Here is a 124,770-nt window from a genome sequence, read left to right as displayed (position 1 = left end):
AATTCCTCCAGTTCTTGACTCTCCTCTTTCAGCTGCATCAGGTCTAAAGAAAAACAAATACAAGTTAACCCTTGTTTAATGTCACAAAACAACAAACATAAAAGCATTAAAACATCAACACTCACCAACATAGTATAATAGATCCTATATGCACTAGGCTACTGAAAGAGGTTATACAGTTTTTAATCAAATTAATTACACAATGTGCAGATTAATTATTCAAATTAACCTTGTATTAACCCTCTGGAGTCTGAGGCTGATTTGGGGCTTGGAGAAGTTTTGACATGCCCTGACATTTGTGCTTTTTTCAGTTGTTCATAAACATATAAATGACAAAAGTGTCATTACACTGTATTCAGCACAAACTAGGCTACAATAATATGTGAGGAACATGTATGTACATGTTTGTATTTTTGAAGGAATAATGTTTATGCGTGGTTATTGAAAAAACAAAAAACTTAAGGTCACTGAAATAAGGCCAAAAAAAGTATATTAAATCTGTGTTCACAAGACTTTTGAGTATTGGAGGTTGTAGACTAGAGTTTTTGCTTCAGAATTATGTAAAAATTATGCTGCCTACTCCTTCATATAAAACAATATATTGATTTAGTTTTTGTAAAACACTTTTTGTCAAGAAACACAGTATGCGTGGAGGCGTGAATCTGCATGAATAATGGGCCATTTACACCTGAGAAGACAAAAGAATCACATAATAATGACCTGAAATGACTTGCATATTAATGAGGCCTTTCAGTCAGGTAGGCCAGTGGTTCCCAAACCTGTCCTGGAGGATCCCCAGCCCTGCACATTTCCTCCCTATTTCTGACATACCCATTTCAGGTCTTGCAGTTTCTACTAATGAGCTCATGAGTTGAATCAGGTGTGATAGATGAGGGAGACATACAAAATGTGCAGGGCTGGGGGTCCTCCAGGACAGGTTTGGGAACCACTGAGGTAGGCTGTGAAAAAAACCCTCTGTAATAATGTCTCAGCTCATCATAAACAGCAATACTGTGAAATATTATTACAATTTAAAATAATGGTATTCTATTATATTCTTTAAAATAAAATGTATTTCTGTGATGCAAAGTGTCTGAACAATTATGTTACCTCTATTGCATTTCATAAAGGCTTTTAGCTTAAAAGCATGCACATTTGGAGAAATATTGATGGATTCTTATATATTTATGTCAATTTTCTATACTGATAAGTAATATTTATTGTCATCACTATGAGTGCTGGATACTGTTTTTTCAATTCATATTTGCAGCCGGAGGGCGCTCTCTGTACACCTTTAGTCCACAAATTATTCTAAAGAAGAAGAGGACATTTCAGGAATGGTATTTTCAATTCATACTTGCAGCCGGAAGGCGCTCTCTGTACACCTTTAGGCCACAAATTCATATAAAGAAGAAAAGGAACTAGGAACTAACGGCATGTCTTCTAGAGATCGCTAACCATTGCTTTAACATCCAAATAAACACTTTTCAAGACAATAAATACACGATTGAGACGATGAATGCATGTATTGCCTCTGAATTTGCGTCTGAATAGCGCTGGCTCCGTGGGCGTGGCCGCATTAGCGGATAATGAGCTGAATTACAGACTTCTGACATGGCTCTCTTTTCATACAGATTACATAAACACAGAATGTTTGTTTTCGATTTGACTTGCACGATTTAAAATCGGACATTTCTTTAGACGTAAGTGTAATTTTTTTTGTCATTAGTATTCAAAAGTTACAGTTCATTTTCTGAGAACTATCAGATTGGACTTCGTTCAGAGGGAGAGGAGAGATCACGCATCATGTTAGTTTTCTTTATTTTACAAAAAGCACAACATTGTGTTTTTACTCTGAGTGTACACAAATAAAAGAAGACATTCTATAGTTTCAATTGATATATTACTTATGTCTCTATGACAAGAAATGACGGAGTATTTTAAGTCTGTTTTGCTGCAATGTGAAAAAAATCCTGCAAAATGCGCCGGCACGTTTTCAGACCTCAGGGAGTTAATCTCACATCAATTCTGGCAGAAAAATTATCCCCTAAAAGTTTATTAGCAAACACTGGTCTTCATGCACTGGGAGTTTATTTACATTTAGGCATTTATGCCAAGTTTTATCCAAAGCGACTCACGAGAGGAACAAAAGCAATCCGTCAAGAACCAAAAATATTTGTAATATACAATTCCAGGTTTATCTGACAAATAGATTAAGAAGAGGAGAAATGTAGAGGACAGAAATTTTGTGTGTAAGTGCATTGGTTTAAGGGTGTGAGGGGGTCAGAAGTTAGTTACCCCAGTTTTCAAGGCAGGTGATCACACTATTTTATCAAATTATAGCCCGATTTTGTCAAGGAAAGAAAGGCAGATGCAAGTGCAAGCTTAAACTTCTCATTTATTGAGCTTTACACACATGAGAACAGTCAGCTGACATGTAGCAGACAGCAGGAGAGTGGTGAACGCAGGGACTTCGATGGACCGCCAGGAATCCAGTGAAGGAAGATCGTGAATGGAGTCCGTGAGCGTGAAACCACCATGAAGAATCCAAGGAAGAACAGAAAACAGGAACACGACGTCAAGAAGAACTCCAATCCAGGAACGAACACACGAGAAGCACAGGGGACAACACAGGGGAACTCCAAACAACGATCTGACAAACATGAGACGAAAGACAGGGCATTAAATAGGCTGGTAGATGGGAAACAGCTGCCGCCCACATATAACAATAAACGTGACGAAACACACACATACACAGACACCAGAATGAGACAGCGGATCACCAACCGTGACAGTACCCTCCCTCCTAAGAATGCCTCACGGCGTTCCCAGAAGCACCTACCTGTCGATTGTAATCATCGATAAGGGAGTGATCCAGAACGTCCCTAGCAGGTACCCAACTTCTCTCCTCCGGACCGTAACCTTCCCAGTCCACCAAGTACTGAAATCCGCGTCCCCTCCGTCTCGAGTCCAGAATACGATTAGTGTGAGCGGAGGGGCCCGCGACTTCGGATTCCAGACTGGGAAAGATAGGTGGCTGGTAACCTAAACTACATTCAAATGGCGAGAGGCCCGTGGCAGACACTGGAAACGAATTATGTGCGTACTCAATCATAGAGAGTTGTTGGCTCCAGGAGGAAGGATTCTTGGAAACCAAACATCGCAACATTCTTTCCAAATCTTGGTTGGCTCTCTCGGTTTGGCCATTGCTCTGAGGATGGAACCCCGACGAAAGACTGACGCCCCCCAGTAATTTTCATAACTCTTGCCAAAATTTGGACACAAATTGGGGACCCCTGTCGGAAACCACATCCATCGGGAGGCCATGTAACCGAAAGACATGGTCTACGACAGTTTCCGCTGTCTCCTTAGCAGAGAGTAATTTGGGTAAAGGGATGAAATGAGTCGCTTTTGAGAACCGGTCCACTACGGTCAAAACGACGTATTCCCCTGGGAGGGTGGGAGGGCGGTGACAAAATCTAGCACAATGTGGGACCAGGGTCTCGAAGGGACAGACAGCGGTCGGAGTAACCCATCTGGGGATCGATTGGAAGTCTTACCAGTGGCACAAATCGAGCAAGCCAAAACAAAACTGCGAATGTCACGAGCCATAGCAGGCCACCAGAATCGTTGCTTGACCAAAGAACTGGTGCGATTAACCCCTGGATGACAAGCCACGTTGGAACAATGCCCCCACTTGATAACATTGGATCTTAACCTCTACGGCACAAATAATTGATTCGGTGGGCACCCGGGCGGGGGCGTTACCCCTTGTAAGGCCATCTTGACCTTCGATTCGACCTCCCATGTCAGAGTGGAGACCACTAATGTCTTGGGAAGAATACACTCAGGAGTAGACGGGCGTTCGGAAGGATCAAAAATGCGAAACAAAGAATCAGGTTTGATGTTTTTAGAACCCGGGCGGTATGAGAGAGAAAAAACAAATTGTCCGAAAAAAAGTGCCCACCAAGCCTGCCTGGAATTTAGTCTTTTGGCAGATCTGATATATTCTAAGTTCTTGTGATCAGTCCAAACAATAAAAGGTACCCCCGAACCTTCCAACCAGTGACGCCATTCTTCCAATGCTAACTTGACTGCTAGCAACTTTCTGTTACCAATGTCATAATTACGCTCGGCTGGAGATAAACGATGGGAATAAAATGCGCAGGGATGCATCTTATCGTCTGTGGGAGAACGCTGGGATAGCACTACACTTACCCCCACCTCTGACGCATTGACCTCCACCACAAACTGACGTGAGGGATCAGGAGCTATGAGAATGGGAGCCGAAACGAAGCGACTTCTCAGTTTGGCGAATGCAGCCTCAGCTGCATCGGACCACCTGAACGTCGTTCTGGGGGAAGTCAAGGCGGTCAGAGGCGCGGCTAGTTGGCTGAAATTGCGAATGAACCGCCGGTAAAAATTGGCAAACCCCAGAAACCTCTGTAGAGCCTTACAGGAATCTGGACTTGGCCAATCCACCACAGCCTTAACCTTCTCAGGATCCATGCGAACTCCCTCAGACGAGACGATGTACCCTAGGAAAGAAACAGACTGTGCATGAAAATCGCATTTCTCCGCCTTGACAAAAAGCCCATTCTCTAGCAGTGGTTGAAGCACTCGTCTGACGTGTTGCACATGTTCCTGGAGAGATGAGGGAAAAAAATCAATATGTCATCCAGGTAGACATAAATGAACTGGTCAACCATCTCTCTCAACACGTCATTAACGAGTGCCTGGAAGACCGCCGGGGAGTTGGACAGCCCGAAGGGCATGACCAAGTATTCAAAGTGCCCCCTAGGGGTGTTAAAGGCAGTCTTCCACTCATCTCCCTCCCTGATGCGAACCAAATGATAAGCGTTCCGTAAATCCAATTTTGTGAAAATGGATGCTCCTTGCAACCTCTCGATGGCTGAAGACATCAACGGCAGAGGATATGTATTCTTTACCGTGATGTTATTCAACCCTTGGTAATCAATGCAAGGTTGCAAGGAACCATCCTTCTTCCCTACAAAAAAGAACCCCGCCCCCGCTGGAGAAGAGGAAGGGCGGATGAACTTCACTGCTAGAGAATCAGAAATATATTTCTCCATGGCCTCCCTCTCAGGAACCGAAAGAGTACAACTTGCCTTTAGGCGGAGACTTACCTGGCACTAAATCTATAGCACAGTCATAGGGACGATGCGGAGGAAGAGAAGCAGCACAGGACTTACTGAACACTTCCTTCAGATCCAGATACTCCACGGGCACGTTTGATAGATCCACTGCCTTCTCCTGTAACACAGAGACAGAGACAGACGGACACGCAGACATAAGACAGGACTTGTGACGTTGAGTTCTCCATTTGGAGATGGAGTGCTGCCGCCAGTCCACCTTGGGGTTGTGTTGAGTGAGCCAGGGGTGTCCGAGTACAATGGGTGCTAAGGGGGAGTCCATGAGCAGAAATTGGATGGATTCTGTGTGGTTGCCGGATGTAATCAAGGTTATGGAGCTGGTGCTGAGTGAGATGTTGGGAAGACTCTGGCCATTGAGGGCGTTGACAGCAATCTGACTGGTGAGTGGAGTGATAGGCAGGTGATGCTTCTGTGCAAAGTGAATGTCCATGAAATTACCCTCAGCTCCCGAGTCCAGTAGTGCTTGACAGGTGAGAGTGTGGTTGGCCCATCTCAGTCTTACCGGAAGGAGAGTGGAAGGTGAGGACTTCTCGGTGGAGATCCCACCCGATAGTAGCCTCTTCATTACTATTGGGCTCGATCCTTTACTCGGGCATGAATGCAGAAAATGCCCCGCTCCTCCACAGTAAATGCACAGTCCTTGGGATCTCCGCCTCTCTCTCTCCTCCCGGGAAAGCCGAGCTCTCCCTACCTGCATGGGTTCAGAATGGTAGGTGGGACCGACCGTGTCTGCAGCGCTGGTCGAACGGCCCTCCGCGGCTCTAGCTCCGTGGTCAGGAAGGGAGAAGCGTTCCACACGACTGAGGCGAGCGTCCACTCGCAATGCGAGGTCGATTAGCCCGTTAAGACTCTGGGGAAGATCCAAGATGTAGCTTTCCTTCTGGACACGGTCGGCCAACCCATGCAGGAAGACGTCCCACTGCGCCTCCTCGTTCCATCTGCACTCCGCCGCCAAGGTACAGAACTTGATGGAGTACTCAGCCACAGTGCGATTCCCTTGCTTGAGCTCCGTAAGCAGTCGAGCCGCGTCCTTGCCGGCTACCGCACGGTCGGTATCTCGGCGGCGAGTGCCTGGAACGAGGTGCAGCATGAATCCTGGTTCTCCCACACCGCCGTTCCCCACAAAGCTGCCTGCCCCGTGAGGAGCGTGAGCACGAATGCCACCCTAGACTCCTCCTTTTCAAAGGTTCGGGGCTGCAGAGTGAAATACATGGAACATCTTGTAAGAAAAGTTCTGCAGAAATTAGGCTCACCAGCGTAAGACTGTGGAACAGGTAGGCGTGGCTCCGGCTGGTCTCCTCGATCCAGTGGTGTGGGGGGAACAGGCGGCGTGGGCGGCGCAGTGGGATTGCGAAGCTGTTGCAGTTGCTGGGAGAGCTCGGACACCTGCGTCACCAGTGCTTGCACAGCGTGTCCGGTAGATGAAATACTCTCCTGCTGCTGATCCATCCAAGCGATGCGGTGATTGATGAACTTCGTCAGCGATGCTGAACTTGCTGCATCCATTATGGTCAGATCGTTGTGTCACGGAAAGAAAGGCAGATGCAAGTGCAAGTTTAAACTTCTCATTTATTGAGCTTCACACACATGAGAACAGTCAGCTGACATGTAGCAGACAGCAGGAGAGTGGTGAACGCAGGGACTTCGATGGACTGCCAGGAATCCAGTGAGGGAAGATCGTGAAGGGAGTCCGTGAGCGTGAAACCACCATGAAGAATCCAACGAAGAATAGAAAACAGGAACACGACATCAAGAAGAACTCCAATCCAGGAACGAACACACGAGAAGCACAGGGAACAACACAGGGGAACTCCAAACAATGATCTGACAAACATGAGATGAAAGACAGGGCATTAAATAGGCTGGTATATGGGAAACAGCTGCCGCTGATCAGACAATCAGCGGCGACGCCCACATATAACAATAAATGTGACGAAACACACACATACACAGACACCAGAATGAGACAGCGGATCACCAACCGTTTCACCGAAAACGACACATTTCAATTTTGTCAGTAATGTCTAAAACATTAGAAATGTAGTATCTGAGAAAATTGTAAATTTTTTAGATATACCAAATAATTTGTTGTGCCATTTGCAATTTGGGTTCGGTAAACATCATTCAACGGAAACTGCTGTATGTTATTTTATTGAGCAAGTGTGGTGAAAACTAGACAAGGGTTGTGGGTGCAGTTTTCATTGATTTACAAAAGGCATTCAATACGCTAAATCATAAAAATCTGTTATCTAAATTATTACATTTTAACTTTTCGGTAGAAACAATCAATTGTATTGAGTCTTATCTTACACCTGGATTAAAACACATCTTCTTTGAGAGATCGTTCCACAGGGGTACCTCAGGTGTCTATACCAGGGCCTCTACTTTTTATTTTGTACTTGAATTATTTTCCAGATGTTTGTCGATGTATATATTTAAATGTATGCAGGTGATACTGTGTTTATCATGCTTACTCTGTGTTGTTTAAAGGTGCCCTAGAATCCCTTTTCACAAGATGTAATATAAGTCTAAGGTGTCCCCTGAATGTGTCTGTGAAGTTTCAGCTCAAAATACCCCATAGACTTTTTATTATTCAATTTTTTAACTGCCTATTTTGAGGCGTAATTATAAATGCGCAGATTCTGTGCGTGTCCCCTTTAAATGCTAGCGCTCTCTGCCCCCCGAGCGCGCAACTCTATAATTGCATAAACAAAGTTCACACAGCTAATATAACCCTCAAAATGGACCTTTACAAAGTGTTCGTCATGCAGCCTATCCAATCATGTGAGTATAGTATTTATTTGGATGTTTAGACTTGATTTTGAATGAGTTTGATAGTAGCCTATGCTCGGGCTAACAGGCTAATGCTACGCTTTTGGAGAGATTTATAAAGAATGAAGTTGTGTTTATGAATTATACAGACTGCAAGTGTTAAATAATGAAAATCATGACATGGCTCTTGTCTCTGTGAATACAGTAAAGGCCCTGGTAAACCTCAAACGAAATCAAAGAACCAACTGATGTGATGTCATTTCGAACAAAATCAGGCCAAAACGAAGTACGTTTTGTGTACTTTTTGGAAGTTCGAAATGGCTTGCCAAAGCGAACCTTCAGGAAAAGTTCGCTTCAGCTGCAAAACACCTTCGTACTACCATTGGTCCGTGATGATAACTTAATAGGAGGCTCCGCCTTCACTCGCGTCTTTGACTCTTTTCGTGTGTTTGAGTTCGTCGAGGTACGATCGGGGTGAATTTTGAACACCCAGTAGAAAATATATACATCAATAATTAATCACACTTTCATGTTTCATGTCAATTTTAATCACTGGTTCTTCATATCCTCATCCTTTGGAAGTGTTTACAAAGATAATTTGCTATTGCAGAGCAGAAAACAGCATCTTCTCGACATGTACACAATACGCACCAGATACAGCGTTTGAGGAGGGATCAAGTTTTCGAGGGACGTCCACACAGAACGTAGGGAATGGGATTCGAACTAAAAACTCTTTCTTTTGAGAGACAACTTTTTTTTATGATGCACTTTCAGCTTTACAACTTTGAACACTGTTTACATTCAAATATAGGTACATTACGCACTGCATGAAAGGTCATTTTCAAAAATCCATAATAGGGGCACTTTAACAATGCAGTGAAGCAGCGCAGAGTCTTCTTACTAGATCACAAACTAAATTAATTAATTACCGCCAACTATTATTATATCATGTATCTCACGGCTTTACAGTCCGTACAACGAGATCATCTGATGATTATGAAAAGGACGTACATGAGTGGATATTTCACACGAGTCGACTGTAAGTTATGCAAACCAAAGATTAAAACGCTGTTTACTTCAAAGACTAAAGCACAAACTGGAGGTGAATAACAGCCTTTTAAAATGATTAATTATCTGCTTTATTGCACTCTATATCAAATGTCTATTTCTGATTTAATTACAAAGATGATCTGCCATGGTTTAATCTGTCCTGAACCAGTTCTGCAATGAACCTAAAAGATCACTAATCGAACAGAAAATAAAAAAGAACAAAATAATGTAGGTCAACAAATGTAGAGATAATTACTCACATTTAATTGTTTCATTTTACAGTTTTACATGAATGGTTTTCTTTGTTTTCAATTCAGAATTACATATGTTACACAAAACTGTTTTGGGCACTCATATGATGCCACAAAAATATAATTTATTTCCGTAGAGGCCACATTTTGATAAGAATGAAATGAGTTCAGCTTTGAGAATGAAACTAACCTGTTTGTTCTTCAGTTTCTTCATGTTTCACACTGAACACTTCTTCAATCTTTATGTCTTCACTCTCCTCTTTAATAAACGCCATCTTTATAATAGTGTGTCACGTGATCTCAGCTGAACCAGAAGTTTTTTCTGTGTGTTTGAACAATTTGACATGTTTATTAGGAGAATAAATAACAGAAATAAATCCACAGTAAATCAGTATGGCTGATTGATGTTGTCAACTGGAATGTGTTTTCATATTACATTATTAACATTAACATTATTACATTATTTTACCATTTACTGCACTTTGTTAAAAGGTCAGACATCAGACGGCGCTGTGGCTAATGAAACAGAAAATGTTGAGAAATTAAGGTCTTTCTTACATCAAAACTGAATCAGAATATGAGTTTATATTTTGAAACAAATTAAATATATCAAGAGGCAACAGTTATGTTCAGGGTTAGGAAAAAATGTAATTAAACAATTAAAACAGTAAAGAGCTACTGAATACATAATTGAACACAAGTGCTATAAAACTGCTTGTACAAACTAAAAACTAGAAGCGCTCCTGAAAGCCTCTGGTGTTGTAGGATGAAACTCTTTTCAAGAGATTCGAAACACTGATTGAATCATTTTTGACATGCATTTGATTCAGTTGACTCGGAAAGCTCGTTTCTTCATCACAATTTACTAGAGACTGAATTCATGTTTATGATAAACTGATGCACGATAAAGGGCGCAAAATAAGACGGAACTTTTCTGTTACTAAGAAAAAAACCTTTTCAGTTACTCATGTGGATGTTTTACTCACAGAAATAACGCCCTTAAAAGTTAGCTATTACATTATATGAAGGGACTAAGCCTATTTAAAAACTTTAAATGCTTACAAAACACAAACCTTTCTTCAGCCGATTCTCAACAGACGCCCAGCGCGCCGCGGTCTTATGGCGTCACAACGCCACTCCAAAATAAAAGTCCTGGTCACAGGCTAAAATCACAAAAGTGCATAGGCTATATACAAGCAAAATAATATGTCGGATGGATTATATATGAATACATGTTTAAATACATGCTGTCCAATATGTGCTGAAAAGAGCTGCCAATAAATGAGTGTGAAGCACATCTAATATGCATTGTCTGTAAAGCTGCTTTGAAATGATATGTATTGTGAAAAGCGCTATACAAATAAATGTGAATTGAATTGAATGAGAGATTCTGTCTAAAAGACAAAATTATCATTTTTGAGTGCAGAAACTAATTATACCAGGGTTTGATTTTTGAAGTTGTATCACAAACAAATGTTATTATTATACAGTAAACAAGGTTTGTCAATTAAATTTTACCTTTATTAAGGCAAAAGACTACTCAAAATCACAAAAAACTAAACATATCCAACAATCAAAAATTAACATGTCGCACATACCTGAACATTACTCTCAGTTGTGCAGAATTAATTGTGATTTTGCATGTGTGTCAACTAAGTTGTTATTTTCAAATAATCCAATTGTTTTCCAAATTTGCTTGACATTTTTGTACCACTGAACTGGGGAACCTGATTTGAATGTCCCGTGAGAAGTTATGTTTGCACATGCATGTGTGTGAATCCACCAAGCATCTGTTAGATGTTTTCCCTCTCCACATTTCTTTCTTAAGAAGCTTCTCCCGAATGATCAATCAGTCCAGACTCTCTCAGTAACTGATACTGTGGACACATCCTCTGCTGCTTCCTTATATATACAACACTTGAAAAATGCACAGCCAAGAAACTTACAATGTGTCTTTCCATAGCAAAATGCTGACTGTTGCTTTCTGGATTTCTGAAGTTTTACTATATTGTATTTAAATGACAGGACACATGCATTTTTTCAGAGAACATATCTGTCCATCCATGGTTTAGACGCCCTTTAGACGTTTTATCTTTGCCCACTCTTCTCTTGTCAGTGTAATTGAAAACCGTTCGATGTCTTCATTGTCATTTCCTTGTTGATTCTTCAAGGTTGTCTCTTTCTGTTTGTTCTGAAACTCTTCTCTGAATGTGTAAAGGATAGCTTGGTCTTCTTCAGTTTTCTTTTTTTGTGGTTGTCTTGTTCAGTTTGGACAGAAACAGGGTGAAATATCAGCAATACCCTGAATATCCTTAAATCCAACACATGCACCATTCCTGCACTGGGGCTCTGGTCTTTCAGGAATGTTTGGGCGTCTGCAGACACAATGTTCATCTCCCTCATCACCACAGCCAGTGGACGGCAGACCATGTAAATATGTTAATATAAACAAAGCATGTCAAAAACAACAATCTTTTTTTCTTTTTTAAATTTGATATTTGTTTACACTGCATACTCACAGGTTCCTCACTTAGCTTTTCTAGTGGTGTGTCAAAACCATCTGTTTCACCTTGAACATCACTAGGATTATCCTTGAAAAATGTTAATTTCAATCCAATGCTGTATTATTACCAAATAAATAAATACAAAGTAATCTCAGTTCTCACAAGACTATGTTGGCTTCAGAAAACAGAGGTCATTTGTATCAAACAATATAACAACGCTTTATGAAAGGTTTAAACATTACATTCGTATTAACGTTTGAACAAACCATTTTAACCTACACTGTTAAATGTCGCTGTAGATTTTGCAGCACAGTACTGTAAAAACCTACAGTACAGTACCATATTTCTATATTACAGTAAAATACTGTAATTTATATTGCATTCTGGGTAATTTTGATTGAGCGGGAATATTTTACAGTACATTTTAGTGTTGCTGTACCCTGCTGTAACCTGGCTGTAATATACCAGGCAATAATACAGGATTGCTGTAAATAACGCGCCACGTGACGTCACATCACACAGACAGAAGAACACGGCCGCTGGTGACCGGAGAAGCAGAACGGTGTATTTCTGGAAGTTTGGTAAGTTAATTTTACTATTAGGTTTTTACAAAGTGTATCATTTTTATTCTGGAATGAAACTGCACATTTAGCCAGCGAATGTTGCTAGCTGTAGTCGAAAACACCGTTATTAGATGTGTACGCGCTGTTTTGCCCCGCTGCTCTCCTGACATTTTAAAATCTAACTCAGTGTATTAGCTTCGGGTTTATTTCTACCAAACTCGATGTCGATGATTGTTGGAACCGTGGAAAGACGAACCGAAACGGGTTTGGTGAGTTTTAATTTGTTTCTGTCGAGTTTGAACGAAGTTTGTTTTACTAATGCGCGCGAGGTTGGAATCTGCTGGGAGATCGATAGACGGCCGTTTGTGTTTAAACAAAAAGGATCTTGCGATTAAAAAAAAGTATATTCCTGTGGGGATCCTTTCCATAATGTTGTCCGATTCGAGCCTGTCAGTGAGAAAAACAAGCACTTTTATAGTCGTACACTGACGGTGCACACAAGCTCAAACGTATTATATTTGCCATCCACTGACGGCTGCAGCGGCCGCGGTCTTCAGTTAACGTTAGTGCTTAGGCACAAAAACATGGAAAAAGATGGCCCAGATCGAAAATACTTAAGTTTCACTTGAAACGTACTGTAAATGGGTGGTTTGGGGTCAGAGAGATTGGCTATTGTTAACTTGGCCAGATTATTACTGCATCTGTTTGGGCAAGAAGACCCTGTTCTGTAGCATAGTGACTGTAATGACAATAAACGATTATGATTATAAAAAAAATATGAATTGGGATATAAATTACCTTTATCACCATTTATAATTATCTATTAGACAACAAAGCAAGTATAATGCATGCCATGGCAATATATTCAGCAAGGTCTAGGATAATATTTTACTAACCTAGATGTATTATTGAAGTAGGCCTATATGAAATGCATGTGGCAACAGTGTATGTGTTAGCCTATCCCCAACAAGCAACATCAATGAATAAACATTTATTTTGATTTCTTCCAGCAGTGTGGTCCACTTGTCTTTGCATCCTGGGAAGTGCATTGCTTTCACAAGGAAGCGTATTTGTAAGTATTAGCCATAATAATACAACCTTTTACACTTTAAAAATAAGTTGCATTTTGTTTTGCTACAGAATTTTCATTTGACATTTCTATCTTACACTGTCTGTTCATCTTTATTGGTGCTGTGGATAACAGTTTTTGTAATACGTGTATTTGTGTTTGTGCCTTGACTTTGTTATAGTTTTGGCATTGAAGGAAAGAAATGTACTGCCCGACAGGGAGTGAGCAGAAGACCAGGACGTGGTGCAGAGTGATGGCCATCAACCCACATGTCAACAGCTTCGTTCGGTCCTTTGTGTTTAAATGGAAGACTTCACACTGAGGGACTGTGGCCTGTTTGCAGCCATCCACGTGCCCTTCAGTTAGGGGTGAATCTTGTGGGACACTTGTTGTTTTTGCTCACTTTTTAAGATAAATCAAATTTCTGATGCACTGTACCAAGACCGTTGCTGATGGGGCGTAAGATGGAGACAATTCTGAAATGTTTTGAAATGTTTAAATATATTGATTGAATAAAAATACATTTTTAAAATTTACTCTGGTTTGCCTTTTGATTTGTAATGTTATTCTGTAGTATAGTACTATTGTAATATTACTAACTATAGTATGTATATACTATTCTAACCTATGTATTATATAATTATATATTTTATCATTATTAGCAATGATTATAAGTAATATTTATCAGTGAAATAACTATATAATACAATATAGTAAAATACAGTAAAAATTGATCAAATTACAAAATACTGTAAAAATACAGTAAAATACTGTTATGTAGTTATACAGTACTGTTCTTTGTACTGTAAAATTGCATTACAGTACATTGCTGTAAAGCGAAATACACTACATTGCTGGCAACCCTGCTGCCAGTACTGTACTGTAAAAATACAGGGAAATTGTTAACAGTGTACACAAATGTATCCAATCCTAAAAAAAGTTACATACAGCTCATATTTACCATATTAACTTAAAGTTCACTCACTTGTAACGTTGTTCTGTCATCTTGAACAGGAAAGTAAGTAAAGTGCATCCTCTGTGATGTCACTGATTACATTTTAAGGCAAGGTTTAAAAAAATGACAGATATAATGCAAGTGCTTTTTGCTACTTTCAGCCCAATGCAGTTATCATTTTCACGTCCTGCACCACGTTGTTTAAATAGAAAATGCATTTGCACCCATTTGTGCACCTATAGGCGTGCTGATCTGAAAACGAGGTGTGTTCAGACACATTGTTGGCGTGTTGCTATTTTGAGGCAACTGAAATAGACCGCGCCATTGACCAACTGAAACCTGCTCTAAAGTCAATGCCGCAATATTTGTTTTGTTATTTAAAGAGCGTGTTAGTAATATGAGCCTATATGCGCGTGCACAACGCGTGTACACTCTGATTATTACACAAAGTGAACTAAACCTTTAAGTTCAACTAAATTAATTACATTTTCTTTTCAAAACTGGCGTCTGTCTATTGACAATAATGCAAGCAGAAATTCCTTTACGCCACTAATTGGAGCTGGATGAGACGACATGCTGATTGTGATAAAGGTCCATAGAATGCTGCAGTAGTGACCATGTCATGTCCGGCTAGAAAAAGGGACATCTTCACTCTATATCTAAATATTAAAAAAAAAAAAAAAAAAAAAAAAAAATGTTAAAGATTTTAAGCATATTGTGTATTTGTGCTTAGAGACAGTTGTTTTATTTGTGATAACACAATGAAACATGCCAAATTATGCAGACATCATTTATGGCCAGGCTGTCAAACAAATTAATTATGCAAAAACAAGAGAGAACCAACAAAATATTAAATGTAATAACATTTCCTGTCAGCTTTTTGTTTTTCTAGTAAAATAAAATCTGTATATGTTATTTGCCTGTATATGTAATTTTGTCAGAAAAATACCTTAGTACACTCAGTTTGATTTTGTTCTTCTTCGATATTTAAAATATTTTAAAATATATATAAAATATTTCCTAATTTTTTGATGGTTTAATCAAACTTTTTAATCAAAAACACATATCCCTCTGGGATATGTCATACACATTTTGTATATTAAATGTAAACATTTACGAACTATGTAAATTTATATGTATTTTGGGGATTTTAGACAGCAGCGTGTGAACGGGACTTTTATTTTGGTCTGGTGATGTGACGTCATGACTCTGCGCCGCATTCATGCATCTGTTGTGATTCGCCTGTAAAAAGGTTTGTTTTAAAGCATTTATATCAACACAAAAACCGTTCAACCAATTGTATAGTTAATGATGAATTATTTATTAATGAATGAAGCATTGTAATTAGGCTATTTATTCAAACATGAGGACCCAAAATGTCTCAAGAACGTTTTTTTTGTGATAAGGTGCATTAGCACACGAGTAACAGAAAAGATGCGTCTTATTTCGCTACCCATATAGTCCATAATTGTATAGTAAACACGAATTTGACAGCTGGCTAGTAGTGATGGAGAAACGGATGTTTTTCTTTTCTTTTTTTACACCGAGTCAATTGAACCAATTGCTCCGCAGAATGATTCACTGATTCGATTCGCTCGAATCACCTCGTTGGTGATGCCTGCTTGAACAGTGTAAATGAAATGAGAATACAAACACAAACATGTAATAATGACAAGGTTTAAAAACCTATTTTAAATGTCATCATGAAAGAGTAATGTATTTAATGTAGTCTGCAAATCATCATATACTCCATAATGCCTAAATAAGAATTTAAGAATTTAATTTGCTCTTTTAATAATTTGTACTGCTTGTTTTTAGTGTTTTTGGGGGGAATCGGGTCATTTAAGGCCATTACTCTGACTGACTCTTACCAGTGTGCTGACTACTGAACTATGGATTCATTTAGATTTATTTTTGTTTCTGATAATTATTCTCATCCTAAACATGAAAAATTGTTCAAACACACAGAAAAACTCCTGGAGAAGCAGCTGAGATCCTCACGACAAACTATTATAAAGATGGCGTTTATTAAAGAGGAAAGTGAAGATATAGAGATTGAAGAAGCATTCAGCGTAAAACATGAAGATACTGAGCAACAAACAGGTTAGTTTCATTTGATCCTCACTGAAATGTCGGCCTCTACTGAAATGAATGATATGTTTGTTTGTATAATGTCATATGTGTGTTCTAATTAAATTAGTTTTGTTTGTCATAAGTGGTTGCCTTATGTGGATATACATGTTGCGATCACGTGACCAGACAAATACTAATGCTGCTTCAAAAGAGGTGGTCTGAGTACGGTTCGCTAAATATGTCCACTGTGAACACAAATCAGTCCCGGCTCACTTGATTTTTCCATTTGTGAATTCCAGTGTTTGGTCATCAGATGCTTCCATACGAATTGGCTGTTCATCACGGCTGCTTCTTCTCTCAAACCTCGACTGATTACTCATTCACAATGTACAATGGACTACTTGCACAACTACTTCTGTGTTCTACTCATTACAGCTCGAGGGTTTCTGGTCAGCGTTCAGCGCACTTATATACAGAGAGCTTCTTGTGAAAATGCAGATTATTCATATGGTTTAGGGCTGGCAAATGTTTTGTAAACAATTAATTATATTTTCTGCATTAACATTAATTATCTTCAACCTGCTGAAATGTTTATTAATGTATTTCGCTTCCAAATGCGCATTCTGAATAATAAATAAATATATTTCCCCACTAACCTGCCGCCGTCAAGTGCTCGTCTTGTCATTAGCAGTGTTTCCTTTCGAAAGGGAACTCAACTCTGCGTTGGAATACGCAATGGGAGGGAACGTCACGTGACCCAGGTGTCTGAAAGCCAACTATCCAATAATTCCAATCCCTATTGGCCGGCGACAGCCTATGACGTAATATGGCGCGACCCGGAGTATAAAGGAGCGCCTGAGGAAACAGTCAGCATCTCATCGTCTTTCGGTCCTGTTCTGTCTGATTTCGACTATATCGACTCCAGTAAGGTTTTTATATATGCCTTACAAACGTTCAAGAGAGTGTGTTTATCCATGTCCCAGGGTTTGACACTTGATATACACATTTTTCTGGACGTTTTCTGTCTGGAGAGGAGCACGCATAGACAGTGCTTGAGGGCGCTGTCTGTTGTTTACTGTGAGCCTCTTCCTATCGGGACGCTCCGTTCTCGTTTGGCACTCTTCCTGAGGGAAGAGGTGTCTGCATCTGTGCCTGGTGATTCTGGCCCCATTTGTGCTGAGGCATAGCGGTGGCTGCCATCATAGGGATCGCAGATGAGCTCGTTGGGAGGTTTGAGAGAATTGTATTCTCTCTCTCTAACTTTCCCGGGGCTGACGAGAACGAGTGGATGATGATGACGTTCGTGTTTGACGTCATAGCATTCGGCGAGCGCTCCTCTGGCTTGTGTATGTGAGCTACTGTGTGTTTGGGACGCCAGGCCGCAGGAGGGTCTATATTTTATGTGTTTAAAATAAGACCTTATTTTCCTGTATAGTTTTCTGAGCATGTAGTCGGAAAAATTAGGTTTTTTTTGGGCAAACTGAAGTTGATAGACTGGCTAGAGTATATGTTGTTCAGGCCACAAAATGGCCGCCTCTTAGCCACCTGTTTAGAGTAGCTTCTCATCTGCTGTTTTCTAGAGTAGTTTGAGTTAGCACTCGTCACTTCAGTTAATATGTATGTTTAGGTCGGCCTTAATCAGCCGCCTGACATTGTTTGCTTGTGAGCTTCGCTTTCTTTCTTTTATCCATGTGATTTGGAGGTGAAACCCAGGCTTCACTAGGCTTGTGGCCCTGTAAGAAGGCCCGTAGCTTAGCGGCCAGGCTAGAGCTAGGTTAGTTGTGTTATTTACATATAACCCTATGTATACTATCCCTTGTCAGGTTGTATAGTTCCTAGTTCTGGCCACCTCCCGAGGGAGTTGTTAGGCCGTATGCCCATTATCCCCTTGCTATGTAGGTGCAATTGTTGAGTTTAACAGCTAGGTTGTAGACTGTTTTTTAGACTCCCTGATGCTGTTATCTCAGGTGGTAGGCCCTTATCTTTGCGTAGATAAGTTCATGCTGTGTGTGCAAGGCCCCACTCTCTAGAACTTTTATGCTATGGAAAATGTGTTTTTTCCTCTGAGCTACTTGCTCTTTTATCAAGTTTGAGTTGGCGTTGCTTGTGTTTAGCATCTGTCCTCTATGGCTCAGTACAGATTTGATAATCTGTAGGGAGAAAATAATTTTCCTCTTTGAAAATAGCATATACATCAAAGTGTTGTGTTTGCTTTGAAGTTCTAGACTTTTGACCTACATTATATGTGAGCTTACTTATGCTGCCACAGGTTAGCACCTGTTCTCATAATAGCAGGCTTTTTCATGTAGCCGCTATTGGAGACCTTGGTGACCTAATATTCCCCATTTGTAGGTTTATTGGTGTTACTGAGTGCATGACCTGTTGGATTGCATACTCAGGGTAGTATAGAACCACTTTTTGAGAAAAGCTGGTTTCTATTAGCTCCCTTTTTGTGATCTTGTTAACAGCTATATTGCATATAACTTTGATTGTAGGCTCTTATGGTTAATTAGCCTCCTTCTAGTTTGCCTCCTTTTTAGCTGACTTGTTGGCAGGATCCCTGGGAATCCGAGAACCCATACCACCATCAGCCACGTCCCACCTCTGTTGAGTAGGCCTTAAGCAGGCCTCTCGTGGAGTATGGCAGCGTAATATGCATTCCTTCTCTAAGAAGTTCGTGACAGGTTTTCCACTGAATGCATGGCCTGACGGTTGATATGGTCTTGGACTGGCTGATGCCACATGTTTACTATGGTAGGCCCTAATAAGGCCTCCTTTTTAGTTTACATGTTGGCACAGTGTGTGTTATATGGACAAACAGGCTGAATGCCACTTGTTGCTGAGATTGTAGGCCCTATAGGCCTCCTTTTTAGCTGACATATTGGCAGGATGCTTGTGAATCCAATACCACCATCGGCCACGCCCCACCTCTGTTGAGTAGGCCTTAAGCAGGCCTCTCTTGGAGTATGTGGCGTAATATACACTCCTTTTAGAAACTAAATCTTTGAATGCATGGCCTAATGGTTGGTATTGTTATGGTCGCCACCTGCTGATGCCACGTGTTTACTAAGGTTTTCCTGCTTTTGTTTACCTGCGTAGCATGTTGGAGTTCAGTTATGTACTCCTCTCGCTTTGAGAGTAAAAAGGTGCTTTTTCCGAGTACTGTTCTGAGTGGCTGACTTCTCAGGGTGAGTTCTGGTGGTAAAACCTAACTGAGGTTTGGTTATAACTACATCAGCCTCCTTGAGTCTGGGTGGATTGTCATGTGGGCACTTTACAGTTTAACTACTGTCATTGAGTCATATGTCCTGCTCCTAGCAAGACAGGTGTTCAAGGTGGCCCTCACAAGCCACCATTGAATGTCCTTCTATGATTATGTGCCCACAGTATGGTCTACCTGCTAGGTTGAGCTTTGAACTTCCCTGTTAGGGTTGTTTGTGTAATAGTGCTTAGCTCCCTAAGCTGATCATGGGTTGTAGGCTTCCATGAGGCCTCCTCCTGAGGTTCAGCCCTAGGCTGGTTTGTGCTCCCCTGTATCAGGGTTTCTAGTGCACAGTCTGTTTTTACTCTACAGTTGCTGAACGGCACTTGTTGCTGAAATTGTAGGCCCCACTAGGCCTACTTTTTAGTTGATTTGTTGGCAGGATGCTTTCGAAAAAACCTGACCACCTTAAAAAAGCCATGCCCCACCTCTGAGGCCCTAATCAGGCCTGTTCACGTTGGGTGGCAGCGTTCTATGTATTTCTTCTGAGGAAGTTTCAATACTAAATACATGGCTTTTGGGTGGACTGGTTATGGCAGCCCCTTGCTGATGCCATATGTTTACTAAGGTAGGCCTCTTCTCGCTGTGAGAATTTATGGTGCTTTTCCGAGTACTTTGAGTGGCTAGCCCCTCAGGGTGTATGCTGTGGTGAAACCTTACTGAGGTTTGGTTTGAACTGCATCCGTCTCCCTGAGCCTGATCTTACGCTAGTTGAGCTAATAGCCACCTACAGTGGCATGAAAAAAGTATGTGAACCACTTGCAGAATCTGTGAAAATGTGAATATTTTTAATAACATAAGTGAGATCATACAAAATACATGTTATTTTTTATTTAGTACTGTCCTGAGTAAGATTTTACATAAAAGATGATTACATTTAGTTCACAAGACAAAACAATAGCTGAATTTATTAAAATAACCCCATTCAAAAGTTTGTGATTGATTCTCAATACAGTGTGTGGTTACCTGTGTGTGACAGGTGTTCAGGGTGGCCCCTCCAGGACACTTTCTGAATATACTTCTGTATCATATTCAGTTACTTTCATGCTGTAGGCCCTCTTGGCCTCCATGAGTATGTGCCCATTGCATGGTCTACCTGTTAGGTGAGTTTTGTACTTCCCTTTCGGGTTATGTATGTAAGGGTGCTTTCACACCTGCCTCATTTAGTTCGGTTGAATCGTACTAGAGTTCGTTTCCCCCTTTGGTGCGGTTCGTTTGGGCAGGTGTGAAAGCAGCAATCGCACTCGGGTGCGCACCAAAAGCGGACCAAATAAGCGTACCGAGACCTGCTTGAAGAGGTGGTCTCGGTACGCTTTCAAACGAACTCTGGAGCGGTTCGTTTGTGGTGAGAACGTGATCCAACCTCGAACAGACCCAACTGCAAAAAGTACTGATCATTTTTGGACTAAACCAGCTGCCGTAGTCAGCTGCGCTATGCATTATGGGATGAGGAAGTGTTTGTTGACAGTTTGCACTTTAGCATGGCAGCTCGCGGACAAACTTGGAGTTGTGAGGAGGTGCGGAGCCTCATAGAAATTTGGACTGATGACCATATTAGGTCCCAACTTTCGAAAACTCATAAGAACAGCGCGATCCTCTCATTGTTTAGCAAACAACTCAGGGAAAGGGGGTTTGATAGATCTGTGGAACAGTGCCGGGTTAAGGTAAAGAAGCTCCGCCAGCAGTACATCCAAGTGCGGGATGCACTTAATAAAACGGGCAGCTCGGGTAAGGAGAAAGACAAGTTCCCCTGGTATGATGACCTCGATAATATACTTGGGACAAAACCCGACGTCGATCCGGTGGATGTCGTTGAGTCCCATGAAAGTTCAACATTGTCCGCTTCCAGTGATGCTATTGATGCTAGCACTGTTGACCAAGCTACCGCATCTAATACCGATGTTGACGGTGAGTTTATTTCGTTTTTGCACTTGCCAATACAAAGCACTTACTTAAGAAATTATGGTGTAACTTTAGGCGTAGATTATTCTTTGCCATGCCTAATATGACGGCAAGTTATGTTACTTCACATTAACCAGAAGCAGTTATATATATATATATATATATAACAGTATATATATAACTGCTTCTGGTTAATGTGGAGTGACATAACTTGCCGTCATATCGTGTGTATATATGTATGTATGTATGTATGTGTGTGATATATATATATATATATATATATATATATATATATATATATATGTGTGTGTATATTTATGGGACATTCTTTGTTTCACACACACTGCATTGCTTACATTGCAATATGCATTTAAATATATTTTTATATTTAAATCTGCATTAAAATGTCATAAGTAACAAAGATACAGTTTTTTTCACTAAACAGTGGGAGATTCAAGCAACATATCCTCTGATGTAGATGTCACAAACACCGTTGCTGATGCAGGAGTGTCTGATGATCCAAGTACAGAGAGCAGTGCCAATGAAGAAGGCATCATAGGAGAAAGACTGCCCATTCCTGGAGCCAAAGCTCGAAAAAGAAAGATAAAGTCTTGCAAAGCTGATGTTGACATCCAGGCATATATGATGGACAACAAAACGATGCTGACAGAACTGCATAGAGCTGAACAGAGCCAGGTGGCTCAAGAAGCTGCCTGTTTTGAGAGAATATTGAAGGCACAACAGGAGGCTGAGGAGAGAAGATTCCAGGTGATGCAGGCACAGCAACAGGCCACTAACCAGATGTTTCTGCAACTAATGGGCACTCTAGCAAGTGCACTGAATCCTGGTCAGCCTCCACCTCATTCCTCAACAATGCCAGCCTGGACCACGACACCCCCACCAACATCAATCCCTAGTGCTTGGTCCTTGCCCCACCTGTTTCAGCCAACTGCCCTGCTGCCAATGAATGATCCACATCACCACCGGCAATCAGAATCTCCATCCACCCAAGAAGAACATCCTAGCACTTCATCCATTATACATGACATTAATAGTACATACTACTACAAGATGTAGTTTTTTTTTGTTTTTTTTTTTTTTTTGCTTTTTGAATTGTTCTGGAAGAAATTAATGTTCTGTTTAGTGTTCTGAAGAATATACTTAAAGCAGAAATGACAACCCTGTGTTGTGTTTACTTTTCCCAGAAATATGCTACCTCATTTGCATTACCTCTGGAGTACACGAGTAGAATATATAATTTAAAGTAAAAAGAGGACTTTTTTTTTCTAATCAATGTTTTTGTAGCCAACATTTATGGCAAAGTTGCATTTGTCTGAAGTTAAACAGGCAAGTTTGGTGTTAAGAATGTTCTATTTTTTAAGAACTGTGATTGTGTTTACATGTATAACATGGCTAGTCCAGTGGCCTAGAAACTGTTAGCAGGCAGTTGAAGGACTAGCTGGAGGCAAAGCTCCCTAAGACCACCACTTACGCACTGAAATAATGGCATAGTGCCTTTAGCTTACTGTTTATGTGTGGTCTTTCGCATGGGAGATCGAGGTTCAAATTACAAGCACTATGTTACCTAATGTTCATTTTTATTGTAATTTCAGACAATGTACCAGACACATAGCACTGTTGAAAAAAGACATTTTAATTTCAAAATGGAAAAAAGGTGTTCAGACGTGTCAACTTTACATTTGTTACAAATAAAACAGAAAATAAAACCTTTTAAAGCAAAAGTGTTTCCATTCCATTAATTTTAAATCAAACAAAATAAGTTTATATATGGTGGTTCCCTATACTAGTATATGAACATAAATGCTATGAATAACTGAAGATGAACTCATCGAGAGATAACAGCATAACATTTTTTTTAAACATACTGAATACTGAACTGAGTATTTGCAGGCTTTGGTCATTCATACTGTAGCAAAGTAGCTACACAGTGCATTTCTAACGTCGTGTTGCTGCTGTACATGCCCCTGCTCATCATGTACAGGTCCCTCTTCCTCTGCAACTCTTTCTTCCTCTGCAACTCTTTCTCCCTCCACAAATTCCTCCTTCTGTACCTCACAGAAATTATGCAGCACACAGCAAGCAGACACAATGCGGCTTACAAAAGTTATGTGGGCCTCATTTTCTTTAAGAAGGCAACGCCAGCGTCCTTTGAGGCACCCAAAGGCACGCTCAACTGTCATACGGGCTTGGCTTAATCTGTGGTTGAAGTTGAGCTGCTGTGGTGTTACTGCTCCTCCTTCTGGGTAAGGTTTCATGAGCCAAGTTAGTAGAGGGTAAGCCGAATCACCCAAAAGAAAAAGAGGCACATCGACCCCCTCAAATGCTTCAGTCCAATGAGGTAAAAGAGTGCCTGCACTGCCACGCTCATACAATGATGATAGGGAGAAAACACGGGCATTGTGTATCTTGCCTGGTCGCCCAACATTAATATCCCAAAATCTCATCCTATGGTCCACCACACCTTGCAGAATGATGGAATAGTCTCCCTTCCGGTTGTAATAACAAGATGAGTTGTCAGGAGGAGCTCTGATCTTAATATGGCTTCCATCAATCGCACCTGCCACCTGAGGGAATCTCCATTTGTCTCGAAATCCCTGTATTATCTGCCTGAACTCTGCTGCTGAGGGATGCTTGATATACAGAGGCTTCATTACCACATTTATGGCAGTCACAACCTCCTGGGTGATAGTGCAACATGTTGATAACCCAACACCAAACAGTTGTGAGATAGACCGGTACTCCAGGTTTGTGGCTAATCTCCAAACACAAATTGCAACTCGAGCATCAACAGGCACTGCCTGTCTATATTTTGTGTTTTGTCGGGTCAGCCAGGGCCGGAGAATGTCACAAAGGAGTATGAAGCTGCCTCGTCGCATTCGGAAGTTTTTCAGCCAGTCTTCGTCTGTCCAGGTGGTGTTGATGTGGGGCCACCAACTATCACTTCGTGGGCATGTCCAAATCCTCCTGTGTTTAACAGAAATATGAAATTAATCATCTAGTCATTATGAAAACTTTCAGGAAATTATCTCTTAATTTACATTGTTATTATCATATGTAAACTAGGGATGGGCAACAATTAATCGCGATTAATCATTAGCAAAATAAAGGTCTGTGTTTATGTAATATATGTGTGTGGTCTGTGTATAATAATTATGTATAAATACACACGTGTATAAATTTAAGAAATATATGCATGTTTAAATATTTACATATATTTTATAGTACATGTAAATATAAATATTTTATATATAAATCTAACATTTTTCTTAAATATATACATGTATGTGTCTGTATTATGTATAGTTATGTATATATACATAACTATTATAAACAGAACACACACATATATTACGTAAACACAGACTTTTATTTTGCAAACGATTAATCGTTGCCCATCCCTAATGTAAACTGATTTCATTGATATTGTTAGATGAATTAGGGCAATGTTATTTTTGCTATTAAAATATCAAAATGCTTTAACATAGGCCTGTAATATGGATCGATATCAAAACCTTCTGCTTGCTTATCAAAAAACACATAGCAACAAGGTTACCACACAACATCAAATTCAAGGACTTCCAGGCCCCAAAACAGCATAGTGAGAATGTTTAATGAGAACTCAGAAAACTATTTCAAAGAGAAAGAGAGGGCATGACATTACCTGATAGATCGTTGGTAATATTTTTGGAGGATGAGTATGTCAGAGCCAAGAAGAATTAATGCACGCCTCTGCTTGAAGTGACGAGCGATGCGCGCTCGCCGTTTGCAGTGCATTAGAACGTTGTTTTCAAGCCGCATCCGCGCTCCATTATAAAATTGTATTGTTTGCATATTGTGGTGTATACAAACAATGTAATAGATTATGGCCAGGGACAAAACCAGCCCGCGCAGTCTTCTCTCCATAGTTGTGTTGTGTTATGTTGTCTCCGTATTGTTTGCTGGCTTTTCCTCTTATGTTGTGATTTTCCCGCACAATCCTGACCAATCGAAAAGCAGTTTAGCAAATACGCCATGGCCAATGAGTGATGTGGATGTTGTCACGTGACTGCATTTTGGTTCGTTTCAACTGGTTCGGACCAAAGCAATCAGTGTGGTGTGAAAAGGGACCAAAAAAGCAGAAAAATGCTACAATCTATAATTGTTTGCTCTTGGTTCGGACCAAATGAACCGAACTAGAGATGTGAAAGCACCCTAATAGTGCTTAGCTCCCTAAGCTGATCATGGTGGTAGGCCTTAATTGGGCCTCCTCCTAAGATTCAGCCGTAGGCTGGTTTGTGCTCCCCTGAAGCATCAGGTGTTTAGCACACAGCCTCCTCAGTGCATTAATTAAGCGCTGAGTAGATCCTAGGATGAGTGGATCATACTCCCCTCAGTATGAGGGTTCATAGCACTCAGCTGAGTTCTGCTCTCCAGGATGCCCGTCTCTACGCGTGGGTTTGAGTTGCTCCTGCCCTTTTGCAGTCACTTTTACCCGCTCCCCTCTGTGAAGGATGCGTTTTTGAGATTCTGTGTTCAGACAGGGATTGGCCCAGACTAATCTTGTCTTACGATAGACCAGGTCGGCCTCCCTGGTGGAATTGGGGGTGACTTCGTTCCCCTCTAGTGACTGGTCGGGGTTCCCTTCGGTTCCCTGGCCTCATTCCCTAGAAGAGACCACTTTGTCTGCGGAAAAGTTGGTCTCAGATGCTCTAGCGGCCTTATTAGGCCTTTTCCTTCGAAACTGCTCGACGTTTGTCAGCCATATTTTTTGGCATGCACTCTCCTCAAGCATGGCGGCATGGGTATATCGTTCTCCATTGCGTATTCCAACGCAGAGTTGAGTTACCTTTCGAAAGGGAACGTCTCAGGTTACATATGTAACCATAGTTCCCTGAGAACCAGGGAACGAGACTCTGCGTTTCCTTGCCATGTTTGGGGTTGCCTGCCTGCAGAACAGTCCCTCAAGACGATAGATGCTGACTGTTTCCTCAGGCGCTCCTTTATACTCCGGGTCGCGCCATGTTACGTCATAGGCTGTCGCCGGCCAATAGGGATTGGAGTTATTGGATAGTTGGCTTTCAGACACCTGGGTCATGTGACGTTCCCCCCATTGCGTATTCCAACGCAGAGTCTCGTTCCCTGGTTCTCAGGGAACTATGGTTACATACATAACCTGAGACGTTTTTCTCTTAGTCATCATATTTCATACCTGTTAAATTTACATTTAAATGAATTTAAAAGAGCAGATGAGCATATAAGACATGCACAAACAAACCAAGCTGATGATTAAACAGCAGTATAATCTTTCATATAAACATCACAAGCAATAAAAAAAGCACACTCTCCATGTAATACAATAGTAAAGATTTTAAAAACAGGGAGTTCTTGAAACATTCCAACAGATACAAACATATTCACTTGGTATTCTGTACTATAGTTTTTAACTCAGTTGGTCGTTGGCAAATCTGAAAATGGTTCTACATTTAAAGTTTGGCTAAAACTCACCCCTCCATCGAAATTGCACACAGCTTTAACAATTACAGGGCCATACTCAAATCTCTTAAAACAATAGCTCTCATAATAAAAAGCCAATTGGCGCTGATGTTGCCTTTATAAGGATTTTGTTCGATTTTTGAAATTTTTCACAGACCTTTTAAAAAAATTGTGCTTTGCCTCGAATCACATGCACCACATATGGATCAAAGGGCAAATTTTTTTCATGCACCTCGGATAATGTATCATTAGGTGGTGCTTGGGTATTAAATTACTATCAGGAATCAGTAACTTGAAGAGATTATGGTGATCCCAGATCAAATGTTTTAGAAAACATAGAATTACATCAGTCACAATGGGTGAGAAGACAATATTAACAATCTGTATGAAGAGGAGAAGTAAGTTCCAGTGATCATTGACCCTCTCAATAACATCTCCAAATATAAGAGGAGTGTGGCACAAGACACACCATGACAGGGCAGCATTCAAGCCTAGGTGTTTGCTGTTGTCATCAATTTTCAAATTGCCTGGCCTGTTTTTACGATCAGTATAACCGTAACTGAAACTGTGTAGTCTGTCTGAGAGTTCATTTACAGTGGTATTATATCCTGTAAGTTGTATTACAGAACCAAACAAAGGATTTTCAAAAAAAGAAGCTGAATGCCTTCAGTTTCCAAAATTTTCAAATCATCAGTAAAAGGCAGTACCTTATCAAAACCATAAGTCTTTAAATCATCACTGTAAAAGAGAGATAAAAGATGTATGTTCATTAACACAGAGTTTCACTTAGGTGGCAGATTTTTTTAAAGTAAAATAAATGCAGCCAAGTCTGTAGACTTCCCTTTTTGAGCCCAAAGGGTTCGCAGTCTCAAAATCTTCGTAATAAGGGAGTTTGCAGTGTATGACTTTAAGAGAACAGTGGGTGGTTTTGGAAATACGAAACTCTTCTTGAAAATGGATTTGAGAGTACCCAGAATAGGAACATGCATATACAGTTGCAAGAAAAAGTATGTGAAACACTTTCAGAATCTTGTGAAAATGTGAATAATTTTAACAAAATAAAGGAGATAATAGAAAATGCATGTTATTTTTTATTTAGTAGTCTCCTGAGTAAGATATTTTACATAAAAGATGTTTACATATAATCCAAAAGACAAAAAAAAAAAAAAATAGCAAAAGTTTGTGAAGTCAATACTGTGTGTGGTTACCTGGATGATCTACGACTGTTTTTGTGTTTTCTGATGGTTGTTCATGAGTCTCTTGTTTGTCCTGAGCAGTTAAACTGAGCTCTGTCCTCCAGGTCCTGCAGATTCTTCAGTTCTCAAGCATTTTTTGCATATTTGAACCCTTTCCAGCAGTAACTGTATGATTTGAGATCCGTCTTTTCACACTGAGGACAACTGAGGGACTTAAACACAACTATTAAAAAAGGTTCAAACATTCACTGATGCTCCAGAAGGAAACACGATGCATTAAGAGCCAGGGGGTGAAAACTTTTGAACAGGATGAAGATGTCCAAATTTTTCTTATTTTAAATATACATTTTTTTTTCATTTAGTACTGCTCTTCGGAATCAACAGAAGATACATTCATGTTTCCCGGAAGACAAATTAAATACAATTTACCTTGATCTTCAAATTCCAAAGTTTTCACCCCCAACTCTTAATGCATCGTGTTAATACAATGGTTACTTAACTTACCGTATCCGCATCATTCTGTAACCTGCATTTGGATTGCTTTTGTGGATTGTTGCCACGAGTGCGTCTAGCTCTGCATCTGCAATGTTGCTGTAGGTTGCCTTCACAGACAATCCCCATTCCACCATGCATCTATGAATGGTGAACTTGGACACCCTTAGCAACCTTGTAATGCAGCTGGGAAACAGAGTCCTTAGAAATCAGAATCCGTGGACGGTCATTTTTTCCTCTCTCTTGGGAAACCATGATTTGTGGATCTGTGTTAGAATTTCTTGTGGCCATCTGGTGTACTTGATGAAGTGCATCATACAGTTCATTCGGAATGAGTATCTGATTTGACATGGCACTAAAGATGACCAGCTCCTGAGAACATGTAAATGAAGAGACTTACACACTGTAAGCTGATGAGTTGATTTATCTGTGTTTTAATATGCCGTCATTCATAGAGATTTTTAGATGGATGTAGAGGCTTTTTAGGTCAAGTAGAATCTGTGATTTTCCGACCCAGTTTGTTTGCTGGTTTCCATGGCTGCAGTACGCAGTGTTTTCCGCCAACTGGCAACCTGTGATGTCAAAATACTATTGGATAAACTGTCAGCACACGGTTTCGCACAGACCAAAACAAAGACAGTCATTCCGACACGGAACACACATTTCAAAGTAGAATATCTGGCTGTAGCATTGCTTTTCTGAGAAACAAGTATAGGTGAACTTAGCATGTTTCCTAAATATCTGCAAACATATTGGGGTGTTTTTATGCTTTATTAAAGTGAAAATCTTACATATATCCCCTTTAAATACAATAATACGATACACCAAAACTATATAAAGTACAATTTTCAAACAGATTAAAGAGCAAATGAATTATAACAAACAACAGGAAACACTTTACAATAAGGTCTCATTATTTAATGCATTAATTAAAGTATAATTTTTTTGTTAATGTTAGTTATGAAATGCAACTGATCATTGTTAGTTTTATCTCAGGTCCAATAAATAAGTTATTTTGATTTTAGTAATGTTATTAAAAAGTAACAAAGAATAATTAATGCTTTATAAGTATTTTTCATTGTCAGTTTGGTAATAATGAATTAACATGTTAACTAATGATGCCGTATGTCTCAAAGTTTTACTGAACAATAACAAATAATAAGAACATTTCTAATCATTAGGGGTTTCCGGGGTAACCACTGCATTTCTGCTGTTCCATCAGCGCCCTCTGCTGTCAGAGAGTGAACGTGCAATTTCATTCAGCGTCTCCTTCACTCGTTCAGCCATGTACTTCTCATGCATGTTGGGCTTGTTTACATCTGAGCGCCTGTCCCTTTGACGCAGAATACAGCGTTATTGTGCATTTTATACGGTTGATGGGGAAAGTATTTTTAAATGCATTATAAAATTTGTAATAATTGGTAATAAATTATTATTTACGGTATTTTGAAGTGCCCATGATAACAATATTGTGCATATTCATTATCGTGATGTATCGCATTACCGAATATCGGCACAAGTCTAGTTGGTTTTTATGTTTATTGTTTTGTGCCATTAAACTGGTGTTAACTTGTATTTGTCTTTTTTCACTTTAGACCTGATGGTGCTGAAAGAGGAGAATCAAGAACTGAAAAACATGGAAGAAAAAGATGAGAAACATGATTTCATGATCAGTGAAAATACATCCACACAGACTGAAATGACTTCCTCACAAAAAAGAGATCAGAACAGTTATTTCACCTGCAGTCAGTGTGGAAAAAGTTTCGATCGAAAACGAAACCTGGAAAACCACATGAGAGTTCACACTGGAGAAAAGCCTTTCACATGCCAACAGTGTGGAAAGAGTTTCACTCAAACACAAAGCCTTAAAGTCCATATGAGCATTCATGCTGGAGAGAGACATTTCAACTGCAAACAATGTGGAAAAAGTTTCAATCGAAAAGGAAACCTTAATATCCACATGAGAATTCACAATGGAGAGAGCCCATTCACCTGCCAACAGTGTGGAAGCAGTTTCAGTCAAAAAGGAAACCTTAATATCCACATGAGAATTCACACTGGAGAAAAGCCTTATACTTGCTCTCATTGTGGACAGAGTTTTACTCATAAAAACACCCTTAATTCCCACATGACAATTCACTCTGGAGGAAAGCTGTTTGTATGTGATCAGTGTGGAAAGCACTTCAAAACAGAAAGAAACCATAGAGTCCATGTAAAGATTCACAATGGAGAGAAACCAGTCACATGTGATCAGTGTGGAAAGAGTTTTACAAATAAAGGAAACCTTAATGTCCACATGAGACTTCACACTGGAGAAAAGCCTTATACTTGTTCTCATTGTGGGCAGAGTTTTACACTTAAAAAATCACTCAATACACACATTAAAATTTCACACAGTAGAGAAGCCTTTTATGTGTCTTCAGTGTGAGAAGAGATTCACGCATCAAAGAGACTTGAAACACCATTTGCAAACTCACTCTGGAAAGAAATCCCAATGTTCTGCATGTAGTAAGAGGTTTACGGAAAAAAAGGTGATTTCAAAAATCACCGGTGCCTTTACTCTGGATGAAGGCAGTTTAATTGTGATCAGTGTGATTAAAAATTAAATTTTGCCATCACACTTACAGATATACCTGAAAAGATGTGAGACCATATTTTGTTCTTTGTGTGGAAAGAGTTATAAGTGGTTTGGCAATGCAAAATTGCATAATCTGTGTGAAATTAAGGCTACATTCACAATGCTGCTGAATGTCGACCAAATCTGACTGTCCACCTTCATGACAACTTCTTTATTGTCACGTGTATGTTCTGTTTTGATTCAGTTTCCATTTCTGTTTGCTGTTAGTTGGTTAATTAGTAAAAATTTTAAGAAGTCCCTGCTCCCTTTTTCAAAGTTCCGAAACTTTCGGGGGTGGGACTTGGGCGCTGAACATGCTGATTGGTTGAGTTCACTGAGCATTTTGATTGGTTGACTCCATGCAGCATTTTATTTCAACCACATTTTTAAAAGAGTTTTGCGGTGCATGTAGTAAGAGTTGTTTGCTATTCAATTCAACAAGAGAGTTTAAAAAAAATATGTTAGAGGGACCGACAATGAGGTTCAGGCTTTATTAAGCTTGTATGCAGAGGATGAAATCCAGCTGGAACTGGAAAGTCGCATGCAGTCCTTCGTCACCAGACTTAATCTTCACTGTACTTTAGACCGCAAATGCAGACAGTTACAGGTTTATGGGAAGTTCCTGGGAAAAAAGGTTCTGTGTAATTTCAGTTGAAAAGTGGCTTATGGCTTCATTCGAAAACTTAAAAGGTAGGAAGGCATTAAGGCTCATCCGAATGCAATGTTACTTCCACTTTCTGTCTCATGAGATGCCTTCATCTGATCGATTTTTGAAGGCAGGATAGATGTATCTTTTGCTGCCTTTGATATCCCACATTCCTATGCCTTTCATCCATGACAAGTGGGCTAGAAAAAGAAAGATGGCATCTGAAAGTTGCAGTTTCTGGTCAGTTTGTGTGCAAATATTTATGTTTTTGACAGACGTTTTCCACTTCTGATGCCATTTCTAGCGAGACATTACTACTGTAGTAATTACATATTTGTTTAGTTCTCACCAAAAGCTTGCTCTGTTTTGCTGTAGATCATTAAAGTCTTATGCTGCCTCAGAAGTCTGTCCGAAATCAGTTCTGTGAGGTGCCTTCATGCACAAACGCTGCCTGCAGAGTCATTGCCTATAAGGCAGCAAGGTAACAAGTCAGCTGCCTAAGTTTTCGGATGCAGCCTATATCACCCTATTCATCTTAGTCAGTGGCCTCCACCACTCCTACATGTAGTGCAGAAACCCCAGTCAGCACAGTCAACGTCTAGTCTCTTCATTGTATTTCCTTGCAAAGACTCTCCAGACTCCTACAAGTTTCTAGTGGATTGTTTACCTGCATGCGTTCATCTCCTTCAAGTTTCCTCATCTCTGTGTCTAAGCCTCTGCCTAGACTCCACCTTTGCCACCTTTCCATATTCCTCGGTCAACTGTAAGTGATATTATTGTAAAGTGGAATGGTTTAGGAAACAGCAGCTACTCAGCCACAAAGCGGAAGACCATGTAAACGGCTGAGGCGCTATGTGCATAAAAGTCTTCAACACTGCTGATTCTATACCTGAAGAATTCCAAACATCCACTGATATTAATATCAGCACAAAACCTGTGTGGCGGGAGCTTCGTGGAATGGGTTTCCATGGCCAAGCAGTTGCATGCAAACCTCACATCACCAAGTGCAATGCCAAGTGTTGGATGGAGTGGTGTAAAGCATAAACTGTGTTTTGTGAGTGACGAATCACACTTCTCTGTTTGGCAGTCTGATAGGCAGTCATAAAGACGTGGTTGGAGGAGTTTGGTGTGAAAGAACATGATTGGCCCACACAGAGCCCTGAACTCAACCAGATTGAACACCTTTGGGATGAACTTTTTTTTTCTTTCTTTCTTTTACGGTGTTTTCCAAATTGTAAAGTACTTTGGTACAACATTTATTGTTTTAAATGTGCTTTATAAATAAACTTGAGTGGGAATGGAGATTGCAAGCCAGGTCTTCTCATCCTACATCAGTGTCTGACCTCACAAATGCTCTACTGGAAGGATGGGCAAAAATTCCCACTGAAACTCACCAAAATCTTGTGGAAAGCCTTCCCAGAAGAGTGGAAGCTGTAATAGCTGCAAAGGGGGCGGCAAACTCCATATTTTATTATCTATGTATTTAGAATGCATAATCTCATTACAGTAATCTCATTACAGTCTCTGCTGATGTCAAGCTCCCCTTCAGAGGCAGCTGCTTCCCCACCTGCAGCAAAAGGTGGGATATGGACAGAGTTTGACTCTCAAGTCCTTGCATCCCAGCAGCATCGTACGACTGGCACTGATGCTTTAATTGAAATGCGCTGTTACTCAGAAGAGAAGCCAATTCCACGTGACCAAGACCCTTTGATACTTTGGTGGAAAATTAATGAGCCAGCATTCCCTTCTCTTAGTAAACTTGCCAAGAAACACCTGGGAGTCATTGCTTCATCTGTACCTGCAGAAGGAATTTTCTCAAAGGCAGGACAGTTAATAAGCCAGAGAAGAAGTGCAATAAAAGGGAAACTTGTAAACATGTTATTGTTTCTGAACAAAAACCTGTAACTCTGTAGTTCTCAACAGGATGGGAGAACATCAAAGGGGGTCTCTGTGAAAACTGTCATAAGGGATTTGGGGGTAAAAAGCCAAAGATCGAGAATTAAAGCTAATAGTAGTTTGTGTTTTTGTTTAGTTATTTGCACTTTATTAGGGCCCGAGCACCGATGGTGTGAGGAGCCTATTGTAATTGTCATTGTATTGTTAATTATTATTCTTCTCCGAAATGAATCGCATTTTTGAGGGCCTAAACATGCTCTAAACATGCTCAAAATCACTTTGCACATGTGTCAGAAGTGGTGAAAATTTAAGTCTGACCCAGGGGAAAAAAAAGTACATTTCAATATTGTACTTAAAGTGCTCTATTTTGGCGCACTAATTTTCTACTTAATATACTAAAAATACTTCTTTAGTACTTCTCAAGATAATCTTAAGAACATTTAAGTGTACTCAACTGTGCTGTATTGAGACATCATGAAATATGAACTTAAATGTGCTTTTAATATACTATCTCTGTATTTAAAAAATATATTGAGTTACCACTTATCGTACATTTGAACCCATAGTGTACTACAAGTACATAAGTAGTATCTAAATACATTTTTTAGCTCGTGCTGAGTAATTTCTCACCTGTTTCTTCTCTACTCTGATTTTCTTTGCTATTTCTCTCTGCTGATTTCTCGTCTCTTTGCCAAATGATTATTATCCATGTAGTGGCGTGTAACTCAGCTCTACTTTGCTATCCAGATATCTTTGAGATGTTAATTGTGTGTTTGTCTCAGTCTCAGTAGCAGCCCAGATACCAGATACCTGCGGTGCGTCCAGGTCCAGGACTGAGCGACAGTTTCTGCGAGCCCTCCGCCAGAACTGTATTTTCTTTGTTCTTTTCTAACTGTTCCAGCTGCGAGCACCCAAGAGTTCGGTTCTCGGCAGTCTGCCCGAGTTTGGTTTTTTGAACTATTAATAAATTCTGTCTGAATTGTACAGAGCCCCTAAAGGGACCTTTGCAAAAATAACGCGTGCGCACGCAAAACTCTTTGTGTATAGCCTATTATAACCTATTTCATTTGTGCGTCACTGCCTATGAAGAAAGCGAGAGTATGGATGCATATGAACTAATAAAGATCATGAAAATTATGAAGAAAATGAGAGTATGGATGCACATGAACTAATAACGCTGTATTCTCTCAAAATCTGCCTTTCTTAGACCAGTTCATCTAGGATGAATCCAGCTAAAAGTGCTTTATGTCTATGGCTCTGCTCGCAATAAGCGCTGTTAGAACTGAATTAAGAAAATAAGCATTTCTCTGCCACCTGTAAGGATGCGTTAAATCCGACAAAGTGGTTTAATTAAGGGCCATGTGATCTTGTGAAATGCGACATTTTAGTACGCCTACATTTTACAGTTCCAGTATTTTTATATGGGACAATATTGTAATAAATCTTTAGCGATATTACAAGTATTTAATCAATTCATGGGTGAAATATATGAATATAATAAATCATAAAGTCTTATGATTAATTATGATACATATATCGACCCAAGAGGGAATTATGCACATATATTGTAAATTAATTACAACGAATTATAATCAATTACATGTATGATTAGTTCTAGCTTAAATAGTTCCTATCCTAACTATCCTAGTTTGTCCAGCAAACCATTAATTTTCTCATAGACTATTATGAAAGAAATTTCATTCTCTGGCCACGAGAATAACTTTCTATTACAGCATCAAAGCGTAAAGTGATGTTGCCGGATCGAAACGTAGAAGTGACATGGTTTTTCTGAATGAGCAGCAGAACAATTGAGCATGAATATAATGTATTTAATATATGAAATTGATAATACAAAGGTTATACGGCTTAATAGAAACAATGGATATACATATATACAAAAGCGAGAGTAAAGGCTTTTTTGTTTTTTTGCTTGTTTCAGCCCGACGCAGTTATCATTTTCACGTCCTGCACCACGTTGTTTAAATAGAAAATGCATTTGCAGCCATTTGTGCGCCTATAGGCATGCTGATCTGAAAACGAGGTGTGTTCAGACACATTGTTGGCGTGTTGCTATTTTGAAGCAACTGAAATAGACCGCGCCATTGACCAACTGAAACCTGCTCTAAAGTCAATGCCGCAATATTTGTTTTGTTATTTAAAGAGCGTGTTAGTAATATGAGCCTATATGGAGGTGCACAACGGTCCGTGTAATGCTTCACAATTCAATTTTCAGACCATACAATGCAAATGCAAATATGAAAAATTGAAACCAGACGTTCATTTTCCTTGTTTTTCGGTTACATCATCATTGGATATTTGCCATTTTCCCCCCCTTTTTTCAATTTTACTTTTGCTAAATTATGACTTTAGAAACAATCATTTGAATAAATGAAATCTAACCGATTTTCTATTTTTCCATTTTTTTTTTTGTCTTGTAATTTGCGCAGTGGGCTGTACCATTAGCACGGGGGTGTGGCCGCGGCCTACTATCATCTCATTGATGTAACTGTTTTTTTACACTGCATGCATGTTGAGGAGTAGTTTAAAAGAATGGAGGATGACCTTTTTCACCCAAAGTGCTATCATTTTTAATTATTAATATAATAACTGTGCTAAATATAAGGCAGTCTCGGACTGGCCATCGCGAGCAGCTGGGAAAAGTGAAATCCCAGTAACCACGAGATCCCAGTTCATTTTCACTGGGATAGGCAGCAGACGGAGGGCAGCTCGAGCAGCGCTTGCCAAGATCCTTCACGTCAATATGAAAGATAAAAAGACTTAGCGAAAATATACATAAAAAATATACAAACAATTGTTAAGTTTTTAGCTCTTGTTTGTAATACAATATTTGTACAGTAAAAATGCAGATGTTTTCTTTAGCGGGCATTGTTCGTTACCACAGAAACCAGCTTGAGCTTCCGCACTTCACACGCTTCTCGTTCGCTTAAAATGCCCTTAAATTGAGCAGTTATTAAAGGTGCTACAGAGGTTATTTTCGTCGACTGAGAAACCAAAGACTGTTACTGAATTTTTGAAATGAGTGCATGCGTAAGAACAACCCCCCTCCTTCACAGCTCATTTCGAGGGAATGCCTCCCAAAACTCGTGCACGAGTATTGGAACATGAGTGTTTACCACCGGCATTCGCTGTGTCGTGTTAGCGGATTCATTATGTCGGACTCACCGCAGGTAACTCATAATCTGCAGTTGTTACTCCTGACTCCTGACAAAAACATTGCATGCAGTGATGATCGCATAAACAATTGGCTGATGTTTTTAAGGCCCTACCTCGTGCACAGATGATGTATATTAATATTATTCCTTTCAGTGCACCTAATAAATAGTCTTTTATCAGTTAGTAAAGACAGTTTCAAGTAATATTACAAAAATGTATAAAACAAAACATCCTCTTTAGCACCTTTAACTAAGTAGAGGCGGTTCTCCGAAGATGAGGCGAATCTAATATCTATGCCGCAAGTCAAGAGCACTATGAATTATTTTCAATGATAAATTTCAATAAATAAATACAAACACTTTGATTTGGCACATTGCCCATCTTGTTTGTAGTTATTTATTGACTTATTCGTTATTATTTATTGCCTGTGGTGTACCCAAATGATTACTGTGGGAATCCATCATTTGATAATGAACCGAAATAAATCATATATGCCTATAGTTCTTGACAGCACTATAGCTAGCCTATATAAAATATTGTAGGCTTAGGCTATAAAACGAGAGCTAAAAACCTTACAATTTTTTTAAAATGATGCTCAATTTTTTTGTGTATTTTCGCTTGGTAGTCTTTTTATCTTTCATATTGACGTGAAGGATCTTGGCAAGCGCTGCTCGAGCTGCCCTCCGTCTGCTGCCTATCCCAGTGAAAATGAACTGGGATCTCGTGGTTACTGTAGCCTACCAAGTAAAATGCACCCCCTGACCAAGGGTATAATGTATATTAATAAAATAAAGTAATAATGAATAAGTAAATACAAACAAAATGGACAATGTGCCAATCAGCCAAGCCACCAGGATTTCACTTTTCCCAGCCGCTCGCGATGGCCAGTCCGAGCCTTATATTTAGCACAGTTATTATATTAATAATTAAAAATGATAGCACTTCGGCTGAAGGTCATCCTCCATTCTTTTAAACTACTCCTCAACATGCATGCAGTGTAAAAAAACTTCAACGAAATGATAGTAGTCCGCAGCCACACCCCTGTGCTAATGCTACAGCCCACGGCGCAAATTAAAAGACAAAAAAATGGAAAAATAGAAAATCAGTTAGATATCAGTTAGATTTCATTTATTCAAATGATTGTTTCTAAAGTCATAATTTAGCAAAAGTAAAATTGAATTGTGAAGCGTTACACGGACCGCACAACGCGTGTACACTCTGATTATTACACAAAGTAAACTAAACCTTTAAGTTCAACTAAATTAATTACATTTTCTTTTCAAAACTGGCGTCCGTCTATTGACAATAATGCAAGCAAAAATTCCTTTACGCCACTAATCGGAGCCGGATGAGATGACATGCTGATTGTGATAAAGGCCCATAGAATGCTGCAGTAGTGACCATGTCATGTCCGGCTAGAAAAAGGGACGTGTTAAAGATTTTAAGCATATTGTGTATTTGTGCTTGGAGACAGTTGTTTTTTATTTGTGATAACACAATGAAACATAAATTATGCAGACATTATTTTTCACCAGGCTGTCAAACAAAGAAATTATGAACACATGCAAAAACAAGAGAGAACCAACGAAATATTAAACAAAATAACATTTCCTCTCAGCTTTTTGTTTTTCTAGTGAAATAAAATCTGTAGATGTTATTTGCCTTTTTCCTCCAAAATAATTTTGTCAGAAAAATAACTTAGTACACGTAGTTTGGTTTTGTTCTTCCTCAATATTTAAAATATTTTAAAAAATATATATAAAATATTTCCTCATTTTTTATGGTTTAATCAAAATTTTTAATCATAAACACATATCCCTCTGGCATATGTCATACACATTTTGTATATTAAATGTAAACATTTACGAACTATGTAAATTTATATGTATTTTGGGGATTTTAGACAGCAGCGTGTGAACGGGACTTTTATTTTGGTCTGGTGATGTGACGTCACGACTCTGCACCGCATTCCTGCATCTGTTGTGATTCGCCTGTAAAAAGGTTTGTTTTAAAGCATTTATATCAACACAAAAACCGTTCAACCAATTGTATAGTTTTTACAAGCTATGCTAAATGAATTATTCATTACTGAATGAAGCATTGTAATTAGGCTATTTATTCAAACATGAGGACCCAAAATGTCTCAAGAACGGTTTTTTGTGATAAGGTGCATTAGCACACGAGTAACAGAAAAGATGCGTCTTATTTCGCTACCCATATAGTCAATAATTGTATGGTAAACACGAATTTGGCAGCTGGCTAGTAGTGATGGAGAAACGGATGTTTTTTTTCTTTTCTACACCGAGTCAATTGAACCAATTGCTCCGCAAAATGATTCACTGATTCGATTCGTTCGAATCACCTTTCGCTGCCGATGCCTGCTTGAACAGTGTAAATGAAATGAGAATACAAACACAAACATGTAATAATGACAACGTTTACAAACCTATTTTAAATGTTATCATGAAAGACTAATCTATTTAATGTAGTCTGCAAATCATCATATACTCCATAATGCCTAAATATATATGTATATAAATGTATATATTCGCACATTCGGACTTCTGGTGAATTCAGACTTTCCAATAAATGTGCAATAAATTAATGTTTGCGAATTTTAAGCAGCGACATGATATTGACAACCAACGATTGTCAACTTACAACATTTTTCACAGTCGATCAAAATAGGCAAGTATTGTTTTAATGGCATATTTATTTACTTGTGAATGTCCACTGAATGTCCAATGTAGTGTGATTAACAAGGCTATTGAATACGGATGGCCGAATGTGTGAATATAAAACCAACTTTACCGAATTCTCTTGCCAGTGTGCTGACTACTGAACTATGGATTCATTTAGATTTATTTTTGTTTCTGATAATTATTCTCATCCTAAACATGAAAAATTGTTCAAACACACAGAAAAACTCCTGGAGAAGCAGCTGAGATCCTCACGACAAACTATTATAAAGATGGCGTTTATTAAAGAGGAGAGTGAAGATATAGAGATTGAAGAAGCATTCAGCGTAAAACATGAAGATACTGAGCAACAAACAGGTTAGTTTCATTTGATCATCACTGAAATGTTGGCCTCTACTGAAATTAATGATATGTTTGTTTGTATAATGTCATATGTGTGTTCTAATTAAATCAGTTTTGTTTGTCATAAGTGGTCGCCTTATGTGGATATACATGTTGAGATCACGTGACCAGACAAATACTAATGTTGCTTCAAAAGAGGTGGTCTGAGTACGGTTCGCTAAATATGTCCACTGTGAACACAAATCAGTCCCGGCTCACTTGATTTTTCCATTTGTGAATTCCAGTGTTTGGTCATCAGATGCTTCCATACGAATTGGCTGTTCATTACGGCTGCTTCTTCTCTCAAACCTCGACTGATTACTCGTTCACAATGTACAATGGACTACTTGCACAACTACTTCCGCGTTCTACTCATTACAGCTCGAGCGTTTCCGGTCAGCGTTCAGTGCACTTATATACAGAGAGCTTCTTGTGAATAGAATAGAATAATTTATTTGTCATTGCAAAGTTATGCAACGAAATTTTGTGCTTCTCCTCGGTGGCACATCAACATGTACAAAATATAAGCAAGAAGTACAAAGTTGAATAAAAATAATCAATAAAAATATATATTAATTAAAACATTATTGCACAAACCCATAACTTAATAAAAACAGCCCTCCGATTTTAACTAGCATTCAGTTCCTTGATGGCACGTGGCTAGAAACTATTCAAAAATCTGGAGATTTTTGAAAACGCAGATTATTAATATGTTTTAGGGCTGCCAAATGTTTTTTAAACAATCAATTATATTATAAGAATTTTCTGCATTACAATTAATTATCTTTAACCTGCTGAAATGTTTATTTATATATTTTGCTTCCAAATGTGCATTCTGAATAATAAATAAATATATTTTCCCACTAATCTGCAGCCGTCAAGTGCTCGTCTTGTCATTAGCAGTGTTTTTCTCTTGGTCATCATATTTCATACCTGTTAAATTTACATTTAAATGAATTTAAAAGAGCAGATGAGCATATAAGACATGCACAAACAAACCAAGCTGATGATTAAACAGCAGTATAATCTTTCATATAAACATCACAAGCAATAAAAAAAGCACACTCTCAATGTAATACAATAGTAAAGATTTTAAAACCATGGAATTCTTGAAACATTCCAATAGATACAAACATATTCACTTGGTATTCTGTACTATAGTTTTTAACTCAGTTGGTCGTTGGCACCTCTGAAAATGGTTCTACATTTAAAGTTTGGCTAAAACTCACCCCACCATCGAAATTGCACACAGCTTTAACAATTACAGGGCCATACTCACATCTCTTAAAACAATAGTTCTCATAATAAAAACCAATTGGCGCTGATGTTGCCTTTTATAAGGATTTTGTTAGATTTTTGAAATTTTTCACAGACCTTTCAAAAAATTTGTGCTTTGCCTCGAATCACATGCACCACATATGGATCAAAGGGCAAATTTTTTTCATGCACCTCGGATAATGTATCATTAGGTGGTGCTTGGGTATTAAATTACTATCAGGAAACAGTAACTTGAAGAGATTATGGTGATCCAAGATCAAATGTTTTAGAAAACAGAGAAATACATCAGTCACAATGTGTGAGAACACAATATTAACTTCATTATCTGTATGAAGAAGAGAAGTAAGTTCCTGTGATCATTGACCCTCTCAACAACATCTCCAAATATAAGAGGAGTGTGGCACAAGACACACCATGACATGGCAGCATTCAAGCCTAGGTGTTTGCTGTTATCAATTTTCAAATTGCCTGGCCTGTTTTTACGATCAGTATAACTGTAACTGAAACTGTGTAGTCTGTCTGAGTTATTTACAGTGACATTGTCTCCTGTAAGTTATTACAGAACCAAACAAAGGATTTTCAAAAAAAAAAAAAAAAAAAAAAAAAAAAAAAAAGGAAGCTGAATGCCCTCAGCTCCAAAATTTTCAAATCATCAATAAAGGGCTTCAGTATCTTATTAAAACCATAAGTCTTTAAATCATCACCGTAAAAGGGAGATAAAAGATGTATGTTCATTAACCCTCTGGAGTCTGAGGCTGATTTGGGGCCTGGAGAAGTTTTGACATGCCCTGACATTTGTGCTTTTTTCAGTTGTTCATAAACATATTAATGGAAAAAGTGTCATTACACTGTATTCAGCACAAACTAGGCTACAATAATATGTGAGGAACATGTATGTACATGTTTGTGTTTTTGAAGGAATAACATTTATGCATGGTTATTGAAAAAACAAAAAACTTAAGTCATTGAAATAAGGCCAAAAAAAGTATAGTAAATCTGTGTTTACAATACGTTAGGGTATTGGAGGTTGTAAACTAGAGTTTTTGCTTCAAAATTATGTAAAAATTATGCTGCCTACTCCTTCATATAAAACAATATATTGATTTAGTTTTTGTAAGACACTTTTTGCCAAGAAACACAGTATGCGTGGAGGCGTGAATCACCACTGAATAATGGGCCATTCTCACCTGAGAAGACAAAAGAATTGGATAGTAATGAGCTGAAATGACTTGCATATTAATGAGGCATTTCAGTCAGGCGCTGGTGTTTTCAATTCATCCTTGAAGTCGGAGAGCGCTCTCTGTGCATTTTTAGTCCACAAATTCATCTAAAAGAAGAAGAGGCTATTCCATGAATGGAGTTTCCAATTCATACTGCAGCCGGAGGGCGCTAAAGAAAAAAAACTCATCTAAAATTCATCTATAGAAGAAAAGAAAACAGGAACTAACTGCATGTCTTCTAGAGCTCGCTAACCATGACTTTTACATCCAGATAAACACTTTTCAAGACAATAAATACACGATTGAGACGATGAATGCATGTATTGCCTCAGAATTTGCCTCTGAATAGCGCTGGCTCCGTGGGCGTGGCCGCATTAGCGGATAATGAGCTGAATCACAGACTTCTGACATGGCTCTCTTTTCATACAGATTACATAAACACAGAAGGTTTGTTTTCGATTTGACTTACATGATTTAAAACCTGACATCTTAACGTTTTTTTAGACATAAGTTTAATTTTTCTGTGATTAGTATTCACTAAGTTACAGTTCATTTTCTGAGAACTATCAGATTGGACTTTGTTCAGAGGGAGAGGAGAAATCACACATCATGTTAGTTTTCTTTATTTTACAAAAATCACAACATTGTGTTTTTACTCTGAGTGTATACAAATAAAAGAAGATATTCTATAGTTTCAATTGATATATTACTTATGTCTCTATGACAAAAAATGACAAAGTCTGTTTTGCTGCAATGTGAAAAAAAACCTGCAAAACGCGCCGGTGCGTTTTCAGACCTCAGAGTGTTAACACAGAGTTGCACTTAGTGGCAGATTTTTAAAAGTAAAATAAATGCAGCCAAGTCTGTAGACTTCCCTTTTTGAGGCCAAAGAGCTTGCAGTCTCAAAATCATCATAATAAAGGAGTCTGCAATGTATGACTTTAAGAGAACAGTGGGTGGTTTTGGATATATGAGCCATCACTCTTAATGCATTGTGTTAATACAATGTTTACTTAACTTACCGTATCAGCTTGTGGTTTGTGCCAATGTGCATCAGGGACTTTGGGTTGGGGACAGAGTATGTCCTCCTAACCACACATCCTAAATGTGACATCCTGGAAACAATGTTTGCAGTGTCAACTCGATGCATTGAAGAACGGTCTCTAACCCATTGTACCCGATGACCTTGTGCTCTCAGCAGCCCCATCATCATTCTGTAACCTGGATTCAGATTGCTTGTGTGGATTGTTTCCACAAGTGTGTCTAGCTCTGCATCTGCAATGTTGCTGCAGGTTGCCTTCACAGACAATCCCCATTCCACCATGCGTCTATGAATGGTGAACTTGGACACCCCTAGCAACCTTGCAATGCATGTCACAGGCAATCCTATTATAAGCAGATGGGATACAGAGTCCTCAGAAATCAGAATCCGTGGACGGTCATTTTTTCCTCTCTCTTGGGAAACTATGATTTGTGGATCTGTGTTAGAATTTCTTGCGGCCATCTGGTGTACTTGATGAAGTGCATCATACAGTTCATTTGGAATGAGTATCTGATTTGACATGGCACTAAAGATGACCAGCTCCTGAGAACATGTAAATGAAGAGACTTACACACTGTAAGCTGATGAGTTGATTTATCTGTGTTTTAATATGCCGTCATTCATAGAGATTTTTAGATGGATGTAGAGGCTTTTTAGGTCAAGTAGAATCTGTGATTTTCCGACCCAGTTTGTTTGCTGGTTTCCATGGCTGCAATACGCGGTGTTTTCCGCCAACTGGCAACCTGTGATGTCGAAATACTATTGGATAAACTGGCAGCACACGGTTTCGCACAGACCAAAACAAAGACAGTCATTCCGACACGGAACGCACATTTCAAAGTAGAATATCTGGCTGTAGCATTGTTTTTCTGAGAAACATGTATAGGTGAACTCAGCATTTTTTCCTCTCTCTTGGGAAATGTCTTGGGTTACGACTGTAACCCTTGTTCCCTGAGAAAGGGACTTAGGACGAGAGCACTTGTGCACCCGGTGTGGAGGGAAGGTGCAGACTATAAAACCTGAAGAAAGTATGCGGGGTGGACCCTGGCCGAGGGTGAAATATCGTGCCCCCTGCCTGAGACGGCAGATCCCTCCTCAGAGGAATCTGCCATGGTTGGCCTGCCAGGAGTGACATGGTGTCTGAGAACCATACTTGGGCCGGCCAGAATGGGGCTATCAGCAATAGACTGACCCTTTCTTTCCAGACCCTCTCCAGAACTCCCGAGAGCAGAGCGATCGGGGGAAAAGCGTACAGGCATGGCCTCAGCCATGTATGTACCATGGCATCCAACCCCAACGGGGCTGGATGCGTGACAGAAAACCACAGTGGACAGTGGGTCGTCTCTCGAGACGCAAACAAATCCACCTCCACTGGGCCGTACCTCTCGCATATTGACTTCACTACATCGGGGTGAAGTCTTCATTTCCCAGGCCTCAACCCCTGCCTCGACAGGACGTCTGCTCCCTGGTTCTGGTCCCTGGGAACATACATCGCTCAGAGAGACGACAGTTTCCCCTGGGACCACAAGAGGATCTGATGCGCCAGTCTGCACAGAGGGCACGACCTCAGACCCCCCTGATGGTTCAAATACGAGACCACCGACATATTGTCGGCTCGTATTAGGACATGGTGACCGCTGAGATCTGTGAGAAAGCTCCTCAGAGTTTCGTAGACCACCAGCAATTCCAGGCAATTTATGTGCCATGTGGAATGCTGGGCCTGCCACATACCTCTTGCAAAGCGGCCGTCCATTACCGCGCCCCAACCTGTAAGGGATGCATCTGTCGAAATGACTTTTCAGTGACATGACGCTCCCAATACTGGGCCTTGGAACAGAAACCAAGGTTTCTTCCAGATGGAGAGGGCACGAAGGCATCGGCGCGTGACCCTGATCATATGGAACGGATTCCCTCTCGAGGAAAACCCCTTGGCTTTTAAAGACCACTGTAGGAGTCTCATGTTCAGAAGACCAAAAGGTATTATGTTGGATGCAGTCTCTGGAACTGCTTTACAGTGATAGTGTGGCCTAGCTTTATCCTGGAGACCATTGCCAGGATGGACTCGACCTGAGTGGGAGACAATTTTGCCCGCATCGTTGTCGAGTCCCATACCACCCCTAGGAACGTGGTCGTCTGGGCGGGCGAGAACACGCTCTTTTTCGTGTTGAGTCTCAACCCCAAGCTCTGAATGTGGCCAATCTCGCTGCTAAACTGCCAACTCTCGAGACTGGGCTAGAATAAGCCAGTCGTCGATATAATTTAGCACACGGATACCCTGCAGCCTCTGTGGCGCTAGAGCTGCATCCATGCACTTGATGAATGTGCGAGGGGAGAGAGCTAGGCAAAACGGAAGAACCCGAAACTGAAATGCTTCGCCCCCGAAAGCAAACCTCAGGAACTTCCTGTGAGAAGGAATGATGGAAATGTCTTTTAGATCTATCTTGACAAACCAGTCCTCGGATCTGATCTGACTTACGATGGTGGGACTAATGAGCATCTTGAACCTGAATCTCCTCAGAGAACGATTCAAGTGCCTCAGATCTGAAATTGGGCGCAACCCCCCATCCTTCTTGGGAACTATGAAGTATCGGCTGTAAAACTCGGACTCCCTGTCTGGTGGAGGAACACGTTCTATGGCCTCTTTTACCAACAGAGAGTGAACTTCCTGTTCCATCACCCGACCCTGCTCTGAGTCCAGTCCTCACTGTCCAGACCACCCCATTGAACTTTGGGGGGCGGCAACCGAACTGCAGTCTGTACCCCTTTACTACTGTACGCAGGACCCATGGAGATACATTCGGAAGACATTGCCATGCCCCGACATAATCTACTAAGGGAATCAGCCTCTCGAGGCTGACCTCGGGTGTTCTTCGAGTATCGTTAACGATCCCCTGAAGCGGAATACCAGCAGGAAAAGATAGAAAACGATTTTCTGTGTGCGGACACTGCAGCGTGCATTCGCTGGAAATCGACCTGGCCTGAAGCGTACTTGACGGCGGGAATCCAACATCGATTTCCTGAGGGTTCCGAGGTGGAAACGACCTCGATCGCTCCACCCCAGGGGGGACAACCCTCAGAGGCCCTGCAACGGCTACGACCTCTTTCCCGAAGCCTTTTTTGCAGGACGGTTCTCAAATCGACCTGAGGCTGGGTGGGTTTCTGGCGAGCGTCGCCTCTGTTACCAAGATCCCTGAGGAGGGGCTAGATCCCCTCTAGAAGTGACACTCTCTTTTTGTACCTGCCGGCACGAGGAGCTTGAGGACGGCTGGGGCTGCACACTCGAAGCAGCCTTAGAACAACTAAATCTTTCAATATATCGGCCTGGTACGCTTGCATAAGCACCATAGTATGCAGGCATGCACCAGTGTGCCCAGCTGCCATATAAGCCCTGCCCACCAATAATGATGTATCACGACAGGGTTTGGTGGGCAGCACCGTGGCTTTAAGGGATGATGCAGCGTCAGGGGAGAGGTAGCTGGCTAAAGCCTCTTCCACCCAAGGCATCATCCCATAACCGCAGTGATGCCCTCCTATATTGTTACTATAGTCTAACGCAGGAGGGTTAGACAAACGTGCTGAATAAGGTTTATTCCATTACTTACAAAGCTCATTGTGTAAGTCAGGAATAAATGGTAAACCCCGGCGTTGTGGCTGAGATCTGTGTTGCAGGAAGCGCTCATCTAATTTACTCCTGACTTTCACTTCCTGGCTTTCTTGAGGCCAGTCAACATTAAGTTTGGCCACAGCATGTGTTAATACATCAACAAGCTCCTCACATGCAGGTGAATGCAGTGGCGAGCTCTCTACCATTTAACCTGCCTCGATGCCAAGCACGTCTAATTCCTCATAATCATACAGCTCAAACATCGGGTTCTTCTCCCATGCGGAAGAAGCCGCCAGGGGGCGGGCTTCCACACGGCGAGCGGGACCATCTGAACTGTCAGATGAGGACTGAGAATGTGCTGCAGCAGTCTCGCGTCCTCCTGCCAGTTCCATCTGCGAGCCCCACGATCTAACCCGAACTGTGGGGCTCGTGAGCCTGGCCAGCCTCATCAAACACAGCCAAGCGGGAGCGCAGCACTCTGATCAGCAGAGCTTCACAGTGCGCACAAGCAGCTCCCTCGAGAGCTACATGGGCGTGCTGCACTCCCAAACAAAGCACACACATCTGATGTGTGTCCCCACTCATTATAAACCTCGGGCAGGGATGCACACACTTCTTAATGTTCACTCGCCATGAATACATGCTTTGTGACAAACAACACCAAATAAGACAAACAATGACAGAGAGCGCTTGCTGAAGAGCGAAAGTTAACTCTGTTGTGTGCCAGCGTCCCTTTGTAGCTTCCATTTATGCTGTCATGTTACGTCATGACGCAACACCAATCAGGATTAGAATAGTTTAATTCATTCTTCAGGCACGCTACACTGGGGGGAGTTCGTTACCGACGCTCGTTACCGACGCAGTGCGAGTTCCCTCGAAAGGGAACCATGATTTGTGGATTTGTGTTAGAATTTCTTGCGGCCATCTGGTGTACTTGATGATGTGCATCATACAGTTCATTCGGAATGAGTATCTGATTTAAGATGGCATTAAAGATGACCAGCTCCTGAGAACATGTAAATGAAGAGACTTACACACTGTAAGCTGATGAGTTGATTTATCTGTGTTTTAATATGCCGTAGTTCATAGAGATTTTTAGATGGATGCAGAGGCTTTTTAGGTCAGGTAGAATCTGCGATTTTCAGACCAAGTTTGTTTGCTGGTTTCCATGGCTGCAATACACAATGTTTTCCACCAACTGGCAACCTGTGATGTCAAAATACTATTGGATAGACTGGCAGCACACGGTTTCGCACAGACCAAAACAAAGACAGACATTCCGACACGGAACGCACATTTCAAAGTAGAATATCTGGCTGTAGCATTGCTTTTCTGAGAAACAAGTAGGTAAACTTAGCATGTTTCCTAAATATTTGCAAACATATTGGGTTTTTATGCTTTATTAAAGTAAAAATCTTACATATATCCCCTTTAAATACAATAATGAAGCCGTAAATAAATAACTAATGAAGCCGTATGTCTCAAAGTTTTACTGAACAATAACAAATAATCAGAACATTTCTAATCATTAGGACATGTTGTAGTCCAGATTAAAATGTAAAAATGTTTAAGTTTGGAACTAAATAGCCTATTAAGTCTTAATACTTAAATATTTGTTACTGTGATGAACAACATTGAGATTACAAATTAACTGAATGGCTGTTTGAAGCATTTTAAAAAATTCACTAGTGCAGTTGCTTTGTTGGCGGGGTTTCCGAGGTAACCGCTGCATTTCTGCTGTTCCATCAGCGCCCTCTGCTGTCAGAGAGTGAACGTGCACTTTCATTCAGCGTCTCCTTCACTCGTTCAGCCATGTGCTTCTCATGCATGTTGGGCTTGTTTACATCTGAGCGCCTGTCCCTATGACGCAGAATACAGCGGTGTTGTGCATTTTATACGGTTGATGGGGAAAGTATTCTTAAATGCATTATAAAAAATTTAACAATTGGTAATAAATTATTATTTACGGTATTTTGAAGTGCCCATGATAACAATATCGTGCATATTCATTATCATGATATATCGCATTACCGAATACCGGCACAAGTCTAGTTGGTTTTTATGTTTGTTGTTTTGTGCCATTAAACTGGTGTTAACTTGTATTTGTCTTTTTTCACTTTAGACCTGATGGTGCTGAAAGAGGAGAGTCAAGAACTGAAAAACATGGAAGAAAAAGATGAGAAACATGATTTCATGATCAGAGAAAAAACATCCACACAGACTGAAATGACTTCCTCACAAAAAAGAGATCAGAACAGTTCTAACAGTTATTTCACCTGCAGTCAGTGTGGAAAGAGTTTCAGTCAAAAACAAAAACTCAGTGTCCACATGAGAGTTCACACTGGAGAAAAGCCTTTCACATGCCAACAGTGTGGAAAGAGTTTCACTCAAACACAAAGCCTTAAAGTCCATATGAGCATTCACGCTGGAGAGAGACATTTCACCTGCAAACAATGTGGAAAAAGTTTCAATCGAAAAGGAAACCTTAATGTCCACATGAGAATTCACAATGGAGAGAGCCCATTCACCTGCCAACAGTGTGGAAGCAGTTTCAGTCAAAAAGGAAACCTTAATGTCCACATGAGAATTCACACTGGAGAAAAACCTTATACTTGCTCTCATTGTGGACAGAGTTTTACTCATAAAAACACCCTTAGTTCCCACATGACAATTCACTCTGGAGGAAAGCTGTTTGTATGTGATCAGTGTGGAAAGCACTTCAAAACAGAAAAAAGCCTTAGAGTTCATATAAAGATTCACAATGGAGAGAAACCAGTCACATGTGATCAGTGTGGAAAGAGTTTTACAAATAAAGGAAACCTTAATGTCCACATGAGACTTCACACTGGAGAAAAGCCTTATACTTGCTCTCATTGTGGGCAGAGTTTTACACACAAAAAATCACTTAATACACACATTAAAATTTCACACTGGAGAAAAGTGTTTGTATGTGATCTGTGTGGAAAGCGTTTCTCAACAGAAATGGGCCTTGGATATCATATGAACATTCACACTGGAGGGATATCATTCACATGTGATCAAGTGTGGAAAGAGTTTCACACATAAATTTCCACATGAGGATTCACTCAGGAGAGAGCAGTGTTCTATATCGTTAGTGTGGAAAGAGATTCACACAAAGGAAACCTTAAAACTCACATGAGACTTCACACTGGAGAGAAGCCTTTTATGTGTCTTCGGTGTGAGAAGAGGTTTACGCATCAAAGAGACTTGAAACACCATTTGCAAACTCACTCTGGAAAGAAATTCCAATGTTCTGCATGTAGTAAGAGGTTTACGGAAAAAAGGTGATTTCAAAAATCACCGGTGCCTTTACTCTGGATGAAGGCAGTTTCATTGTGATCGGTGTGATTAAAAAATGCATTTTGCCATCACACTTACAGATATACCTGAAAAGATGTGAGACCATATTTTGTTCTTTGTGTGGAAAGAGTTATAAGTGGTTTGGCAATGCAAAATTGCAGAATTTATGTGAAATTAAGGCTACATTCACAATGCTGCTGAATGTCGACCAAATCTGACTGTCCACCTTCATGACAACTTCTTTATTGTCACGTGTATGTTCTGTTTTGATTCAGTTTTCATTGTGTTTTGTTTCTGTTTGCTGTTAGTTGGTTAATTAGTTAACCAACTAACTCCCCTGTTCTCCTGTTTGCTTCTGTGGTTACAGATTAGAGTCCTCAATTTAGGTCAGTCTAGTTAGTTTTTCCCCTTGTTTGTTCTGCTAAGCCCTCTGTTTCAGTTTGTTCCTTGTTTTGCATTGTTGACCGTCGATGTTTATATGGTTGTCATTTCTCCTAGTTCATTGTAATGACCTACCCGTGACAGAATGCAAGACCAAAAACAAAGCAGCACTTTAACCTTGCCCAAAGGAGAAGGCTGAGGAAGAAGACATTTTTTCTGTCCTGTCCAGTTTCGACCACAGGGACCAGGGTCTAAATGAAGTTCCGGGTAAAAATTTCCTCCCTCAGAAAGTCCCTGCTCGTGGGGTAGCACTTTTTCAAAGTTCCGAAACTTTCGGGGGTGGGACTTGGGCGCTGAACATGCTGATTGGTTGAGTTCACGGAGCATTTTGATTGGTTGACTCCATGCAGCATTTTATTTCAACCACATTTTTGAAAAGTCTGTTGCGGTGCATATAGTAAGAGTTGTTTGCTATTCGATTCAACAAGAGAGTTTAAAAAAAATTGACAGAGGGACCGACAATGAGGTTCAGACTTTATTAAGTTTGTATGCAGAGGACGAAATCCAACTGGAACTGTAAAGTCGCATGCAGTCCTTCGTCACCGGACTTAATCTTCACGGTACTTTAGACCGCAATGGAAATGCAAACAGCAACAGGTTTGGGGGGAAAAAGTTCCTGGGAAAAGTGGGGAAAAGTGGCTTATGGCTGCATCCAAAAACTTAAAAGGTAGGAAGGCATCAAGGCTGATCCGAATACAATGTTACTTCCACTTTCTGTCTCATGAGATGCCTTCATCTGATCAATTTTTGAAGGCAGGATAGATGTATCTTTTGCAACCTTTGACAGCCTACATTCCTATGCATTTCATCCATGACAAGTGGGCTAGAAAAAGAAAGCTGGCATCTGAAAGTTGCAGTTTCTGGTCAGTTTGTGTGAAAATACTTTGTTTTTGACAGACGTTTTCCACTTCTGATGCCATTTCAAGAAGTTACTACTGTAGTAATTACATATTTGTTTAGTTCTCACCAAAAGCTTGCTCTGTTTTGCTGTAGATCATTAAACTCTTACGCTGCCTCAGAAGTCTGTCCGAAATCAGTTCTGTGAGGTGCCTGCCTATAAGGCAGCAAGGTAACAAGTCAGCTGCCTAAGTTTTCGGATGCAGCCTATATCACCCTATTCATCTTAGTCAGTGGCCTCCACCACTCCTACATGTAGTGCAGAAACCCCAGTCAGCACAGTCAACGTCTAGTCTCTTCATTGTATTTCCTTGCAAAGACTCTCCAGACTCCTACATTATTCTAGTGGATTGTTTACCTGCATGCGTTCATCTCCTTTAAGTTTCCTCATCTCTCTGTCTAAGCCTCTTCCTCAAATTCTTCATCATCTGCCCAGACTCTCTTACTCTGTGCAAGATCACAGCGGAGTTACTTCCAGTTAAGTATCATCTACACTTTCTGTTGTATTCCACCAGTACCTGTTGAGTTTTGTGCACTATTGCCTTTAATAAACACCTGTTAAGTTCATCCCTTTGTCTAGTTATTCTCTCTGTGACATTTCAATGAGATCTCTCTGGGTAGTTTTAACAAATTAATGGACATGACAATGTTATGTATTTGGTTTTTGACAGTCTACATCTGCTACACACTCTGCTGTTATTATTGAATTCAAGTGTGGTACTGTGATAGGATGCCACATTTACAATAAGTCAGTTTGTGAAATTTCATCCCTGCTACATATTCCACGGTCAACTATAAGTGATATTATTGTAAAGTGGAACGTTTTAGGAACAGCAGCTACTCAGCCACAAAGCGGAAGACCATGTAAAGTCACAGCGGGGTCACCAATGGCTGAGGCGCTATGTGCATAAAAGTCTTCAACCCTATGCTGATTCTATACCTGAAGAATTCTAAACTTTCTATCAGCACAAAGCCTGTGTGGCAGGAGCTTCGTGGAATGGGTTTTCATGGCCAAGCAGTTGCATGCAAACCTCACATCACCAAGTGATATGCCATGTGTTGGATGGAGTGGTGTAAAGCATAAACTGTGTTTTGTGAGTGATGAATCACACTTCTCTGTTTGGCAGTCTGATGGGCAGTCATAAAGACGTGGTTGGATGAATTTGGTGTGAAAGAACATGATTGGCCCGCACAGAGCCCTGAACTCGACCAGACTGAACACCTTTGGGATTAACTGTTTTTTTTTTTTTTCTTTTATGGTATATTGTACAGTACTTTGGTACAACATGTATTGTTTTAAATGTGCTTTATAAATAAACTTGTACGGGAATGGAGATTGCAAGCCAGGTTTTCTCGTCCAACATCAGTGTCTGTCCCAGTACTTTTGTCCATATAGTGTATGTGCAGCATTAACAATCCCCTCCCAACTACTACTGGAAATCTCCCTATCCAACACTGCTACCCAGTCTGACTCACACCATCAACACACCCCTCACTACTGGAAACTTTCCCATCACATATAAGCAGGCTAACCCCACTGCTCCAAAAAACAACACTTAATCCTTCAGCTGTTGAAAACTCTTCTTCAATTTCTTTTAAAAACTCTTAGAGTTAAATCATGTCTCTGCTTATCCCACAGAATGAGCTTCTTGACAACAACCAGTCATGCTTCAAAAGTGGACACTCCAGAGAGCCCACCCTGCTGACTGTTGCTGAAACTCATTAGCTGGGGGAAGAGAACTCCAAATCATCTGTTCTTATTCTACTGGACATGTCAGTTGCCTTTGAAACTGTTAACCCACAGGATGCTCCTGTCCACCCTTTCTGACTAGAGCATTGCAGGTACTTTGAACAATCTACTTGTGAGGTACGCCACCAAAGTTTCATGGAGAGGAGGACCATCACATCAGCTAATCACCAGGGTGCCTTAAGGTTCAGTGCTTCAGGGTTTTTCTCAATTTACAACTTCACTGGGAATGATCATAAAGGCACATGACTTCTTCTACCACTGCTATGCAGATGATACATAGTTCTATTTATCATTCCAACATGATGATCCCACTATCTCAGTACTTATCTGCCTAGCTCTCAGAAATTTCTGTTTAGATTAAGGAGCATCATCTCCAACTTCACCTTGCGAAGACTGAGTTTCTTGTAATGCCCTCCAGTTAAACCTTCCAGTTGAGCACAATATCACTAACACCAACCAGAACAGCAAGGAACATGGGGGTTGGTATGCAATATCCAATTGTGCTTTACCACCCACATTAATGGCCCCATCATGTAGGTTCACGATTTACAACATCAGGAAAATCAGACCCTTTCTGTCAGAATTTGTGGCACAGCTCCTAGTCCAAACTCTTATCATTTCAAGACTGGACTGCTGAAATGCTCCACTGGTGCACTTTCCAGCCAGCATGTCTTTTATGACCCTCTATTAATGTTGTTTAAAATATGTAAAAGAGTATGTAACATAATAGTGTTAAAGTTAAATAATTCAGTTACTGATAACTTGTGTGATGAGATGAATCAGGCAGAGACAGATTGGAATTAAAGCTTTTAGTATCTCGTCTTGAGGAAAATACACCCGATGGTTTATACAAGACAGTGAATCCATAAATAAATATTTACAGAATTATGTACAAATAATAAACAAACACAGAACACAGGAGTGAGGGACAAAATGTGGCGCTAAATCAAAGAAATCAACAAAACAAAACATATGCTAACTTACACCATTTAAAATACTAAACTAACAAAGAAATAAAGCACAAAATAAAACAAATTTTTGCACAACAAATCGCCAACTAAACTACACTAACTAACAAACATAAATAAGAGGGGTAGCATCTGCTCCTTACCGGGTGTGTATAAACAAAATCAATCATGTTGCATTCTGTAAGTCACGTGACATACTAACTATCCCTCCTCTCTGAGTCCGGGAAGATCTTTTGAATGAACCGAGTCACATTCAAAAACAACAACACAAGTTTAGAGAAGTAAAATAATAAAAAAAAAAACTAAGAAAAATAAATTAAGGATGCTAGCAACAAACAGCAAGTCAAACGAGAGAAAACACACCTCTCTCCTCTCGTCACTTCTGGGTTTTTATACGAAGCAGGCGAGTTCGGATTGTTCCTTAGGGGGAGGTGTCGACCCATTGAATAATGATGATTGATGTGCTAGCCAACCAATCATGAACCTAAGCATTATGACAGTCAAGAAGGAAAGAAAAGATCTCACTCTACTGCCTCCCAGTGGCAGGCAGAATTTAAGGTCTTGACACTGGCTTTCAGGATCTTTAAGAAGCAACATTATATACACTGATCAGCCACAACATTGAAACCACTGTCAGGTGAAGTGAATAACATTGATTATATTGTTACAATGCTACCTGTCAAGGGGTGGGATATATTAGGCAGCAAGTGAAGTCAGTTCTTGAATTTCATGTGTTGGAACCTGGAAAAATGGAAAAATGAAAAGATTTGAGTGGCTGACAACTCCAAAGCAGCAAGTCTTGTTGGGTGTTTCTGGTATACAGTGATTAGTACCTACCAAAAAAAGGTGCAGGAAAGGACAACTACTAAACCAGCATAAGAGTCATGGGTGCTACTGTAGCTCAAGGGGGTCTTCAACTGCATTTGTTTCCACAGGTGAACTTATATAACTATGATTTTTAAATCAAAAATTGCCATAATTGAGAAATAAAAATCTATTTTTCTACCCTTTCTACCCTTAAAGTTTGAAGAGGTGTGTCTGCTGTAAGACTTCAGTGTAAACACCCACTGCTGTGATTGGCTGACATGTTTGCATATGAAATAAGTCTTACATGTGGAACCAGTGCTGCTGCACTGTTTGATTGACAGCTTTAATGACTGTAAAGGGAGCATTCTTTGATCAATTTCTGTATGTGATTTAATCACATTTTAAATAACAGATTATTTTCATGCTACTAAAAGAAACAATCTGAAGAAGATTGTTTAGTCACTGGCTTGATTTACTGTTACATAAGTGGCTTTAAATTTGGACGGGGTGGTGGAATTTTTTCCCTTCCCGAAACCTAAAACCCAAGGGGAGAAATGCCGGTGTTCAGACAATTTGTGCTACCCTGTCAGATTTCCCATTGAAACAGTAGGTAGAAAAATGCTAACGAAAAATGCTAACGTTACCTATCAGATTGTACTTCCAGCATGATATTAACGTGGTTTATGGCTTTATTAATGTCTACACCTACCCCAACCCTAAACCTACCCTTACAATAATGCAAATACAGTAATTTTGTGTTATTTATCATGACAACAATGATGTAATATTGATGTGCGCATTAGCTAACTCAGCACATCATTGCTTGGAAATAATGATGGTTCTTTGTTCATATGCATATATTTGAACATAAAATAAGATGATTAAAGGCAAGACGGAGTAGCCTGGCGCGCTAAAAATATAAGCGGGAGAATGTTATCATTGCAAAGTGGTCAGGCTAACGTCGTGTGTTTATTCCACAAGACTTATGGATAAGCTGTTTGATTTATAATTATTAGGTTATTTTCACAAATTTCACTTAACCTGCTGTGGATGAACAAAGCTGTTCCTCAATTTGTGTGTTTCCCATTTGAATGGTCAGTGTATGAAGCGGCTGCTGCTCGCGCTGGGAGCTTTAGCTTCAATTTTGATCAAATTATTTTCGAATCGGTTGCATATTATGTCGTGGATATATTCCTTGAATGCATACTGCAGTCCCTTTTGTTTTGCTCTCTCAGATATTTCACCTGTTCACCAAAAATGACTTATTAGCTCCTTGAAAATGTCTGACACCGGTGCATACATACTGTAAATGACTTGCCAGGCGCGAAAGCTTGACAGGCGTAGCAACAGTAACTAAGGAGGGCGGGGCTTGGCGATGGGTCCCTTATTTTGAGACAAAAAACATCTGACTTGAATCATTACACATCAGAAATCACTGATCACAGTTCAGGCATTAGAATGAACACTGTTACTTACATGTCATGGCTGTCATATCTTGCAGTAAAAGCCATGCACTGATTGCGACTGATTTACCAAAGAATCCACAGTGAAATGTAATGAATCCAAAAAAGTAATGCTTGGCTGAGACTTTTACATAGTTGAAAATAACCCATTTCTAGCATTAGGAAAGTGATTTTGTCCTTGTCCCCACAGAGGTCTGTGCATGCCATTGCATAAAAGGACATTTTTATTAAATGAACCAATTTGTTCACGGCTTTCTGGGGGTAAGACACACTGGTCCCTGGTAGAATACATAGATCATGCCCTTCTGTTCAGTGGATCTTCTTTTACTGTGGGGACTGTAGAGCCTTTTCACATCATGCCTGCCAAACCAGAGCCTGTTCTCGTCATACCTGCCATGCCAGTTATAGGCCTTCTAATGCTCCACAGCCCAGGTCTGCCACTGTTCCATGGTCCTGGACCACCATTGTTCCATGACCCTCTGCTCCATGGTCCAGGTCCACCAACGCTCCATGGTCCACTGCTCCATGGCTAAGGCCCGCCCTTTGAACCACGACCCTCTGCTCCACGGCCCAGGTCCGCCACTGCACCACGGTCCAAGTCTGCTACCGCTGCACAGTCCAGACCACGATCCCAGCCCTCTTCCTCTTCATGGGCCTGGCCCACTATCCCGACGCTACTCCTCCACACTTCTGGACTTTTTGTTGTTTTGGGTTGTTTTTGTTGGGAGGTTCGATAAGGCGCCGAGTGCCACTTTTTTTTGAGGGTGGAATATATAACATTGGGTTTGGGTTTTATTTGTTTTAATGTCTTTAATTTGTAGTTTGCCTTAGCTATTTTTCATGTTCCTGTCATGTGACTTCCTTGCCCTCATGTGATCATGTCTTGTGCTCCCCTTAGGTGTGTTCGAGCTCATGCAGCGCCGCACAGACCGATCGGCGGCTGACTTGAAGCAGTGCATGCCGGTAAGAAATTTTGTCCGACTTGAGACAGCGCCGACACCATGTGACTGTGACGTATGGCTTCAATGTACCACGAGAGCGATTCAAGCAGACGAGAGAAAGTGTTGTGAGACTACCCAGTGCTTCAAAGAAAGCAAAATACATCACAAAGTCAATTGCAGTGTTTCCCATACATTGATTATTTGTGCCGCCTCAAATAGATTTAAACTGTTCCAAAAAACGCTTCTGGTGGGATGTGTAGGATAAGCACTTTCTCACTTCATGAATATTGATATAGTAATGAATGCACTGGAAAGCCCTCAAACTACTCATATAGGCTACACTTTGCATCAGATATCAATGCTGAGAGAGATAGAGTGTAAGACATTAGAGCTACATGATTAATCTTTAAAAGATTTAGTCAAACATGAAACGCGACCTTATTCCTAAATGTGTTGGTGCTGCCGCTGATCCGAGAGCAGTTGTCATTATTTCTACCTCATAGTATCGTTATATCTGTGATACAATAGTTCAAATTATCATAGAAGTGCTTTAATAAAAGTTTATAGTTCAAATATGAACACTGCTGTCTACATTAGCGATCAAAATACCTATCACCTTTTGAAAATGGTGCTTCAAATAAAGACTGTATCGTTGACTGTTAAAAAATGTGTTTGTCATTGAATCATTTATTCAAGAGAATGTTGTAGCCTACTACTGTACTGTATGATGCTTCTAAAAATAAAACTCAAATGTGATGAATTGTTTTTGTAAATATGGCTCATACATCATGTACGGTCTGTATAAGTGTATGATTAAACTTTTTCCCATGCTCTAGTGTAAAAAAAAAAAAAAAAACTGAAAAATCGCAATACATATCGTATCGGTACCCGAGTATCACGATAGTATTGAATCTGGAGATAGGTGAATCATCCCAGCCCCAGCGTCATCATTCAGATGCAGTACACCAGACATATGAAAAATATTTTACTTTATATTTACTTTTATTTGATTGTTTTTACCCTTGACTGTCATTTGTTTGAGCCAATACTACAAATCAAATAAAGAAAAATCCTTTTTCAATGCTTTTATTGATTGGAGAAATTAAAGATAAAAAGAGGTTGAAATTCAGATTTACATAATGGACATGCTGTATGTTCCTATTACACTTCAATTTTCATCAGTCAAGTAGGTTCCCTTTTAAAGGTGCCCTTGATTCAAAAATTGAATTTACCCTGGCATAGTTAAATAACAAGAGTTCATTACATGGAAAAGACATACAGTGAGTCTCAAACTCCATTGTTTCCTCCTTCTTATATAAATCTCATTTGTTTAAAAGACCTCCGAAGAACAGGCGAATCTCAACATAACACCGACTGTTACGTAACAGTCGGGGTGTACGCCCCAATATTTGCATAATGCCAGCCCACGTTCCCAACAATTATCAAAGGCATTACACAAGGGCAGCCAGTATTAACGTCTGGAGCTGCACACAGCCGAATCATCAGACTAGGTAAGCAAGCAAGAACAACAGCGAAAAATGGCAGATGGAGCAATAATAACTGACATGATCCATGATATCATGATATTTTTAGTGATATTTGTAAATTGTCTTTCTAAATGTTTCGTTAGCATGTTGCTAATGTACTGTTAAATGAGGTTAAAGTTACCATCGTTTCTTACTGTATTCACGGAGACAAGACTGTCGTTATTTTCATTTTTTAAACACTTGCAGTCTGTATAATGCATAAACACAACTTCATTCTTTATAAATCTCTCCAACAGTGTAGCAATAGCCGTTAGCCACGGAGCCCAGCCTCAGATTCACTCAGAATAAAACTTTTAACATCCAAATAAATAATTTACTCACATAATTCGAAGCATGCATACAGCATGCATGACGAACATCTTGTAAAGATCCATTTAGGGTTATATTAGCTGTGTGAACTTTGTAAATGCGCTGTAATATAGTTGACAGCTCGTGTGGCAGGAAGCACGCGTCTTAAAGGGGCGGCGCCGAGTGTAAATCAGTGCATTGTTAATGATGCCCCAAAATAGGCAGTTAAAAAAATTAATTTAAAAAAATCTATGGGGTATTTTGAGCTGAAACTTCACAGACACATTCAGGAGACACCTTAGACTTATATTACATCTTGTGAAAGAACGTTCTTGGGCACCTTTAAAAATAAGATTTATGTAGAATAGAAATTCAGAAAATGTTTTAATGCATGTTCAATCAATGAACTTGCGAGCAGAATGACTTTTAATAAAGACTTCTAGCACAAATAAAAGCAAGTGGGACTTGTTTGTCATTGTCATTCCAGCAGTGGTTACCTAGGATAAGACAAACAATAAATAAATGATTATTTTTCTGAATCAAAGACACTTTTATTAATGTAATGAACTTTATATTTATTTATAGTTTTAAGAAATGCATTATATTCATACCAAAGTTTATTTCCAGAGTGTGCTCAACATTTATAAAATTGTCAGGTTGTCCACTGCACCAGTTGTTGTAATCAAAGGCAGAGCCATCACTCCACAGCCACTGTCCTTCCTAAAGAGTTAATGAAGTGCTTAGAAAGTCTTCTGTTCTGAAACTCATTTCAGAAGTTCATTCATTCTTTACACAATCACTTATAACTGCAATTGATGAACTTTTTTCCATTTTATAAAATATTTGTGCCTAAATTCACACCTGGGCTTTGTGTTCGTTAGCCCAGGGCCCCGCAAAGGCTTAATGCGGGACTGGTGAGAGCTGCCTGTCTGTTAAGTTGTTGCCACAAAAAATGAATTGCTTAAATAAAACAAATGTTTTATTATCTGCATAACCTCTTACTTTTACAGCATCATGACCACCAATATAAGCTCGTGTCGTACCAGGCACCATGTTCAGCAGAAGATCGTTTTCAGATTTACTGTGCACCGATGCAAGATTTCCACCAAAGGTTTGACAGTACTTCTGAAAAGGCAAATTGTTTTTAATATTATCAATCAAACTTTTTTTTTTTTTTTACAAAAAAGCAGTTATTTTGTAACATTGATAATTGTACATTTCTAGATGTGTTTTTCCAAATGTGATCTGCACTGCAAAAAACAAAACTTATTACCGATCAGTAATTTACAGAGTCCCAAAAAGGATGTTTACAAAAATAAAAATATTTTTCAGAAAATCAAATTTTTAAAGAGGTGAATAAAAATATGTTGCATAACAATAATAGTGCTGTACGTAGCACATTACCTCTGCTGACAACCAGTCGAGTGTTTGTGAGAAGAATTTGGCACATTTCAGTCCAAATGCTGACCATCCAGGGGGGCAGTCATCAGCTGTATAATAATAATAGAATAGAAACAGTGAGTATATTTACATACACAATCACACTGACTATGCTTAGTAACCCAACAACATCATGTGAACTATAAATAAGGTTGTTGTTGGGTAAATGTCATGAACTGTTTAAATTATTCAAATAAGTACATAACTTTTTGCAAGAATATAAAATGTATTCTTTGCTTTCACTGTAATAACAATATTGCAATAGTGACCTGCTGCATCCCCCTGAGGTAATGTCGTGAAAAGAAGCAGAAGTGTCAGCTTTTCCATGGTAAACCTGGGAATGAATACACAGAAAAGGTAATATATGACTGTGCATTATAAGAAAATGTCAAATATACCAAACAAGCACAACGCTATTTGAAATAAATACACTTAATCTGTATATTGATAATAAAAAATAGCTTATATAAAGTTAAAATGAGCTGCATTAAATATTAAGACATAAATGTAAATGATACACATTGTTTCACTGGCAGATTTTTATTCACTTTTAACTTAATCTTTAATTTAAGAGGAGGTTTATGCTAACAAGTGTAAATACAAAACAACATATACACTGTCTGAAAACAGTTTGTACTGAAATGCAGGAATGTGCTAAATACTTACATGTTTATTTCAGAATGCGCCGTCAGAATTTCAGTAGTTCTGCAGTGATGCTCTATGAAGCACTTTTTTCTACTTTCAAGTCAAAAGTGTGGCTACCTGTGATTATTATTCTGACAGACTTCCTATTTATAATTTGAAATTTGGGTGGAGCATCAGGAGATTTGGATAGATAGATATCAAAGATATTGGAAACCTTTAATCTTCTTGGAATCTTCCATTAACATGCTGTAGATGAAAAATCCCTTAAGAAATGTTTGCTCAGTCCAAGGAAACGGTTGGTAAAGACCAGTTTTTCATGTTCTGAGAATGAGGACCCAACAGCAGACAGATGCTCACGTACTGAACCGCTGCCAAACAGGATAGCCAGTTATAATAATTTCCTTGTGTAAATCCTTGTTTCATTTGGCCTGAGAACAAAAAATACATTCATGAGCCCAAAGACTGTCCATTAGATATACCCAAAACAAATTATACCTCATGATTAACCAGTACAGAGACATCAGAGCCATCAGCAAACGTCAGAGGTTCTTGTCGAGGTAAGGCTGTTCTTACCTTTGTCCTTTCCCGCATGGGCCGTTGTACAGAATTGGTGTAAACTGTTGTCCCACAACCAAAAAACACATTTAAAAAGCATTTACTGTCAGCCACTAACTCAGTCACCTTCTCAGCACTACATTTCCCACAATCCTCCTGACTCACTCACCTGCACTCAGTCAGCCATTACTGAGGCCTAGATTGCCAGCAAGACAATTAACACTTTCAAACACTCTGAAAGCTACTAAAAACATATTTAAAACAGTTCATGTGACTACAGTGGTCCAATCTTAATGTTATGAAGCGGCGAGAATACTTTTTGTGCGCCAAAAAAACATAAATAGTGACTTTATTCAACAATATCTCAGACATCCCAACCTGCAAAAAGTCATTTCAGGAACTTCCGGGAGACTTGGGATGTCTGATATCTAGTGGTGTGATTTCAAAACACTGCTTCATGAAGCTTCGAAGCTTTACGAATCTTTTGTTTTGAATCTGTTTTGAATCAAACTGCCAAAGTCACGCCCCCCTGTGGTGAACCATTGAAATTTCAAAGCATTTATGATGTAACAAAGTCTTGTTTACTGAAATCACATCACTTTGGCAGTTTGATACACGCTCCGAATCACTGATTCAAAACAAAAGATTCGTAAAACTTCGAAGCTTCATTAAGCAGTGTTTTGAAATCACACATCACTAGATATTGTCATAAAGATGTTTTTTTTTTTTTTTTTTTTGTGCACAAAAAGTATTCTTGTCGCTTCATAACATTAAGGTTGACCCACTGTAGTCACATGAACAGTTTTAAATGTGTCTTTAGCTTTCTGGGCATCTGAAAGTGTAAATTATCTTTCTGTCAATGGAAGCCTCACTGAGCCATCGGATTTCATCAAAAATGTCTTAATTTGTGTTCTGAAGATGAACGAAGGTCTTACAGGTGTGGAACGACATGAGGGTGAGGAATAAGTTTTGGTAGTGACAAAGGGCAAAAGGGAACACATAATCCTTTATTTTGGGGGAAATAAAAGTTAAATATTTAAATTTTGTCATGTGATGTGGTCACTACCAACATTACTGTCACTACTGAACATGTGCAGTCACGACCGAAACATGGGATGTTTTGTTTAAAAATAAAGTATATTGAATGATCAACTATGATGTTATTATGGTGTTTCACTTTGAAATCAGTTTGATAAACTTTATGACTTTTACAAAGATTGGATTCAAAATACAACCAATCTCATAAATTACATTTGAAATATTGTTAAAATTGTAACTCTTATTGATTTACCTGTGAAAATATTCTTTAAAATAGCAAATAATACATTTACAATTCTTTTTCAATTATTTATTATTGTGTTTCGGTAGTGACAAATTTGGGGAGAGGAAAAACATTCCAAAACTTTCTGAAAATACAATATGAGAATTAACTGCACAATTACTAGAAATGTGTAGCTTGGATATTATACAATTTACATACATACAAAAATTGTGGAAAAATACATTATTATTTTCCAGATGTTTCCAGCTGTGACTCTGAACCAGTTCTGTAGAATGACCCATAAAGGCTGATTTATCTGCCGTTTTAAAAGTAAGATCTTTTCTGTGAATGTGTGAGACGTCTGATTCATTAACTATAGAGAAATAACGAGAAAAATAACAAAGTTCAGTATATAGTAAAACTGTTTCTAATACAAACCAGTGTGTTTATAATCATTTTATAATTTAAAAAAGGGATAAGCAGTTTTATACAGCAAAATAATACAAAATGGAAATATTTAACACCAGATTTTAATTTATATTTAAAATGTATCTGTATTGTTGTTAGTTTATGTAATGATATAGGTCTAAAATTGTAAATAGAATATATATATATATATTATATATATATATATATATAATGAAACCCTTATATCATTTGTTGGATAAATCTTTACCACAATAAAATTATGTATGGGGCTCACATTCATTTCTGTAGAGTTTTTGACAGATATGTAAGCTGTGGGGCCCATTCTCCTCTGGCACACACACACACACACACACACACACAGGTTTGTTTTGTTAGGACATCGGTGAGGACATTGCATAGACTTCCATTGATTTATATCAGGTCACCTAATCCAACCCTTCCTCCTAAACCTACCCATCACAGAAACATGTAACATCACTAGATTTAAATAAAAACATATTTTGGCTGATTCAAAACTAGTGAGGACCAGTCAATGTCTCTCTAGTGGGTTGTTAAAGTATTTCACAAAATGAGGACCTCACAAGTATAGCCAAAACAACACACACACTTCCCATTCCACATATATAATATAATATCAGTGGAGACGTTTACACTGGAAATTATAATCGTTTCAAGTTTGGCTGCTTAAAATATAAATAGAAAACTGCTCTGTCATTAAATCCGACGAAATCTGCCTATGAAATGACAAAATAATCCAGAAACCGGCTGTGATTGGTCCATCCTGAGCAGCGCTGAGGAAAGTCTCAGGCACCACGTGACAGCGGGTTCTGCTTCAGCAGAGCAGATATTATACTTATTTATGATTAAAATATGATATGAATAATGACATCGAAAAGCCTGACATATGAGTGAAATTAATCAGTGAAGAGAAAAATAGGATAATGACGATGTAGCCCCGCCCATTCGCGCGAGTGGTCCAGCAGACACGCCCTGCCTCCGCATCCCTCATGACAACAGCAGCATCCTCCGCCATCACATCACTGCGCCTGACTCCAGCAGCACAAACATCCCGAGCATCAAGGACAACAAACACAGCATATAACAGCACTAAAGCGAAGGGCTTCAGCAGCAGCATTTAAAGCAGACATCTGGAGCTTCGCCTGATTCGACGCGCAGACGCCATTTGCTCGAGTTCAGGCCGTCACGCTACCGTCTTCTGTTTCCATACAGATATAACACATCCCGTTTTAATCTAAACTCGCGTTAATCATGACGGACGCCGCAGCTGAGTGTAACATCAAAGTGCTCTGCCGCTTCCGGCCTCTCAATCAGGCCGAGATCCTGCGCGGGGACAAATTCCTGCCAACCTTTCAAGGGGACGACACCGTCATCATCGGGGTATGATGAACATTCACCTCCTTTACTGCAGATTCAACACAGATATAGAGATCTTTAGATTAAATGATGAGATGAATTATCTAGGTGATGCTCATGATGTGTCAGTATGACGTCAGCACATATAGAGGATGAAGGCCTCATCCGAGAGTAGCTGAAATATGACAAAAATATCGTTCTCTCTGTCTTATTGTTTTATTACCTCATATATATATATATATATATATATATATATATATGAGAGAGTTTGAGAGTTTGAATGAATGCAGGGAGTGGCTGATGATTTGTGTATAATGTTATTGGGAAGGGTGAAATGAACTAAGCTGAAATATAAAGTAAATCTATAGTGAAAGTAGCTGAATGTGAAGGATTATAAAGGATAAGCTGACGTTATACAGTACGTCTCTCCGCCGTCTGGATGTGACGTGATTAGTGTTATAATCAATAACTGAGTCCAAACAATGACGTTTCCTGCTTGACTCTCCTCTTCCTCTGTGTCTGTTTATGGGTCCGCAGGGAAAATCGTACGCGTTCGACCGTGTGTTTCCTACCAACACCACTCAGGAGCAGGTGTACAACACCTGTGCGAAGCAGATCGTCAAAGGTCAGTGTGTGGAGCTCTGGGTGAAGCTATCGGACTGTAGCAGCACTGATGTGAAGTGTTAAAGATAATATGTGTGTGTGTGTGTGTGTAGATGTGCTGGGAGGTTACAACGGCACCATCTTTGCCTATGGACAAACCTCTTCAGGGAAGACCCATACCATGGAGGTACAATCATATTTCAGATAACATAAACATTTGTACATTATTACACGACTTTAGGTGCACCTCCACTGGCAAGTGTTCAGAGAGTTCATTTTTGACTGTTTTTACCTGATTTTACATTATAAAAATCGCAAAATTATTTACAATATTTACAAAAATGACCTTACTATCAAAATGGCAAATATTTAGAGTAACATGCGTTAAACATTACTACTAAAAATGAGTTTTGTTTTGTAAATGTCATTGGTCAGCAGAGGTCATGTGTGCAGTTGTTCAGTGTCGTCGTTTGGATCAGTTTATGGGTGTAACATGACTATCTAAGCAATTTGGCTTCCTTCTACCATGAATCGACAACAATAAAACATGTTTTTCTTAAAGTATCTAATTAATAATACACAATGCCATTGATCTGACTGCACTGACTCTATTGGACGAGAACTGAGCTGGACCATGACAGAGCTGTTTTCTACAGAGCGAATTGGGTTACACTTGATTTTGACTACAAGTATCTTTGCTTCAACTTATTGTACTGACCCGAACCCTGACCTACAGTCTGCTAATACTCTAATGAGAGTTCGTCCACATGCATATGCAGCTTTACTGTCTAAAGGGGAGCATCAAAATAAAATCAAAATGGCACTAATTTATTAATTGGAACATTGAATCAGACTTCAGCTGAACCATGACACTGTTTTCTTTACTAAATTCTGTTTGCATCGATTCATTATTTTTCTGTTGATCACAGTAAAGCTGCTTTGAAACAATCTGTATTGTATAAAACTCTATTTAAATGAAGATGACTAGACATGTTTAGAAGCTCGATCAGACCAGGATGAATTTTAATAACGAACTGTGTTTTTTTCTTCAGGGAAACCTCCACGACCCGCAGCAGATGGGCATCATTCCCCGCATCGCAGAGGACATCTTCAACCACATCTTCTCCATGGATGAAAACCTGGAGTTCCACATCAAGGTACAGAGAGCTCCTGATAAACCTGACCGCTCCTGCTCTACCAGTGTGAGTCCCTCTCAAAATCAGTGTTTGCTTTCCTCAGGTGTCCTACTTCGAGATCTATATGGAGAAGATCCGGGATCTTCTGGACGGTTTGTAGGAAGCAGTAATAGTGCAGTGTTACAAGTTCAGTGCAGTGGTGTTTATACTCCTCGTTGTGTTTCTTTCCTCTTTAGTCACAAAGACCAATCTGGCTGTGCATGAGGACAAGAACCGCGTCCCTTACGTGAAGGTGATTTATCACAACCCCATGTTTAGTGAGAGTGTGATTAAGCTTTCTATCAATCCTAATGACGTGTGTGCTGTCAGGGCTGCACCGAACGCTTCGTGTCCAGCCCGGAAGAGGTCATGGACGTCATCGACGAGGGAAAGTCCAATCGGCACGTCGCCGTCACCAGTGAGTGCTTCTGTCTCGAGCTTAAAATCATCTTTAGAAACACATATTTTCATATTCATATGACGAGTATTTGAGGGTGAAGTTTAATGTGATGTTGTTCTGTTGTCAGATATGAATGAGCACAGCTCTCGCAGTCACAGCATCTTCCTGATCAACATCAAGCAGGAGCATGTGGAGACGGAGCAGAAACTCTGTGGAAAACTCTACCTGGTGGATCTGGCCGGCAGTGAGAAGGTCTTTTGCACGAATACTTCACCCTCATGTTGCTTTACACCTGTATGACTTTCTTTCTTTTGTGGAACACAATATATTTGTTATTAATGTTGGGTTACATTGGACCCTATTAGAGGATTAGTTCACTTTCAATTCAACTTTTCCTGATAATTTACTCACCCCCATGTCATCCAAGATGTTCATGTCTTTCTTTCTTCAGTTGAAAAGAAATGAAGGTTTTTGATGAAAACATTCCAGGATTATTCTCCTTATAGTGGACTTCACTGAACTCCAGACGGTTGAAGGTCAAAATTACAGTTTCAGTGCAGCTTCAAAGGGCTTTAAAGGATACCAGACGAGGAATAAGAGTCTTATCTTGCGAAACGATCTGTCATTTTCGAAAGAAATGTAAATGTATATGCTTTATATAAACAAATGATCGCCTTTTAAGTGGTTCCGCCAAAACCTCACTTTTGTATTCTTCAAAAAGCATACGCTGTACTTCCTATGCCTTCCCTATTCTACGAATGCGAATGCGGCGTCAGTTAAATTTTTCCGGAAGTAGAATATGGAAGGCATAGGAAGTACAGCGTACGCTTTTTGAAGAATACAAAAGTGAGGTTTTGGCGGAACCACTTAAAAGGTGATCATTTGTGTTTATAAAACATATACATTTACATTTCTTTCGAAAAATGACCGATGGTTTCTCTAGATAAGACTCTTATTCCTCGTCTGGTATCGTTTAAAGCTCTTTGAAGCTGCACTGAAACTGTAATTTTAACCTTCAACCATCTGGGCTCCATTGAAGTCCACTATAAGGAGAATAATCCTGGAATGTTTTCATCAAAAACCTTCATTTCTTTTCGACTGAAGAAAGAAAGACATGAACATCTTGGATGATATGGAGGTGAGTAAATTATCAGGAAAAGTTTTTTTGAAAGTGAACTAATCCTTTAACTTTAATTGTATGGACAAAAAACACAGGAGACATGTTTTCTGTTGTGTTCCACTGATGACAGAAGGTTATCCGATGTGGAAGGAAGCTATTTTCTTTGAAAAGAGAAAATAACCTAGAATGTCAATGTGCAGTGAACTGTAAAATTATTTGTGCTACAAACCAGTGTGTTTATGATTGTGACATTAATTAAATGAACAATATCACTCGTAGCCTTACAATATGGCTGTATATCAGTACGACCGTGATTCAGCCACAGGTAATCATAGTGTGCTGATATACAACCATATTTCACGGTTACGAGTGTGATGTTGCATTTATACAACAGTTCAGCAGCACAAGTGTGTAAATAAATAAAAACTACAGAGTGTCTTTAAAAACCCTCTTTTGCAAGGAACTACTTCCTTCCACCACAGATTAAAATCTCAGGTTGACAGATTAACAGTTGAGCCCAAGATCTGTTACTAATTCTAAAAGTTCACCTCAGAACTAGTGATGAAGGAACGTTGAGTCGCTTCATTGAAACTCATGGTGTTATGTAGGGTATTAAGAGAGACAGATTGACTAAACAAGTGTATTACCTGATCTGATATAGCATTCATTCTTCAGGTCGATGTCCATAATATATCTATTATAAAAATCTGTTTAAATGTCTGATGAGGAAAGCGATATATTTGTCTTTGTCCTTTTAAAAGTTAAGGAGATTTCCCACAGCGCTAAAACAACTTCCTTGTTTACAACCAGTCCCTTTCCATTCCCTTTCCACTCACAAAGATAGCAATAATGTAACTTTCACTGAAGTCCATATCACCAACACTGATGAACCCTTTCTCAATACCAAATACAGCATGTTATTTATAAAAAATAATATTTATTGAACAATAATATTTAAATGACAAAAATAGCCATTATAAAAGTCAATAGGAAATAGCAAACAATTCAGTCAATGTACAAAAGCAGCACTCTAGTACAGGATTTAAGTTAAATATAACCTAAATATAAAGTTAAGAAACTTAATTTTCCCCTTAACCCAAAATGATTATATACCCCAAATTAATTATATCTAATGTTTAAAGGTCCCGTTTTTCGTGGTTTTTTGAAGCTTTGATTGTGTTTATAGTGTGCAATATAACATGTGTTCATGTTTCGCGTGTAAAAAAACACAGTATTTTTCACATAATTTACTTATCTGTATACCGCTGTTTCCACTGTCATAAAAACGGGCTGATGACTTCCTTGTTCTATGAAGTCCCTCCTTCAGAAATACGTAACGAGTTCTGATTGTGCCAGCGGTTCCTGTGTTGTGATTCGACAGCTCTGAGCGCATCTTGCCCGGAAAGGTCACGCCTCTTACCATAACGTGGAGATGCACGCGCTCAGTGTTATTGTAAACATGTCTTTAATTTTACCCTATCCATTTGAGCCGGAATCAGACCCGGTGATTGGACTGCGGGATGAAAATAACAGCGTTTCGACGACATGGCGACAAACACACTCTACAAACGCAACTCTTGTGTATTCCTGTGGGCGGAGGTTAGTCAAAAAACTGTTTTAGTGACGTCATTAAAGAAGGAAGTAGAGGGATGTAGTCCAAACTGGCCGTTCGATGTAGGCGACTTCTGTTAAATAAAATATCTCGCTTGGCATTGAACTTTGAGCTTTAAAATTTTACAGATTTTATTTATACTCTAACAACAACATTACAAACTAACTAAAGTTTGAAACATGGGATCACGAAGAACGGGACCTTTAAACACTATCTACAGCCAGTGGAAAATTCCAGAAGAACTGGCCGAGATGAAGCTGTTCTCAGCGGGTACTCGAGCACCGCTGACGGCCTGGAGCTCGCAGTTGCGAAAGCGTCTAAACAAATTGCAAAATACGTTCTGAGGTCTAAATAACTACATTCTCACCTAAAAACTCTTAAAACTACATTCAGTGACACAACAACAGTAGAATTTGTAAAAATGGATTTCCTCGGCCGCCCTGACAGTCACCGCAAGCGGAGTGATGCAAATGGTGAAACGGTTCCAGTGCTGATACTGGGGAAATATCACATGGCTCTCAGCCAATCAGATTTGAGAACCAGAAAGAACTGCTGTATAAAATAATATAACAAATACCAGTTTGCAGTATCAGGCAGTATAACAGACTGGTTTTGAACAGGTAAAATAACTGAAGCCTGACACTTTCAAGCTACAAATGCCTGCGCCTGCTCGCATTTCAAAATGAAGGTGAATACAGGCAGAAAAACAGGAATAAAGCCTTATCTAGCTGCTGAGGAGTATACAGCGTGTGTTCAAAACCAGTGTTGACCTCAACAGTTGTCATAGAGAGTTAAATTCACCCTTCGCTGATGCATGATATCATGCCATGTTGTGGCAATCATGACTCTTTCATAAATAAAGAAATGAAGAAGAATCAAGCAGACGGGTTAAGATTGTTTGTGGTGTATTTTCACATGCAGGTCAGCAAGACGGGTGCGGCTGGAGCTGTTCTGGATGAAGCTAAAAACATCAATAAGTCTCTGTCTTCTCTCGGAAACGTCATCTCTGCTCTCGCTGAAGGAACTGTAAGTGCACTCATGCAAACACACACACACTCCTATATATTTGTGTTTGGTTACACTGACGCCCCTCCTGTGTGTGAGCAGAAGACTCACGTGCCGTACCGCGACAGTAAGATGACCAGGATCCTGCAGGATTCTCTGGGAGGAAACTGCCGTACCACCATGTTCATCTGCTGCTCTCCCTCCAGCTACAACGACGCCGAGACCAAATCCACGCTGATGTTTGGACAGCGGTACGTCCCGCACAGATACACATAAACACATGACATGCGGGAAAAACATATAGTGGCCACAAATTATTTCAGTCGTATCCAGGGGTGAGCTAACGGGACTGAAGCCCCAAAATAATCTGTTACCTCGTCTTTCTCATGGAGGTGAACAATCAATCAGGAAAAATAATTGTGCATACAATTACAGTTGCTGCGCTTACCTAACTGTGAAAAAAGTACATATTAAAGCGTTATTTCCAACGTAACGCTTTAGTGTTAATGGTGAAAAAGTGCATGGTAAGAAGTAGCTAAACGTTTATTATCTGACAACTGTTTCACAGTAGAAATGTTCACAGACCAACAGTGATATCCAGTGATGCAAACTCAACTTTTTCTCTGTTTATCAAATTTCACCATTTTGAATTGAAAAAATGCTATTTTTTTTTACACGTTTCATGTAATTCATAACTGAATGTGACGAGACAAGAAACGTTTTGCATTTTTGAATGTGTGCATATTTTAAATATTATTTGCAAATGGTTTTAAATTGATTACTTTACAACTACAAAGACCTTTCTTTTTCTTTAATGCCTTAAATCACTTTAAATCCTTTAAATAAAGGGTGAGTTCACCCAAAAATGAAATTTCTGTCATTAATTACTCACCCTTATGTTGTCCCAAACCCGCATGACCTTCGTTTTTCCTCAGAACACAAATTAAGATATTTTGATGAAATCTGAGGGTATCTGATCCACACATAAGCAGCAATGACACTGCATCTTTTGAGGTATTAAAGACATCGATAAAACGGTTGACGTGACTACAGTGGTTAAATCTGAATGTTATGAAGCAATGAGAATACTTTTTGTGCACAAAAACAAAACAAAATAACGACTTTATTCAACAATCTCTAGTGATGGATGATTTCAAAACACTGCTTCATGAAACTTCAAAGCTTTACAAATCTTTTGTTTCAGTTGATCGGAGCACCAAAGTCACATGATTTTAGTAAATGAGGCATCGTTACGTCATAAGTCTTTTGAAATTTCAGTGGTTCACGTGACTTTGGCAGTTTGATACACGCTCTGAACAACTGATTCGAAACAAAAGATTTGTAAAGCTTCGAAGCTTCATGAATCAGTGGTTTGAAATCTTCCATCACTAGATGTTGTCGAAAAAGTCGGTATTTTGTTTTGCTTTGGTGCACAAAAAGTATTCTCGTTGCTTCATAACATTAATATTGAACCACTGTAGTCACGTTGACTGTTTTATCGATGTCTTTAATACCTGTCTGGACCTCAAAAGATGCAGTGTCATTGCTGCTTATGTGTTGATCATATAGTCTCGGATTCTCGGAACAAAAAGATCTTAATTTGTGTTCTGAGGACAAACAAAGGTCTTACGGGTTTGGGACAACATAAGAGGGAGTAATTAATGACAGAAATTTAATTTTTGGGTGAACTAACCCTTTAATTAATTCCTTTAAATAAAAAGGCCAATTATCCAGTCTGGGCTAAAGCCCCTAATATCCACTGACCCCAGAGCTGCTGTGTGAAAGCGTTTATTGTTTTTGGTTACATTTTGAGTGTTGAACATTCTGTTGGTGTAAATCAATGGCAGATTTTAAGTTGAATTAATTGCAGAAAATTGTGGTGGGGAAGAAAAGGAGCTGCAATGCAGTGCTGATTTATAAGACTGAGACCGGTGTGTGTGTGTGTATGTGTGTGTGTGTTGTAGTGCTAAGACCATCAAGAACACGGCCTCCATTAACCTGGAGCTGACAGCTGAGCAGTGGAAGAGGAAGTACGAGAAAGAGAAGGAGAAGAGCAAGAGCTTGAGGGACACCATCCAGAGGCTGGAGCTGGAGCTGCGGCGCTGGCGCAGCGGTGAGCCTTTGAACTGCTCGCATGAGTCAAGTCAGTTTGATTTATACAGCTCTTTAAACTAATTTTACAATGTGTGAACTATGTGTGTATTAGTTGATCCCAAATTTCACTGCAAGTTAATATACAGAAATTGATAGAAGTTTGACCGGGGTCTTGTTGGCGTCTGTGCTACAGTCTTTGTGTTGTGGTCAGAGCTGGATACAGACCGGATCAGACTGACCCTGCTAACATTGGGATGATCTTATGTGATGTGTTTTCGATTCTGGTGAACATAACTAATACAGCATAACAATCAGCTAAGGCAGTGGTTTTCAGTCCTGGCCCTGGGGATAGACCTTAATTCACACACCTGATTCAGATCAGCTCATTAGAGCAGAGAATGAACTGAACTGAGTGCGTCAGATAAGAGAGACGTACAAAATGTTGGTTCTTATAACCAGGATTGAAAGGGGATTTACAGTAAGATGGTGTGTCTGCCTCCTGAACAATGCTAGGAAGACTGTTCCAAAGTTTAAGAGCTAAATATGAAATTGATCTACCGCCTGCGGTTGATTTTGATATTCTAGGTATTATCAGCTGGCCTGAATTCTGAGATCGCAATAGACGTGAAGGACTATAATGCATTAAGAGCTCGCTCAGGTACTGGGGAGCTAAACCATTAAGTGCTTTTAGATTTAAAATCTCTACGATGTTTAACAGGAAGTCAATGCAGTGTTGACAGAAGTGGGCTAATATGGTCATACTTCCTGGTTCTAGTAAGAGCTCTAGCTGCTGTGTTTTGGACCAGCTGTAGTTTGTTTATGAAGCCTGCATATAAATCTGAGTATCTGTGAATAAAGTGGCGTAACAATGAAAGCTAGGTCACCCAAGGGAAGCATGTACAAGGTGAAAAGCAAAGGACCGAGTACTGAGCCTTGTGGCACTCCATACCTAACTTCTGATTGATATGGCATTACCTCATTTTCCAAAACAGTGATAACGATCAAGATATATAAAGATATAAACCACGCTAATGCTAGATCACTGATACAGTATAATTTTCAAGCCTATGCAAGAAAATAATAGTCAGTAGTGTCAAAAGCAGCACTAACAGAGCCACGATTGGACGATAGGAGCAAGTCATTTGTAACTCTGATGATTGCCGTTTCAGTGCAGTTATATGCTCTAAATTGTGCCTGAAAGTTTTCTCTGATAGCATTTCATTTCTCTGCAGAAGTGAACATAGAATTTTTTTTTATATAAAAGACAAATTCTGACAAATTATCTTAGTCCTACTTAAAAGATTAAAGGTGCCCTTGATTCAAAAATTGAATTTACCTCGGCATAGTTGAATAACAAGAGTTCAGTACATGGAAAAGACATACAGTGAGTCTCAAACTCCATTGTTTCCTCCTTCTTATATAAATCTCATTTGTTTAAAAGACCTCCGAAGAACAGGCGAATCTCAACATAACACCAACTGTTACGTAACAGTCGGGATCATTAATATGTACGCCCCCAATATTTGCACATGCCAGCTCATGATCAAGGCATTACACAAGGGCAGCCAGTATTAACGTCTGGATCTGTGCACAGCTGAATCATCAGACTAGGTAAGCAAACAAGGACAATAGTGAAAAATGGCAGATGGAGCAATAATAACTGACATGATCCATGATATCATGATATTTTTAGTGATATTTGTGAATTGTCTTTCTAAATGTTTCGTTAGCATGTTGCTAATGTACTGTTAAATGTGGTTAAAGTTACCATCGTTTATTATTGTATTCACGGACACAAGAGCCGTCGCTATTTTCATTATTAAACTCTTGCAGTCTGTATAATTCATAAACACAACTTCATTCTTTATAAATCTCTCCAACAGTGTGTAATGTTAGCTTTAGCCACGGAGCACTATCAAACTCATTCAGAATCAAATGTAAACATCCAAATAAATACCATACTTACGCGACTAGACATGCTGCATGACGAACACTTTGTAAAGATCCATTTTGAGGGTTATATTAGCTGTGTGAACTTTGTTTATGCTGTTTAAGGCAAGCGCGAGCTCCATGGGCGGGGGAGCGCGAGATTTAAAGGGGCCGCGTACCCTGAATCGGCTCATTTATAATGATGCCCCAAAATAGGTAGTTAAAAAAATGAATAAAAAAAAATCTATGGGGTATTTTGAGCTGAAACTTCACAGACACATTCAGGGGACACCTTAAACTTATATTACATCTTGTGAAAAAAAGTTCTAGGGCACCTTTAACTTAAAGGTTTAGTTCACCCAAAAATGAGAGTAATGTCATTTATTACTCACCCTCATGTCGTTCCACACCCGTAAGACCTTCATTCATCTTCGGAACACAAAGTAAGATATTTTTGATGAAATCCAATGGCTCAGTGAGGCCTCCATAGCCAGCAATGACATTTCCTCTCTCAAGATCCATTAATGTACTAAAAACATATTTAAATCAGTTCATGTGAGTACAGTGGTTCAATATTAATATTATAAAGTGACAAAAGTACTTTTTGTGTGCCAAAAAAACAAAATAACGACTTTTCAACAATATCTATGAGCGGATTTCAAAACTGCTTCAGAGCTTTACGAATCGAATCAGTGAATCGGAGCAGCCAAATGTACATGATTTCATCTGTTTAGCCATTCAATAGGAGATCTGAATCACTAACTCGAAACAAAAGATTCATAAAGTTCAGAAGCTTCATGAAGCAGTGTTTTGAAATCAGTACTTTTGTCACTTTATAATATTAATATTGAACCACTGTACTCATATGAACTGATTCAAAATATGTTTTAATACCTTTATGGATCTTGAGAGTTTGAATGGTTTTGCTCTCATTTTGCGGATTTCATCAACAATATCTTAATTTGTGTTCTGAAGATGAACGAAGGTCTTACGGGTGTGGAACGACATGAGGGTGAGTAATTAATGACAGAATTTTCATTTTTGGCTGAACTAACCCTTTAAAAGATAACTTGCTAAATTAACTGCTAACTTAAATGTTTTTGGGACATATCCTAATGATAAAATGACAAATGGGACACCAAAGAGTTTCACATCAAGTGTGCCACTTGGGACAGGGCCTTTCCTGAATTCGTCAATACACTGTCTGTAAGGTGTTACGTAAGGTCTGAGGGGATGCTTTTGTTTATTTGATTTATATATTTGACTTCCTGCTCTCCTTGCTCAAATATCAAGTGAAAGTCCCTGCTAAAAAACAACCCTAAACCAGCCTAAGGTTGTTTGCTGATCGTATCCTGATGTGTTTTTCCATAGGAGAGAAGGTTCCTGAGACGGAGCAGGCAGATGCTGACGTGGTGAAGCTTGACGTCAGTGATGAGGTGTCTCTGGATAATGAGAGATCATCGGAGCGCCAGCGGGAGAGGGAGAGAGACTCTGACTCCTCCTCTATTGTGGTGCGGATTTCAGAGGAAGAGCGGCAGAAATACGAGGAAGAGATCCGCAAACTCTACCGGCAGCTGGACGATAAGGTGAACATCACTCATCACATTATCACTGACAGCAAATAAAGACTCACTGCACTGTATCATCTATCAGATTCAGTGGCGAGGCTACAGAAGGGCCAGGGCGGCACTGGCCCACCCAGATTGATAGCTGGCCCACCCAATCAAAGGTGCCAGAATATTTTGTTTTATTTTCAGACACTACTTTGGTCTGGAAATAGTCATCTGTTGTGAATGCCTATACATAATTTGAAACATTTATTATTAAAAATACAGTTGCGACAGCAGCTGTCGTTTCTTGCTTGAGCCGACTAAAAACACAGTGAGAAACACCATGAGATAGGAGAGACTCGGACATTACAGTACTGAACACTGAACGGTCCATGCATGTGGATTTGGATAAAAGAGTTAATCGATTTGATGCCGTGCCCGAACGCCGTTTATTCATTCACAGTGGCATATAGCGGATGGGCATGCATGGCTATTCAATTATTTTTCTTATTATCATGCTACTTTTATTATTAAATTAATATTGCAATTCATTTGCCCCGCGATATCATAGCGCATCACCACATAACTGACGCGCTGCGAGTACAATAAAATATTAGTTAGATAGCTTACTCCTATATATATATATATATATATTAGACAAAAAAATAGAGGTCCACCCTATTTCGCCAAGGTCCACCCACTTGAAGATTTCTGGCCTCGCCACTGATCAGATTACAGAATATATGTGCAAAACTAGACAAACAGGATTGTATCGCTGTCAGTGTTTTATTTGCCCTCACATACTTCACTGTGTGTGTGTGTTTTCTAGGATGATGAGATCAATCTCCAGTGTCAGCTGGTGGAGAAGCTGAAGGAGCAGATTCTGGATCAGGATGAGGTCAGAGGTCACATTTGGACCGTGCTGTAATGGCTGTCCAGTTCAACTGATACATTTATAAATGATAATATATGAATTACTCAAAAATAGTGAAAGGCATATACATCCCAAAAAGAGTTTAAATACAGGTGCTAAACAAACAAAAACATATAGAAAACATTCAGGATAAGTCAGCACACTGATGTAATGCTCCCAAATAATTTAGTGATCTTGACAAAAACAGAACCATGTGACATTTCACCAGAACAATAAAACGAAAGATTAGTAGATGCACACATTCAATTTGCATAAGCTATAAATTAGGGCTGTCAGCAGGGCTGAAAAACTAAACTCGAAATTTTAATTTAAATATTTTTAAAATTCTAATTATATTCAAGTATTTTTTTGGGAAAAATACTAGTGAACACCAGATTTTTAAAGCAGCAATCAAAAGAGGGTGTGACGAATAAACCCAAACCAAACGGCACTGGATGTTTTGGTCCCCGAATCTAATGATGCTCAATTCTATAACTTGTATTTTCTTAGTACGAGGTGCACATTTCAAGTACGTTAATGTTATTAAAATCCATTTAGTGTACATGCTTGACAATTGAATAGCCCTCCAGTGCATCAAGAAAAAAACAACTTACTGTTCAGCGTCTGCTCACGAGGGTCAATATGACCGACTATGATTGGATTATTTGATCTGGATCTGTTCTTTCCAGACTTTTTTTCTTTTAAAAAAAACATTGTTTAATTTGATATATTGCTTGTCATTTTTTCAAAAGTGTGTTTTCATTCAAATTGGCGCTAATTGGCATGCTACTCGTCTTAAATTTGAATGCACAGTTTTTGCATTCAGGTGTCTTGAATTCAGAAAATTTTCAAAGTTAGGATTTTTATTTGAGAGCCTCACTGCAAATAAGCAAACATTTCACTGAACTCACAAACACTTAGTAGTTAAAAGCTATGCTGAGCCACAAAATACATTCATTTTACCACGATTGAGCATCATGTGGCATGATGGCAGATTCGCTATTTTATAAAGACCCAAAACATGGTTTGTTGCCCAATCCGGTTTTAGTCTGGGATATGAGGAATTTGTGAGAGATATTTGCACTTTTTCTAGCTCATATTAATGGCTGTTATTGTGCATGTTGCAGTTGCTGGCGTCCACGCGCGGCGACAGTGATAAGGTGCAGACGGAGCTGGGCCGTCTGCAGACGGAGAGCGAGAGCGCCAAAGCCGAGGTGCGGGAGGTGCTGCAGGCGCTGGAGGAGCTGGCGGTCAACTACGACCAGAAGAGTCAGGAGGTGGAGGAGAAGAGCCTCCACAACAAACAGCTGGCCGAGCAGCTCAGCCACAAGATGGTGACGCCCGCTGCCTTATTCTCACATAGAGGCAGTGAATGAATGACGCGTGTTCACTGGTTCCTTTGCTTTCTAGGCGAACCTGATGGAGCTGGAGGCGGAGCTTGCTCAAATGCAGGAAGTGAGCTCGCAGCAGAGGAAGCGCATCGCTGACGTGTTGAACGGGCTGATGAAGGACCTCAGCGAGTTCAGCACCATCGTCGGCAATGGAGAAATCAAGCTCGTAAGTCCTCTCGGATTACTTTTAGGGATTATTAGAGGTCATTTTCTAAAATTCCTTTTAGTTAAAATGTTTCTGAATTCCATTTTAATGGTTAAATAAAATTTTTGTAATCAAAAAGCATGCTTAATTAATTAAAATCATGAAATGTAACAATAATTTATCAAAGGTTTTAGTGCCTTATGAAATCCGTTTTATTTTTTCCAAATTCTGTGTTTTCATTTTTCAAAAGAAACCTCTTCAGACCCCACTGCATAATTATCCCACTTATAATGCGGCTACTTGCCACATGAGTAAACAAAATATTAATTTGACGTTTTATTACCTCAAGATGACTCGTGGCAGTATCCGCTTGATTCACTAGATGGCGCTATTGAAGAACCAGAATTGAGTATTACAGGGAGCCATGATACGACAAAAGCAAACAGAACCCAATAAATGTGACACGACAAATCCCTGACAGCAGATTGATGCCTTTTTCTGATGATCTCCATGGCTTGAAAATATTTTTCTGTACTATACAAACGGGGGGCCCGGCAAAAAAAGTTTAGGAACCACTGCATTATAGTAATTCACTTTCCTTTAGTTGCAGTTGTGTGTCTCTGTAATCTCTGTGTCTGTGTGTAGCCGGTGGAGATCAGTGGTGCGATCGAGGAGGAGTTCACCGTGGCAAGGCTGTACATCAGTAAGATCAAGTCTGAGGTGAAGTCGATGGTGAAGCGCTGCAGGCAGCTGGAGAACATGCAGCTGGAGTGCCATCGCAAGATGGAGGAAACCAGCCGAGAGCTGTCCTCCTGCCAGCTGCTCATCTCACAGGTGTAGCTTCATTTTCATCAGGCCAGCAATTTGCACACCAATATATGACATGAGTCTTTTTGATGCTCGTAGATGACGTGTGGTTCGTGTCAGTAACTTTGTGTCTTTGTGCATGTGTGTGAGCAGCATGAGGCGAAGATTCGCTCTCTCACAGAGTACATGCAGAACGTGGAGCAAAAGAAGAGACAGCTGGAGGACAACTATGATGCTCTCAGTGAAGAACTGTACATGTTGCAGAACTCAGGTAAGACACAAACACACAATTAACATCTTATATTAGAGGGACATCTCATAGACACAATGTTTTTTTTTATACAGAAGTGATATAAACCCCAATTGTAACACTGTAAAATAATTATTATTATGAGAGGCGTTTTTCAACTCTAACTCTTCCTAAGCTCCAAACTCTGCACAGACCTTCAGACTCTATGACGGATTTCCAAATCGGCCAATATTTTCATAGATTTCCCAACTTCAAAACATCTGACTGTAAGAACTCCAAGAGTTGTCAAGATACATCGCCCTGTGTAGTGTGAGACAGGATTCAGGATCCATGTGCAGATCTCTTTATTAAATGTAAAGCCTGAGGAAGTCCAGAAGATAGGCAGGAGTGGTTCACGGAGAATCAGAGAAGCAATAAACAACCCAACTACAGGCTAATAAAGAATCCAAATAGGAAGGCAAGAGGTCCAGACACAAGAAGACAAACCAGTGGCAATGCTTGGAGTTATAACACCAGGGCTGACAAGACTACACAAGGAGTCTTTTGTAGTCCAGTGGCCAATATCTATCCATTCATTCTCCAAACGACATGTCCTCTGTAGGGTCGCAGGAATACTGGAGCCAAACAGCTAATATATAGTCCAGTAGCATAGTAAATCATACTACTCTAAATTACATTTTGATTTCACCCGAGAGGGGCTCAATGCAATATAATGCACAATGGACACTTGTCGTTGCTAATAAATTAAAAGTTCTGTATTCATTAGTGTTCCACAAATCTTTTATCCATCCATTATCCTGGTGCTTGTCCGGGACCATGTCCTGGTGGCAGCAGGCTAAGTAGGGCCACCCATACGTACTTTTCATCTGCAACTTACCGCAGCTCCTCCTGGGGGATCCTAAGGCATACGTGCCGGCAGCTATCACCCTGTATCCCAAGACTGGTTGCCCACTGAAGCTAAGCAGGGCTGAGCCTGGTTAGTACCTGGATGGGAGACCTCCTGGGAAAACTAGGATGCTGCTGGGAGAGGTGTTAGTGAGGCCAGCAGGGGGTGCTCACCCTGTGGTCTGTGTTGGTCCTAAGTGATGGGGACACTATACTGTCAAAAAAGCACCATCCACTGGATGGGACATAAACTCTAGGTCCTAAATCTCTGTGGTCATTAAAAATCCCAAGATGTCCTTAGAAAAAGTATAGGGGTCTAACCCTGGGATCTTGGCCAAATTTGCCCATTGGCCTCCTAATCATCCCAATATACAGATTGGCTTCATATGCCTCCTCTCCATCAATAAGCTGGTGTGTGATGGGCATTCTGTTGCAATATGTTAGATCTCAGTTGGAAATGTCCGGAACACCTCCACCGGGAGGCATCCTGACCAGATGCACGAACCACCTTAACTGCCACCTCTCGATAAAGAGGAACAGCGGCTCTAATCCAGGTCTCTGCGGGCACTGCTCCTGCTTCACCACAACAGTCCAGTTCAACGACTGCATTGCTGTGTTCACAGCATTGATCAACCTGTCAATCTCATGATCCGACCGGCACCCACTCATGAACAAACCCAAGATATTTGTTCTCCTCCACTTGGGGCAGCAACTTACTCCCTACCTGAATCACCTAAACATGCTGGAGGGGTTTGAGTGTTCCAGTGACCATTTGCTGGATCTTTAACTACTGGTAAGTTCTCCCTAGGCAAATTGGTCCCAGATGAGAAGCCAGACAAAGTGTGACCCAATACATCCCCTATCCTGCCTGGAAGATAGAAACCATAGGCCCTCTCCTGGATCTAGGCCTGGGAGAGGAGCTCTCAGACGAATGTGGTGACCAGGATATGGTCCAATCTGAAAGAATAATGTGGAACCTTCCCCTTTTGGGCTTACCACCTGCAAGGAAGTGATTAGGGAACCGGTTAAATGTGCAATAGATGGCACCTACTAAAGATGATAATGATTACATGATTCATTTATGGTTGTTTATTCTTATCCAGATTTCAAAGAAAAACTTGGACAAACAAGTAATTAGTAGATGATAAATAATAACACACCTTAACACTGCTGTAGGGACCAGCGCCCTCTGCTGGTCAAAACAACATTTTAATTTTCCACATTAGGTGTTATTTCACTTTGCTGTAAAAAACAGGAACTCCAGCCAGGAATGGGCTACCAAAAAAGCAGACTTTCCCAGGAAACAAGGATGTTTGGTCTTATGGTCGTTCTGTCCATTTTTCTGGCTGACTGTGAAAAAAAATTCAAGCTTTTAAAACTTTCAGACTGCTTTCACACAGAGAAAATACACGGATAATGTGTCCCCGGATTTGTCCTGGCTTTTGTTCACTAACACTTCCAGGACTGATCCTGGCAACATTACTAGGTCCCCATCCCGGGATCGATCACATAGAAGGCACTCTGGCAATTTTCTGGGATCAATGCACTGTGTGAAAGGGGCTCTTGACAAACCTTTTTTATTCTTCTTCTAAGCTTTCGGCAAATTCCACTGTAATCTACATCTACCAAATTCACAACAAAGGATTAGTTTCAGATTCAGCTCACTTCTGTACTGCTGCTGTTCACTGTACTGCTACATTAATGGTTCTATATATGTTTATATCAGAGAGTCATGTGGCAGATCTGGATGGAGGAGAGAAGGCTGACAGAGAGGCTGATGGGAAAGTAAGTCGGACATACATGGGTCTAGTATTTAATACATGAACAGTCCTGTGACTAGTGTAAGGAACACATACATGTTATGATAAGAGAGATGTACATGATGTGGTTATTTTTCAAAATAAGTCACTAACAGCATTCAAGCACATGGACACTAGGAAGGTATGTGAAATATTATTGGACTGTTGTCACATGAGTTGTGTTTATTTGTGTGTGTTTGTGTAGAAGTCCACTGGTCGTCCATCTCTCCATGCAGAGTCTCGTCAGAAGCAGCTCAGCCATCTGCGGGATGAGATTAATGAGAAACAGCGACTCATTGACGACCTTACCGAGTCAGTCTCAGTTCTATAACACTATTCCTGTATAGATGAGCATGAGTGCCTTCTGATAGCATTACACAATGCATTATAATCACTGAATGTTGTACATGAGGTGCTGATGGTGTCACAATGTGTCTTACAGTAAGAATCAGGCTCTAGAGCTGGAGCTGGCTCATGTGCGGTCCAGTTTCAGTAACCTGAAAATGCAGGACGACACCAAGAGCGCCTGTCTGGAGCAGCTGTCGTACGTTTTTCTGCTATTGCACAAATACATTGATTGTAAAGCAACTGTTTGTTTGATCATGTTGTGAGTGTTAAAGAGGACCTATTGTGTAAAGTTTTAAAGTTCCTCCAGCGGGAGTTCTTCTCTATATCAGTGTCAGTGTTTCTGAACTCCCTGAAACACCTCCATCTTGAGTTTTCTTCACAATATTCCACATTTAAATAATTCATACACAGAATAAAGGGGCGGGGCCTGGTTGAGTTATTTAGTAGTGTGTGGACGCTGGTGGTTATGGTAAGGGGCCGGACATTTCCCAAACACCAGTCACAACACACTGCTCCAGCCGACCAATCAGAGCACATTGTGATTTCAGAAGGAGGGGCGTCAAATAGACAGGAACTAAACAGAGCGTTACTGACAGACTGGGAAGAGAGGAGCTGCAACAATGGAGAATATGAGGAGAATAATCAACATTCAAGCAGGAAAACCTGTTCAAGAAGAGCACAAAAACAACATCAAGACTATAAAAAAAGGGCATAATAGGTCCTCTTTAATGGATGCTAGAGTGTGCAATGAATGTTTAATGCGTGTTAAAGTTTGTGAGTTTTCTCAACAGGTTTCAGCAGGAGAGACACGAGCAGTCCAAACAGGATCTCAAGGGCCTTGAGGAGACTGTTGTACGTTTCTCATACAAACTCCTTTTTTGTTTTACATCATTCTCATCTGAATTTGTGCACCATGATGATGTAATTTTAGAGTGTTTGCTGAAAGCTGATCACATTATCACAGGCAGAAATATATTATTTATAGGTTTATACATGAGGCTACACATGCTAACCACTGGAACCATAAATACACATTACTAAAATAACAATTTCTTGGAGAACAGCCAAATCACTTATTGTCATAATGAAGTATTTTTTTAGTTTCATATTTTATCTGTCAATATGTCTGTCTCTTCACTGTGTTCCTGTTGATACCAGACTTCCATATTTGGCACTACATCCGCATATGTCATAAATGACATCATAACTGGTTTTCTGTCCGTGAGCTCCCTCTGCTGCTCTGGCTGAAAGGATAACAGTACAGTGAGCCGCTCAAACCTCCTCAGATCACATAATGTAGTGGAAAATTAATAGAAATTATTTTTTCTTAAGAAATGTGACAGAAACATATGAGAATCCATCAATATTTTTCTAAATGTGCACACTTTTGGACTGACAGCTCTACTGGAGTTGTTTAGTGCAGTTCTGTGATCACAATATGCACTGAATAAGTACATGTCCTCGTTTTATTTAAAATAATGATAAATAACAGATAGTGACAGTTTAATATGACTTTATAAACTTAAGGCATGTTAACATGAGTGTCGATACTCAGAAATCATCTCATTTTCTTCAGAAGTCAATCATCTTTAGGGCCATGTCCTGATAACGAATGTGTTAATAACCAATACGGATATTTCACTTTCATCTAGTTGTTTGTGGTCTCATGTGGCTGCTTCTCTCTCTGTCTCAGGCTCGGGAACTCCAGACCCTCCACAACCTGCGCAAGCTGTTCGTTCAAGACCTCACGACTCGGGTTAAAAAAGTCAGTTCCACATGTGAACATGGTTATTTTGCTTCACAAATGATCCACTGTTGCGTCTTTCTGACATTTTGTTCCTTACACAGAGTACAGAAATTGGACCTGATGATAGTGGGGGGTCTAACACTCAGAAACAGAAGATTTCCTTTCTTGAAAACAACCTGGATCAGCTTACAAAGGTTCATAAACAGGTCAGGACGCACTTTCAGAATATATTTCTGTAAATGAATTCTTAAGGCCTCGATATTCTCCCGGCAAATTCTTTTTTGTTCTTTGCTTAGGGGTAAAAAGAAGTTTTCAATACTGCTGCAGTGATTATACTGTTAGCACACATCTCGACGCCACCCACATTTAGATGAATATGTAAATCTATCTGTTGTGTAGAAAACAGCAGTTCAGAAAGCATCTGATCATAGTGATGTGGATGTTTGCACCAGCTCTGCAATTGACCCTTCACAAAGACCCACGGACATCAGTACACACCATTTTTCAAGTTTAAGTCCACCGAGGTTAATCTTCTAACTCCTGACTGCTTTGTCGGACAAAATGGTGGATTCGGCGTTCTGATTGGTTAGATCGCTTGTCAATCAAACTCCCTGCGAAGGGTCAATTCAGCTCTCCAGTCACGTCATGTTTATTTAAACGATTTCGCTTTAAATATATCAGGGCCTTAACATAAATTGTTGCATTCAGTTAGAAGTGACAGTTTTCATAAGAATCGATTTACCTTTTTTCCTTCTTGTGTTTCATAAATGAGAACTGTTGTATTTATATGAATCACAGTATTAAAACATTAATAACTACACCTTTCCAGATGTGATTCATGTATTGTTTGATAATTCCAGGCTTAAATTCTAAAATAAAAAGATACATATATATTTGTTACTCTAAATATAACAAATAATGTGTACAAGTAGTGCATACCCAACAAGCCATGAAATTAAAAGTGTTAGTTCACCCAAAAATTAAAAATCCTGTCATCAGTTACTCATAAGACTTTCAAAACCCATTAGACTTACATTCATCTTCAGAACACAAATGAAGATTATTGTAATATTTTGAGTGCGTGAAGTTTCAATGGATGGACAAAAATGATATGTTCCAAGTTTCAAAAAGCTCCTAAAGAGGTTGTAAAATTAATCCGTATGAATTGATTGGTTTAATCCAAGTTTTCTGAAGAGAAATGATTGTTCACAACATACACAGATTTACACTGTTTTTCAGCTTTGACCAGGAACAGAGTACAAGCTCCTGCATTTCATAATGTTGTGTCCCTTTATGTATAATTTATGATAATACTAATTACTGATGAAAATGTTTGTGCAGCTGGTACGTGATAATGCAGATCTGCGGTGTGAGCTTCCGAAGCTGGAGAAGCGTCTTCGTTCTACGGCTGAGCGGGTTCGGGCGCTGGAGACAGCACTGAAGGACGCTAAGCAGGGCGCCATGAACGACCGCCGACGCTACCAGCAGGAGGTGGAGCGCATCCGTGATGCCATGCGCCTGCGCTATCCTTTGCGGCGTCCCAACGCTGCTCAGATCGGTACTGCTGCGTCTCAATATGATGTGCACAGTGCATTTACATGTAAAAAAAATTAAGAAAATAAAAAGGTGCTTCTCATGTTTTAGTTCATGATGTGTTTGTTTTAACCTCTGACAGCTAAGCCAGTGAGACCTGGACACCATGTTGCAGCCACGTCCCCCACCAGCTTCTCCACACGCGCCAGCAAACCTGCCACATCCTACAGCAATGCCCTCTTCCTGCAGGAGGAGAAAACTGCGCTTCAGAAAACCAACACGTGAGTGTCAGTCCTCGCTGTCCTGGTCCTGTCTGTCTCTCGTCTTCTCCTCCTCTCATCTGCCCTTTGTTCATTTCAGTGTTGGATACAGCACTGTGAGATCCACAGACATACCGAGCTCCTGTCCGCTCGACGTGGAGAACGGTAAGTGTGAGTGCTTTGACGGCACCGAAAACAACAGTTTTCCACTGGAAATGTTGTTGGTGCTCGTACTTGTAATTCACAAGTATCAATTTGATATTTGGAAATAAACTTATTTTATTTTAGATGAACTGGGAAAATAAAGTTACAGATGGAACAGGTGTCTGTCAACTAAATGCGTGTGTAGGTGTAGACCAGGGATCGGCAACCTTTTGTCATGAAGTGCCGTTTTTAATTTGCTCCAGTTGAAAATCTCCAGCATTGATAGCAATAGCTTCTTTCTCTTGGAGAACGACTAGAGCTGAATTCTGCAGGAAAGCGACTCTCCAGGAACGAGGAACCCTGATCGAAATAAAATACGTCCATCTCTCTATTTCTCATGTGACAGTGCCATAGTTCCCATATCATGGGAGAGATCTACACTCTTGAAAATAAAGGTTCCTTAAAGGGTTACTTCAGGATTTAGCATTAAGCTTTGTATTAGTAGAATACCACCAGTATTTTCGAATTACCGTGCTTTCCCCCTTCATATCAGCCCGAGATGAGAGATTTATGCATTTTTATTCTGTAAAAAAGCCTCCGATGACGCAAAAATCGTCATTTTGCGTCATCGGAGGCTTTTTTGGCCAGAGGCTTAAAACTACAGCCAGTAATAGCAAGTAGTTCGGCATTTTTTCGCCACGCCCATAACATATGCGCGTTTGAGGTTCATCTCGCAAATTCATCGGTCTCTGCAGTCATCTCAACCAATACAGCAACAGGCTTTTGTGGTAAGTTAGCATAAACAGATAAATAGACTAACTCAGTTTTACAGAACAGTGGCTTTACTTTGATAACAGTCAACTTGCAACGTATATGTAATTGTCTATCTAACGTTACTTTGCTAAGTTTGCAGTTTCACTGCTACCTACAACACTACATATAGGCTACTGTGTTATCAGAAATAAGAGTCTAGTATCAGCGAGTCTTACCTCTAGGCGAATACGCTTAGGCCGTGTGTCCACCAGAGCGTTTTTAGATGGTTTTAGGCGCTCTGCTTAAAACGTCCGTCTGTGAGCGCGCTGTGAGCCGTGAGAGCGCTTCTGCAGCGCAGCGTTTTTTTTTTCCGTTGAGACGCTTTGTTGCTATGATACGGAATATCCATGGCACTGTTTACTTGTAAATGATTTTGCAGGAATTTGTTTCAGCCTTAGGCCGTGTGTCAATTTAGCACAATTTCGCTGTAAATGTATGAACTAACTCACGATTGTGACCGATAGGCGTGGTTTGGGTGTGGCCTCGCAAGGGCAGCGAAAGAAGTGCATTCTGGGAGTTGTTGTCTTTCATCCACATTAGTCAAAAATACATTTTCTGCCTTTTCTCAGTCTAGAAAGCTCCAAATTCAAAAATAATTTCACATTTCTACTACATAAATAACCAATTTTAAATACACATTCATCTTTCTAGGGGTGAAGTACTCCTTTAAGGTGGTTTCCTGCCATAGAAGAACTGTTTTAAGAATCTTTCAGTGAACAGTTCCTAAAAGAACCATTGTTTCCTTACAGTGAAGAACATTTGAATAGTCTAAAGAACTTTTTTCCACTATAAAGAATCTTTCATGCAATGGAAATTATGCCCCTTTTACCAGATGTAATAAAAGTCTCTGGTGTCTCCAGAATGTGTCTGTGAAATTTCAGCTCAAAATCCCCCACAGATCATTTATTATAGCTTGTCAAATTTGCCCCTATTTGGGTGTGAGCAAAAACACACTGTTTGTGTGTCCCTTTAAATGCAAATGAGCTACTGCTTCCGGCCCCCTTTCCAGAAGAGGGCGGAGCTTTAACAGCTCAACAACAACAAAGCTGGAGAATCTCACACAGCCAAAATGAGGATTGTCAGTAATGGTGTTCAGCCTTACATTGTTCAAACCGGAGTCGACACTGATGGAGAGACTCAGGAAGAAGTTACAACTTTTAGAATGAAACTGGACGTTTCTGAATGGTTAGTGGATAAATTTATGTAGTTGCTGTGGAGTTGATTCAAATCTTTTGTGCAAAACCCGTATGGACGCCCACTACACACAGTGTACCTGTTTGCCAAACAGAGCCATACACACCAGGCTAACGTTTATGATCGCTATCAAATGCTGTAAATGGTCTCATTTTTTTTCCAAAAATATTGCTCATACTGAAACTCTCCATTTTTAGCAATCGAGCTTGCCAGGGTCAACTTGCAGGCTCTAATGAGACTCTAAATAGTGTTCAGTGCTCGTCTGTGCAGCCAACGACAGAGCAGTTATCATGCTTTGCTCCAACTTTGGCCATGGCGTTAGAACTGGTATACCGTTGTCGTTTGCAAAAAACAAAATGGCCGAACAGTGGGTTAAAATATGCAGATTAAGGGGCGGTAATGTTATAATAAAATCCCCTTCCTATGTCACAAGGGGAGCGAAACATCTGAGTTACTGGGGTGTCGTTTTTCATGTTTTCTGGGTTGGTAGGTGTTCCAGGGACCCGATTATAGCACTTAAACATAGAAAAAGACAGATTTTTATTATATGTCCCCCTAAATAGTTCTTCATGGAACTATCGATGCCAATAAAGAATCTTTATTTTTAAGAGTGGGTTACACTTTATTTTGATAGTCCACTTTAGACATTTTACTGACTATAAGTAACTTTGCAACTACATGTCAACTAGTAGTCATTAGTAGACTGTTAGTAGTTAGTAGACTGTTAGGGTTCAGGTTAGTAGAATAAGTTAACATGTAGTTGCAAAGTTACTTATAGTCTTATGTCTGTTGGGGAGCATCAAAAGCAGGCAAGCAGGGCGGGGCCGAGAGCTGTGGGAGCGGAGCGAGGCTGGTGGAGCGAAGGTTAATGAGTGTCTCCTGCGCCACACCGGCCTCGAGCCCCACGGAAGAGCTCTGGAAGGATAACAGGAGGAGTGACGACAGTGAAGGACGAGAGAGAACCAGGCCTGGGACTTTATGTTGTGGTTTTGTTTTAGTTTATGTGGCAGTCGTCCGTGAGGGGCTGCCGCTTTACTTTTGTTTTGTTCTTTGTTTATTTTATTATTGAAGTTATATTTAACATTTGCCGGTTCCTGCCTCCTCCTTCTCGTATCAACAAACCTTGTTACACAGATATGAAGCAGACAGTCTACTAATACTCTAATGACTGCTAGTTGACATGTAATTACTTATAGTTAGTAGAATGTCTAAAGTGGACCATTGAAATAAAGTGTAACTTCAGAGTGTAGATTTGTTTTGTGTCAATTTACCCAGAGATCCTGTTATTGTAAAATCTTCACCTCAGGCTTCTGATGTTACAGATGAGCAGGTTTAAAAGGCCAGAAGTAGCTTTTCATAGACACTGTATGTTTTAGCTAATAACAGTTGTAACCTTTTATTCTGTTCCTTCATGCTTTTCAGGAAATAGCACAGACATTAATGATAACAGGTAAGTGATGGGATTAGTTCCAATTAGCTTGTGTTTATGTTGTCAGAAAATTTGAGCTTTACACGGACTGCTTCTGTGTTTCAGGAATGATGTTCACTGTGGCAGCATGGTAGACGATGCTTCACGAATCTACATCATGCAACAGGAGACTGCCGCCAGTTAATCATTTAATGTAAGCAAACACAAACACGCACATAAATAGCTAAGAAACGAATTATTTTATCAGTGTATTCTGCAAATTGTCCTTTTGTCCCACTTTCTCCAGATATTCCAGTTGTCTGCATGCAGCCGTTCAGCCTTCGCCATCTCCTCCAGAACTTTAATTCCTAGACTTCTTGGCTCTGCACTGTCTTATATTGTATGGAATATCCCTATCGTTCATGCAGAGTCGCATCATGTATCCTGTCTCACGTATCTCACTGTTGCATGTTTGTCTGTTTAGTAAGAAAACAGCTCATAGGTTGTAAATGAACCCTCACACACAGTAGATATTTGAATACACACATCTGTATTGCTTGCATTATAATACAGGAGAGAACTAGAAATATTTCCCTTTAGTCTTGCTGAGCCTTAAAGACAGACGGTTCAATATTGTGAAGATTCACATATAACAGTGTGTGTGTGTTTCATTGTGTAGATTTTGATAATATTATATTCAAGTACTGACTACCTCCAATTGTGGGAAAAAAACAAAACCTTTTCAGTAATATTTGATTTGCATTGGATTTGATATGATTGGGATGAAAATTGCTGTATGTCAAGGGAACATATCTGAGATTTACAGATGCTGCAGTTCTGAAACACTCCAAATGTGTCAGTTATTCTGCCAGATATTCTGACCAATCACAGCTCTGATTTCTCTCGCAAAATCCTGATCAGCCAATCAGGATGACAGAATGAAGAGCGTCTCTGGCCTGTATCTGTGTGATGTTTCCCTGCAGGATCTCGTAAGGTTTCTCTGTCAGATGAATGCGTGATTCCATTCCTTACACTTTTCTTATAAATCTCTTTCAGGATGTGTTTAGACTGATTCACTCGTATAATTAGCAAGACAATGAATGCCTGAGGCCGCAGAAACTGTATTATGATGAAGGTTTAATCAGATTTAGTTGGCACTGAAATGCTTGCTTCTCTCACTTCTTCCCCAAGTCAAACCTCTGTCGTCACCATTAAGAAGAGTAAATACTTCAGAAACAGATGAAGAGAGTTTGTGCAATAGCTCATCTGATTTACTCGAGATATCCTTATTGAAGGTTGTTTTATGTGATATATATGTACAGTGTGCTAGTTTGCTGGAAGCTGATTCGAGAAATAAATGTGATTCAAAGAAAACTGATTCTTCATTTTTTTCCCCATCTTCAAGAGGTGAGAAAAATCTCTTCGTATAGTGCATGTCAACAACACAAAACAATGAGGCATTTATATAGTGCTTTTATATGTACCACTGTACACCCAAAGTGCTTTACAATCATATCAGGGGTCTCTCCTCATCCACCACCAGTGTGCAGCATTCACTCGGAGAGGAGAGGAGAGAGAGTGAAAGCCAATTCAATGGATGGGGATTATTAGGAGGCCATGATTGGTAAGGGCCTATGAAGGGAATTTGGCCAGGACACCGGGGTTATACCTCTACTCTTTTACGAGAAGTGCAATGGTATTTTTAATGACCACAGAGAGTCAGGACCTCGGTTTATCATCTCTTCCAAAGGACGGTGCTTGTTACAGTACAGTGTCCCCGTCCCCATATTGGGGCGTTAGGACCCACACAGACCACAGGGTGAGCACCCCCTGCTGGCCTCACTAACACCTCTTCCAACAGCAACCTAGTTTTCCCAGGAGGTCTCAAACCCAAGAACTAAACACCACTCTTCCGTTCGGATTAGAACATCAAACAGGTTCTCTGCACTCAGTGACGCACCCACTGAGAATCCTGTTGAAAGTGCCCTAGTTATTGACGATTCTATTGCATAGAACGTGAAAATAGAGACACCAGCCAACATAGTCACATGTTTGCTGGGAGCCAGAGCACCTGACATCAAAGCAAATTTAAAAGTGCTGGCTAATGCTAATCGTAAATACTCTAAAATTATTATTCACGTCGGCACAAATGATGTTCGACTTCGCCAGTCGGAGATCACTAAAATTAACATTACAGAGGTGTGTGAACTCGCAAGTACAATGTCAGAAACAGTAATTTGCTCTGGTCCCCTTCCTGTTCGTTGGAGTGATGAGATAGCAGATTATCATCACTCACTGGCTGGCTGTCTAAGTGGTGTCCACAAAATAATATAGGTTTTATAGACAACTGGAAAAGTTTTAGGGGCAGCCCTGACCTGTTGAAAAGAGATGGTATTCATCTCTCCAGTAATATGGCACATAACTGTGCATTCATGGGTTGGGTTAAAAGGGGCTATGTATCGATAGTAGAGTAACTGATCAGGAACACTGCTATTGGCTGCTGACATGGCCTAAGAACACGCACAGTTTTTCTCTGCAGCAGAGCAAGAGCTTTTGCAGAATTCCAGACCATAATTAAAAAGTCAGGGAACACATCAAAAGCTGCAATAGCCAGGAGGGAGGGCAGGCAAAAAGTAGTAGACAAATTAAATGCGCAAGTACTTAGCATATTACATGTTTTTATCACTTATTAAAGTATATTACATTTTAAAAAATTGAAAAAATTATAAATTGTATAACTACTTTATCATCTCTGATATTAGAGCCACCACAGGACCCACTAGAACATGGGAACAAGTAGAAGTAAAATACAAAAACGTTCTACAAAATGGTGATCTTTACTACTTTACTACTGTTTTTGGTCTCTTTCAAAAAGAGACAATTGAAATAATGTGTTGTCTGGTTATAACAGCCACCAAGAAAATGCAGAAAAAAATCATTAACAACAACAAAAAAACAGGTGGTGGTCCTGCACCCCCATGTTACACTGTGGCAGAAGAGCTGGCCCTTGGGTTGAATGTCAGCTGGCCCATTATTCAGGGCATCCCTGGGGGCAGCTCTTCCTTAGATGCACAGCAACAGCACCTTCATTACTGGTAAATTAGTTTAACTTGTCTTTGTACACTGTACAATAATTGGTTGCTGCCTTATGTTAAGTGAAATCAAAATGTCTGTTTCAACTACGTTAAATGTTGAGTAGAAATGAATTGCATTAATATCAAATGAACTGCTAAACCTATTTCAGTTGGAAGTATTGCCATGATTTTTTTTTTTTTTAACAGTGTACTTCATTATAATGACATTGTTTTTGTCCTATTCTGCTGTTTCACACAATACACCAACACTTTTACTTGTTCCCATGCAAGTGGTGGCTGAAGCATGTGCAGTAAGTGGACTTGTTGATAATATAATATAATATAATATAATATAATATTTATATCTATTCTGACTGCAGTATGAGTTGCAGGAATCCACACCTGTAGAGAGGTGGGATACAGAGGTGGGCAGTATTGTATTTTCCTCTTTATTTTTGTTGTATGAAAAATGTATTGACAGTTCTATGTCTTCTGTGCAAATGGCACAGGGTGACATCCGTTCCCACTATAAAAGAAGCCTACAACATAAGGTTGAATACTACGAGTTAAAAAAAAAAGCAAAAAATTGAGGGGACAAATAGAACTTCAAGCCCTAATGAAGAAAAAGGTTCCACTAGAGTTGCTTCAAAAGGAACTTCAGAGTAAGAACAAATACACTTTAACACATTTTCACACTATTGTTGACCTTGCATAAATATCAATTATATTCCTTTTTTTTGGCAGGCAAAACATAACTGATTTTTATTTGTATTATTTTTTCAAAGTCAACAAAATAAAACTAATGGAAACCATATTTGTTGTGTGTTTTTTTTTTTTTTTATAAATGCTTATGAAAAATGGTGTACTACTATTCTGTCCTGTGCAGCTCTGCCACTAGGCTGGTCCAAGTGCACTGGCTGGAGCTCATCATCAGGCTGCATCTCCACCACAGGTGTCCTCTCCTTTCTAATGGTGGCAATGTTGTGTAATACAGCACATGTGACAATAATGTCACATGCCCTGTCCGGTGCAACCCTCAGACTCCTCAGACACAAATATTTCCTTTAGTTACTCAAAGGTCATTTCAATGCGTGCCCTTTTCCTGGCTAGAGCTGCATTGTAACGTGTTTGAGGTCCAGGGTTTGGGTCAGGGAATGGTGTCATAAAGTAATGCCTGCAGGCATAGCCCGTGTCTCCAACCAGGATCCTGTCGTAATCACCTGTATAATGGAATACTAATTCTGTTAGGCCCAGAATAAGTGTATGTAACTGAGCTGGACATCTATATTTTCCTTACCACATTCAAATAATGTACCTGCAATAGTGGAAAAAAAAAACCTCTGTTTTACAACCTGGGGTCTTAAGTGGCTTGGAAACCTCCCCTCCCAAAATAACAAAACAAAAACTGTTTGAGTAAACTCTGGCATTTATGACAAAAATTATTCGTCAACGAAATTAAACCTGGCTGGGACTGAATCTGCGCTGCGGCCCGGCTCTGGCTTGCTGAAGGCCTGCTGCGGTGGCCTGATGCTGGAGGTTGGCCCGTTCCTTCACGGCAAGAAAAGGTATTGCCCGAGACTCGAGCTTGGTGCTCGACTGCCTCATTGTCCGTTTCTCTATGGCAGAAATTATAGAATGGGCAGGACTAGGTAAATACACGGAAAGGAGATTGCGGATGTTTCGACCGCAGTGACAAGAGTAGGCCTCAGCGTCTTGGCATGCGGGGACCCGTTTGTTTGGGCTGACGGCCCCCGAGATGGATCTGCGGCAGTGATAGGCGGAGTAATTGCTCCTAGTTAGGCCAGAGGATTGTGGCAAAGATTCCTTGAGGATGAAAGATTCTTCATTGGATGCAAAGAGATTAATTTTGTACATGTTGGGAACTTAGGGCGGGTCAGATGCTGTAAAACTGTCGAGGAATATGGGTGAGTCAACTGTGTCTATATAAATGCTTTCACTTATGCTGACTGGGTAGATAATGTTGATTACTGATTGCTAACAGCTGGCTGAAGTGACGTGATGATTAGTCAGATTATTTGAACGTTGCTCCTCCTGAATTTTGTCAATAAAACTGTCATAGAGAGTGAATAATGACGTATGTTGTGTGACAACCTATGAGGAAGAAGTCCGGGGGAGGGACTAGGAGACTAGTGGCCTGTGATAAAGAAGTGGAGTCTGTGTCTGTGGTACTCGTTAAATAAATAAGTTCTTAGCAACAAAGCCGTTGTAAGAGAGACTTATTTGACATGGTCGTGGAGCAGTAGAAATGGCGAAATTCGCTCCACCCACGAACTTCATCTTTGATAGACCTCAAGAGTGGCCCGCATGGCGACAACGCTTCACGAGGTACAGGATAGCCTCGAAGCTAAAGGAGGAGGATGGTGAGGTACAAGTGAGTACCCTCATATATGCCATGGGACCAGAGGCAGAGAACATATTCAGCTCGTTTACGTTTGAGAGAGACGAGCAGAAAAACGAATTCGACGCCGTGCTGAACAAGTTTAATGACTATTTCATCCCGAAAAAGAACATCATCCACGAGAGGGCGTGCTTTTACCAACGCATTCAAAGGCCAGGGGAAAAAGCAGAGATGTTCATACGTGCACTATACGAATTGGCAGAGAGCTGTGACTTCGGTAGGCCTACCCAGTAAACAGAGAACATCAGAGATAAACTCGTGGTGGGCATCAAAGATAAAGAGCTTTCAAGAAAGTTGCAGCTGATGACAGACCTTACCTTAGACACAGCGGTGCTGATGGTGAGGCAGGCGGAGGATATCGCCCAGCAAGTGAGCCAACAGGAGGAGGGTGCACCGAGCACTGTTCAGGAGGTTACATACAGATGACCTGAAAGAAAAGGAAGATGGGATGAAAAGAAGCCAGCAAAAAGGAAAAATGAAAGAGTGACCGGTGGCGGCCGGTGCGGAAAGTGTGGAAAGATGAAACATCACAATAAGGAGAAATGTCCCGCAACAGAAAGTGAGTGTCGAAAATGTAAAAAAAAAGGACACTGTGTTACAGTAATGTGTTACTCAAGGACAGTTAATGAGGTAACGTTTATAAGAGAAACACAAACACAGGCAAGTGATGACGATTCATATTACCTAGGAACGGTAAACAAAATAGGGAATGACGTCACAGAGAACTGGTTTGTGAAATTGAACGTGCAAGGCTCGCAAGTAGAATTTAAAATTGATACCGGAGCTGACGTGACTGTTATGAATGAAGAGACTTTTAACTCACTTGGAAATAAAGTGAAGCTGAGTCAGACACATGCGAGATATGATAGCCCAGGTGGAAGGATAAATTGTTTGGGACAATTTGAAACAATCACGGAGTATAAAGATAAAAAGTTCAAGTTCGCAATTCACGTCATGGAGGGTGACACCGTGAACAATCTGCTTAGCAGACAACAAGCAGTAGAAATGGGCTTAGTTAAAAGAATCGAGCAAGTCAGCGCAGCATTCGGTGAACAGGGAACAATGAAAACCGAACCTGTCAAAATAAATCTAAAAGAGAACATAGAGCCATACGCAGTCCACACAGCGAGAAGAGTGCCGTTACCGTTACTTCCCAAAGTTAAGGCTGAACTCCAACGAATGGAGGAGAACAGAGTTATTGAAAAGATAACACAACCCACTGACTGGTGCGCGCCGATGGTACCAGTGATGAAACCTAACGGGAAAGTGCGCATCTGCATAGACTTGAAAAAGTTGAACGAAAATGTAAAAAGGGAACGATTCATCCTACCCACGACTGATGAAATTCTTGCCAAACTCGCAGGGTCCAAAATATTCTCTTCGTTGGACGCCGCAAGCGGCTTTTGGCAGATACCCCTACATAGTGAGAGCAGTCTGCTCACTACATTCATAACGCTGTTCGCCAGATATTGTTTCAAGCGCTTACCCTTTGGTATTAGCATAGTGCCAGAAATATTTCAGCGCAAAATGAACGAACTCTTAGGAGGTTTAGAGGGAGTTGCGGTCTACATGGACGATTTAATCGTTCACGGTGAAACCCAGGAACAGCACGACGAGCATCTGAGACGCGTTCTGGAGAGGATTGAGCACGCAGGGCTCAAGCTCAACAAAGAGAAGTGTACCTTCAGACAGAAGGAGCTTTATTTCCTGGGACATGTTATAGACGAGAGAGGAGTCAGGCCTGACCCGGGGAAAGTAAGGGCTATCTCGGAACTGCAAGCCCCACGAAATATGAGTGAACTGAAACGGGTCTTGGGGATGATAAACTATATGGGACGTTACATTCCAGATTTGGCGACAGTGGGCGGGCCGCTGTTTGATTTGTTAAAAGGGACTGTAACATGGACATGGGACCAGCCCCAAGAAAGCGCATTTCAAAAGCTTAAAGAAATTCTAATGAATGCACCTGTTCTCGCGTACTACGATTCAGGGAAACCCACAGCGGTGTCAGCAGACGCGAGTAGCTACGGGCTGGGAGGAGTCCTACTACAGCTGCACGGGGACAGTTGGAAGCCGGTGGCATACTGTTCGAGGAGGTTAAATGAAGCAGAAACCAGGTACGCGCAGTGCTTGGCTGGGGTCTGGGCATGCGAGAGATTCGAGAAATATCTCATAGGCCTGGACAGATTCCGCCTTATTACAGACCACAAACCCCTAGTACCCTTGATTAATAAAAAAGACCTGGACACGGTACCAATACGCTGTCAAAGACTTTTAATGAGATTGATGCGATTTGCAGTGACTGCGGAATACGCGCCAGGGAAGACATTGGTAGTAGCCGATACACTGTCGAGAAGTCCAATAAGCGATGATGCAACGAGCAGTAGACCTACAGCGAAAGAGATAGCCTGTTACGTTGACGCAGTTATAGCCAGCTTGCCCGTGTCACAGTCAAAGTTGAGCTTGATCGTAGCAGCGACTGAAAGGGATGAACAGTTACAACTAGTAAGTAAGTTCATAAAGCACGGCTGGCCAGAGCATGTGAGAAACGTACCAGAAGGTATTAGAGACTTCTTTTCAGTGAAAGATGCGCTGTCAGTAAGTGAAGGACTGATAATTCTGGGCAGACGCATTTGTATTCCAAGTGAACTGAGACAGGACATCCTCGAGCGCATCCATGAAGGCCATCTAGGGTTGACAAAATGCAGAGAACGGGCAAACTCATCTGTATGGTGGCCTGGTATATCATCGGATATAAATAACAAAATTGATTTGTGTATGTTCTGTCGTGAAAACAGGAAAACGCAAAGGAAAGAGCCACTCAAATCAACCCCGCTACCTGACAGGCCATGGCAGCGCCTGGCTATAAACATTTGCGAAAACAAGGGCCAGATGTATCTGATTGTTTCGGATTACTACTCGCGCTTCATAGAGATCCTTCATCTGCCAAAGACAACGACAGCGCAGGTGATAAACAGATTGCAAGCTATTATGAGTGATAACGGTCCGCAGTTTACTAGTGATGAATGGACTGTTTTTAAGAGAAAATATGACTTTGAACACGTCACATTGAGCCCACATAACCCGCAAGCAAATGGGCATGCCGAGCGCGGGGTCCAAGTAGCCAAACGCATCCTTAGACAGGACGACCCCCACCTTGCTTTAATGTGTTACTGAGCAACACCACATTCATCTACAGGGGTTAGCCCTGCTGAATTGTTGATGGGCAGGAAAATTCGTACAACGCTGCCTACATTGAAGAAAAACCTGCAGCCAAAGTGGCCTAGTAGAATGTTGGTGAGAGAAAGAGACGCTTTAGCTAAAACACAACAAGCCTTCTACTTTAATCGGAGACATGGGGTGCGTGACTTACCTGTGTTGAAGCCAGGTGATGCAGTGCTGGTGAAACTGGACGGGGAAAAGACGTGGAAAGGTCCAGTGCAGGTCAGAACGCAAGAGAGTGCGCCGCGCTCATTTGTGGTGCAGGCTCCGAAAGGGGAAGGTGAGATGAGGCGAAATCGTAGACATCTACAGACAGTGCCTGCAGAATGTCTAAAGGCTGATAATAACTGTGAAACAACAGTGAAGAGTCCGCAGGAGCTTGAAAAGCGGATCACCACCAACGCGGAGCAGCCAGAGTCGCAGACACTGTGTGAAACGCAAGGAGTGACTGTGACCAGGTCCGGCAGAGTGATAAAGCCTACTGTTAAACTAAATTTGTAGTTAAGTAAATTCTAATGCACGTTTAGGTGTAGTAGATGTGAGTTATGCATCTTAAGTGAATGTGATGTTGAATGCTTATTTGATAAAAGAAAAATGTGAAATGTTTAAAATGTTCATTATAGTTAAAAGGAATAGCGGGCAAATGCTAGTTAGTAAATAAAGAAGCAGGGTTATAATAATGGTTTTCCTTAGAAAAAGTTAAAGGGGGAGGTGTCATAGAGAGTGAATAATGACGTATGTTGTGTGACAACCTATGAGGAAGAAGTCCGGGGGAGGGACTAGGAGACTAGTGGCCTGCGATAAAGAAGTGGAATCTGTGTCTGTGGTACTCGTTAAATAAATAAGTTCTTAGCAACAAAGCCGTTGTAAGAGAGACTTATTTGACAAAAACATCATTTAAAGTACACAGGACGAGAGCACAGGATTTAATGTATGGGGATCATGGTGCTTCTGCCCATCCTGGAGGATGAGGAGTCAGAGAGGAAGCTGAACACACAGCTCCAGCAGAGGGCGGAGCATTACATCCTCATATACAAAAACAACATGCATCACCCATGTAAGATATACAGCCGGTGACGGTAATACTCCTGAGGAGTCAGTGGCCATTAACAAGAAGAAGAAGAAGATTGCATAGTCACAGTTCATTGTCCTTTTGGAAAGGTAAGGAGGTTTATCGCTGTTCTCTGTGATATCTATAGAATTTCTTTAATCATATTGACTATACATGCTTGTTAAAGAAATATGTTTATTTATGTATATTTGTGATTATTTTTGATGGATGATTTCGTATTTGTAATATTACTGAGTGCTTTGTAAATTCCAATAGAGTATATATTTTCTGTATATTATATTGTGTTTGAGGTTTATTTGGGTATTTTGGTGTTTTATTATTTGTATTTTGGATACATTAGACATTTATTTTTATTTGTCATATGTTCGAGTTTGTTTTTAGTGAGTTTGCGTACCATGTGATTTGTGTTAATTTAACTGCAGCCACAACTATATAATGTGCAGTGAATTGTTATTTTGATGTTGATCAGTAACACAGTTGGGTTTGTCTGGAAAGCTGTGGCAGTTCTGTGATGAATGTGGAGATGCTGCTGATGAGAATAAAGAAAGATGATCTGCTTTGACTGAACCACACCCTCACAGACACACACACACACACACACACACACACATATACACACATATATATATATATATATATATATATATATATATATATATATATATATATACTGAACGCATTCCAGCGGGCGGTCCAATGGAGGACTTCGCCACATAGGTGGAGTGGGTGCTGGTGAACAACAACTCTCCGTTCACCATCGGCCCTGCTGAGGATGACACCAGCACCACTCCACATATATTAGGGGTGTCCCCGACTACGGATTTACATAGTGGAATCAGATTGCCTATATTCGACTGATAGTCGAATCATATACATTGGAGCGGGGAGCGGGGGGTGGGGGATGGGCGTTATAGGGTCCACTAGATAGTGCGCACGGACTTTGAAAGGTACGCGCGCTGAACTGTGCACGCGATGGAGCAGGACACGGAAAATGAAGTAAGGCCTATACCCACGGCTTAAGACAACTTTTATTTTCTTTCACACACAACACAGAGAAACAACTTTCTAATAAAGTGACCAAACTGCCTTTTATCTTTTTTTAAACAAATTAAAGGCAATGTGGATAAACATTCACAGCCACTATGTATTACATGTCTTGTGTTTCTGTGACCTAGTTTTTCCCAGTCTGTTTGATTAGTTCATTTGATTCACCTGTCTAGTTAATCATCTCATCACCTCATTAAGTTCCCTTTGTTTATAACATGCATTTAAACCCAGTGTTCTCCTTCACTCCTTGTCTGTTCTCGTTTACGTTAACATCTATGTTATGCTGTCTCTACCCTGTTGGAATCGCCTGTGTTTGATTAAAGACCTACTCGTATAATCATCTTCATCTTTGTTGTGTATTTATATACAGCAACTGTAACAGAAGAACGGACCAAACAGTTATTTTTTTGCAGCGTTTTACTTCAGTTTTTTGTTTGTTTTTCCCTCATGAATCTACTCGCTATCCAGCTTCTCTGCCGGGAGCAGGGAGACTGCTCGCTGGAACAACACACCAGTGACTTTCTTCAGCTTGCGTGCCTGACTCACTTCCCAGACTGCTCGCTCTGTATATATTATCACACCGGCTTGAGTGAGTGGTTCAAGGCACGCATTCCAGCGGGCGGTCCAATGGAGGACTTCGCCACATAGGTGGAGTGGGTGCTGGTGAACAACTCGCCGTTCACCATCGGCCCTGCTGAGGATGACACCAGCACCACTCCACATCCTGAGACCAGTCACCGACTACGTGCATGATGGAGAGACGAGCACCCACCGCCGACCATGGAGTTCAACCTGCTGTGTCGAATGAGACCGAACCTGAGGAGAGGATGGAAGGAGTCATCGCCCCGGGATGTGAACCGCAAGGTGCGTCTGACCAGGTGCGTGAGCCCGTTACATCGTGTGCTGTTGAGGGAGTGTTAGTGGAGTTCGAGGGCTGGGAGGAAAGCCCCACCCACAACCTCATAGCGGTTGATGGGCTCGCCATGGCCACTGGAACTTTTTTGGAATTATTGGATGTGTTTGTGGAGGTTAATTCCCTATGTCTCCTTTCCCCTCTGGTTCCATCCAGCCCTGAACTGTTCGTCTCCCCACTGGTTCCATCCAGCCCTGTATCTCCTGTGTTCCCTCCCAGCCTCCATCTCCTGCCTCCTCTAACTGCCTGCTCATCATTCCTGCCTCCTCTGGTACTCTTCAGCCCCTCTTCAGCTCCATCACTCAAGTGTATGGACCCGATTCGAAGCTTCAGGCCACCAGCTCCACCTAAGCTAGAGGATCTCCTGGCTCCACCTCCAGCCTCCAAACCCAACACTCCACCGCATCCTGTCGATGCGTCACCTCTGTCGTGGCTCCTCCCTCCCTCGGCTCCACCAGAAACCTTCAGGCTCAAGACTCAACCGGGCTCCCTCGTCCCACAGGCTCTGACTTGGTCAGACGTCGTCCAGCCTGCACCTTCAGTTTCACCTGGCTCCCCCTTTCCCCCCCCGTCTCCTCCTTCATCCTCAGTCACACCGCCTCCGTCTCAGTCTTCAGGTTCCCGGACTCTACCTCGGCTCTATCTCGGTCTCCAGATCCAGCAGTGTCAGTTGGGCTCTTCGGCATGTCAGCTCCACCTGGATCTCCATCATCGGTGGCATCTCCATCGGCCGTCCCCAGGGTGGCGCCTCTCAACTCTCCACTATGGCGTCTCCCGTCCTCGACTCCACCCTGGGGCCTCATTATGGTTGGTCTCTGGACCAGCATCTGGCTCCTCCTGCTTCAGGCTTCCCCTTGGCTCCTCCCACTCTCCACTCCCCCTTGAACTATTTTTGTTTTCTGTGGACGTTGGTTTAGTTTGGTTTTGCCCTCCTCCAGAGCCCCCTCTTTTTCTGTGTGTTTGATTAGTTCATTTGATTCACCTGTCTAGTTAATCATCTCATCACCTCATTAAGTTCCCTTTGTTTGTCACATGCATTTAAACCCAGTGTTCTGCTTCACTCCTTGTCCGTTCTCGTTTACGTTAACATCTATGTTATGCTGTCTCTACCCTGTTGGAATCTCCGGTGTTTGATTAAAGACCTACTCTTATACTCATCTTCATCTTTGTTGTGCGTTTATATACAGCAACTGTAACACTATGTACAGAACACTACTCAAAGATATAGAAGAAAATGAATAAAAACATTTTGGATCAATAAACCTTAAAATATATATAAATAACCGCAGAAAGGCCACACTGCAGATAGATATGCATTTCACGTCAACAAATCAAATTAAATCGGCTAAATTGCCTGTGCGAGCAAGCTTTAACTAATCTACAGCACAACACTGATGCACCAAAAAACAAAAATTAAAATTAATTTAATAAAAAAAAAATCATAATGCTTTAATCAAACTTTAATTTACAGATTTGAATTAGAACAGAATATAGGCCTACTGTTCTAATAAATAAAAATAGCCTAATTAAAAAAAATGAAATAGTCATAATCAAGTCAAAACTGCAAAATGCCTGAAGTGCAGGGGAACATATTCAAAACACAAGCCACAAATAGTTAAATTAGATAACCCAGAGTGATCAATAAATAAATTAAAATGAAAGAAATTATTAAAATAATGAAAGTATAGCCAGAATTGTCAACTAAGTCTTTTGCAGAGACAATAAACGCTAAACTGGAGTGGCAGTCTTTTTAGCTAAACATTCACAGCTTCCAAAAATCAAGTTACAACCGGCTGAAATGTTTTGAAATCACTTGTACCCTACCTGATAATCCAGAAAAAAATCCAGTCTTTAACGCGATCTACCTGTGTCCGTTTGGGTCTTTTCAAATAGCACGCTAGTCAGCTGGTTAAAGTTGGCTGGCAGAAGTGCACCGCAGTGTTTGTTGTTTTTGAGTGGTAGGCATGTTCATGAAGTTCATGAGCTGTTGGCACAACTTGCATCGTACAGGGGTGGTTAGATTTATTCACGCACATTAAAATATTTATTAAAAGCTTCTTTCCTTTCAAATTTTTATTTACAGCATTTGTAGATCATTGTGATAAATGATCTGTTCAGAAATACAATGTGATTTGTGTATTCTAATGTGCTGCACCTCAAACAAGTGTTGGGTTCTTTAAGAATGTCCTCCCACCCCCCTGGGGCGTATGTACTAAGAACGCGCGAAAGCTAGGTTCATGGGTGATGTGTTGTATGTGTGACACGAGCTCCGTTAATAAATATCATCGCATTCACCCGTGGCTGTCACTGTATAATTTATCAGACAAACAACAGCATTATCATAATAGGCTGTATATAATAACCTATTGGGAGAGAACCAATACATCTATGTAAAATCAGATATTGAGTGCCCCCATATCTCGTCTCATAACACCTCTGCAAAGATTCGACTGTGAGATTGGTAGTCGAATCAGGCTCCTCCTATCGAAGCTTCGAATCATTGACTATTCAGGGTCACCCCTATATATATATACAGTAAAGCCTTTTGTGCCATCCTCCTGACAACTAATCAATGGGACTGATCAGGAAATGAGGAACAGGAGCTGTGTATTCAGAGACTGAAGAGTCTTAAATGGAGGACAAGATGATGGTTCCACCTTAAAGATAATCACCATATTTATGATGACATTTTCAAATCTGATTTAAATCCTAATAAAATATATTTACTGTTACTACTGTAAATCATGATAGGCTATATAAAATTAGTATGGGATCTCATTCAATTGTAACACTTTTTTGTGATACAGTAATAAGTTTACCTCACTGGGCCCTCAGAAGATTTAGGTTTTGCAAGAGGCAGAAAACCCGCACACTAGAACTTTTTAAAATAATGAATTTATAGATTTACATTGAGGGAAATTAGAGATACAATGTACTAAAATACAACTAAACAAAATTGAATAGCGATATCCAAATCTTGAATAATTCAATCCTTCAACAGCAGAAAATTGAGAAAAAAAGAAAAGTTTATAAATCTCAGATAATACAAAACATATTAAAATCAATGTTTAGAAATTCCCCTCTTGAACACCATTTTTTTTCTTATTTCACCAGAATTATATTTGTGTCTTCCCACACACTTACTTAATCATTATTTGGATATTCTTAATTTGTACGTTTTTTCCCTCTAATTAGGTAATAATTAGGTAATAATTAGTCTTTTTTCCCTTGCAGGTTACATCAATTTCACTGACCTTTGAACAGCTCAACCTTTTACTGTGGCACTGAAACCACCGCGAACCACCTCAACTGCCACTTTTCGATAAAGAAGAACAGCGTCTCTAATCCAGGTCTCTTCCAGATATCAGAACTGTCTCTCTCAGCCCTCACACCCCGAAGAGAAAAATAATTGAAGGTCAGAACATAGATCAACTGATAAATCGAGAGCTTCGCCGGCAGGCACTGCTCCTGCACAACAGTCCAGTACAACAACTGCATTGCTGCCTTAACAGCACTGATCAACCTCTCAATCTCATGATCCAACCGGCACCCACTCGTGAACAAACACAAGATATTTGAACTCCTCCATGTGGGGCAGCAACTTACTCCCTACCCGAATCACCTTAACACGATGGAGGAGTTTGAGTGTCTCAGTGACCCTGGGAGAGGATTTGCTGGACCTTTAACTCCTGGTAAGTTTTTCCTAGGCAAATTGGTCCCAGATGAGAAGCCAGACAAAGTGTGAAACAATACATCCCCTATCCTGCCTAGGGCTGTGACGGTAGGCATGACAACCACTCCACCACGGTGGTGAAGTTGCCACTGTGGTCGCGAAGTGTCACCGGCGGTAGTGTGACATATATTTATATATACTGAAAATTTTCAAATGGAGCGGCATTTAATAGACAGAGCCGTAGTTCACTGACAAGCCACGCAATATCGCGTTCATTATCGAAGGCGATTCATCTGCGATATGAACGCGATATTGCGTGGCTTGTCAGTGATCTACGGCTCTGTCTATTAAATGCCGCTCCATTTGAAAGCAGGTGATGGCGATTTAGCGGTAATCAGGGAACCGGCTTTACTGACGAAATGCGCGTGACAATCACATGCGATGTATCGGTCAGCCCTATATATATATATATATATATATATATATATATATATATATATATATATATATATATAATGTCCACATTTTAATTTTTATTCACAAACTTACAGGATAAGCAAATAGGCATAGGCGATGCAATTATTTATATTATGAAAATAAAGTTGATTACATGATTCTTTTGTGGTTGTTTATTCTTGACCAGTTTTCAAAGAAAAACTTGCACAAACAAGTAATTTGTAGATGATAATTGATAACACACCTTAACACTGCTGTAGGGACCAGCGCCCTCTGTTGGTCAAAACAAAAAGCACATGATTGCAGCTCATTTTATTTTCCCACATTAGGTGTTATTTCACTTTCCTGTAAAAAAAAAGGAACTCCAGCCAGGGACGGGCCACCAAAAAAGAAGACTTTCCCCAGGAAACAAGGATGTTTGGTCTTATGGTCGTTCTGTCCATTTTTCTGGCTGACTGTGAAAGTGGAAAAAAAAAATCAAGCTTTTAAAACTTTCAGACTGCTTTCACACTGAGAAAATAAATGGATAATGTGTCCTGGGATTTGCCCCGGCTTTTGTTCACACAGGACACTTCCGGGACTGATCCTGGCAACTTTACTAGGTCCCCATCCCGGGATTGATCCCAGAACCTTTTTTATTCTTCTTCTAAGACTAATTGAAATTCAACTTTAAGCTACATACACCAAATTCAGAACTGTCTGAAGATCTGTGCTGACTTAGCATGATATATCTTTTCTAAATGATTGTTCTTATGGGTTTCCTCTATCGGAACTTCGAAGTTGCTAAAAATCTGATAGACTGTCACTGACGGAACATAAACTGAGAATATAAATCATGCCCAAAAGGCATTAGTTTCAGATTCAGCTCACTTCTGTACTGCTGCTGTTCACTGTACTGCTACATTAATGGTTCTATATATATGTTTATATCAGAGAGTCATGTGGCAGATCTGGATGGAGGAGAGAAGGCTGACAGGGAGGCTGATGGGAAAGTAAGTCAGACATACATGGGTCTAGTATTTAATACATGAACAGTCCTGTGACTAGTGTAAGGAACAAATACTGTACATGTTATAATAAAAGAGATGTTGTGATGTGGTTATTATTCAAAATAAGTCACTTAACAGCATTCAAGCACATGGACACTAGGAAGGTATGTGAAATATTATTGGACTGTTGTCACATGAGTTGTGTTTATTTGTGTGTGTTTGTGTAGAAGTCCACTGGTCGTCCAGTTCTTCATGCAGAGTCTCGTCAGAAGCAGCTCAGCCATCTGCGGGATGAGATTAATGAGAAACAGCGACTCATTGACGACCTTACCGAGTCAGTCTCAGTTCTATAACACTATTCCTGTATAGATGAGCATGAGTGCCTTTTGATAGCATTACACAATGCATTATAATCACTGAATGTTGTAAATGAGGTGCTGATGGTGTCACAACGTGTCTTACAGTAAGAATCAGGCTCTAGAGCTGAAAATGCAGGACGACACCAAGAGCGCCTGTCTGGAGCAGCTGTCGTACGTTTTTCTGCTATTGCACAAACACACTGAGATTGTAAAGCAACTGTTTGTTTGATCATGTTGTGAGTGTTAAAGAGGACCTATTGTGTAAAGTTTTAAAGTCCCTCCAGCGGGAGTTCTTCTCTATATCAGTGTCAGTGTTTCTGAACTCGCTGAAACACCTCCATCTTCAGTTTTCTTCACAATATTCCACATTTAAATAATTAATATGCAGAATAAAGGGGCGGGGCCTGGTTGAGTTATTTAGTAGTGTGTGGACGCTGGTGGTTATGGTAAGGGGCCGGACATTTCCCAAACACCAATCACAACACACTGCTCCAGCCGACCAATCAGAGCACATTGTGATTTCAGAAGGAGGGGCGTCAAATAGACAGGAACTAAACAGAGCGTTACTGACAGACTGGGAAGAGAGGAGCTGCAACAATGGAGAATATGAGGAAAATAATCAAAATTCAAGCAGGAAAACCTGTTCTAATAGAGACCAAAACATCAAGACTTTGTAAAAGGGCATAATAGGTCCTCTTTAATGGATGCTAGAGTGTGCAATGAATGTTTAATGCGTGTTAAAGTTTGTGAGTTTTCTCAACAGGTTTCAGCAGGAGAGACACGAGCAGTCCAAACAGGATCTCAAGGGCCTTGAGGAGACTGTTGTACGTTTCACATACAAACTCCTTTTTTGTTTTACATCATTCTCATCTGAATTTGTGCACCATGATGATGTAATTTTAGAGTGTTTGATAAAAGCTAATCACATTATCACAGGCAGAAATATATTATTTATAGATTTGTACATGAGGCTACACGTTAACCATTGGAACCATAAATACACATTACTAAAATAACAGAAGTGCTTGGAGAACAAATCACTTATTCTCATAATGAAGTAATTTTTTAGTTTCATATTTTATGTCAATACGTCTGTCTCTTCACTGTGTTCCTGTTGATACCAGACTTCCATATTTGGCACTACATCCGCATATGTCATAAATGACATCATAACTGTGGTTCCCTTTTGAAAGGGAACTTAACTCTGCGTTTCAGTACGCTATGGGGAACGTCACACGTGAACCGATGTCTGAAAGCCAAGTATCAAACCACTCCAATCCTATTGGCCGGCAACAGCCTATGACATCATCATAGTGCGACCCGGAAGTATATAAGGAGCACCTGAAGAATCAGTCAGTATCTTTTTGTCTTTCGGGACTGTTTTGTTTGATCGCGATTATATCGAATCTGGTAAGGGAATCTTATATTATGCCTTACAAACATTTCAAGAGAGTGTGTTTATCCGTGTCCCAGTTTTTGACACTTGATATACATATTTCTGGGCATTTTTTGTCTGGGAGAGGAGCGCGCATAGATAGTGCTTGAGGGCGCTGTCTGTGTTTTTCTGTTATTTACTGTGAGCGTCTCCCTATCGGGACGCTTCGTTTCCGTTTGACACTCTTCCCGAAGGAAGAGGTGTCCGCATCTGCGCCTGGTGTTTCTGGCCCCATTTGTGCTGAGGCAAAATGGCGGCTGCAATCATAGGGCTTGCAGGTGAGCCCGTTGGGAAGTTTGAGAGAGCTGTATTCTCTCTCAGCCCCCTGGGGCTGATGAGGATGAGTTGTTGGATGACGATGACGTCCGTGTTTAACTCCCTGAGGTCTGAAAACGCGCCGGTGCGTTTTGCAGGTTTTTTTTCACATTGCAACAAAACAGACTTAAAATACTCCTTCATTTCTTGTCATAGAGACATAAGTAATATATCAATTGAAACTATAGAATGTCTTCTTTTATTTGTGTACACTCAGAGTAAAAACACAATGTTGTGCTTTTTTTAAAATAAAGAAAACTAACATGATGCGTGATCTCTCCTCTCCCTCTGAACGAAGTCCAATCTGATAGTTCTCAGAAAATGAACTGTAACTTATGAATACTAATGACAAAAAAAATGACACTTACGTCTAAAGAAATGTTGAAATGTCAGGTTTTAAATCGTGCAAGGCAAATCGAAAACAAACATTCTGTGTTTATGTAATCTGTATGAAAAGAGAGCCATGTCAGACGTCCGTGATTCAGCTCATTATCCGCTAATGCGGCCACGCCCACGGAGCCAGCGCTATTCAGACGCAAATTCAGAGGCAATACATGCATTCATCGTCTCAATCGTGTATTTATTGTCTTGAAAAGTGTTTATTTGTTAAACGTTAAAAGTGTAGATGTTAAAGCAATGGTTAGCGATCTCTAGAAGACATGCAGTTAGTTCCTAGTTCCTTTTCTTCTTTATATGAATTTGTGGCCTAAAGGTGTACAGAGAGCGCCCTCCGGCTGCAAGTATGGAATAAAAACACCATTCCTGAAATGTCCTCTTCTTCTTTAGAATAATTTGTGGACTAAAGGTGTACAGAGAACGCCCTCCGGCTGCAAGTATGAATTGAAAAAAACAGTATCCAGCACTCATAGTGATGACAATAAATATTACTTCTCAGTATAGAAAATTGACATAAATATATAAGAATCCATCAATATTTCTCCAAATGTGCATGCTTTTAAGCTAAAAGCCTATATGAAATGCCATAGAGGTAACATAATTGTTCAGACACTTTGCATCACAGAAATACATTATATTTTAAAGAATATAATAGAATACCATTATTTTAAATTGTAATAATATTTCACAGTATTGCTGTTTATGATGAGCTGAGACATTATTACAGAGGGTTTTTTTCACAGCCTACCTGACTGAAAGGCCTCATTAATATGGAAGTCATTTCAGGTCATTATTATGTGATTCTTTTGTTTTCTCAAGTGTAAATGGCCCATTATTCATGCAGATTCACGCCTCCACGCATACTGTGTTTCTTGACAAAAAGTGTCTTACAAAAACTAAATCAATATATTGTTTTATATGAAGGAGTAGGCAGCATAATTTTTACATAATTCTGAAGCAAAAACTCTAGTCTACAACCTCCAATACCCAAAAGTCTTGTGAACACAGATTTAATATACTTTTTTTGGCCTTATTTCAGTGACTTAAGTTTTTTGTTTTTTCAATAGCCACGCATAAACATTATTCCTTCAAAAATACAAACATGTACATGCATGTTCCTCACATATTATTGTAGCCTAGTTTGTGCTGAATACAGTGTAATGACACTTTTGTCATTTATATGTTTATGAACAACTGAAAAAAGCACAAATGTCAGGGCATGTCAAAACTTCTCCAAGCCCCAAATCAGCCTCAGACTCCAGAGGGTTAACGTCATCGCGTCCAGCGGCGAGCGCTCTTCTAGCTGTGGTATATGCAGAGCTGCTGGAGTCTGTGGGACGCGCTTCTGGCAGGCTGCAGCTGCCATGAGGGTGCATTAAGAAAGGGGCCGCATGTGGACGGCTCGACGAGCGGTTCCTTTCTGTCCATAGCTCTGCAGCTCCCGTAAGCTTTCCATTCCTTCCTGATCTCCATGTTTGAAATCGGGAGGGAATGGAAAAACCCTTGCCCAGACAGGGCAGACAGAAGGGGGAAGAAGCAAGATATAGATGGATGATAGATTATATACACCAGTGGTATTTGTGATCGATCCCCCAGCTACAAGGGCGATTTACATCTACCCTCTCCTCTTCTTCTTCTGCCTCTTATACATATATATATATATATATATATATATATATATATATATATATATATATATATATATACACATATACATGTATATATTTTAGAAATATAACATGCTCAGGTGCTTTTTATAATCGGACTGATGGCTGGGCCCATGGTGATTATTTTCTGTAGGCCCGCTTTTCCGGTTTGATAATGAGAAGATCTTTTAGACTTAAAAGAACCCTAGATTCCATCCTTTCATGTGGAAAATGAGGAGTCTTCTGTCTTCGAGCCGCAGGAAGGTGAGCTGGGTCTATATTTATGTTTCTAAATATGTTGACCTTGTGTTCCTGTATATTTTTTCCTGAGTATGTAATCTGAAAAAGTAAGAGGGGTTTTTTGGTTCTTTGATAGGTTGGCTAGAACGATATTTGTGCAGGCCACAAAATGGCCGCCTCTCAGCCACCTGTTGTTTAGAGTAGCTTCTCTTCTGGTGCTTGTTAGAGTAAGTTTGAGTTAGCACTCGTCACTTCAGTTAGTATCTATGTCTAGGTCGGCCTTAATCGGCCGCCTGACATTGTTTGCTTGTTGAGCTTCGCTTTATTTACTCTTATCTATGGAGATTCAGAGGTGAAGCCCAGGCATTGCTATGCGTGTGGCCTGTAGGCCTACAGCTTAGGGGCCCAGGCTAGGACTAGGTTAGGTGTTTATTGTTTTATATCACCTTCTGTAATTTACTATCCCTTGTTAGGTTGTATAGTTCCTAGTTCTGGCCTCCTCCTGAGGGAGTTGTTAGGCCGTATGCCCATTTCCCTTTGTTTATATAGGTGCAATGGCTGAGGTTAACAGCTAAGGTAGCAGGCTGTTATTAACCTCCCTGGTGCTGTTCTCTCAGGTGGTAGGCCCTTATCTTTGTGTAGATAAGTGTATGCAGTGTATGCTAGGCCCCACTATCTAGAACTTTATTTATGCTATAAATTTGTCTTTCCCCTGAGCGCCTTGAATTTACATTCAAGTTTGAGTTACAATGCTAATTTTTTGGCTTCCGTTCTCTAGGGTTCAGCACAGGGTTCATAGCATTCAGCTGAGTTCTGCTCTCCAGGATGCCTGTCTCTACGTGTGGGTTTGAGTTGCTTACTGCCTTTTTGCAGTCGCTCTTACTTGCTGTCTTCTCTGAAGAATGCGTTGTTGAGATTCTGTATTCAGACAGGGTTGGCCAAGACTAAGTTTGTCCTTCGTCAGACTAGGTCGGCCTCCCTGGTGGCATTGGGGTGACTACGTTTCCCCTTCTAGTGGCTGGCCGGGGTTCCTTTCGGTTCCCTGGCCACATTCCCTTAAAGGGACCTTCTTTCCTCTGAAGATTTGGTCCCAGAAGCCTTGGAGCAGGTAGGGAGCAGCCTTGGTAGGCTTTCTACGGAAGGCCTCTTTGAGGTTCAGCTTGGGCTGTTGGCCGTAGGGAATGCTGTCACAGACAGCCTTTGTGTGACCCGAGGGTGAGTTGCTATCTGGCATTTCTTTCGAAACTGCTTGACGTTTGTCTAACCATCTTATGGCATGCACTCTCCTTAAGCATGGCGGCGTGGGTATATCATTCCCCATAGCGTACTGAAACGCAGAGTTGAGTGAAACGTCTCAGGTTACGTATGTAACCATGGTTCCCTGAGAACAGGGAACGAGACTCTGCGTTGCCCTGCCATGCTTTGGGGCTGCCTGCTGAACAGTCCCTCAAGACGATAAGATACTGACTGATTCTCTAGGCGCTCCTTATATACTTCCGGGTGGCGCTATGATGATGTCATAGGCTGTCGCCGGCCAATAGGATTGGAGTGGTTTGATACTTGGCTTTCAGACATCGGTTCACATGTGACGTTCCCCATAGCGTATTGAAACGCAGAGTCTCGTTCCCTGTTCTTAGGGAACCATGGTCACATACGTAACCTGAGATGTTTTCTGTCCATGAGCTCCCTCTGCTGCTCTGGCTGAAAGGATAACAGTACAGTGAGATGCTCACACCTCCTTAAGAAATGTGACAGAAACATATGAGAATGCATCAATATTTTTCTAAATGTGCACACTTTTGGACTGAGAGCTCTACTGGAGTTGTTTAGTGCAGACCTGTGATCGCAAATATGCATAAGCAGACCCGACTGAATAAGTACATGTCCTCGTTTTATTTAAAATAATGATAAATAACAGATAGTGACAGTTTAATATGACTTTATAAACTTTAGGCATGTTAACATGAGTGGCGATACTCAGAAATCATCTCATCTTCTTTAGAAGTTAATCATCTTTAGGGCTATGTCCTGAAAAAGAATGTGTTAATAACCAAAATGGATATTTCACTTTCATCTAGTTGTTTGTGGTCTCATGTGGCTGCTTCTCTCTCTATCTCTCTCTATCTATATATTAAGATCAAGATGGCGCCACGCATGGCAGCCACAGTGCTTAGCTCTTCAGTGTTTGTTCTGTTTTTGTTAGTTTTTCCTGTTTTCTGTTTTTCAAACACCATCAGTTTTACCAGGGATGAACTGCTGAACATTCGGCAGTACACACCACAAAATCTTTTACCGGATTTCGATTATTCAGACGTTTTGTTGAATGTTGTAGTTGGCGGAGCGGCAGCGCTGTTTAGACACGCCGGCGCCCTCGTGAAGCTCAGACAGCGCGGATTAAGAACACCGCTGCCTAGCATCCATCTGGCGAATCGCCGCTCTCTGCCCAACAAAACGGACAAACTCCTTCTGCTCTCCCGGACAAATAAGGATTTCTCGAACTCGGCTGCTCTGTGCTTCAGGAAACCTGGCTGAACGACGCCATTCCGGACAGCGTGTTAAGTCTGCCGGGCTTTCAGCTGTTTAGATCAGATCGCGACGCAGAATCAACGGGGAAATCGCGGGGCGGCGGGACGTGCTTTTACATCAACGAAAGGTGGTGTTCAGATGTAACGGTGTTAAAGAAGATGTGCTGTCCAGATCTTGAAACACTCTTCATTAACTGCAAACCATTCTATTCGCCGCGGGAGTTTTGCTCGTTCATTCTGGTGAGCGTCTACATTCCTCCGCACGTGAGCTCGGCTTTACAGATACTCGCTGATATGATCACAGAGAGCGAGCAACAACACCCGGACTCTGTTCTTATCATTCTTGGGGACTTTAATAAAGCGATTCTCTCACGTGAACTGCCCAAATACAGACAGCATGTTACCTGTCCCACCAGAGACAGTAATATACTCGACCATTGTTACACAGCAATAAAGGATGCATATCACTCTGTCCCACGGGCAGCTTTGGGGCTCTCTGATCACTGTTTAGTTCATCTCATACCAACCTACAGGCAGAAACTGAAATCAGCTAAACCTGTAGCAAAGACTGTAAAGAGATGGACCACCGAAACAGAGCGGGCTTTACAAGCCTGTTTCGAATGGACTGATTGGAGTGTTTTTGAAGCTGCTGCCACCGATCTGGACGAGCTCACAGAGACTGTTACATCATATATCAGTTTCTGTGAGGATCTGTGCATTCCTACAAAGACTCATTTATCTTACAACAACGACAAACCCTGGTTCACTGCAAAACTAAGCCAGCTCCGTCAGGCCAAAGAAGATGCTCGCAGAAAAGGGGACAGAGTCTTGTACAAACAGGCCAAATACCCACTGGAAAAGGAGATCAGAGTGGCAAAGAGGAATTATTCTGATAAGCTTCAGAATCAGTTCTCTTCTAATGACACAGCTTCAGTGTGGAAAGGTCTGAAAGTTATCACCAACTACAAGACACCATCCCCCAGCTCTGTGGAGAATCAACAACTGGCAGACGATCTGAATGGGTTTTATTGCAGGTTTGAAAAATCACCATTCACACCTCCATCAACCCCCCTCTCCCCCACACCTGCAATTCAGTTCAGTGAAGATGACGTGCGCCAGGTCTTCAGAAAGAACAAGAGAAGAAAGGCACCAGGCCCAGACAGCGTTTCACCAGCCTGTCTGAAAACCTGCGCTGACCAGCTGGCCCCCATCTTCACACAGATCTTCAACAGATCACTGGAGCTGTGCGAAGTCCCCTCATGCTTCAAACGCTCCACCATCATCCCCGTCCCAAAGGAACCCAAAATTACTGGACTAAATGACTACAGACCTGTGGCTCTAATGTCTGTGGCCATGAAGTCATTTGAAAGACTGGTTCTGGCTTTTCTGAAGGACATCACTCGACCCTTACTGGACCCCCTGCAGTTTGCTTACCGAGCAAACAGGTCTGTGGATGATGCAGTCAATATGGGACTGCATTATGTTCTCCAGCATCTGGACAGACCAGGGACTTATGTGAGGATCCTGTTTGTGGACTTCAGCTCTGCTTTTAACACCATCGTCCCATCACTCCTCCAGCCTAAACTAACTCAGCTCTCCGTGCCCACCTGTGAACACAGTCCTGAGGGGCGCCGGTGCTGATGGTGAGGGTGCTGGATGAGAATTTTCCCAGCCTCACTAGCTGCTGCCTGTCTGTCAGGAAGCTGGTGATCCACTGACAGACAGGCAGCAGCTAGTGAGGCTGGGAAAATTCTCATCCAGCACCCTCACCATCAGCACCGGCGCCCCTCAGGACTGTGTTCTCTCCCCACTGCTCTTCTCCCTCTACACAAACAACTGCACCTCTAAAGACCCCTCTGTCAAGCTCCTGAAGTTTGCGGATGACACCACACTGATCGGCCTCATCCAGGACGGTGACGAGTCTGCTTACAGACTGGAGGTTGAACAGCTGGCTGTCTGGTGCAGTCTTAACAACCTGGAGCTCAACACGCTCAAGACAGTGGAGATGACCGTGGACTTCAGGAGAAACCCCCCTGCTCTTCCCCCACTCACAATCATGAACAGCACTGTGGCAGCAGTGGAGTCATTCAGGTTCCTGGGCACCACCATCTCCCAGGACCTGAAGTGGGTCAACTACATCGAGTCCAAAGGCCTAGCAGAGGTTGTACTTCCTTCGCCAGCTGAGGAAGTTCAACCTACCACAGGAGCTGCTGAAACAGTTCTACTCTGCCATCATCGAATCCATCCTCTGCACTTCAATTACCGTCTGGTTCAGCTCAGCTACCAAATCTGACCTCAGAAGACTACAGAGGGTAGTCCGGTCTGCTGAGCGAATCATTGGCACAACCCTCCCCACTCTCCAAGAACTGTACTTATCCAGAGTGAGAAAAAGGGCAAAGAAGATCACTCTGGACCCCTCACATCCAGCACACTCCCTCTTTGAACTGTTGCCATCCGGTCGACGCTACAGAGCCCTGAGCACCAGAACGACCAGACACAGGAACAGTTTCTTCCCTCAAGCAATCCATCTCATGAACACTTGACAAACACGGAACACATAACACTATTACACATTATTTACTTAAAACACTTATTTATATCTCAATTTGCACACATAATTGTACATACAATTGTCTATAATATATATTGTCTTTTGCTTTTTTTGCACTTTGTCTATCTTGTAAATTTGTATATTATTATTTTATTCTTTTTATTATGTGTCTTGTCTTGTCGCTCTTACTCTGTTGCACTGTGGAGCTTCTGTCACTAAAACAAATTCCTAGTATGTGTAAACAACATACCTGGCAATAAAGCTCTTTCTGATTCTGATTCTGATTCTTCTTCTCTGATTCTGATCTCAGGCTCGGGAACTCCAGACCCTCCACAACCTGCGCAAGCTGTTCGTTCAAGACCTCACGACTCGGGTTAAAAAAATAAATCAGTTCCACATGTGAACATGGATATTTTGCTTCACAAATGTTCCACTGTTGTGTCTTTCTGACATGTTTATTTACACAGAATACAGAAATTGGACCTGATGATAGTGGGGGGTCTAACACTCAGAACCAGAAGATTTCCTTTCTTGAAAACTACCTGGATCAGCTTACAAAGGTTCATAAACAGGTCAGGACAGACTTTCAGAATACATTTCTGTAAATTATTTCTTAAGGCCTCAATATTTTCTCGGCAAATTCTTTTTTGTTTTTCGCTTAGGGGTAAAAAGAAGTTTGAAATACCGCTGCACGATTATACTGTTAGCAAACATCTTGATGCCACCCACATTTACATGAATATGTAAATCTATCTGTTGTGTAGAAAACAGCAGTTCAGAAAGCATCTGATCATAGTAATGTGGATGTTTGCACCAGCTCTGCAATTCAGCTCCCCAGTCATGTAATTTTGCTTTAAGTATATCAGGGCCTTAACATAAATTTTTGCATTCAGTTAGAAGTGACAGTTTTCATAAAAATCGATTTACCTTTTTTCCTGCTTGTGTTTCATAAATGAGAACTGTTGTATTTATATGAATCACAATATTAAAACATTAATAACTACACCTTTTCAGACGTGATTCATGTATTGTTTGATATTTCCATGCTTAAATTCTAAAATAATATATATATATATATTTTTGTTACTCTAAATAATACAAATAATGTGTACAAGTAGTGCATACCCAACAAGCCATGAAATTAAAAGTGTTAGTTCACCCAAAAATTAAAAATCCTGTCATCAGTTACTCATAAGACTTTCCAAACCCATTAGACTTTCATTTATATTCAGAACACAAATGAAGATTATTGTAATAACTTGAGTGCGTGAACTTTCAATAGATGGACAAAAATTATATGCTCCAAGTTTCAAAAAGCTCCTAAAGAGGCTGTAAAAGTAATCCGTATTAGGGCTACACGATTAATTGTATTTTAATCACGATAATGATATCTGCTTGTCTCGATTGATTACAAATAATCGTCATGATATTGGCCCACTCGCTATTTATCCTGAAAATGTGTTTTTTCTTTGTGATTTGCATTATCTTGCATTGATAACAAGCCTCCACTAGCAGTCATGCATGTGGTTGCCAGATGCGAAGAGCTTAAATCCCCCAGCTTTTCCCTCAAAAAGATATACTGTCTACTGACTTAATCTGTGCAATAAATGCAGAAGAAGCGCTGATGATCTGAAAACAAACATGTGCGCTGGAGTTTAGCTATCTCCACAGCGAAATTCTGCTTCAGTGAAAGTGTCATACAGCCTGTCCTTTTCTTCACAAGCCACTCATACTATTTGTGTGACTAAATCTGCCATGATCAAACCTTCAGTGATGAATTTCAACAAATGCAACATGGATCTCCTCCTTATGTTTGCAGAATGCACTTTTGCAATGTGACAATTCAGTCGGGAAAATGAACATAATGTGAAATTATTGGAAATAATATTAGGAGTTTCACCATTTTATCTTTTGAAGTTCCTAAAGGTTTTACCAGTTTTCATAATGTTAATCAGTTGAAAATGATGTTGCCACTGGGGACATTTTTTTTTTTAATATATATCCCATCAAAGAGCATCGTTCTTTGCTTTACGAATTTGCAGGGGAATCTGAATCTGTGGTTTGTCTCACTTGTAAACGTATTGTGTTGCTTTAAAAATCTAATGTGAATACAGATTACAAAGCGCTCACCAAAACCATGTGTTTTGTTTTTGTATTGATTTACCATCTAACGAAGTTATCATAATTGGTTAAATGAAGTCAGTGTGCCACCTACAGGCCTTCTGGGTGAAGTGTAGGTTAGTAAAGAAATGGCCATAACTACATTACCCTTTTTGATAGAATAATCGTGATTAATAATCTTGATTATAATTTTGAGCAAAATAATCGTGATTACCAGTTTAACCATTATCCATAATCCAAGTCTTCTGAAGAGAAATGATTGTTCACAGCAGAGACAGAGACATACACAGATGTACACTGTTTTTCAGCTTTGACCAGGAACAGAGTACAAGCTTCTGCATTTCATAATGTTGTTTCCCTTTATTTATAATTTATGATAATACTAATTACTGATGAAAATGTTTGTGCAGCTGGTACGTGATAATGCAGATCTGCGGTGTGAGCTTCCGAAGCTGGAGAAGCGTCTTCGTTCTACGGCTGAGCGGGTTCGGGCGCTGGAGACAGCACTGAAGGACGCTAAGCAGGGCGCCATGAACGACCGCCGACGCTACCAACAGGAGGTGGAGCGCATCCGTGACGCCATGTGCCTGCGCTATCCTCTGCGGCATCCCAACGCTGCCACATCCTACAGCAATGCCCTCTTCCTGCAGGAGGAGAAAACTGCACTTCAGAAAACCAACACGTGAGTCCTCGCTGTCCAGGTCCTGTCTGTCTCTCGTCTTCTCCTCCTCTTATCTGCCCTTTGTTCATTTCAGTGTTGGATACAGCACTGTGAGATCCACAGACATACCGAGCTCCTGTCCGCTCGACGTGGAGAACGGTAAGTGTGAGTGCTTTGACGGCACCAAAAACAACAGTTTTCCACTGGAAATGTTGTTGGTGCTCGTACTTGTAATTCACAAGTATCAATTTGATATTTGGAAATAAACTTATTTTATTTTAGATGAACTGGGAAAATAAAGTTACAGATGGAACAGGTGTCTGTCAACTAAATGCGTGTGTAGGTGTAGACCAGGGATTGGCAACCTTTTGTCATGAAGTGCCATTTTTAATTTAGCCCAGTTGAAAATCTCCAACATTGATAGCAATAGCTTCTTTTCTCTTGGAGAACGTCTGGAGCTGAACTCTGCAGGAAAGCGACTCTCCAGGAACGAGGAACCCTGATTGAAATAAATACGTCCATCTCTCTTTCTCTCTCTATTTCTCATGCGACAGTGCCATAGTTCCCATATCATGGGAGAGATTTTTTTGAGTTTTAAGAGTTTTAAGAATCTTTCAGTGAACAGTTCCTAAAAGAACCATTGTTTCCTTAGAGTGAAGAACATTTGAATAGTCTAAAGAACTTTTTTCCACTATAAAGAATCTTTCATGCAATGGAAATTATGATCCTTTTAACAAGATGTAATATAAGTCTCTGATCGCTCAACAACAACAAAGCTGGAGAATCTCACGCAGCCAAAATGAGGATTGTCAGTAACGGTGTTCAGCCTTACATTGTTCAAACCGGAGTCGACACTGATGGAGAGACTCAGGAAGAAGTTACAACTTTTAGAATGAAACTGGACGTTTCTGAATGGTTAGTGGATAAATTTATGTAGTTGTTGTGGAGTTGATTCAACTCATCCACTAGCATGTGTCGTCATGTTAATCTTTTGTGCAAAACCCGTATGGACGCCCACTACACACAGTGTACCTGTTTGCCAAACAGAGCCATACACACAAGGCTAACATTTATGATTGATATCAAATGCTGTAAATGGTCTCATTTTTTTCCCCCAAAAATATTGCTCATACTAAAACTCTCCTTTTTTAGCAATAGATCTTGCCAGGGTCAACTTCAGGCTATCCAAGCTAACAAGACTTTAAATAGTGTTCAGTGCTCTTCTGTGCAGCCAATAACAGAACAGTTAGCATGCTTTGCTCCAACTTTTGCCATGGCATTAGAACTGTTACACTGTTGTCTTTTGCAAAAACAAAATGGCTGTGCAGTGGGTTAAAATGTGCGGTAATATTATAATAAGATTCACTTCCTACATCACAAGGGGAGAGAAATCTGAGTTCTGAGTAACATCTGAGTAACAAAGTTACTGGGTTGTCCTTTTTCATGTTTTCTGGGTTGGTAGATGTTCCAGGGACCTGATTATAGCACTTAAACACAGAAAAAGTCAGATTTTCATTATATGTCCCCCTAAAAAGTTCTTCATGGAACCATTGATGCCAATAAAGAACCTTTATTTTTAAGAGTGGGTTACACTTTATTTTGATAGTCCACTTTAGACATTCTACTGACTATAAGTAACTTTGCAACTACATGTCAACTAGCAGTCATTAGAATATTAGTAGACTGTTAGGGTTCAGGTTAGTAGAATAAGTTAACGTAGTTGCGAAGTTACTTACAGTCTTATGTCTGTTGGGGAGCATCAAAAGCAGGCAAGCAGGGTGGGGCCGAGAGCTGTGGGAGCGGAGCGAGGCTGGTGGAGCGAAGGTTAATGAGTGTCTCCTGCGCCACGCCGGCCTCGAGCCCCACGGAAGAGCTCTGGAAGGATAACAGGAGGAGTGACGACAGTGAAGGACGAGAGAGAACCAGGCCTGGGACTTTATGTTGTGGTTTTGTTTTAGTTTATGTGGCAGTCGTCCGTGAGGGGCTGCCGCTTTACTTTTGTTTTGTTCTTTGTTTATTTTATTATTGAAGTTATATTTAACATTTGCCGGTTCCTGCCTCCTCCTTCTCGTATCAACAAACCTTGTTACACAGATATGAAGCAGACAGTCTACTAATACTCTAATGACTGCTAGTTGACATGTTACTTATAGTTAGCAGAATGTCTAAAGTGGACCATTGAAATAAAGTGTATCTGTAGAGTGTAGATTTGTTTTGTGTCAATTTACCCAGAGATCCTGTTATTGTAAAATCTTCACCTCAGGCTTCTGATGTTACAGATGAGCAGGTTTAAAAGGCCAGAAGTAGCTTTTCATAGACACTGTATGTTTTAGCTAATAACAGTTGTGACCTTTTATTCTGTTCCTTCATGCTTTTCAGGAAATAGCACAGACATTAATGATAACAGGTAAGTGATGGGATTAGTTCCAATTAGCTTGTTTATGTTGTTATGTTGAAATGTTTGAGCTTTACACGGACTGCTTCTGTGTTTCAGGAATGATGTTCACTGTGGCAGCATGGTAGACGATGCTTCACGAATCTACATCATGCAACAGGAGAGTGTCCGCCAGTTAATCATTTAATGTAAGCAAACACAAACACGCACATAAATAGCTAAGAAACGAATGATTTTATCAGTGTATTCTGTAAAATCTCCTTTTGTCCCACTTTCTCCAGATATTCCAGTTGTCTGCATGCAGCCGTTCAGCCTTCGCCATCTCCTCCAGAACTTTAATTCCTAGACTTCTTGGCTCTGCACTGTCTTATATTGTATGGAATATCCCTATCGTTCATGCAGAGTCGCATCATGTATCCTGTCTCACGTATCTCACTGTTGCATGTTTGTCTGTTTAGTAAGAAAACAGCTCATAGGTTGTAAATGAACCCTCACACACAGTAGATATTTGAATACACACATCTGTATTGCTTGCATTATAATACAGGAGAGAACTAGAAATATTTCCCTTTAGTCTTGCTGAGCCTTAAAGACAGACGGTTCAATATTGTGAAGATTCACATATAACAGTGTGTGTGTGTTTCATTGTGTAGATTTTGATAATATTATATTCAAGTACTGACTACCTCCAATTGTGGGAAAAAAACAAAACCTTTTCAGTAATATTTGATTTGCATTGGATTTGATATGATTGGGATGAAAATTGCTGTATGTCAAGGGAACATATCTGAGATTTACAGATGCTGCAGTTCTGAAACACTCCAAATGTGTCAGTTATTCTGCCAGATATTCTGACCAATCACAGCTCTGATTTCTCTCGCAAAATCCTGATCAGCCAATCAGGATGACAGAATGAAGAGCGTCTCTGGCCTGTATCTGTGTGATGTTTCCCTGCAGGATCTCGTAAGGTTTCTCTGTCAGATGAATGCGTGATTCCATTCCTTACACTTTTCTTATAAGTCTCTTTCAGGATGTGTTTAGACTGATTCACTCGTATAATTAGCAAGACAATGAATGCCTGAGGCCGCAGAAACTGTATTATGATGAAGGTTTAATCAGATTTAGTTGGCACTGAAATGCTTGCTTCTCTCACTTCTTCCCCAAGTCAAACCTCTGTCGTCACCATTAAGAAGAGTAAATACTTCAGAAACAGATGAAGAGAGTTTGTGCAATAGCTCATCTGATTTACTCGAGATATCCTTATTGAAGGTTGTTTTATGTGATATATATGTACAGTGTGCTAGTTTGCTGGAAGCTGATTCGAGAAATAAATGTGATTCAAAGAAAACTGATTTTCATTTTTTCTCCCATCTTGAAGAGGTGAGAAAAATCTTGTCTCTTTATATAGGGCAATTGTCAACAACACAAAACAGTGAATAAATGTGGCATTTATATAATGCTTTCATATGTACTACTGTACACCCAAAGCGCTTTACACTCATATCAGGGGTCTCTCCTCATCCACCACCAGTGTCCAGCATCCACGGCGCCATTGCACTCAGTACACACCAGCTGTAGGTGGAGAGGAGAGAGAGAGCCAATTCAATGCATGGGGATTATTAGGAGGCCATGATTGGTAAGGGCCTATGAAGGGAATTTGGCCAGGACACCGTGTTACACCTCTACTCTTTACGAGAAGTGCAATGGTATTTTTAATGACCACAGAGAGTCAGGACCTCGGTTTATCTTCTCTTCCAAAGGATGGTGCTTGTTACAGTACAGTGTCCCTGTCACCATACTGGGGAATTAGGACCCACACAGACCACAGGGTGAGCACCCCCTGCTGGCCTCACTAACACCTCTTCCAACAGCAACCTAGTTTTCCCAGGAGGTCTCAAATCCAGGAACTAAACACCACTCTTCCGTTTGGATTCATCAAACAGGTTTGGACACCAAACAGGTTCTCCGCACTCAGTGATGCACCTACTGAGAATGCTGTTGAAAGTGCCCTAGTTATTGACGATTCTCTTACACGGAACGTGAAAATAGAGACACCAGCCACCATAGTCACATGTTTGCTGGGAGCCAGAGCACCTGACATCAAAGCAAATTTAAAAGTGCTGGCTAATGCTAACCGTAAATTCTCTAAGATTATTATTCATGTCGACACAAATGATGTTTTGACTTCGCCAGTTGGCATAAATCCTCTGGGGTCTGAGGATTTTTGGGGCCCTGGAGAAGTTTTGACATGGCCTGACATTTGTGCTTTTTTCAGTTGTTCATAAACATATTAATGGAAAAAGTGTCAGTACACTGTATTCAGCACAAACTAGGCTACAATAAAATGTGAGCAACATGTATGTACATCTTTGTATTTTTGCAAAAAGCAAAATAAAGAGAACTAACTTTTTGTTTTTACTCTGAGTGTACATAAATAAAAGAAGATATTTCACAGATTAAAATGGAGTATAACTCTTAATTGTATGTGCAAAATTGACAGAGTATTCTGAGTCTCTTTCACGCTGATAAAAAAAAGCAAGGGGGTTAAAGAGGTGTGTGAACTCGCAAGTACAATGTCAGGAACAGTAATTTGCTCTGGTCCCCTTCCTGTTCATCAGAGTGATGAGATAGTTAGCAGATTATCATCACTCAATGGCTGGCTGTCTAAGTGGTGTTCGCAGAATAATATAGTTTTC

At 40.4% G+C, this 124,770-nt stretch overlaps 5 protein-coding genes and 1 long non-coding RNA gene across 13 annotated transcripts; 5 read left to right on the top strand and 1 right to left on the bottom strand.

Moving 5' to 3' along the window:
- The first annotated feature begins 12,231 nt into the window (after positions 1 to 12,231).
- Positions 12,232 to 14,973, top strand: LOC125269470. The gene is made up of 3 exons (XR_007185112.1): positions 12,232 to 12,332; positions 13,325 to 13,386; positions 13,565 to 14,973. It is a non-coding gene; the product is annotated as an uncharacterized LOC125269470 (long non-coding RNA).
- Positions 14,974 to 15,512: 539 nt separating this feature from the next.
- LOC125269701 (gastrula zinc finger protein XlCGF8.2DB-like) lies at positions 15,513 to 52,539 on the top strand. Of its 4 annotated transcripts, XR_007185182.1 has the most exons (5): positions 15,513 to 15,590; positions 16,307 to 16,441; positions 16,711 to 16,860; positions 30,352 to 32,500; positions 52,145 to 52,539. XR_007185182.1 is itself a non-coding variant. In XM_048192647.1 (4 exons), the coding sequence occupies exons 2-4, from the start codon at positions 16,357 to 16,359 to the stop codon at positions 31,182 to 31,184; spliced, it is 1,068 nt and encodes a 355-aa protein (XP_048048604.1). In that variant the 5' UTR covers positions 15,513 to 15,590; positions 16,307 to 16,356; the 3' UTR covers positions 31,185 to 34,181. The 4 variants fall into 4 exon arrangements, 3 of the variants coding, with proteins under 3 accessions (XP_048048604.1, XP_048048605.1, XP_048048606.1); XM_048192647.1 differs by lacking the exon at positions 52,145 to 52,539 and having other exon boundaries at positions 30,352 to 34,181; XM_048192648.1 differs by lacking the exons at positions 30,352 to 32,500; positions 52,145 to 52,539 and adding an exon at positions 22,021 to 23,317 and having other exon boundaries at positions 16,711 to 21,581.
- LOC125269702 (gastrula zinc finger protein XlCGF8.2DB-like) lies at positions 38,972 to 52,539 on the top strand. Its single transcript, XM_048192651.1, has 3 exons — positions 38,972 to 39,090; positions 40,011 to 40,145; positions 49,436 to 52,539. The coding sequence occupies exons 2-3, from the start codon at positions 40,061 to 40,063 to the stop codon at positions 50,377 to 50,379; spliced, it is 1,029 nt and encodes a 342-aa protein (XP_048048608.1). The 5' UTR covers positions 38,972 to 39,090; positions 40,011 to 40,060; the 3' UTR covers positions 50,380 to 52,539.
- A 6,432-nt stretch (positions 52,540 to 58,971) lies between these two features.
- LOC125269703 (galactose-specific lectin nattectin-like) lies at positions 58,972 to 62,058 on the bottom strand. 2 transcript variants are annotated; one of them, XM_048192652.1, is made up of 7 exons: positions 61,843 to 62,058; positions 61,446 to 61,510; positions 61,141 to 61,226; positions 60,739 to 60,861; positions 60,348 to 60,456; positions 60,078 to 60,233; positions 58,972 to 59,098 (listed from the first exon to the last, which is right to left on the bottom strand). In XM_048192652.1, coding segments are annotated over exons 1-6 (456 nt in total). In that variant the 5' UTR covers positions 61,845 to 62,058; the 3' UTR covers positions 58,972 to 59,098; positions 60,078 to 60,162. The 2 variants fall into 2 exon arrangements, with proteins under 2 accessions (XP_048048609.1, XP_048048610.1); XM_048192653.1 differs by having other exon boundaries at positions 58,972 to 59,104; positions 60,084 to 60,233.
- A 2,770-nt stretch (positions 62,059 to 64,828) lies between these two features.
- kif5aa (kinesin family member 5A, a) lies at positions 64,829 to 117,315 on the top strand. Of its 4 annotated transcripts, none has more exons than XM_048192642.1 (29): positions 64,969 to 65,464; positions 65,978 to 66,065; positions 66,157 to 66,230; positions 67,096 to 67,200; positions 67,283 to 67,331; positions 67,416 to 67,471; positions 67,549 to 67,636; positions 67,746 to 67,870; positions 71,272 to 71,376; positions 71,458 to 71,606; positions 73,320 to 73,498; positions 76,750 to 76,964; positions 77,758 to 77,826; positions 78,969 to 79,175; positions 79,252 to 79,398; positions 80,023 to 80,211; positions 80,338 to 80,455; positions 83,046 to 83,104; positions 83,324 to 83,430; positions 83,561 to 83,662; positions 84,258 to 84,318; positions 85,160 to 85,231; positions 85,315 to 85,419; positions 86,555 to 86,771; positions 86,889 to 87,027; positions 87,107 to 87,171; positions 90,580 to 90,607; positions 90,692 to 90,779; positions 90,873 to 91,939. In XM_048192642.1, the coding sequence occupies exons 1-28, from the start codon at positions 65,336 to 65,338 to the stop codon at positions 90,768 to 90,770; spliced, it is 3,126 nt and encodes a 1,041-aa protein (XP_048048599.1). In that variant the 5' UTR covers positions 64,969 to 65,335; the 3' UTR covers positions 90,771 to 90,779; positions 90,873 to 91,939. The 4 variants fall into 4 exon arrangements, with proteins under 4 accessions (XP_048048602.1, XP_048048601.1, XP_048048599.1 ...); XM_048192643.1 differs by having other exon boundaries at positions 64,983 to 65,464; positions 73,320 to 73,468; XM_048192645.1 differs by lacking the exons at positions 83,324 to 83,430; positions 83,561 to 83,662; positions 84,258 to 84,318; ... (6 more) ...; positions 90,692 to 90,779; positions 90,873 to 91,939 and adding exons at positions 107,658 to 107,764; positions 107,895 to 107,960; positions 108,553 to 108,613; positions 117,208 to 117,315 and having other exon boundaries at positions 64,829 to 65,464.
- Positions 117,316 to 117,322: 7 nt separating this feature from the next.
- On the top strand, positions 117,323 to 123,422 carry LOC125269700 (kinesin heavy chain-like). The gene is made up of 6 exons (XM_048192646.1): positions 117,323 to 117,469; positions 119,429 to 119,700; positions 119,774 to 119,838; positions 122,059 to 122,086; positions 122,174 to 122,262; positions 122,356 to 123,422. The coding sequence occupies exons 1-5, from the start codon at positions 117,323 to 117,325 to the stop codon at positions 122,259 to 122,261; spliced, it is 600 nt and encodes a 199-aa protein (XP_048048603.1). The 3' UTR covers position 122,262; positions 122,356 to 123,422.
- The last annotated feature ends 1,348 nt before the right edge of the window (positions 123,423 to 124,770 follow it).

Source organism: Megalobrama amblycephala, linkage group LG6 (assembly GCF_018812025.1).
Source record: "Megalobrama amblycephala isolate DHTTF-2021 linkage group LG6, ASM1881202v1, whole genome shotgun sequence".
NCBI classification, from domain to species: Eukaryota; Metazoa; Chordata; class Actinopteri; order Cypriniformes; family Xenocyprididae; genus Megalobrama; species Megalobrama amblycephala.
Note: the sequence above shows the minus strand (reverse complement) of the source record. Positions and strands in the feature narration are given on the sequence as shown.

What these genes read in the sequence shown, in the direction of transcription:
- LOC125269701 (XM_048192647.1), top strand. Translation starts at nt 16,357, where the DNA reads ATGGCGTTTATTAAAGAGGAAAGTGAAGATATAGAGATTGAAGAAGCA. An exon ending in AGATACTGAGCAACAAACAG is followed by an intron (nt 16,442 to 16,710) that starts GTTAGTTTCATT and finishes TGTGAATTCCAG; the next exon opens with TGTTTGGTCATCAGATGCTT. An exon ending in TTACAGCTCGAGGGTTTCTG is followed by an intron (nt 16,861 to 30,351) that starts GTCAGCGTTCAG and finishes TTTTCACTTTAG; the next exon opens with ACCTGATGGTGCTGAAAGAG.
- LOC125269702 (XM_048192651.1), top strand. Translation starts at nt 40,061, where the DNA reads ATGGCGTTTATTAAAGAGGAGAGTGAAGATATAGAGATTGAAGAAGCA. An exon ending in AGATACTGAGCAACAAACAG is followed by an intron (nt 40,146 to 49,435) that starts GTTAGTTTCATT and finishes TTTTCACTTTAG; the next exon opens with ACCTGATGGTGCTGAAAGAG.
- LOC125269703 (XM_048192652.1), bottom strand. An exon ending in TCGACTGGTTGTCAGCAGAG is followed by an intron (nt 60,862 to 61,140) that starts GTAATGTGCTAC and finishes TTGCCTTTTCAG; the next exon opens with AAGTACTGTCAAACCTTTGG. An exon ending in GTGGTCATGATGCTGTAAAA is followed by an intron (nt 60,457 to 60,738) that starts GTAAGAGGTTAT and finishes TTAACTCTTTAG; the next exon opens with GAAGGACAGTGGCTGTGGAG.
- kif5aa (XM_048192642.1), top strand. Translation starts at nt 65,336, where the DNA reads ATGACGGACGCCGCAGCTGAGTGTAACATCAAAGTGCTCTGCCGCTTC. An exon ending in ACGACACCGTCATCATCGGG is followed by an intron (nt 65,465 to 65,977) that starts GTATGATGAACA and finishes ATGGGTCCGCAG; the next exon opens with GGAAAATCGTACGCGTTCGA. An exon ending in TCACGACTCGGGTTAAAAAA is followed by an intron (nt 85,232 to 85,314) that starts GTCAGTTCCACA and finishes TTCCTTACACAG; the next exon opens with AGTACAGAAATTGGACCTGA.
- LOC125269700 (XM_048192646.1), top strand. Translation starts at nt 117,323, where the DNA reads ATGTTCCACTGTTGTGTCTTTCTGACATGTTTATTTACACAGAATACA. An exon ending in TTACAAAGGTTCATAAACAG is followed by an intron (nt 117,470 to 119,428) that starts GTCAGGACAGAC and finishes ATGTTTGTGCAG; the next exon opens with CTGGTACGTGATAATGCAGA. An exon ending in ACAGACATTAATGATAACAG is followed by an intron (nt 122,087 to 122,173) that starts GTAAGTGATGGG and finishes TCTGTGTTTCAG; the next exon opens with GAATGATGTTCACTGTGGCA.